At 37.3% G+C, this 144,179-nt stretch overlaps 1 protein-coding gene across 2 annotated transcripts; it reads right to left on the bottom strand.

The window, feature by feature from the left end:
• Positions 1-25,455: 25,455 nt before the first annotated feature.
• Positions 25,456-138,714, bottom strand: PLPPR5 (phospholipid phosphatase related 5). Of its 2 annotated transcripts, none has more exons than XM_045546417.1 (6): positions 138,257-138,714; positions 90,777-90,909; positions 87,333-87,583; positions 51,395-51,571; positions 46,096-46,230; positions 25,456-26,190 (listed from the first exon to the last, which is right to left on the bottom strand). In XM_045546417.1, the coding sequence occupies exons 1-6, from the start codon at positions 138,491-138,493 to the stop codon at positions 26,158-26,160; spliced, it is 966 nt and encodes a 321-aa protein (XP_045402373.1). In that variant the 5' UTR covers positions 138,494-138,714; the 3' UTR covers positions 25,456-26,157. The 2 variants fall into 2 exon arrangements, with proteins under 2 accessions (XP_045402373.1, XP_045402374.1); XM_045546418.1 differs by having other exon boundaries at positions 46,111-46,230; positions 138,257-138,688.
• Between the last annotated feature and the right edge of the window lie 5,465 nt (positions 138,715-144,179).

Genomic DNA, 144,179 nt, shown 5'->3' with positions numbered 1-144,179 from the left:
TTGTTGGGTGCACAGCATAAATGCCAATTAGGTCAAGTTAGTTAAAAACATTTATACCCTCTTAATATTTTGAAATAAAAAAATAGTGTTCTTCCAATTTTCTATGTCCTCCCTGAAGTTTTTGTCAGCTTCATCTACCAATTACTGAAAGAAAAGTGTTACAGTGTTCAAATGTGATTGTGGATTTGCCAACTTTTATTTCTTTTCCTCTTTTTCATTTTTTCAGGTACTTTACAACTATGTTATGCAGTTAAATGTATTTAAGGTTGTTGTTATATCTATCTTATGAATTGATACTTTTATCATTATGAATTCTCTTTTATGTCTGTTAATACTCCTTGTCTTTGAAGTCTGCTTTGTCTGATATCAATATAGCCACACTGAGTTTTTTTTTAACTATTGTTTGCATGGTATATAATTTCCTATCCTTTAACTTTCAACATATCTGTGTCCTTATACTTAAAACAGATCCCTTGTAAATGGCAGTTGGGTCTTTTTTTTTTTCCCAGTCTGACAATCACTGTCTTTTAAATAGAGTGGTTTAGTCTATTTGGAGTGATTGTAATTATTGATAAGGTTGAGTTTAAGCCTACCATCTTGCTCTTTGTTTTGTATATATCCCATGTGTTCTTTGTTCTTTTGTTATTCTAGTTAATATATTCTCAGAAAATTTTAAAAATAATCTTTCATATTTACCATGTTTCCCATTTTCAGTGGTCTTCATTAATTCTAAAAGGTCTAGACTTTTGTCTGGGAATATTTCTCTTTGATCTGAGCACTTCCTTTGTATTTGTGTAGTGTGTGTCCACTGAAATTGAACTTACTAAGCATTTGTCTGAAATGTCTTTATTTTGCCTTCCTTTATGAGCAGATATTTTTGTTGGATAGGTGTTTTTCCTCTATATTCTAGGTTAACAGGATTTTCCTTTCAAAACATTAAAAATGTCATCTTATTATTTTGGGGCTTCTATTTCTTTCTTATAAAAAGAAAGAAATTTTTATTGTTGACTCCTTCAATATAATGTTTTTTGCTCTTTGCTGGTTGTAAAATTTTCTCTCTCATTTTTTGTTTTTTTTTTTTGGTGTGTTCCAGCTTTAGTTTGATGTCCCCCAGTGTGGTCTTTATGTTTATTCATTCTCCTGGAATGTGCTGCACTTCTTGCATGTGTGGGTTGATATTTTAAATAAAATTTAAAAATTTTGTGGCCATTTTCTTTTTAGATATTTTTCTTCTGTTCCATTATCTGTATCTTGTCTTTCTGGATTCTAATTGCATGTATGTTAAACTGACATATGAAAACTTTAGCCTGCATTTTTCATTCTTTTATTTTTCTTCTCTGTATGTTGGACTAGATAATTTCTATTGACCTGACTTTGAGATTACTAAAAGTTTTTCTGCTTTTTCAAGCTTGCTGTTAAACACCTCAATAAATTCTTTATCACAGACAGATTTTAGTTTGAATTTTAAAATTTCCATTTGGTCCTTTTCTAGCATTTCAACTTTTTGTTGAATTTCTCCATCTGTTTGTACCTATTCCTATTTTTCACTAAATTCCTTAACATTTTTATAGTAGCTCTTTCAAGTTTTTCACTGCTAAAACCAACTTGGATCATTTGTGGGTCTTCTGTTGGCCAATTTTTTGTTCATGATGGATCTCATCATTTTGCTTCTTGAGTATCTAGTAATTTTATTGTATGCTGAACATCACAGATTATATATTGTAGAGCTTCTAGGTTATGTCATTTTCCTCTGAAGAGGGAGCTTTGTTCTGAGCAATTGTTAAATTTGTGGCAGATCACCTTGACCTTATTTGCTTTTATACCTAGCATGTGGCCTTTACTCCTAAGTAATGGGCTTCCTAGGTTCCCACATGAATGTTCAGGTTTTTCATCAGAGTCTCTCCATCTGGCTGGATGGGAATGCCAATATTTCCTTAGCACTGTGAGACTCTGAAGTCTCTGTTTACCTCTTCATTCCCCAGCAGCCATTCTTTGCTTTTCTTCACAGAATTATACACATGTACAACTTAGAATGTGGCCAATAACTTGAGGGGAACATCTATGCAAATTTCTCAGACTTCCTCTCTGTGGTTTCCTCTCTTCAGGGCTCTGCCTTAATGATTCCAGATGACTTAAAATTGCCAAACTCTAATATCCATTTCTTTTACCCACTTACCTTTTTTCCTATCCAGCCAGATGTTCAGGTCAGTAATTTTGTCTATTCTGTTCTCAGTTCTTGGTGTGTTCTTGGCCGAAGAATGACCAGACACACCAAAAGCAAGTCAAACGTGAAACGAAGTTTATTGAGGAAGGACAAGATAGGTTTACAGAGCAAGCACAAGATATAGGTTCACAGAGCAAGAGCAAGACACTTTCGCCATAGATGATGAATGGACCCCCTGTTGTAACAGGAGGGCCTTGGTTATGGTCTGGGACCTTGTTTTACAGTATCTGGATTGGGCCTTCCTCATGGTTCAGATGTCACCATCAAACCATTTAGATGGACAGTTGGGAGTTATATAACCTGAGTCTTACTTATTTCCCATGAGCCTCTCTGAAAGCCCATTTTGGTGGGGGGAGGGGTGAACTGCAATGTAGATTTAAGGTAATGACATGATAATTAGGCTTAGGTTGTTCTAGGTCACCTTTCAGACCCTATTGTACCTGTGCTACTTGGCCCATGGGCTAGAGAATCCTCTGCATTCTTTTACAGTTGACATACTAAGTTCTGATTGTTCTCCCCTCCTCAGGTGTGGCCATTTCTCGGGGTGTCCCCCTTTGTCCCCAGAAGGGGCAGGGGGTCCCTCACTGTTTACCTAACACCATATAGCTGTTCTTTGCATTTTAAATTATATGAAAAATGATTTGGAAATCTCTCCCAGACAGAAAACCAGAGTGAATAAGAAATTGACCTTATGAATGTTTCTTATTATAAGGATCATAGCCTTGTGCTTTCCATTGCTCAATATCTGAAAACAGTTTTTAAAAACCATATTTTGTCCAGTTTTACAGTTCTTTATTGCATGAGGATAAGTAGAATACTAGCTACTCAATCATGAACTGAATCATGATTTGTTATTTTTAATCATTTTCAACAGTTTTAAGTTCTTCCCTAAGGAAAAAAAAATTTAATGGCACATTTTTTCAGTCTTAGGAAAACATGCTGCAGAAACTCTGAGTAATTAATATAGTGAAATCATATTTTAAGTGCTGATGGTGGTGGTGGTGATGAGGGGGGTGGTGATGGAGTGTGTGTGTATAGAGGGTAAATTCTAAAGTTGTCATATAAGATAAAACTCCCATATGCTCAAAATTGTAATTAAAAATCCGTTAGAATGGAGATTCACATATTGTCTCTCAGGAAGTCCAACAGATAGTTGCTCTGCTTCTTTGGTTGAACACCAGATGAAGACATTGGCTAGTGTTTATGGACAGTGCTATATATATATGTATATATGCATATGTCTTTATATATGTATATATCAAACTTATATCCTTAAGCCCTAGATCACACTTAGTGCTTATACTAGTATAAAAATGTGGAAATCGATGGTGACTGAAGAAACATCAGATTCACATCTATCTTATATCTTCCCTGGGGAGTATACTCTTTGAATGAAATGGTGGGGTTGGTATTTTCTTTTTTCCTATGTAGTACTTAATTATATTCTCTCTCTCCTTTCCCCTCTCTCACCTGTGAATTTTATTCTCTTCTCTCTGTCTTTCTCTGATCCCCCTGCATACACCCCTCACCTGAGCATAGGTCTAGTAGTGTTTTTCACAAGTTAAATATGTGAATTGGTCTTAAGCAGAGTGTATGGCCAGAGGGCTGGGTAGCTAAGCATAAGCTGGTTACAGCATAGAGCTACAGGTTTGAGGCCTCAGTTTCTCTATAGGCTGATCAGTTTCTTTCTTTGGTTGCCTGACCACAGATACCATTCTGACTCTCATAATTATATTCAGTTGATTATCCATAAGATCAGCATAAAACCTACCACGACTATAAGAATAATCCAGTGCATGTGCCAGGCTAAAAGGTCTTCAGGTATGGAGTTATCATGCCAGTCTATTCTTTGCTGTTTGGTACCTTGTATCATTAATTCATTCTGCTTGGTGCTGATGGCCATTTAATTCAAATTTGTTTTGAGTAATTGGAGAGGAGCATGATTAAAAAATAAGAAATAATTTCTTTTGCCAATTTTTTAAAATTTATCAGCTTTATCTTACTTTTAATTTATCAGCTAATAACAGTTATCTTTTTTATAATTTTAAGATAAAATTGAATTACAAAACAAGTACACATAAACAGTGTGTACAATTTGGCTTGTTTTGACATATGTATACCCTTGTGAAACTAACATCACAGAAAAGAAAGTGAATATATCTGTCATTCCCAAAAGTTTTCTTGTGTCCCTTTGTAATCCATCCCTTCTATACTCCCATGCTCACAAAACTACTGATTTGCTTTCTATCACTACAAATAGTCTGTATTTTCTAGAATTGCATGTACATGAAATACAGAATATGTGCTGTTTTTAATTGATTTCTTTCACTCAGCATAATGATTTTTATACTCACCTGTGTTGTATGTATCAATATTTTTCCTCTTTTTTTCTGAGTAATTTTTCATTGTATAAATACACCACAATTTGTTTTTCATTTAATTATTGATGAACATTTGGTCTGTATCTAGTTTTTGGTTACTACAAATAAAACTTCTATAAATATTCATGTACAAATCTTTGAGTGGATGTATGTTTTTGTTTCTCTTGGGTAACTATCTGGAAATGCAATAGCTGGGTGTATGATGAATGTGTGTTTAACTTATTATGAAACTGCCAAACTGTTTGCCAAAGTCATGGTACATTTTATTATATATTCTTAACCGTGGTGAGTAAGAGCTCTGCATACTCACAATATATGATATGGTCAGATGTTTTATTACTTTTTAAATTTTAGCTATCTAATGAGAGTGTAGTGGTATCTCATTGTGGCTTTAATTTGCATTTGTGCAATATCTAAAGTTGTGAAATGTTTCTTCCTATACTTAATTGCCATTCAATATATATTCTTTTGTAAAGTGTCTGTTCAAATCATTTGCTCATTTTTTACTGGGTTGTCTGCATTATTGAGTTGCAAGGGGTCTTTTTCTATTCTGCATACATGTCCTTTGTCTTATACAGATGGTCCCTGACTTAGCATTTTCAACTTTACAATGGTGAGAAAGCAGTATTTACTGAGTAGAAATCATACTTCGAGTACTCATGCAACCATTCTGTTTTTTCACTTCAGTATAGTATTCAATAAATTAAATATTTAACACTTTATGATAAAATAGCATTTATGTTAGATGATTTTGCCTAACTATAGGCTAATTTAAGTGTCCTGAGCATGTTTAAGGTAGGCTAGGTTAAGCTATGATGTTTGGTAGGTTAGATGTATTTTTTTTTCTGTAATTAAGAGATAAGGTCTTGCTCTGTTTCACAGGATGAAGTGCATTGGTATAATCATAGCTCATTTCAGCCTCCAACTCCTGGGCTCAAGCAATTCTCCTACGTCAGCCTCCCAAGTAGCTGGAGCTATAGGTGTGTGCCACCACACCTGGCTAATTTTTCTTATTTTTTTATAGAGATGGGGTCACCTTATGTTGCCCAGGATACTCTTGAACTCCTAGTCTCAAGCAATCCTCCCACATTGGCTTCCCAAAGTGCTGGGATTACAGGCATGAGCCACCACGCCCCACCTAGGTTAGGTGTGTTAAATGCATTTTCAAATTACAATATTTTGAACTCATGATGATTTTATCAGGACGTGACCTCATTGTAAATCTAGGAGTATCTGTATATGTGTCCCAAATATTTTCTCCCAGTCTCCAGATTGCCCTTTCATTTTCTTAATATCATCTTTCAAAGAACAAACTGAGGCCAGGACAGGTAATTTGACTTGCTAAAAATAAAACAGTTAATAAGTGTCAGAGATCTGGAATTTTAACTCAAGTTTTTCTGTTTTCCAAATCCTAGCTTTTAGTCATTATGCTATATTGCTAAAGAATCTTGAAATAGGCCGGGCGCGGTGGCTCATGCCTGTAATCCTAGCACTGTGGGAGGCCGAGGCGGGTGGATCGCTCGAGGTCAGGAGTTCGAGACCAGCCTGAGCAAGAGTGAGACCCCGTCTCTACTAAAAATAGAAACAAATTATCTGGCCAACTAAAAATATATATACAAAAAAAAAAAAAAAAAAATTAGCCGGGCATGGTGGCACATGTCTGTAGTCCCAGCTACTCGGGAGGCTGAGGCAGTAGGATCGCTTAAGCCCAGGAGTTTGAGGTTGCTGTGAGCTAGGCTGATGCCACGGCACTCACTCTAGCCCGGGCAACAGAGTGAGACTGTGTCTCAACAACAACAACAACAAAAAAAAGAATCTTGAAATAAATCACTTATTTATACTAAAATATTTTATTGCATACCTACTATTTTATAGTTTCAGTACTTCAGTAGTGGGTCTATGTAAATAGACACATGGTCCTTTCCACCTTAAGATACTAGAGACATATGAGAAAAAAAACAGAAATCTGAAAGGATATGTTGAATGCTGTGCTGAAAATAAATAGCACAGGTAAGGCAGGGACTTACTACGTAGGTTTGTTGAAGAAATAATTGAGTAGAACAGATGTTTGATCAGAGTCTGAAAGATACAATGGGTCTAGATAGCAGAAAAGAATAATCAGGGATGCTACACAGTGTAAACATGGTAAGTCAGAGAGATGTGAGAGCAAGTAGTCTCTGTAGAATTGGGACTAAATCTGAGGTGTTTTGGTAAAATGGCAAAAGTGCCACTTTAAATATATGTTAGGTTCTAATAACATTGTGTGGTTTGGTGCATAGACTTTATCCTACAGATAGATAGCTATAAATATTTATCTGATTATGGCAAAACCATGGTTTTAGAATATTTATTTGGGCAGCAGTCTGAATGACTAGAAAATGGGCATGAGACTTGAGGTCAGGAAACAATTGGAAGCCTATTATAATGGAAGAAGATGAATTAAACTGACAGGAATTGATCTGGTGAAGAGGAAGGGCTGGATTTATGAGATAATTTTAATAAGTAATCAATAGTTCAGGTATGGGATATGGAGTGTGCTATTCAAGTACAGTGAATGAACCAAATTAAACATGATGTATTAGATTACTAGCTAAGGAAGAATTCTGAAGAAAAAGAACCCAACATTCTACACATAAAGTAACTGGGAATTATTATTATTTGATAATATGACTGAGCTATAACAGTGGCTCAAATGCCAACATGCTGAAAAGAAAGCAAGAAGGTCTGTAATACGGAACAAACACAAAAAAACCCTCAATATTATAAAAATGAATGTATGACCCAGAAGAAAGGCAAAGTTATTCTAACATTATGCATTATTGTCAATAACCAGAACTGCCTTAGGCATTTACATGAGCTGGGAGAAAGGGCTGTAATCATTATTAATCGAGGGTGCCACATGACATACTGCTTGCCCCAGACAGTCTGGTAGACTAATGTGTCCTAACACAGATAGTCAAAGGTCTTAGGGAGCCAAAGGCTACATGTGTCTCGAGAAAGTAACCAGAGAACCATCTTCTTAAGGTTGAAAACCAATGGCTAGCATGCTGCATTGAGTACACAGACCTAACTTATGCAGTCTAAAGCAGTTTATAAAAATTATTTCAACTAAATCTTAGAAATTTTCTGATAAAAAGTACAGATTTCTGGCTACTCTTAAAATATTATTTAATCCAGCAACTCAGGGTCTAAATTCTAATATGGCAACAATTGGCAGGAGCTGCAGGTAACAGCCTCCTCCCATTATCTGAGCTTGCATCCCTCTTTCATACAATGAAAACATATTTGCATACAGACCAAGGGATCACTCACTTTTATTATCTTCCTGGTCTTGCAGGCATTTGAGCTTACAGTCCCTAATTTAAGTTACAAGTGAAGTCTCAAGTGCCAGAGTATTTCATAACTGGATCCAATAGAGAAGAAGCAGCAGAACTCCTAAAGGATGGCTAAAAATAGTTGGGATTATTTTGAACTACGTAATGAGAAGTTTTGAGAAATGTCATCAACATGAAAGCTGTCACCTAGAAAAGAGGATCCGAATTGCATCAAATTAAATGGACTTTCTGATGAGGTCCTATATAAGACACAATTATGAAGTGACCAAATTTTACTTTGAGTCAAAAAAGCCACCTTTCCCATTGCCCATTTCATTCTCTTCAATATTGAGTAGTACCACCAGATTCTCTAGTCTTCATGAATGTCTTTTGTAAAATATGCACATGTATAAATGTTATATATGTGCATTATATACACATATATATGTGCATAAATTTTCTATATGTTTATAAAGTATTGTATAATATATTCTCAGTAACTAAGAAGAATAGGATTTTATAATTATCCTTGGCTTTAGTTATAGGGTACTATCAAAGACTTGGGTTTTAGATTTATTTATTTATTCTTTCAACAAATATTTAATTCTTAAGGACATAGCAGTGGTCAAGGTTCTTATTTTCTTGCAACTTAAACTCTAGTGGGGAAGAGAGCTAATAGATAGCTATAATATACAAGTACAAGATTCTGCGTATTGTTAAGAGCTATGAAGAATAAATGGGTTATCGGGATGGAGAGTGACCAATGGCTTTGACCTATCTTCTATGTGGCAAATTTCCAAGAAAGCTTATTATAGTTAAATTGAAAAATTATCTACATAAAACACAGTGCCACTTAGTCACCTAGCTGGCTGTCACAGTCTGCCCTGTATTGCTGTACAAAAATGTATAATATTCAATATATTTCATTACCTATTTGGGAGAATCCTTTTCATCTAATGGGCATTTTTCTTGACACATTTTTCCCCCATGATTACAGCCAGCCAGCATTTCTTAAATGCCTAAGATGTACTAAGGCTGAAAGGTTATTTTTGAAGGAATGAGTCAATTAAGTAATACATTTTGAGGTGGAGGAAGTAGTTAGAAGAAAAATATTTTGGCAGGGAAGAACTGTGACGAGGACTCTAGGCAGGGTAGAATTATGGAGACACTAAGAGGTGGACATGTGGAAAGAAACTTAAAACTTTATTTGGTCTCTTTCTTGATTTTGTCTGGGTTCAGCCCTGTCAATAGGCTTAGGGTAGCCTTTGATGCACTCTGTCTTTAGAATTAAATTTCTCCTCCCAGGGAAGACATAATACTATTAGCATAACGACTTCTCAGATACTTAGTCAGCCAGCAATAGGCAAGCTAGGTCCACCTGCTTTCTAGCCATGAGTGGATCATGTTTTCCCTGTCCACCCTGGCTTGCTGAGTTCAGGCTGATTCTGAAGCTGCATCCGGGCTCAGCGAGAACCAATTCAGTGGTGGATAAGCAATGCCTAACAGAAACAAAATGTAGGGTGGGGGGAAGACAGAGTTGTGGCAAATGGACTGATGTATATATAAGGCAGGAATGGTAGGAGCCAGTCCAATTCCCAGGACAGCATCCCAGGACAGTTGGTAGATCTTGGGAGTAGGCTTATCATATGGAAAAGAAAACAGGAACAAGAGTTGGCAGCCCTGGGCTGGGAAGGGTTCTGTGTTTAAATTCGGCTAACTCCATAGCTGTGAGAAGTCAGGAGTTCATGCCCAAAAGAATAAGTGTTCAGGGCTTGCAGAGGGCTTGCTAGTTAACTCCTCCATTGTTTTCAGTGTAGGGGAATGAGAATCATACAAATAGAGCCCAATTTAGTCTGTGCTAGATATGAAAGCTCACACCGGGACAAAGATAACAAATATGGCACATTTACCCCCACTTCTCCCCTCAATATTCATGGAAGACATTGCTAATCTACCACTGGATTCTTCCTGCTGAGTCTGGGATGCAGCTTTACAATCAGTCTTGACTGAGACATAAGGCAATAATCACTAATGAATTGGGATGGGATATAACTGGAAACTAATTTGACATTTCTGGTCTGAGACCTGATTCTGAGAAAGCATCATTTCACACCAAGTTCAAGAGTGAGAGTAATAACCAGATTCTGGGACTAAAACAAAGATTGAGGAAGACATGAGGTTCTAGAACCAGGATGGAAGAAATCATGGCACAGGCCATCTCCTGAGCTTCATGATTCTGCTACTGTTATGTCTCTGAGACCCTTAGACAGAACACTCTGAACAAAATGCCTAAAAGTGAGGATACTTCTGGTTCTTGATTAAAAGACAATTTTTACTATCTAGCATTTCTGGTTCCTTAATTTTGGATTAGCTAATATTTTACTATTAAGAAAATCTTCTCCCTTCCAGATGATGGTTTTAGTTGAAGACGAGGAAAAAAAAAAAGAAAGATTGACTAAAGAATAATTAGTGTACAAACGTGCATTATATTTGAATGTTTTTAAAAATTTCTGTCATATGAATTGAATTTTTAAAACATTATTTTAGTTCCAGGCTGTTGTATATATTTGATTTCCATCACAGGGTTTATTTAATATCCTCTGCCTTTCTTTCACAGTCATCAGCAAGATTTTAAAGCAGGTATTGATTTACACGATGTAAATGCCAAGGCCTTTTATCCTCACCACCTGCCAACCACTCCATAACTCCCATGTCCCTGTACACATTTCTGACTCGTTTTCACAAATGCTCACTATATTAGACCCTGTAGAAGGTGCTTCTTACATTTATATTAATAAAAAGACCTGATCGCTTAAAGGGGGCTCCACATTGATTGCTTCAAAAGTGGAGTCACATTTTGATCTACTTTGTCAGACTCTGCTCCTAACCTAGGGTTTAGCATAGTGTCTAAGAGCTGAGAAGCCAACTTGAGTTTGAACTTCAGCTCTGTTTCTTATTGTCTCTGTCACGTAGAGCAAGTTACTAAATTTGTGTTACTTTCCTTATATGTAAAATGGGAAATAATAATAATATTAATAATAAGTGTGATTTGTAGGGCTCCTATGGGCTAATGCATGAATAATGCTGGCACATAGTGAGTGATCAATAAGTGTTAGCCATTTTATTATTACTGTGTTTTACATCGCTTCCTCAAAGATGGCATAACTTTCTTAATCCTCTACCTCTGCAGTCTACAACACCCCACCCAGTCCATGGCCTATGAGGGACTGGGCCGTACAGTACGAGATGAGCGGCAGGCAGGCAAGCAAAGCGAAGCTTCATCTGTATTTATAGCTGCTCCCCATTGCTGGCATCACCACATAAGCTCCACCTCCTGTCAGATCAGCGGTGGCATTAGATTCTCATAGGAGTGCAAACCCTACTGTAAACTGTGCATATGAGGAATTTAGGTTGTGCGCTCCTTATGAGAACCTAATGCCTGATGATCTGAGGTGGAGCTGAGGTGGTGATGTTAGCACTGGGGAGCAGCTGCAAATATAGTTTACCATTAGCAGAGAGGTTTGACTACACAATAAACATAATGTGCTTGAATCATCCTGAAACCATCCCTCCCACCCCCTCCATCCGTGGAAAAATTGTCTTCTATGAAACTGGTCCATGGTGCCAAAAATGTTAGGGACCACTGTTCTACCTATATTCTCTGCTCTATTCCAGTCCCTAGAATCAATTTTGAGCTAGGCAGATATTTTAAGTGGATTCAACCTAGACTTTAGGAGTAGCAATGCATTCCTTCATCTTTCTCTCTTTCCCTTTTCTCACTTCCTCCTTCCCCTCCTGTGCCTTTCTTCTCCCCCTCCCCCTCTTTTCTTCCTTCTAACAAACATTTATTAGGGGATTGTTACGAACCATGTACTATTATAGACACTGGGGATAAATTGATGGTAAAAAGTTATCATCCTTTATGAGGATCCAGTGAATTCATATTTCTGAATTGCTTTAGAATAGCCAGGCACATAAGTGCTCTGTAAGTATTTGTTAAATGAATCCAGTAATAAACCCGGGTTTCTGCCTCATTCCCAATGCCTGCTCCTAATCTTATATTTCATCTGGTAATCAGATCCTGTTTTGGTCCTCAGGTTTTCATGCCTGTTGTGATAACAAGCTAGTAAATAGTCTGATCATTTCAGGACTGAGGTCCTGCCTTACTATTGCCAGCTCTTTTTCTTTTAGGGTGGGCTGGGGGTCGTGGGGAGAAGGGTGTCAGAGGCTCAGCGGGAGCATCCCCCTCGCTCACTGGTTTCTGAACTGCTGCCACCTGCTGGTAGACTCGTTCAATGCCAACTGCTCATTTATCTTGCTCTATGCTCTTGCATCCTCTTCTGTGCCTCTTGAATCCATGTTGTTCCATACTGGGCCCTTCTGAAACAGATTAACATGGGGTGTTAACCCCTTATTTTCTATTTCTGAGCTTTTGGAATATTATGTTATTACCCACCAGATGGGCCTTCCATCCTGGACCAGCAATGGGCGCCAGGACACCCACCGCCCACCTCCACGCCTTAGTCACCTCTATCCCGTCCCTGACCAGCCAGCGAGCCCTGGGCCTTTAAAGAGGCATGAGGCCTGCTGCCCTTCACTATTCTTTCTACATCAAATATCTCAGAAACACCCAGTTCTTAATCAATATGTAAATGTATACTCATAAAGAGGCTGCCAAGGAGATGTTGTGCATTTTTATGATAACAGGTAAGAAACAATAGATGAAGTCTAAGTCTGGGTAATAAAGAATGTGAACTTTAAGTCTGTCTTCTGTCTGTGACATTCAGGTAGTTCAGCAGAAAAGAAGACGCACTGGCCAATCTTTGAGAACAGTTTTTAAATTCTAAAATAATAAACATTATTTTTAAGTAAACTCTATTTTAAAGTAATTTTCAGATTATTAAAAAAATTGTGAATATGGTACAAGAGAATTCCCATATACACACACCCAGTTTACCCTGTTATGAACACTTCATATTGGCATGGCACAATTTTCACAGTTAGTGAACTCAGTGATACATTATGATTAACTAAAGTCCATACTTTATTCTGATTTTCTTACCTAATGTCCTTGTTCCATTCCAGGATCCTACCCAGGATACCGAATTACATTTACTTATCTCCTTAGACTCTTCTGAGCCATGGGAGTTTTCCAGACTTTCCTTGTTTTGGATGATCTTGACAATTTTGAGGAGCTCTAGCCAGGTATTTGGTAGAACGTTTCTCAATGGAAATTTGGCCAATACTTTCCTCATCATCAGACTGGGTTTATGGTTTTGGGAAGACCGTAGATGTAAAGTGCCATTCTTAGCATATCATATCAAGGATACATACCATAAACTTGATTTACGACTGTTAATATTAATTTTGATCACCTGGCTGAGGTAGTATTGGTCAGGTTTCTCCATTGCAAAGTTACTCTTTTTCTATATCAACCTCTCTGCATGGAAGTCCCTATGTGTAGGCCACACTTGAAGAGTGGGGAGTTACATTTCACCTCCTTGAGCTTGTAATGTCTACCTAAATTCTTCACAATTATGCTTCACAGATTTGTCTATTCTTCTATTTATTAATTTATTAATTTAATCATTTATTTATATCAGTATGAGATCATTAGTATTTACTTTAAACTTTGAGTTATATAATATTACATTATTTATTTTGTGGTCCAAATTTTTCCAGTTTTGGCCATTGGGAGCTCATTTAGTTGGGCCCCATGTCCCTTTGACATACTCCCATCATGTGTGATGGGGTTCAGGACACACTACCCCAAAACATAACCTTGACATTTGAGAAAACAGCAGAGGCAGGAAGGTCACTTTCATCTTCACCTCTTCCTTCTCCCTGAAGCAGGTCATAAAACCTTTACTCGGAGGACGTATGATTGGACAAAGGGGGTATGATTTAATGATAATAAACTGGAGGGAACTTAGAAAGGCCTGTTTATTCAGATTCTTCTTGGTGTCTCTGTGTCTTCAACCTGGTGGAAAGGAACATCCTTATCCTTGAAGACATAGAGACACCAACAAGAATCCGAACTTCCTCCCTGTCCATATTTCATCAAACCTAAGCATAAAAATACAGAACTGTCCTTGTTTCTTTGGTATTTATTTCTGAAGACTCCCATGTCATATAAAATTTAAACTAATTTTCATACTTTACTCTTGTTAATCTATCTTTCATTATAGGGGCCTCAGCCATGAACCGTGTGATGGGTGAGAAAAAGATATTACTTTTTCAAACAGTGTATATGTTTATCACTTCTTTACTGTTCCAGGCTCATCTTGTATAATTTCTGCCCCAATCCTAGAACCAGCCATTTCTCCAAGAGCCTTATCTAAAATGTAGATGTTTTTATTGGAGAATGATATTAAAACCAAGATATAGGCTCTGAGAGTGCTCGTTGCTACAGGGGTATAATTGTTTCTATGCCATTCCCTTTGGCCACCTGGAAGCCCTTGGGGAGATGCAGTGGAGAAATAGACAGGTTATATGCGACTTGGCAGTGCAGTGAATGGGAGGTGAGAAATTGGCAGTAATAAGTAAAAAATGGCAGAGGGGAAGCGATACCTTGAGACTGAGCCTGGATGGTTACCAAAGGATCCGAGGCATGTTTGTAGCTAAAGGCCAGGATTCAGTGACATCAGGGAAATTGAAGACACAGAACAGGGGCTGACAATTGATTAAGAAAGCTAGATTATTTTATCTGGAAAATATCAGCCAAGTGGCATTATTTTGTTATGGTTTTCATTAATATTCTGTGGGGAAATATGACAAATTTTAAAATGTTAAAAACAGTTATGCATAAGCTATTTGAGAATTATCTCTAACTTTACCTTTTTTTTTTTGGAATCAACTTCAAAAGATTTTTCAAATGTATGTAGTGAGTGATGATATTTATATGGTGCATTTTAGCTTCTTGGAGCACTGTTACTTTACGTTGAGCATTTTACTCTCAAAACCATGCTACAAGGTAGCATAAATATTAGTCACCTCCATGTTACAAATAAGGAAATTGAGGAACAGAATTTAAGTGGCTAGCTCAAGGCCATCCTTTTAGCAATAGAAGTAAAACTAAAAGCTAGGTTTCACTACTGTCAAGCTTGCTTACTCCAGTGTTTCTCAGCCTTGGTACTGGTGACATTTTGAGCCATATAATCTTTTGCTGTGGGAGTTGTCCTGTGGCCTTCCCGTACATTGTAGGATGTTTAGCAGCATCCCTGGCCTATACCCACTGCCTGCCAGGAGCACGCTCCCCTCCCCCACGTTGTGACAACAAAAATGTCTCTACACATTGCCAAATGCCACCTGGGTGACAAACTTGCCCCCATCAGAGGACTACTAGGCTTACTTCATCATCCATTTTTAAGTAATGAAAGCACAGATACTTTGCCAACAAACTTCAGCAATGTAGATATCAAATATTTGAAAATTGAAAATCTACATTTTAATATAATGTATTAGAAGTATGTAATGGGCGATTATGGCATTCACTAAGTCTCAGGATGTATTTGTTTATGATATGGGGCATCATTTATAACAGTAATTTAATACAGAAATCACAAAATTGCTGACTTTAGGATTATAAACTGGGACAGGATAAAGTTTGGTCAGACTAGAGCATAGGGATATGAGTTAGGATTTCTGTCAAGATCAAATCCACTGGGCAGGGAGGCATTGTTTTCTGTGGCCCTTTTCATTATATTTTTGAATTAATTACATAAACAAAACTGTAGAAGTACTTTTTAAACATTAGATAGAGGTAAAGGAATAACAGAAACATATTTTTTAATTACTGCAAATTTGTACATTCCAGATTTCACTTTTCCACATTCCCTTTTAATCTCATACATTTACATATACGATTTTTACATAACCATAATCATAGGGTATAATTTGCATCCCTTTTTAACATAAAATTATATCATAAGCATTTTTCCTGTTGCTCCATAATGTGCATAATTATCATTTTAATGACTACATAATATTCTGTGTAATTGGTAAGCCATAATCTATTTAACCATTCCCCTATTGCTGGATATTCAGGTTGTTTTTGCTATCATGAATAACATGCAATAGTCATCTTTGTGATTATTAAATTATATTACTTTTGGAGACAGATTCATAGGAATGAAATTACAGAGTCAAGGTTATGAGCATTTTAGTGGCTCATGAAATGTAATGCCAAATTGCTTTCCAAAGGGGTTTACACTGCCAGCAGAAATATATGTTTGCTTCAGTTAAATTATATCCTTGCCAGAATTAAGCATTTGAATCTTTTTTCTGTTTTATAATTTAATTGTCACAAAATTCACGTTGAGTCTTCTGGTTGTTGATGCTAATGATCTAGGGTATTGGAAGAGAGGAAATAAAAACAATTATCGGGTGCCTACACCTATCATTGTGCTAGGAAATTTGCATTCATTGCCAAAAATATCTACCCTTCCTCTGCCTCTGCATTCTAGTGTCTCTCAATATCCATATCCTGTTTTATTTTTCTTCGTTACAATTATAAGTATCTGAAATTATATTACAAGTTTATATTCTTCTTTATTTTGCTAACTCCTCCAATAAAAATGAAAACTCACTAGAGGCAGGAGCCTTGTCTTGTTCGTTGCTATCTGGCTGGTGTCTGGGACAGTACCTGGATAAACATTGTTGAATGAATTTATGAAGGACTTAATTAATTAATCTAAATTGATGACTATGTCCTGAAGGATGTGATGTCATTGAGACTGCTTATAGATATTTGGTGTTCTCTCTCCATTTCTGGCACTTCCCCACTCTCTTGCATTCCAGCATGGTTATGTGATTTGCTTTGGCCAATGAAAGTGAGCAAAAGTGGTGTGTGTCTCTTTGGAGCAGGGTATTTGGGAGCCAGGCACCACTGGTCTCTTTCCCCCACCACAGTTAGTCCTATGTTCCATATAGCGTCTCCTCTGCCTGCCTGGGTCTCAATTTAGGATGGCTGTTAAACACATCAGAGTCTCCATTTGAAGGACGTGCAGTGTGAACTCAAGATAGACATTAATTACTTTGGGCTGAGATTTGGGAGTTGCTTGTTACTGTACTGTCATCTAGTGTAACCTGACGGGTACAGAGATCAGTAGGTTTAAATAACTTGGTCTAAGTTACAGAGCCAGCAGTGGAGAAGCCAAGATTCAAAGCTGGTTCTGTCTTCGCTTTTCTACTATTCCAGGAGGTAAGTAGGTGTATTAGTTTCCTAGGGCTGTGTACAACAAACTAGGTGGCATAAACAACAAAAATTTATTGTCTCACAGTTCTGATGTCTAGAAGTCCAAAGTCAAGGTGTCAGTAGGGTTGGTTGCTTTTGAGGGCTGTGAAAGACAATCTATTCCAGACATCTCTCTAAGCTTCTGGTGGTTTGCTGGCAATCATGGTGTTCTTGAGCATGTAGAGGCACCATCCCTATCTCTGCCTTCATCTGCACGTGGTGTTCTCCCTGTGTGTGTGACTCTGCATTTGAATTTCTCCTTTTTATAAGCACACCAATCACATTGGACTAAAGTCTACCCTATTATGGTATGATCTCATCTTAACTAATTATATCTGCAGCTACTCTATTTTCAAATAAGGTCATATTCTGAGGTACTGAGGGCTAAGACTTTAAACACATGAATTTTGGGGGAATATATTCAACATATGGCAATAGGAATCAAAATGATTGCTTGGTCTATTACCCAGAATGAAATTTTATATATATCTACCAAAATTTAAAAATAAATAACATGAGTTTATATCAGAATATAAATAGTATAAGCAATTCTGTGACAGCATCTAGATGAACCTGGATAGAAAAGTATTTAGCTTGGTATTGCTTCTGTTATCCTTACAATGTTCCTGGAAATTCATTGAATTAGAAAGAGCCAGCAATAGTGAAAAAATAAATGGCAGTTGAAAAATAGCAATGTTATTTTTTAAAATATATATTGTTAAAGTGAGCAGTGTTAGAGTTTCAATTGATGTTGGCCCAGCTGTTTTGTGTATATATCTCCAGCATTTCAAGATTAGAACCAAGCATTCAGAATAAATATAAAGGCGTCTGAAATGATATGGATCTGATCCCAGAGGCTGTCACCATATGTCTTATGAATTTCCCATTTCAAAATACCTAGTCCATATCATTAGACTCATCTAGTATAATATATAAGTTGTTCTCCTATAATACAAAGCACTGAATCATAAATAAAGCAAGCTAGCTAGCTAAGGGAGCTTGAACTTTTCCTAGCATTGAAGTTGCACTTTTAATCATTGCAATTTAGGATCCCAAAGGTTTATGTAAGGTTTTTTGTATTGGCTGGTGCCAGAGAAAGAAAGACGAGCAGAGTCGAAAGGGATAGGTAAAGAGGCTTTATTGGGGTGCTCCCGGGTGGGGGTAACGAGTCCCAAGAGGGGAACCCAGGTGAGCTTCATGGTCCCATGAGTGGACCAGAGAAGTCACTGTGCCCAGAAGTTTGAGTGGGCTTATATATGTTTTTAGGGCTGGGGGTGGGGGTTTCTTTGGCGGAAAGATTTATGGTGGGGAGAACAAGGAATTTTCCATTGCAATTTTAGGGCAGGTGTGGAGAAATAGGAGGCGCTGGTGGTATGGGTGGACTCCAGGAACCGTGATGGACTCCAGGAGCCGAGACCCTTGTCATGGTAACCATCAGGTGTGGTTATTCTTTTAGCTCAGCTGGGCCTTGCGGGCATTGTTCTCGGCAGGTCTCGTGGGCTTTTTCTTTTTTTTTTTTTTCATTAGGGAGGGGAGGGTGCCCACCACTAGCCTTACAGTTTAAATTTCATTTATAATATTATAAAACTGTTTTAACATTGAACTATGTGCTGAAATAATTCTCTAAGAGAGCAAACATTATTATTTGACATCTATTTGGGCTCTTGCAGATTATGCTTCAAAAATCTTATGTTTCACCTTTTTACTTTTAATAATGAGAAAAAAACAACTCTAAGATATACTTACTCACAACAAATATATAATCATGGCCCCACTTTTGATGATCAGATGACCTTAATTTGAACCATAGAGAGCCATCTGAAATCAGAAGTGCAGCAGATAAGTCAGAGTAACAGCAGGGAAAACATCTATTACAAAGACCAAGCATTTTATTTTATAAGAGAGAAGTAGAGTACACTTCAGCCTAATTGACTTAATTTTACATACATTAATAATAACACCAGGTTGTACGTGTTACATTGACATCCTTCAGTTCTTCTGCAGGACATAACTATAGGAGATGGAGTTTAAGGCAGTGGTTAGCTCTTATGGACTGAATTGTGTTCCCCCACCCAAATGACTGTGTTGAAGCCCTAATCCCCAATGTAACTGTGTTTGGAGATTGGGCCTCGAGGGAGGCGGTTAAGGTTAAATGAGGTCATAAGGGTGGAGCCCTAATCCTGTAGAACTGGTTTCCTTATAAAAAGAGGAAGAGACACCATAGAGATATCTCTCTCCTCTCCTTTCCTCCCCTCCCCTCCCCTCTCCTCCCCTCCCCTCTCCTCCCCTTTCCTCTCTTCTCCTTTACTTTCCCCTCCTCTCCTCTCCCCTTTTCTCTCCCCCTCCCCTCCCCTCCTTGCTTCCTCCTCCCTGTCACTGTCTCCATTTGTGCCTAGACAAGGCAGGACAAGGCAGATGTCTGCAACTCAAGGAAAGAGCCCTAACAACCCTGCTGGCACCTTGATCTTGGACTTCCAGTCTCCATAACTGGGAGAAATAAATTTGTTGTTTAAGCCACTCAGTCTGTGGTTTTCTCTTACGGTAGCCTGAGCTGACAAATACAATAGCAGACCTGAAGCAGGTGAGAAAGTTTCTAGGAGAGTTTTCAAGCAAGAAAAAATGAGAATTAACAGCAGAGAGCAGAGAAAGCCATAAAAAAGGTGAATAGGAAAAAAAAATCAGGTAAACAATCATAGCTTCTGAGATTCTTTATATTAAGGGAATAACCCCCCCTATATATCTTTATAATTCTCAAGAGCTCTACTTAATTAGATCACCAAAAAATAATTCATGTTCAAAATGCTTGGTGGATATATTTATGTACTAAGTTAGAATGTGAGCAATATAATTTTATAAGATTGCTTGAAATCTCAAGCTCAAAAAATTGGGGGAAAAAACCACTTTTCCAGATCCCTCTTCTTCTTCCAATGAGTACTCTGAATAGCTGAGTTGATGCTCTAATACAAATACTTTCTATCCTTTGATTTGACCAGTAATTTTTAATTTGGCCATAGAAAGATAAGTGACTAAATAATCACAATAAAAATAAATCTAATAATTGACAGTAATTGTTTCTTATTTCTCTATATTAATAGAAAGTATTGACAAAATTACTTTTAAAAAAGAAATCTTATATGGGGTTTTATACATATACAGGGGTATGTATGTGTATGTGTATATATAAACATTCCTATATATAAATATAAACAGGCAGTCTTCACTTCATACAGTACTGTGGGATCAAAAAAATGACCATGTAATCTGAAACTATGTCAAGTGATCTTAATAAGCAATAGGAAAAATTACAGTTAATCTGTTACTTTTAAACATTTTTGTCCAAACATTAAAAACTCTCTTATGTACAGTTTGAAATGTATAGAAAATGAAGAAATAGCTAAGCTAATATTTATTTGGTACCAGGTAATTTAAAATAGAAACATTGAGAATTAAATGTTTTATTTCTTTGTAAAAATTTTATCAAGAGTAGTTTTATTATGGACTGAACATTTGTGTGCCCTGCATATTTTATATGTTGATGATTTAATCTCCAATGTGATGGTAGGTGGGGCCTTTGGGAGGTAATTAGTCTAGATTAGGCCTTGAGGGTGGGGCCCTCATGGTGGGATTAGTGGCTTTATAAGTAAAGGAAAAGACCTGAGTGTGCTTTCTCTCTCTCCACCATGTATGTACACATCCAGAAGGCACCTGCATGTCTGCCAGCAAGAGGACACTCACTAGAACCCAGCCATGCTAGCTGGCACCTTGATTTCAGACTTCCTAGCCTCCAGAACTATAAGAATTAATCAATCATACACTGCATACTAACGTTTCAGTCAATGACAGACTGCATATATGAGGATGCTGGTCCCATAGGTCATAATACCATATTTTTACTGTAACTTTTCTGTTTGGATACGCAAATCCTTACCATGGTGTTACAATTGCCTATAGTATTCAGTACAATAACAAGCTTTATAGGTTTGTAGCCTAGGAGCAGTAAGATATATCATGTAGCCTAGGTGTGTAGGAGGCTATACTATCTAGGTTTGTGTAAGTACACTCTATGATGTTCACACAATGACAAAATCGCCTAACAGTGCATTTCTCAGAATATGTCCCTGTCATTAAAATGATGCTTGACTGTATCTAGGCCACTCAGTCTACAGTATTTTGTCATAGCAGTCCAAGCCAAGCAAAGTTTGAACAATGTTTTCTGTTGCCTTCTTGTCATATAACTTAGGATATGGGGTGAGCATCTTTTTTTTATGCCTTGGCTAATTGTCATATTCCTTTCTAAGTTTGGATCAGTTACTAATATTTTATCCTTTGCACTTTCAATGTTGTGAAATATCTCTAAGAGTTCTTTTAATGTGAAGTTTTTGTTGTCGGAATCACTTCCTCTAGGACATCTTCATCTTTGTCATCACAAACTTTTGCCTTATTTGTATCAATATGTTCACTTTTGCTAAGTTTTTCTGGTTGCATTTCTAGAGTGTCTCAGATGGTGACGGCAGTGTCAGCACTGTCAAGGTCAGCTGTGTCTTCTATAACTCTGTGTACGTTCGAGTCAAATTTCATTTTTGTTATTATCACCTTTTTTTATTTGCTGCTGTTCCATTTTGTTTTGACCAGATCCTCTTTAAAGTATGCATTTTTTTAAAAAGATGTCATGTGAATTTATTACTGGGAAACAAGAAGTCAATGTAACTACATGCTTTGCTGAGCATGAAGAGAATAATAAATGTGCAGTGACCGGTCACTGGCAGACTCTGAGAGAAGTGACATGACTGGTACTGACCGTATGTGCGTGTGTTATTTATATAGTGACTTGTGGACTGAGAGCTGGCAGCAAAGTTTGCACATTATGCAGTTACTCATGGTTATTATACCAATAACTAAAATTTGAACCCTTTTGTTCGGAGAGTAGTGTTATTTAACTAAACCCTGGTAAGTGAAGTTTTTGAAAATCAGAACTGCACAAAGCAAGTACACACATACATACATCACACACATGTGTGTGTATATATATATATATATATATATATATATATATAATTAATGTATCATAATCTGGTTTTACATTTCAGTTATTTTCCTTTTTTTTGGCCTAAATGGTTTTTTTTTCCTATTTTAATTATGCTTTAAAATTATGTCCTCTTCCTTTACTATTGCCTATGGGAAAGAACTAGGAAGTTTGTCTCTAAACAAAAGCTTCAGCAAGTTCATAAGACAGAGTGGGGAGGTCAGACATTTTATTAAATGTTGACCACATCATAAGGTTCAATTAGACTAAGAATCAGGTATAAACTAAAGTACAAGGGGGCTGGGCATGGTAGCTCATGCTTGTAATCCTAGTGCCGTGGCAGGAGGATTGCTTGAAGTCAGGAGTTCGAGACCAGCCTGAGCAAGAGTGAGACCCTGTCTACTAAAAATAGAAAGAAATTATATAGAAAACTAAAAATATATACAGAAAAAATTAGCCGGGCATGGTGGCACATGCCTGTAGTCTCAGCTGAAGCAGGAGGATCGTTTGAGACCAGGAGTTTGAGGTTGTTGTGAGCCAGGCTGACACCACGGCACTCTAGCCTGGGCAACAGAGTGAGACTCTGTCTTTAAAAAAAAAAAAAAAAAGTGAAGGGGACAGGAAAGGAGAATTTAAATATTCTTATTTCTCTTCTTAGAAGACATTCATTCACGTAGAGTCTGGAAGAAATTTCCTTAATATTTTAAAGGAATCATAATTTACATTTCATTAGAAAATCCATGCCTGGAAAATTGTGAGAAGATCACAAGGCATAAATAGAGTCATTTGGTATATTTCCAGGGCAACTTTTCATGCAACCAAAATTTAATACATGGTGCCCTAAAGGCAGGAATAAGATAATTTACATCCATTCTTTTGTGCTTTGCTCATACACAGGAGGCAGATTATATAGTGGATCTTATACCTGCTCAGTGCCCCAAATAGTTTTCTGGGGGTTGTGATTTCAAAATAAGAATATTGGTAAGATCCCAGGATGGTTCATGGGATCCGGGGTCATCGAGCTGTCCAAACAAAGAACTGGCCTAATCTGACCCACTGTGATCTATTTCCAAGCATTCTTCAGTCATTCTGAGAACTCTGCTTTTCACACACATGAACAAGCATTCATTATTCTTTCACTCCCAGTACAGACCAGCACGTGGGGAAAAATCAAAATTCACTTTTTAAATTTAATTTTTTTTTAATTTTATTTGAAAAATACAATACACAGCAGAGAATTATTTCCTCCCCTACTGCTCTTTGACAAAGGAAACTGTATGGTAAATGTAACTGAGATATTTGGCTAGGATAGATCCTGAGAAAAGAGAGGCCCAGTTAGAAGTGGAATAGACAAAGTCTGTCAAAGAAGTTTCACCTCTCTTTTAACATAAAAGAGCCTTTTAAGTTATCATAAGAATCAGATAAAACATGTGCAGAATTTCTGCCATGCAAACAGAGATTACTGAAATTTTCAGGTTGACCAATTTATGCTGACCTGGGCCCCAAGTAAGTAGAATAAAAAGGAGATGTCTTTATCAGAATGATATGTGTTTGCCTACTTTTACTAGACTATATATGTACATATTTACATATTAATATTTTCTTGTTTGTTTTTCATTATTCTCAGTAATAGCATCATGACTAAGGGCTCTTTGCTGGCTTTTACTTTATTCATATATATCTTTTTTTATTGAATTTCCTTCATGACAGGCTTATTCATTGCACAGTCTTGGGCCCATGATGTTTAAATATTAGAGATGATCTTACTCTGATCCTGGGTTAAATCTAGGCTTTTGAGGAATTTATAACTCCTGCATTCAGACCAGGTTTAGCAAGCTGCAATGATACAACGTTGATATACAAATGTATAGCTGAGCCTTCCAAGAGGAAAAACAATCTTGCTTGGCTCCTTGGAAAACTGATGTAGAGCTAATAGAACTAATCAAACACTGGAAGCCTTACCGGTAATCCCACGTTCTAGGACATTATGATCATCCCTTTACTCCACATTGCTGTTATTGCCTAAAAAGACTTTAAAGAGGGTCAAGGCATTAAAAGCTTTTTCATGTTCTAAATTCCCAAAAGAATTGAATTGCTACAGAGGTCTGAAATGAGTAGAAATACAAAATTTTTTTTTTTTTTTTTTTAGCCCTAGTAGAAATGTTTTAATCCCCACAGTGATGGAAATGGGCAAGTATTAATATAAATATCATCTATTTTGAGAGTAATGGACAATCTTTGGTTATATTTATTTTCTGATTTCTGTTGGAATTACAGAGAAAATTAAAAGTTTACTTTCTTTAGTACTGTCAAGGTTAGGAAGATTCATTTTAGTCAATTAACTACTGTTTATATAAGCCAAAGTCACTGGGGTAGCTTTAAAGATTGCAAAGTGATTGTTGAGGAACCTATCTTCCTTGTATTACTGTGATTTCCATCCTTAGTTCCATATGCTCAATGTAAGGTATGCCCCTCGGGCCTCTCCTGAGTTGGGACTGGGGTCTCGGGGTGAAGGCAGAAAGAGAGATGCCTTCAGGCTTCGCTTTTACAAAGGGCTTCACATCTAGACTCTTGACATTCACTATTTTTAAAAAGGTTTATAAATAGGTTACTATATATTTGTTTATTTAAAAAGTGTTCATTCTTTAAACATAAACATTTAAAATACAGCACAGCTTTCATAACTCTATTTTGGCATTTCTTCATTTTTTAAACCATAGGTAGTTGCCCAGGACTCTACCGCCCTCTGGAAGGCCTCTGTGGCCAAAATGGCGCTGCAGCTGCGGCGTCTTTGAAAGGGAAACGGGTTTTGGGTCAGACAACCTGAATTTAAGTTTCAACTATGCCTCTTACTAGCTTGGGATTGGGCATGTTATTTACCCTGTCTTGGCTTCATTTTTCTCATCTACAAAAATAAAGCCATCCTCTTAATGTTTACAGTGGGCTCTTATGAGGATTAAATGAAATACTTTGTAAACTATAAAGTACTACACAAGTGCAAAGTAAAATACATTAACTATATTTTTAGTATTTATATAATTCAAATTATGTGTCAGGGTGTGTTTGTTTCCCATTTAAATGTTGATGCAGACTATTGACTAGCAAAAGAGCCTCAGAATGGAGCCTTTGACCACTTTCCATACACTGTTACCAATGGAAAATTATTCAATAATAAGGTACCAGTGCTAGATTTACTCATTTGAACTATCCTAAATAAAATACTGCCTGTATTCAAACCTACAAGTCATCAATTAAATCACAATTGTCAGGAGAAGAAGTCCAAATAAATAATTTTTAATTATGATACATTACTTATTACAGTAAAAATTGGCATTTTCCCCTTCAAAAGCAGAAGCACCAGTCTTAGAATGTATAGTATGAATGATATTTAAGTGAAATATAGCATAATATAATGTGCAAACATTATTTTAGTACTTTCTAAAAGTAAAGTAATTTCACACACTGAAATCTGTTAGGATGGAAATAATGTCATGCTGAATAATAAAATAAAAACCCCCATGACTTTCAAAGTCCACTTCAAATTAAATATGGCATACTGTTGAATAGATATATGAAAAATTAAAAAACTTAACTAGCCCAAAATAGAGGGTTTTCATATACAAATATGATTCATGTAGTGGTTTCTTTTAACATAGGTACAGTGATTCTGTGAGAAACTAAAATGAATGTTTTATTTTGGAATTAATTTGTTCTTTCAATCATCAAATTTTTATTGAACACCTACTGTGTGCTAGGCTTTGTGGTAGGTGCTGGGGTTACGGAAAAGAACGACACAGTGCTGCCCTCGAGGAGCTCACAGTCTAGTGGGGGAAACAGATAGGTTGACATTGATTTTAAAATTATAAAAATTATTAGACAACTTTATAAACTTCTTTTGTAATCAAACAAACTTTGGGTGTTATGAATGAATGGTAAAAAGAGATGATGTCCAATGCAGTGAAAAACCATCTGCTTCAATATCATGTGACTTCCGCGAAGGCGGTGATGTGGTTCTGCAAAGAGAAAAAAGAATTACAAAGTGAGAGGCTTGGGAAAATTGGCTTTGTAACATATGTACCAGTCTTACAAATAATCATTAGCCCATATACTGTATGTTTAAGTTGCCAAAACATACAGCGTTCTTAAACTAAATTCTATGTATTATTACATAATTTTAGCTGCTAATTATATATTTTATTTAATATTCTTAATTAACCAAAGAGATTAAAATGTTATGCCTGTTTTATTCAAAATTAACAGTGAAATTTGGAGAGATAAAAATGGCAATGCAAGACACCTTAATATTCTGTTCAGTGTTAATGGAATTTTAATGCTGCATATTAGAGTTTCAGATTAATTGCTCCCTGTGAGACAGATGGTGTAGAATGAAGTGGTGAAATCCTCAGACTGAAATGGCATTTGCTAGTTGACAAAAATCTACTTAAACACTTCATTTCTGATGCATGAATCCAGACTCCAGACTGCAATCCCTGTTGTTTACCTCTACCATAGAATTCTTTACAGAGACTTTTTACTTTTTTTTTATAACAATGAAATAATTTACAAAGAAACCCTGTGGAAGGGTTAATATCTAAATAAATTCAGGCATGCAACAGGTCATGTCATAGCTGCTGAAATATTGCAGTGAAAAATTGATTTACATAATTCATCATGCTACCTATGGGATCATGTCAAACTCTAATATGATAGCCCCAACAAATAACAGCAACATTACAAATGGATTCTGCCATCACAATACCTGTTTTGAATGTTTTTTGTAGTAGTTTTTGCATATGAAGAGTAGTGGCTCTTCATATACAATGATATCATCAAAAGAATTTCATATAATGAATGTGTTCCATGAAATTTTTCAAAGTACATGTAGCTCTTTTCAAGTTAAAGCGTTTTAACTATTAAAACATATTTAAAATGTGTGTGAAGAAATTAAAATTCATTTTCATTGACTTTAGACATATTAAACCACACTAGGAGAATATCATTGACTATAGTTTAGGGCATTATTTTCTAGGCTTAACCCACTCAATACCAGAGAAAAACAATATTAATAAAAATCAGCAGTGAGCAGAGCATGCTGGCTTTTTCACTAATGCCTGATAACACCTTAGAAACTTAAATTTCCCATTTTAAAAAATCCATAATAAAAATGTCAGGAAATTCAGCAGCTCATCTCTAAGTTTTCTTGAGTTCTCCTTACAAAAACACAGGCATGACTTTAGGGCAAAGAAGACTTGTCAGAGTTACATAATGCACTATGATTGAATAAAAAACATAAGAACTGTGGAAATAATACATCACAGTTTTATTTCCAGTGGCCCCACAGGGACTTGAAACCAGTGAACTGAGAAAATACAATTTGATATAGAGTGTTTCAGTACAAAACTGCCATAAGCGTTATACCTCTGGACAGGACCTAGCACAAAATAACTGCTGCAAAGATATTAAGATAGAAATTGAAGATGAATCGGTCAGTAGCAACTGGTGGTTAGAGAACCTGCAAAGAAGGGGCAACAGAGAGAAAGGAAAAGATATAAAAAAAGAAAAGGGATGGCGTCCCAAAGGCCATTGGCCTGGGCCTTGTATTCCTGTCATTGACCCAGATAAAGAATGGTCCACGAGGCTCATTAAATTTGCTGAAGATGATCTCAAGGGGACATCCATCACCCTGGAAAGTAGAATTAAATATTAAAAGATCTTTAAAATGCACAGACGTGATCAGAAACAACCTGCTGATGATCAATGCGAAGCTTGACAGAGGCAGAGGAAAAACCATGCATACAAGTGCAAGCTGGACAGTGGGACAAAGGAGTGATGACTGTAGGGTGAACACATAATTGATCATCTCACCCTGGACACGGGGAAGGGAGAAAGGGGTGCTATTAATATACAAGGACAACAGGTTTGAATCAGGACTGCCCCAAATAGAGATTGTAAGGTCACTTTATGCTATGGTTTGAATGTGTTGGAAACTGAATCCCCAGTGCAAGTGTTGAGAGGTGGGGCCTAATGAGAGGTGATTAGACCATGCAGGCTCTGCCCTCAAGAATGGATTAATGTCACGATCTCAGGAGTGGGATCATTATAAAAGGGCAAGTTCAGTCCCCTTTGTCTCTTGTTCTCTCTCCCTCACTCTCTCTTTGCTCTTCCACCGTGGAATGAGGCAATGAGAAGGCCCTCTCCAGATACCCGCCTCTCCGTCTTGGACATTCCAGCCTCCAGAATTATGAGCCAATAAATTTCTGTTCCTTATAAATTACCCAGTCTGTGGTATTCTGTTATAGCAGCACATAATGGTATAAGACACCTTAATAATGAGGCACAGAACATATAACTGTGCTATCGAGATTGAGAAAATACTGGAATTCAGTCTTTCCATTTAAAATCACATGCTTCCGTGGCCACTTCTGTTCACTGCTCATAAATTCCAAACCATATCACCCTTTTCTTCATGCCAAGTCATGCCAAGTCATTACCACATTAAACTACAAGGATAACAGTTTGTTTCCAGACTAACTACATTTTTAGATCCCAGTGTTCTGGAGAAAACTCCTGCTGTTTTTTCCCCCCAGTTAGCACCCTTTCCAATTCACACGACATTTAAGTTTTAACCTGTGAGATGATTTTTCCTATTTGACTGGAATTAGAAGGAGCCTGCTCCAGGCTCATCATTTTAAGGTGGTTGTGGTTAGCAGAGAGATAAACATATGAAAATAATACATTGAAGTGACTTTGCATAGGAAAGAGAAAAATTAAGAGGAAATTTAATCACAGGTTCTAAGCACATGAAAAGAGTACACAGAGAGGATAGGGACCTTCTATTCATTTACTTCACTGTCTGAGAGCAAAGGAACCTATATCATAAATGAAGGGGATGGATTATTTGTTTCAGTAGGCTTAAAAAAAATAAGATTAATTGTCTTCTAGCACAGGGGTGATTTTCTCCCAGTCTAGAGAAGGGACAAGATAATTATTTAAGGTCCTTCCCATCTATAAGCCTCTACAATTCCATATTATAAAATTTATATTAGCAAGGTATGTAAATGCACAATTTGAAACATACAAATGGCATAATTCCCATGCAGGAAGCTATGATATTGTTCACTTCCCCATCAGCACTTTTATCAGTAATATAAAAAAACCAGAATTGCATTTAACATTTTCAGATCACTTATCTTAAGAAATGGCCTCCCTATGAAGCAAACTAGCTGACAAGAGGTTTCTCTTTTTAATCTGGCTGAATTCTTAATATTCACTACTAAAATTTATTAGCAGATGCTAGCGCAAACATGCAGTAAGCAAACCAAAAAATTCAAGCACAAAAGTTTAATTCTGAGTCACAAGAAGAAAGTGGTTGTATAATTTATCAGCACACTTCCTGGTACTTTCCACAATCACACATACAGAGGTTTATAGTGAAGATGATAGTTGAAGGTTAGAATATGCTACACGACTTATCCATTAGAAAATGTTCATTCAAGTACACTGCAAACCAGTGAGCAAAATACTGAGTCTAGTCCTTGAGTGCAGGTGTTCCATAGGAAAACAAGTGCTTTGTTTCTGAAAAATTATTTTGGATTCTTTAATTTGGTAAATTCTAGAGTCTATTTTAAAAACTCTAAGTTCTACTCTAATATTCATTCCTATATCTCTATTCATAGGAATTATACTCTATAATTTTTAAAAATGTTATTTAAAACAAAACTGTCATATATTTATGACATAAAACCTTGGTGATGACTGGTCACCTGACAAGATCTGCCACTCACCATTTTTCTTTGAAAATATAGGGAGAATGCAAAAAAAAGAACTCTAGGTAAGTGTTCAGAATTACAGCTATAGGAAAACAAACACAAAAAACCAGCCATTATTAACAGCTAGTTAAGGAATGCTCAATTCCCATTGAGTAAAAAATAAAATATATTTAAAAGATTAATAATAATAACAATAACAACAACAAACTCTAGTTCCTAGATCCCTTTTGTCTTAAGGGAAACCTGCACAGAAGGACACATTTTTCTGTATTTGCCTTAGCTTTGAAACCCAACTCCACACCAGTGCGCTCCAGCGCACATACGTTTATTGCCTTAATTGAAGGTGTTCACAGGGGCTTATTCCCATTATCCAGCTGAAGAGCCTGGCAAGACAGTCTTTAAAGGGCCTTCCCTGTGAATTTTCTTCTTGATCATTCTCAGTAGGGTGGTTTCTGGACACCTACAAAATGTGTTTTACATATTATTTAAATGTTCATTTAAATATCCACTTAATTTACTTAAAGCACTAGTTTATTTCAAGTTCTATGTTGTTATATTGTTAGAACAAATGCTGAAATTCAATATTGTTCCAGTTCCATTCTTTCAAGATGACTGATGATAAAAAGCTTTTGTATTAACAGCAGGCTGTCAACAATCAGCTTAGGTTTTTAACCTGAACATAAAATGGGTCTGTGCACATGATGTCTTTGATTCAATGATTTATGTCTTTAGCTCCATTGGTGAGGAAGCTGTGTGGTACCGTGGACTTTGCAATCAAGTAGTTTGCGTATCAAGAGTTTGAATGAGGGCTGAAATTTTCACAAACAATTTAACCTTTCACAGGCTCAGCTTTCTCGTCTGTGAAATGGAAATAATAATCCCTATTTGAATGAGTTTTTATTAAAATTAAATGAGTTTATATACAAAATGGTCCCTATCCTTACTCAAACATATCCGCTGTTCATTTATAGTTGCTTATAAAAGTCACAGAAAGAAGCTAAAAAGAAAAGTTAAAAAAATAAAGAAATCGAGTAGAATTTTTTAATGATTAATTGGAATTTTATAAATAAAACTCATCATTTGTTTCTTTGACCAAAAAGTACAAAATTCTACCAATCTACAATTCTAATGGCCAAACAAACTTTAAAACCCAGTAATGTTTCTTATAGAATTGGTGCAAACTCATTTGGTGGCAAAAACATGACCTGAACTGATGAGGCAATTTATGCTCTGTTTTGCTGCAGAAATATCCATCTTTGATTATAAATTGCTGTTCCAGAGCATGCTTGTGTAACAGAATACACATGTTCCTAAATATAAAATATTTTGAAATCTGAAAAACATGTGGCACTAAGGATTTTGGCTAAAAAATCATGGTCTTGTAATTAAAATAATAAACAATCCTAATGCTATGCAGATGCAGCCTACATTTTATCAGGAAAAGATAGATGGATGTCATAATCCTAAATATTGTCCCTTGTTATTTTGCATTCATTGTGTTCTTTTATGAAGGCAGAGTGGGCAAGAGAAGAGAGAAGAGACAAAGCATATACATGGACCATGTGCTCCAAGGCGCTACTGTGTCATGTGAAGTCTTCCTTCTGATAGGTTGTGAAACTGCTGAGTATTTTAGTAAAGAGAAGTAATGTCGGAACCATTTAATAAGAAATTAGTGAAATTTAGGCTTGAAGCTGTGAAATTGATTGTGAAATTCACGTTAAGCCAGTTCTTGTTGTTGTAAGAATTTGGTGGTATGGAGACATAAAAGCTAAAATGTGACAGAACCAGAGTTCTCTTGGGAAAGAAGACTTTTTTGGGTTATTTATTTCTTTATAGTGGTTCTGTTTCAGTTCAGAGTTTTATATTAGTTCAGAGTTTTGTTTCCATTAAGAAATTTCCCTTTTGTACTGTTCAGAGAAAGGGGCTAAGAGCTACTTTCTGAAAGAATCTTTTCTCCCCCAAGAAAGGAGAAATCTCTAGGCAGATTTCTCTGATAAGCTAATTAAACCAGAGGCAGGCCCAGTTTTTACTGGAGCATTAGCTACAGACCTCATGAAGTATTTCCAGTCCTAAGAAGCCAAAGAAGCTTAAAGATTTCCACACCAAATCTTTAGGGGCACTGGTTCTCCACCGTGGCTTCATGTTGGAATCACCTGGGAGCTTTAAGAAAATACAGATGCAACCCCAGAGACTTGGACTTAATTGGTCTGAGGCATGGCCTGGTCATTGGAATTTTTAAAGGCTCTCTGATGATACTAATATACAGCCAATAAGCTTTGCAGGCCCAGCTGGATCCAGGCCACGAGTTGGCTCCATATCCAAATCACCTGACATGCCTGATGTAGTACAGACCTCCAGGCCCGAGCCCAGGCCTACTGGATCAGAGTCTCTTGGCATGCAACCCAGATATTTTCCATTTTTGCAAGTGCCGCAAATGATGGATTCCCTTTACAGCAGTCTGAGTACTACTGCCTAAAGCTGTAGAAAAGTGATTAATGAAGTAAGCCTTATCAGGGATATAAAATCAATTCTTTCTTTAAAATGCTGTCCTTTCACTGGTACAAGACTGCCTTAGAAAGCAGTCAATCTGAGTGATTCTAAAAATAAAAAATCTTTAAATTCAAACCTTTTGGGACCAAATGCACATTATATGCCTTGCTTAGACCTTCACAATGCGTAAAGATGTTGAGAAGGCCTGCAGCAAAGACTTGTTTCACTTTAACTAAATGTTTCCCAAATGTATTGACATGAAACTCCATATAATTCTATCAATACTAATGTGTTTATGTTATTTGGTGGATGTGAGTATTCATGCACTCTGTCCTCTTAACCTCCATAAGTCCAATGACTTTCCTGTGTACCACATTTTTATCCCATATTCACAGCTCTGTTCTCCACCATCAACCCTGTTAGCAACATAAAACACCAGTTTACCTCCTGCCATACCTCCAGCACACTACAAGGCTTCTTTGCCACGTGCAACTTTCCTGACTGCTAATTTATCCATCCGCTCCAGTCTACCTTGCTCCTTATGAATTCTATGTCTTTTCCACTCACTGTGGACCCCATGGTTGATCAGCTGAACAATCTTTAAGAGCATTCTCAAGTCTCTTGCCCCTGTGCCCTTATCTTACCTGCCAAACAAAACCTTTGCACAAGCTGGTTCCCCTATCTGGAACATTCTTCTTTCTCCCCTTCTCTTGGCTAACAGTCCTTCAGATTTCCCCTTAGATGACGTTGCAAGATTTGCTAAGTTTAGATACATCCCTCTTTGTTTGCTCCTCCAGCATAGCCAGCCCCAGCCTCTTCTGTATACGGTTACATTTCCTCTCTCCCCATCAGCTGCACCACACTGCTTCTTATATGGTATTTGTTATATGTTTCATTTATTACAAATCTGATGATAAATAAATTTCACTGTGCATAACAACTAATGATAAAGGTGACTCATCAGCAAATTGTACCAGTGCTTTGTTTTATACTAGCACTTTAACTTATAAACTTGAATTCTTCTTAGTTATTTTGTTTTTCTTTAACTTTTTAAAATGCTTTAGATTTGCTGAGGAAGCATCTTGATGCTACTTTACAGAGAAGAATCAGAGAATGTGGATAATGGACCCTAGTGCATGATAAATTCTTGTCTAACTGGGAACTGATTAAAGCTCCTCATTTAAAAACTAAGAGGCACCAGTTGGTAAAAATCTGAATGATCCACATCAAGATTCACTTTAGAACCACTCAAAATCATAAGGGCCATTAGACATGACACAGACAGTTTGGAAAAGTTTTTATAAAAGTTAATATACATTTGCTGTATAGCCCAACAATCTCACTCCTAGGTATTTATCCAGAAGAAAGAAAAATATATATTCACAAACAAACCTGCACATGAATGTTTATGTCCACTTTATTCATAATTGCCAAGAAATGGAAACAACCCAAATGTCCTTCAGTTGGTGACTGAGTAAACAGACTGTGGAACATCCATATAACAGGATACTATTCAGCAATAAAATGGGGACCCCCCCCAACTACTGATACATGTAACAAAGAACTCAGACTCAAAACCCCAAAAGGCTACATATTACACACATCCATTTCTATAACATCCCTAGAAAAGCAAGACTCTAAGAACAGAAAACAGATCAGTGGTTTCTAGAGATTGGGGGCTAAAGGAGGGATTGACTACAAAGGGAAGCAGAGAACTTTGGAGAGTCATAAAAACGTCCTATAACTTGATTATGGTCATTATATGACAATATGCATTTGTCAAAACTCATGAAACTGTATGTCAAAAATGGATAATTTTACAGGATATAAATTATGCCTTAATAAATCCGTATTTTTAAAAAAAGTTAAGACCACTAGCCATGGCATGAATTAAGTCTTAAGACAGCCAACAGATATCTAAAATTTGGTTTGTTAGTTATTAAAATATTGTTCCAACATTTGATTGTTTCAGTGACAAAAGAAAACTAAAAAATAAATTTATTGAAAAGTATTCAAAAATACAAATTAAAATGAGTTACTTCATTTGTTTTTGGCTTATAAGATTGGTGAAGATTATGAAAAACAATTATTCTCCACTGTTGGAGAGGACGTAAGGATATGAATCAAACCAAAAACCTTAAGACTATTCATCCTCTTTGTGTCAGCATTTTCACTTCCCTGAATTTATCTTAAATTATTAGTTGAGCTTACAAAGATATACATATTTTAGGGATATTTATTCTAGTAATATTTATAATTGTGGAAACTTGAAAGTGGAAACAATCTTCTACATTTAACAAATGTAATGGTTAGGTAATTTATATGGATTATAGCTTTTGAAAATATAATTTTATAACATATAGCATAGTGATTATGAGTTTGGGCTCTGAAGTAATATTTCCATGAAAATAGAAAAATTTGGTTTCATATTATTTCAGAATACAGACCAGTTTTGTGACCTTGGGCACATTACTTATCCTCTCCATGCCTCTTTTTCTGTAAAATGGAAATAAGACACACTCAAATGACTTCCATACAAACTAAAATGCTATTTTATGTGTGAAATTCTCTGCATAGTTCCAGGCGCATATAAAGCTCTAATTGAAGATTACCTTTTACTGTTAAGTGTGATATGATTACTATATTTATTGATCTGTAATCATACCTATGATGCAGTGTTCTGTGAGCAAAAGCCGAAAGAGGATATATAGGGAGACGTTTTATACACAAACCCACATACACATTGATGGGGTCTGGAAGCCTATTTTAAAAAAATGTTTCCATTGATTACTGTGATGGCATATGGATACTTTCTATTCATTATGTGTTTTGCTTACCCAGATTTTCATATTTTAAATAATATTATTAATTATTACAGATTATTTATTAATTACTTCTTAAAAAACAAACCGTGATTGTTTCATAACACTGTGAATTGGGTCTTAAATTCCTAATTTTAGTCAAATAAAATTTTACACTTTTTTCTGCAAAACCTTTTCATAGGATTGTGGTGCTGTGATTGCTTTTGAAGTCCTTGATAGTATCTCCAGGATGGTCCGCCACAAGTGAACAGATCTGAGAGAAGAGTGAGTAAATGCTGTGAGCAGTTTCCCATGTGTAACTAATTATGTGTGCATTGGCAATGATTTTTAAATCTATCATTGTTTATTCTCTCCTTAACTAATGACTGATTGAATCATATAATTTAAAGATGTAGTCATCAACTCTATATTTATTCACACAAATGAGATGAACAAGCTTCCTATCTATATTCAAAAGTGATTTACTGAAAAATTCTTTTATAAAAGGCCTGTTAGATAACTGGGGTAAAAATCTGGCTTTTATTCTTCGTGTAGCATATTATAATTCATAAATAGTGTGGAAAAATAAATACTGAATATATGGGAGCACAAATAGGAAAATGACATATGGCAAAGTAATAACAGAATGTGCTAGTACTTTTAAGCTAAAATTGTTGATGCCTTTTGGAAAGTTTTAAGCTTCCATTTTCAATTTACTGTTTTAAAACACAATTAAATTTAATAAATGAGAACAGAGTACAGCATGTAAATATTGATTTACTTCAAATATTTTTTGTAAATGTTCAAAGCTTAGATTAAGGAAAAATGCCTAAAATATGAATATACTTAGTTCCACTAACTATTCCAATATCTAATCACTAATAAGGTTGTTTTGACAAGGTCCTATATAACATTTATATTACAGTTCAGCAGCTCCGTAAAACAAAGATTTGCATTATAGAAAAGCAACTGAATCTTAAATAGACTGCCAGAGTTATTCACACACAACATTCTGAAACCTCAAAGGAATTTATTACAGGGAACAGGGTAATGTATAATCATATTTGTCTTGGCAAGAAACCACAGGATTGTTTTGCTGTTGCTACGACACAAATGTATGCCACATTTGATGCTATAATATTTTCTGCCACATGTGTTATGTATGAAATAGACTATCTGTATAAACTTTCAAATCCATGAAATATTTGTATAGGGTTATACTGATCTGAAATTTTTTTAAAATCCCATTAAGAGAATTATTATTATTGCAGGAGAGAACTATTACAATATGTGTGAAACACCCACTAGGTGCCAAGAAGTTGATCTGTGAATTGTTACTTCCAACGATAACCCTACAGGGGAACCATCACTGTATCAGTTTTTCAGGTAAGGAGAGGAAAAGTGATTTGTCTAATGCCACCTAGTTATTATGCAGCTGAACCAGGCTTCAAACCCAGGATTTCCAGTTGCAAAAGCTGAGCTCTCCATCCACCCACCACTCTGACTAAATTTTAGTTCATGTTTTATCTTGACCCCCGTAATCCTATAATCTGCAAGTGTCAATATAAAAGTCAATGCTTATGCTTCCCTGGGTCACTTTGAGTTCTCTTAGAACTGTCCTATCCATATAATTTTTCTTTGCAGTTGCCCTGGAGATTTTCATCTATAATAGCACATATTCATTATGATATTTCTAGATTTTTGGAACTGTCATCACCACTTACCACTTTCATTCAGCTGATGCTTCTGGCACGAAGCATGGCTTTTACATTCTGAGCTTTGTTGGGTAGTACAGGCTAGTGAAAAGCCCCTTACCCCAAATATAAAACTGGAATCTTGTAAATTATTCCTATCATTACTTTCCCTTTCTTGTTGGCAAGAGGGAATTCCCTTTGGTTCAACTGATTAAGATCACAACAGCCTAAGAGAAAGTAATGCATGGGTTTAGATGGAAGAAAATTATTTTCTCAGAAAGCCTTTTCTACATCTGGCTCTATTCACTTTAGCTATCAAAGTTATCCCAAATTAGCCACAAGTGGCTATAGTGGCCTGTTGTAACTGCCTTAATCAAACTATGTGAATATTAATTCCCCTTAGATCTATTTGAAATATTCCATTTTCAATAAAATTCTATATATCCTTAATTTATTTTTAAATAATTTTGTTCCTTTGCCAGATAAAGTGCCCCTTTTATCAGATTTTCTGTAAGGCATCAATCAAAATAAATATTGAGTACATTATTTCCATGCACTTACCTATGCTGGTCTCAGTGTCGGTACTGGGCCTTAGAGTGAGAACAAGCAAGGTCAAGAATGAGGAGAGAATAAAAGAGCTCAGTGCTTTGCTGCTGGGATGAATGAAGTTTGATCTGAGAGGATCATCTGGAAGGAAGGCCAATGTACACGGTACCCATTAATTATGAGCAAGAGAAATCTCTGAAGAACGGATAGGGAGATGCCATAGAGAAAGGATCAGCAGGTTCTTTGGCAATGGGGAGAGAAATGATTTTCTTAGCGACACCATGTCTAGCAGCCTTTTTCTACTGTAAATCATGGGGATAGCTAGATAAGTCCTTGGAATCAGCCCCAAAGTGAAAGAGACTTTTCCAAGTGATACTTGGCCAGTCAAAATGGCATGATGTGGCTTTATTGAGATCTAGTAAACATCATCAACAGCATTCAACTGGATTTCTACAATAGCCTCACAGATTTTTTTGTTATTGTTCTGTGTTACTCTAATTTATTCTCCTTTCTGAACACGTCATTTCCTTCCATAAACTCTTTAATGACTCTCAATTTCTTACAAGATGAGAATCAACTTCTCAATATTGTACAAAAGACCCTTCAGGAAATTTAATCCAAAGTGAGAGACTTTTTCCATGTATTTATTTCCCAATTGTATTTGATCTCTAATGATTTGTACACTTATGGGCTTTACCCAGTTTTCAATTAGGATGTTTTAAATGTTATAGACATCAACACTTTGACATGTGTGTTGTTTGTATTTTACACTTTGCAATCGACCTTTTATAAACTGTTTTAAACTACTTGCGGTAACCTTTTTTTTTCAAAATGCTTGAACATTTCTCCAGTTAGCAATTCTAAGAATGAAACAGTGATACTGAGTCCCTCCTATATGAAATTTGACAAACTTCATACCTCTACACTTTTACCAACTCCAAATCCTAGGTATTATTTAGGGTTTCTATCTCATTTTGTCATTTTACATTATTTTCTTTTGTTATATATTTCTTTAAATAAAATTATAATTTTGCACTGTTTCTGTTACTGTATTTTATTGCAGTTAATTCTAATTAGCTTTATATTTAAATGGTTTCCATGCTTTCTGCCAATTCTTTTATGTCATGGTTTTCCTAATTTGATTTCTGGATATTGATATATTACTAAGTTAGTAAACATTTCTGGTACCTTTTCATAAGTAGTACAATTCTTGAATTCTTGTATAGTTGATTTTTTGTGGTTATTTGAATACTTAAATTACTTTTTGGGTGGGAATAGAATTCTTACGTCACAAATTTATTCCATGAAAACTCTGAAGACATTACTTCATCTAGGATGTGTCTTGCATCTCATATTAGGAAGGTACAAGTCTTAGGCCAGCACACTATCAGTATTGGGTAGGTAAACTACATTTTCTGCCTTGGTGTTTATATCAGTTTTCACTAGATATACTGTATAATAACCTCAAAAGCTCAGTGGCTTCCAACAATAAATACCTATTTCTCCCTCATACCACATGTTGGTGGCCAGGTGCTATGGATCTGCTCTAGGCTACAGGTTGGATGAGGGTCTGTTTTCTCTGCCTTTCTATTCTGGTGTCGAGGCTAGGGGGATAGTATTCATCTAGAAAATGGCCTTCTCCTGCAAGAAAACGTAGGAGCAATAAAGCCGGTAGAAACTCATGTTATTGACCAACTTCAAAGTACTTGAGCAGGAAGGATATTCTGCCTAAGGAAGGAGGTAGACAATAACTGGGAACAATACTATAAAAAAACCACAGAATTTATAGTATTCTTTCTTCAGTTTTGAAATTCAAAACTTCCACTGAGAAATATCTACTTTTTGGTACATATTTCAATTTTTACTTTGTATCCAGTTAACTCTTCTAGCGTAAAGATTCCAGTATTTATTTAGAAGCAGTTTTCCCTTAAAGAATCTCCCTGAATTTTGCTATTGCTCCATTTGTCCTCTTCTTCGGGACATATGATGATTCATATGCTAGGTCTCTGTGGTATGTCCTCCGTGTCTATTATCTTTCTTCTGGTATCAGTTTCATTCTTTTGTTCTTTCATTACAAAACCTGTCAGTAACATAGCTGATTTGACTTTCTCCAGTATGGATTTAGTTCTTTATGGTTTCTAGTGTTGATTCCAATCCTGCCATGCCATTATCTGTTTTCTTACATTACTTTCTTGGTTGTGTCAACTATCTTTCATCTCTCATTTCACATGTTTTCTTTAATTTCCTCGACTGTGGAAAGGAGATGCTATCTACAATAAAGTTAATTAAATTTCTTATAGTTGATCTTTAACAAAAATGCGCTATCTCTTGAAATATGTCTTTCCCTCTCTTCTGTGTCAAGAAATCATTTTAAAGAAATTAAGTGCTTTAAAATCGGATTAAGTTCTTTAAAATCTTATTATTCACGCTTGAAACAGGATAGATTTAGCTCAGTTAATTTTCCTAAAATGAGTGGGAGAGAATTCACCAACAATTTCTTAACTATTCCCATGAATAGTTAGGGAATCCACTACTTAGATCTTGAGTGGAGCATGTAGTTTTGTATCATCATATGGATAGATTTACCAGCCTGAGTGGACTGTGAGAAGAAGCTGAGACCATGGGCATTTCCAGGAAGGTCACTTTGTTTCTATACAGTTTCATTCATTTCTCTGTTTGTTGAAATCCAAAAAGATTGCTGTTTTCTTTAGTTTAACTTCTACTCCAGGGGGATGATGCAGTCCTTGGAGACAGTTTTTGGTTTTGTTTTTTGAATGAAGGTAACTCCCTCTCCAACTGTAGGGCACCCATTCAGTTTAGAAAAGGGTTCCTTCATCTGGCAGGAACCCATATTAATGAAAAGCCTGATTTGAGGATAGCTTCTTGTCTGAAGGCTTTCTTTGGGTGAGCATTTGTCTGTTTGCTGACTGGGTCTCAAAATGGTCTTGGTCCCAGGGGCTGCAGTGTGCTCTAACTGGAATGGGCTCCTCACTCTCTTAGACACTGCTCCAGTCCCTTATCTTCACTCTTTGAAATTTTGGGGTATTAGTGGGACTTTATAGGACTTTAGCTACACCTACAATATAGTACTTGTTTAATAGCAAAAAAAAGAATTTAACTGTCCTTTGGAGGATTCCCTCAAAATAGATTTATTTATACTGTATCTAGTTGAAATGCCAAAATTTTACTCTATCTAGTTCTTACTCTTGGTGACACAGCTATAAAGATATTAATTCCTACTTTATTTTTGCTAATATAGGAGGTTAAAGATAAAGAAATGTAAATGCCTCCATCCCCACTTCCTAGAAGAAGAGTCAGACATTTGTTTCTTAGACTCCTCAGGGTGATTAATCGGATCTTTGCATTTTTGGAGACATCCTGAAGCCAGCAACACTGAAGCTTTTGTTTGAGATGCATGGGCCCTTGAAGGCAAGAGTCAGAAAAGCATGAGTTTGAGAGGAAGGGTGGTGTGACCTAGGAAGAAGAGATTTGGCTCCCTGGGTGGTTGGGTGCGTGGGAGCTTTGTGGTTCCTGTACATGAGAGGCACCTGCACACAGCTCATGTGCAGTGCCGCGGGGCCCATACCACCTAAAGTGGGGACGGCTGCAGGTACCAGGGAAAGCTGGACCCTGGGCATGAAGGTGTGGGAGCTACCACCCAGATTCCCATACCCAATTTGGTAGAGAAAAATAAATCAAACACTTTCAGATAGATCATGTGAGTCATAAGAAAGGAGCACAAGGATTTAGATTATCCTGGTGGAATTTATCCAAGGGACTTTGGTCAATCTGAACACATTATTTGTCGATAAAATGAAGAAGCATTAGAACCACGTTAGAGAACAGCTTAAGAAAATTACATATTTTTTAAAATTGTAGTTTTTTTAATTATAAAATTAATCATGCATAGTATAGTATTTCATGATAGAAGGAAAGAAAAGAGAGAGAGAGAAAGAAAAAAAAGCAAAGGAAGGAAGAATGAATCAGGAACGCAGATAAAATCTTGGTGCCCTATCTCAATTGCCTCCTTGGTTTAAGTATTGCTCTGGCTTGTGTCTGTTTCTCTCTCTCATCCACATGCGCCTTTCTAGACTCCTAAAGATAAACAGCTTGTGTGGTATTTTGAATAACTGGTTTTATTATACATATACATATACATTTTATATATCTATATAAAGTTTTTTTAAAAAAAAACTTTATAATATATATTGGAAAAATTTCCACATCTTGATCTACCTCATCTATTTTAACTGTTAAATGGTAATAATAATTATAGTTGGCAATTGTTTAGGGTTTCACAGGTGCCAGACATTATTCTAAGTGCTTTACTATTAACTTATTGAACCCTCATAATGATCAATTTATGGAAAAGAAAACTGAGTCACCAAGCATTTAAGAGTTGCCTAAGGTGAAAATTACCCAAAATTCCCAGCCAGTCTGCCTCCAGGACCTGTGGGCAGAAGCACCACCTATAATGTACTGGATCCCATTGTACAAATGTGCCTCGATTGATTCAGCAATTCACTACTGATGTACATTCAGGCTTTTCATGATTTGATGTGACAAACAGCCATAAAGAATTTAGTCGACATTGGGGTACAATGATCCAGTTTCCACAGATGACTAATTCTTTTCAAAAACGAAATGTAATGAATGTTCAAATTTACTTAGCTTTCAGAAAAATCATGACTTTTCCTAATAAACCACGGTAATTAACTATATAACAAACTATCTGTAATTAAGGGATAAATTGCTGGCATAAAAATAAAGAATGCTTGCATGCTATAATTACTCTGTAACTTATAGTTTATCAAACATGTACTTTGAACATAGAAGGTTATAAAAGTACATAACTTCTAAAAGAAATCCTCTACCTTCTCCACACAAAAGTGACAACCAGAAAATGATAGCTTGGTATAATAATGTTAACACTATTGGGTATGCCTGCAACGCTTACACTCCTCGGGAGGCCAGCTTTGGGGATCTCAGGTCACTCTCCAACTATCAATTATGAAGATCAAAGTACTGGCAAGAATTTTTCATTTACTTGTTTACTAATATGAACTATGATGAAAGCAACACAGTAAATCCTCACTTAACGGCATTGATGGGCTCTTGGAAACTGTGACTTTAAGCAAAATGACATATAATGAAACTGATTTTACCATAGGCTAATTGATGTAAAGAAGAGTTAAGATCCTACTACCCATTCCTGGTCAAAAAAACTGTCATCAGACTTCTAAATAAAGACTATCATGAAACTTCTAAATAAAGACCAAAACACTTCAAATACTAAACATTGAAATAAATGTGACTATACATACATTTAAGAAAGATGAAAAAACACAAGATTTACCCAATTATAGTAGTTCAGAGTTGTGGGCTGCCAAAGCCAATCCCGGCAGCTCGGTGGACGAGGCAGGCTCCAACCCCGGCCAGAACACCATCCATCACAGGGTGCACTCACTCCCACACCCACACCCACGCTCACTCACAGTGGGGCCGTGTAGACACGCCAATTCACCTAACGTGCAAGCTTTGGGAGGTGGGAGGAAACTGGAGTACCCTAAGGAAACCCACACAGACCTGGGGAGAACATGCAGACAGCGGTCCTGGGCAGAAGTCATTTGTTTTTTCTCATCAATGTTGGAGTGAAACATGTTGAATGAAACGATGAAATGATGTTATTCAAGACTGCTGTTTTTTTACTCCAAATATTCCTTATCACAAATAGAAAAGAAAACAGCTCTTATAGGCTTCCTTTAAGTGACAGCCTGGCTTCCTTTCTGGCTGATGAGCACCAGTACATATCCTCTCAGCAGCACAGTTCCAACAGGAAGGCTGAGATGCATTCCCAGCACCTGGCCCCCCCATCTTCCCATGGTTTCTGTGAGTTTGGGGCAGCGGGCAAACAGTGTGTGTTGCCAGGGAACAGGAATGGAAAGACAGAAGAGGAAGCTGGAGCTCAGCAGGGTGTGGTGCCAGAGCACCTTGGTGAGTAAGGGGAGAATGGAATCAGGTTCAAACCATCTGCATTCCCTAACTACAGAGTGAAGGCAAAGCAAAAGAGTTTGCCAGGAACAAAGAAAAATTAATAAAGAAGTTAAAAAACACTCAACTCTACCAACTTATGTATTCCAGTGGAATATTTCTGTGTTTACCATCTACTACTTTAACATTGGGCATAAAAATGAACTATTAGCATAAAATCAACAATAGGAATTTTGAAATCATTTAAATATATAGAATGCTGTAATAGTATATAAGAATATTTGGTAATGCTAGGAAGCTACTAAAGAACCCTCATGCAAATAAATATGTTAAAAAGCAGAAGATTGTGATTATTATTAAAGTTAATATCCGAGGTATATAAAAGAAAAAAACTCTGTTATCCTGACTAAATATTTCAAAATGTTTCAGGTCACTTTCTAAATTCCACTGCTTTCTATCTTTATTGATTAAGTTAAACATGATCTAATTTTGTACATATTATTCAGTTTTTAAAACATATATTTTTTCATATAGGCATGAATCTCAAAACATTATATTGTATATTTTTTCTCTTTTACTTATCAACGATGTAGACTTTTGTGAATTACTTAACCATGTGGAAGTTCAGTTTTCTTAACTATAAAATGGGGGCATTTATTATAATAGGACATCAGCTAAGCTACTATAGAAGAGAAATTAAAACAATCCAATGGCTTAGAGGAGAAAGTAGTTCATTTCTTTGTTAGAACCCTCTAGGGTGGGTATATGGGCTCTGTTCCATGAGCTCATCCAGAGACCTGACTGGCAGAGTAGTTCAGTCATCTTACAAACTGACTTCCAAGGTTGTTCCAGTCATTACTTTTTCCATTTGGTGAGAAAGGTAGAGAATATCCAGGGCAAGAATCTTCAAAGAGATAAACCAGAGGTTACACTCATCCCTTCTTGGCCACATAGTTACACTGAAATGCAACGAAAGCTGGGAAATACAGACTGTAGTTGGGCAGTCTTGGGTGTAGCTAAAATTAGGGGATTCAATTACTATAGGGAAGAAGGCAAGAAGGAATACCAGTGGACTATTAGCAGTCTTTGGCCACTATAATGAGACCCAGCTTTAAAAATTGTAGTGAGGACTTAAATTATAGAACATAGATATGTTTTGGTGGAATTTATATAAACCATCAACACAGTACTTGACATATACTGATGATCATTAAACAGTAGCCATTATTAGTATTTGTATAATTATGATTATTATTTAGTACCTCTATCCTCACCTGAATGCTTGAATTGCCTCCAAAGTATCATGGATAATTGATTATTTACCTATTCTGGAATCTCTACAGTAAAAGGAAATTTCATCTCTTGTAAAGGCTGCCATTCTATTTTCAGAAAGTTTTTTTTCTTCTTTCTAGTCATTATTTATCTTCTTACCTTCATTTTCCTTCTTTTGTTGTAATTGTGATCTCTGACACCCTCCAGAACACATCTCTCTCATATAACAATGCTTCAGATACTTGTGGGAAGCAATTGTTTCTTTCCTAAGTTTTCTTTTTTGATACACTAATCATCTTTTTGTTCTTCCAAAAGTCCCTCCTAATGTATGACATTGAGTCTAGATACATCCATTCACTCATTTAACAAATATTTACTGAGTGCCAGCTATTCTATCAAAGCCCACTTAAAACTATGTTGTTGAGGTCAGTACACAGTATTCCAAGTTTGACCAGAGCTTTAGTTCAAATATGAAACATTTCCTTTATTTCTAGTTAATTATTGTTTCTTAGTGCAGTCTCTCAAGAATTTTTATTCTTTTATCCAGTGTATTATCTCTCACAACTTCACACCATGTGAACACCTGATTAGCACGAAACTGAACTGTTCATCTAAGATATTGATCAAAATGTGGAAATGAACAGGTCTGAGGAGAAGATCTAGTACCCTTTTGAGCAATCATTTAACTAGTTACAATGCACATAACTGCATCAACATTTAGAAAATAACCTATCTGGCTCACAAAAGTCTCAAGAAAAGTTTTTGTCAGTTTTCTGTGCTCACTGCCATGCTCAATGAGGCCTCAACCTGCCGGTCAGAGTGCCGCCTGGTCTGGCTGCATGCAGCCCAGCCTGACCCTCGGGACCTCCCTGATTAGGAGAGCACAGTTGGAGTTTTCCTGCTGTCAGAACTTTGTACATTGAGATTCAACAAATACTTATTGAGTCCTGATTGTGTGCCAGGCATTGTCCTAGGACCTAGTACTTTCTCATAGAAATGGAGCATGGAAGAAATAGAATATATTTTGTGAAAAATGTATATATTCTCAAAGAAAACTACCCTATTATTTTGCCTACATGGAGAACAGTGCACAATATTCTTTATTTAGAATTTGTGGCAAAGTACTAAATGGATTCTTTGCATAGGTACTCAGCTTTCGAATGGAGGATACAAAGAGATACCGTAAATGTGATATGCATTTTCCTAAGGTGATCTCTTCAGTGACTAAACCACACTGGAATCTGAGGTTTAAGTAAATCAACAAAAACTGTGCAGGCACTCTCCATATATGCACATAGGAATAATTATTCACTTGCTCTAGATAATCACATTTTAGGATTTAAATTATGAATCACCTGTACAGATGTTACCTTTTCCAAAGGACTTTCTACTCGAGGGATGCTGATCATTGGCATCTGTGCCGGATTATCCATGTGTATATGCTCATTTTCTGGTTGTCTTCCTTTGAAATTGTTTACCACGCAAACGACCTAAAATTTTAGAAAACAATTACAGTTAAATTAAACCTATATTCCCTGTGGCTATCATCACCCTTTTGAGGAGCTTAATAGATATAAACATGTAATAAAGTGTTAAAATTACTTAAATATTACTTATATAAATTTATATCCAAATTTACCTTATATAAATTTTAATAGCTATTCCAATGCAGTTATGTTCGAGAAAATTCACAAAATAATATATAGCTCAATTAATAATGACAATTTTATTATTCTAAAATTTTCAATACATTATAGTCAATGCTCAAATGAATCCAAAAGTAACATCATAACCTTATAAAAATTCATAGCCAGCTAACCTTTCCCTAATGTGGCTAACCTACAACTTAATTTAAATGATAATTATTTTCCATTGCTTCAGTATCATTACATTCATAATAAACCTTCTACAATTGGCACTCTGTAATTTAGTAGCATCCCTTTAATTAACCTAGTTTATCTTCTATTATTGCGTCCTATATATACTTGCCATTTCAACAATAGCTTTCTGGGGCTACTACTGAAATAGAAGACCCTTTACATAAAAGAAATTGACCCTTGTTTCAATTGATTATATCCCATAAGTGACAGAATTTGAACTAAACCAGAGATTCTCACACCTTAGTGAGCGTAAAAATAAAGTTCCACCATTGTTAAGAAATGCACACTCCTAAACCCTCCCCTAAAGATTCTGATTTAGTGAATGAAGAATGAGGCCTAGGAGTTAGCAGTTTTAAAATGCATTCCAGAAGCTTCTGATGCAGGTGGGTCATATTTTAAGAAATAATGAGTTAAACAAACCAGAAAAATTATTTGCTATATTAACTGGTAAGTAAGGTATTCTTGAATTTTCTTTTTCTGGATTTTATATTCTATTACAATTGAAATACAGACCTTACTTTAGTTATAACCTAACATTCATTTTTATAAAATAAACATTTAATATACAACTGTATATTCACATTGCACACTTTCACAAATGCTCCATTAGAAATCTTTTTGTTTAGTAGGACCCATTACTGAATATCTTCAAAGGCCAATTAGATCTTAGTTACTCTCTGGTTTTTAAATGAATTTACAAATCTGCAAAATAATAACACATACTATGAGACTTTATGTCAGGAAAATATTTCCTTGCAAATTGTTTTAAACTTTTTCTCCTTTCACTTCCCAGGAGAATTAGAGATTGGAAGCATAAGTCAAAGCCTGATGATAGCTAGGTACCTCAACTTGACCACTGCCACCAAGATCTTTAAAGTAAGGAACGGTAAGAGCTTGGAGATGGACACATGATAAACCTACTAGCAAATGGTACCAGCTTCATGACCCCACAAAGAACTAACAGATACTGATTGCCCTAGAAATAGGGTCAGCAAATTTTGTCTGTGAAGGGAAGACAGTAAATATTTTTGGCTTTGCAGGCTTATAGTCTGCAATAACCACTCAACTCTGCCCTTTTGTGCAAAAGCAGCCATTGGCAGTTCACGAATGAATGAATACATCAATGTTCCAATATAACTTTCTTTATAAAAATAGGCAGCATGCCAGATTTGGTCTGTGGGCTGTAGTTTGCTGACTGACCACTGCTCTAGAATACAAAGGATGTAATCAAGAATTTTAGCCAACAATAACAACAATGAAACAATCAAGCAGTTTCACATCTATTCCATGAAACACATACACACATATTCCTACGTTTCCTTTTTCACTGGTATTAGAAGTTATTGGAAAATTGGGCAGATGAAAAAATGCTGATAATTCTTCTGAAGTAAAATTTGTTGAAATGAAATAACTATGTACATAGACATATGGGACTAATGGGATGAAGAAAAGTTCATCTAGAGTTAATATGGGCTTCTGAAATTAGTATAATTATGTTTTATATTATTTAGCTTTGAAAAACTCTTTCAAAGGCTGATCAGTTATCTCTTTGCCTTAATTAAAGGTCAGGATAATACCATTGAAGCAGCTGAGAATTCATATGTGAAATATTTAAGTACTTAACACATAGTCGATACTTACTAAACAGTATTAGCAAAATGATGATTCTTCAGTACTCTTATTATTCAAATTATTATAAGGAAGGAAATTGCCAAAACTTCTTTAAAATCATATTACATATTTAAGAAGTTTTGTCTGCTAACATTCACAAGTATGGAACTGATATTCTATTAGTAAAGATGCTGATAAGAAAAAGCAAGGAAACCTGGTTTTTGATCCTGAGCATTCCTGAGTCTATATGTTCTTGAATGGTTCTTTGGGTCTTAGTTTTCTCAATTAAAAGTGAAGATATTGCAATAGATCACTAAGTTAACTTCATTTCCTTGGTTGGCAAAGGTATGACAAATTCAACAAAAATTCAAAACTAAACTCTAGATCTGCCCATCCCCCAGTCCCATTTTAAACCTTGATCTCTTTCTGGACCCTCTCAAGGAAAGGCAGCTCCCCCCACCACACACACACACACACACATACACACACACACACACACACACACACACACACACACACGCCTCCACTCCAATGCAGTTGCACAAGGTTGAAAACCTGGATTTATCCTTTATGACTCTTACACTTGACCAATCACTGAATCTGCTCAATTTTACTTTCTAACTATCTTGCTCTCTAAATATTTTGGTTTCTTATATCTGCTTCATTCTATGTCCACCACCAACTCTCGGGACTAAGTAGCCACCACAACCACCTCTTGCCTAGATTCCTGCATAGCTTTCTAAACTGTCTCTCTAAATCCAATCTCAGCCCCTTCGATCTATTTTCTATAATGATGTGAGAATGACCTTTACAAATGTAAATTGAATTATGTCATCCCCTTAAAGCCATTTGTAGCTTGGCTTTCCATTTCTATTAAAGTGAAACTCTGACCCACCTTTGCAGCCTTCCTTCTCTCAATTTTCCAAACACTTGTGTTCCCTTTCACTTCCAGCCATTTGAAACACTCCCCATCCCCACTGTCTCTGATGCCATATCCAAGTGGGCCACTATCTCATCTCAGCATCACTTCCTCATGGAAGCCTTCCCTGAACTCCTAGCTGAGACAGTTATTTTGTTTCTGTTTGTTTTTTTGCTCACATGAGACTGTAATTCTTTTTATCAAAGCACTTATCTCAGTATGAAATTATACATTGTTTAGAGTAATATTTTGATTGACATGTGTCTTTTCCAAGGCTATGAGCACCATCCTACTAAGATGATACTAATAAATCACCACTATCCATATATTTTTCTTTTTCCAGAAGTGATAATAATTTAATCTGATCATTTGATCATGTGTTCATTTCCTCTCTTCCTTTGTGGCAAATGAAACATCATTATTGCATGGGCTTAAGTGCATGGACTTTGGGGTCAAACAGGCCTGGATCTCAATCCTGGGCTCTGTCCTGTACTAACTTTATGAACGTGGGCAGGCTACTTAATGTAATTAGGCCTCGGGTTTTTTCCTGCAGAATGAGGACAATAATAACTACATCTCAATGAGCTGTTGCAAGGATGAGTTAATGTAGTAAAGAGCAAATAACTATTATTATTTTATATATATTTTAAATATATGCCAGCTATTGTGATGGCTCAATAAACTTGAACTATTCTGCCTGACATTGTCATATATATCATTTTTGCAAATATTTGAAAGCAGACACTTTAATAAAATAATAATAATCAATCTATAACTGTTGTTCAACTAGTATTTGTTTTGTATTTTGCTAAGCATGAGCATTCTGCTCTCTAAACTGAAACAAAATGCACATGGGATAAGAATGATACATTTAAAACAGAATATAATTCTGTATTATGCTATAACAGAAAAGACTGAGAGAGTGGTAGAAATTCAGGAAAATGAGAGAACAAGCTAATCAGAGAAACTTCCTGGAGAAATTAGAATTTATCTGAGACCAATCTCAGTGTAAAGGATTTGAATATAATCACCAAAGGTGAGGACCAATCTCAGTGTAAAGGATTTGAATATAATCACCAAAGGTGAGGACCAAGATACCCAGTGCCTTCTCTGTACCAGCCCTTCCTACATGTGGGAGTTCACTTAACCTTTAAAAGAGTTCTGGAAAGCAAATAAAACAGTACCAAATTCACTGATCCATTCATTCATTCATTCATCAAGCATTTGCTAAGTATTTCCTAGTTACTAGGGATACACAGTGAACAAAAAGCAACACAAGAAGCAGTGCAAAGGTGAGGTCGTGGTCACCACTTTACCACAGGAGATTCTAGAGGAAATAACTTAGTTAGAATGCCTGATACATAAATTGTGCTCCAATCTTTGGTAGCTGGAAAGGTTCACATAAGTTTTTGCTTACTAGTTATCAATATTAACTAGTAAAAGGAAACTGAGAAAGGAAAGTTACATCTAAGTAGCAATTTAGATGTAATCAAAATGGAAATAAAATATTTCTTAAATTATAATGCATCAACGTAAAAATATGTCATGATTTGCAGTCCACACATTTTTTTTTTCCTGGCAAAATGTCAGATACCCATACTTATAGAGGACCAATGAATATTAAAGTCAGATTAAAACACTTTCCAACAACCAAAACCTATGGGAATATTCCTAGGAGATTTTATAAAAGCTCAGATGGCATGCTTACTTCATTAGAAGTCACTGCGTATGCTCCTCACTACTTGGTAAAATATGATTTGACATGGTATGGTCTTGGTAACTATTGATGACTTTTTAGTTTCTGAAGTGAAACGGCTCATCTCATAGGTGAGGTTACCTGTTAGAGAGCACTGTGACATGGGGGATCATGAAAAGGACAGCAGGGAGTCACTAGGGTACTTTGGGATGCTCCAGATACTCCAGAACACCAACTGCTCTGTGGAAATTTTAAAAATCTCCTAACAACCCAGTCTTAAAGAGGACTGGGTGTTTTCAGCACTGTTCCAATTTATATGAAAAGGTTTATATTCTTTTCATCCCCAAACCTGACTTTAGGCAGAACATATGGGAGAAGAGGAAGAAATGAATGGTTTGAAAATATACACATACATATTTAATATACGTATATTATTGTTTGATATACCACATTTAGACAAACCCAATGATGCATACTTGTATTTTCTTATAGGTAGTTATGCAAATTTAAATAAAAACCCAATCACATCTAAATAACTTTGTACTTACCAGAAATACTGCTATAGATATTCCAACCAGAAAGCCTGCTATCACATCTGACCAATGATTTCGATATTCTGCAACTCTGTTGAGTCCAGTAAGAAAGGCCAAACACATTAAGCCCAAGCACAGAACTGGCTTAGCAAGTCTGGTTCCTTTGGCTTTGATTGTGTTTGTAATATACATCTGAAATATTAAATAAAAATATGAGTTTTTATGAAGATATTTCCTTTATATGCATAGCATATTTTATGTATGTATACATATATATTTAAAGAGAGCTATATGTGGCAATATGGTTCAAATCATTAACTACAGTTTGTGAATTTTTGATGGAAGTTTCTTAAAGTAGAATTCAAAAATAGCAATTATTTAATTTTACTTACCTGACACGACAATTTCTTACTAATGGCCAATACTTATGTAACATTATTAATCATCTAGGCACATTGAATACAAATATTCCAAGTGACCCTTTTTGTTTTACTTTTAATGTACCTATTCTTGTTTTATCTGAATTTTTATTTTATTTTATTTTTATTTTATTTTTTTTATTGGTTGTTTAGTTTTATTAAGTTTTCTCCTCAGACAGGGCACATGATAGCATGCCTTCTCAATGTTTATATATCTTTGGATATCTTTTTTTTTTTTAATTTTTTTTATTTCAGCTCTTCATGGGGGTACAAAACCTCAGGTTACATACATTGTCTGTGTTCCGCCCCCTGAATTTTTATTTTAGATCAATCTCAACAGTATTGTTAGAAGGGAAAAACTAATGAAGTGTTTTAATGTTTACATTTTGTATGCCATATTGAGAGGATGCATACTTGATAAAACCCAAATTGTGAATATAGCTAGAAAAAATAAAATGGAATAGATTTCTACCAAATAGATGTTACTTTGAAGAAAGAATAGGTTCAACACAGCACCAAGATTTGCTTTTATGCTGTTATCTGAAATTGTGAAATCACTTTAATTAAATTTTATCAGCCAGAATTAGGATGACCAAAAACTTAAGTACAACAGGGCAAAGGTCCCAACTAAAACCAAAACAAAACAATGAATAGATACCTATGTTTAGGTATCTTCACATATGCTAATGAAGAACAAATAGTGTCAACCTATTGCAGTGAATGAAATGCCTCCAGGTTATGAGCCACCATCCTCAAGAGAAACTTGATCCTCCCTCATGTGATTTATTCTATGGCTCAGTTGTTCATAATTTAAACTATGTATTACTCTATCAGCAAATCTGTTGACTGCAAGTGGAATGTGTCAAATATTATTTCATTAGTAGAGTAATTAGGAAAGAGATGGGTTTGACACTACAATCAGATTTTATGGAATAAATGTCAGTTTAGTATCTGATAATATTAGTACTGATAATATACTCAGAAAAATACTGAGAAATGCATATAAACACTTGACTGTTTTCCTTAGTTAAATAAACAATATACCTGCTTAAGAAAGTAAACCAAAATCAGGTTTTTAGTCCACAGCAGCCATTTTAGTAATTATCTTCTCAATTTTGTTTTTTGCTAGACAAAGTTTTCAGCCCTTTTATCTGCCAAAAGAAGCTGTATGACTATTTAAAAAGTTCAAGTGATATACATGGCTTCTCTCTAGCCAAGTTCTAGCCTTTTGCAATCTATCTCAGGTCCTAATACTCCAGGGGAAAAATAGAAGCTGAATTGTCTCCATGATGGCCTGTGACCTTCGGAGCTAGATCTGTGTATTATAAGCCTGTGCTTGGAAGAGCTTAATAATTACAGTTATGAAGGATAAGTATACATGAGAGGGAAAACAAGAGGAGATGAAAAATAGAAAGTGATACTTTTGCCATTTGTAGAGAATATGTTAAAGAGCTCTGCCTACATGAATAACAAGGTGCGGATATCACTCCACTTCAGGTTTCCAGTGATGCGACTAATAGAGTAATTCCTTGTATGACGAGTACACATGAGTAGAGAGTGAAATTCGGGCTGCTTGTGAGATTTTCTTTAACACAGCTATATGGTTGGTTAATGATTTCTTAGCTTTACAGTTATTCACATCTGTCAAAACTCTAAAGATATTCTATCCTCATGAAGACAAAATAAATGTGGATGATAACTGAATATTAATACTGCTAATATTAATTATAGCTACCATTTAATGAGTGATCACTGCTCAAGGTGATGTAAAACAACTCTTTAAGTTAGGTATGATTACTATGTTCATTTTATAGGTGAAAAAATTAAATCAGGATAAAGTTTATTATGAAGACTATGCAGACTCAATGATTGGGTTGGCACTGTTCAGAAGGGAAAGATGTAAATGCGAAGTAGGGAGAAGGCGCTTAGGTACCTCTTAACCTTCCTTTATTCTTTCTTTATTGATTTCTTGGCTGCAGGAAATGGCCAATGAACATAAGCTGAGTATCAGTGAATGCAAGAGAATTGGAATTAAAGATAGGAGAAAGAAGGCCGCCATAGTATCATAGGAGTAAGACTACATTTACGCTCTGCTATTAGGGAGAAGTAGAAAGTAGTGTTAAGTGTGGTCTGTGTGCAAAATCTCCTAAAGAATCTATATGGCTTTGGAAAACATTTGCCTTCCTCTCATCCCTAAAAGCCATCTCAGATACAACCAGCTCTTACTTGTCCATAGTAACCTGTGGGCTTGGGCTACAACCCTCTGAAGTTTCTCTTGAATTTGAGTTGATTCCTAAATTGTAGTAATTACTCAAGCAAGATTTATAAGGAGCCCAAAGACAGTCTGGCTACAATGAAAACTCATGAGAAAGCTTCCATATTAGGAATAGCCTGTGAGTTGGCTTTTTCTCCAACAGATCTACACATTACATCTAGACCCAGAGTGGAGAGTGAAAGTGACTGAATTTCGAGGGTTATAGATTTAACTTTAAGGTGGATAACCACAGTACTTTATAATTCAAAGCTTTTTCTGGAGCATAATTAGTTGGCATAAATGTCACAAAAGAAAATTAGAGAGTTTTCACTTGTACTCAGAAACTCTTTAGTATTTTATGAATATAAGTGCCTTTTAACCAGTCTAATTGTGTTATCCTTACAGGAAGTCTATTATTCCTAATTTGCAGAAGAGGAAATTATGGCATAATAATCTATTAAGCAAGTTGGATACAGGACAGGAATTGATTATTTATGCTCACTTGGTTTTTAATTCACTTATGAAACCATCCAGGATAACCAGATGTCAAAATGTAGCTAAAATAAAATGCAAACAGAAGGATGTGTGATTTGAGCAGGATTATACTAATATTTACTCAGTCCTCTAGGGCCAGTGGATGCTCACCATCTTACAGGCCAACCCATTTAACCATTATTAGTAGTCCTTATGCATCCATTCTATCTTAGTGCAAATACCTATTAGCACTAAGATGTAGAAAGTCAAAGCTGATCATTTGCTCCCTGTTAATAGCCTGGTGTATTTTCTTCTACACTTTTCTCTTTGCTTATACAAATGGATACAATGATTAACACATATATAAAAGGGTTTTGTTTACTTGTTTGCCTTTACTAAAATATAATCGCAATACTCTGTAATGTGAATCGACTCATTTGATATAATAAATATCCATATTTTGGGTCAATTGAGAAAACATTGGTCTATTTATAAAAAATACTATTATCAAAATAAAAACACACAAATGTTTGTTAAGCACCTACTGTGCACCAGAGGTTGAGCTAGGTTTCTGCAAAGAGGAGACCTCAAAGGTTAGATTCAGAGGAATGAGCGTGAGAGTCCCAGGCAAAGGGGAAGTGGTGAGGAAAAGTGTCCTACACACAGGTGATAGCAGAGGTTATCCTGCTCTGTACTCTCAAAACACTGTTTGTCCTTTCCTAGAACACTTGCCACAATATATGGTTATTATTTATTTTTGTTGTTTCCTCTGCTAGACTGAGGATAAGCCCAGTTTGGGTTCTTTATTGTCAGCCCTGTGCTTAGCACTTTGCCTCACACACAGTAAACACTCAATAAAGGCTAGAATTACTGAATAAAAGAATGAATAAAGGAAAAATACAAAGGTACAGGGGAGAGAGAATAGAATATTTTCTTCATAGCATTTTCTCACTATCTAAAATCATGGTCTCCATTCATATGTATATATGTTTGTTCTCTCCATTAGAACAGAAACTCAGGGTTCTATTTGAAAGGCTTAGAATGCCTTTTACATAGTAAGAATTCAAAAATTACTGAATGACTAAAGCATGAATGGCATGCTTAAGGAAAAGTGAATTCTTCAACTTTTATTGTCTGAAAGTACTTATCACTATTTGAAATTACCTTGCATATTTTCTTGTTATCTGCCTCATGTTGCTGGAGCAATCTCTGGTACAGAGTAGGCACTTGTGATAGGAAAAATATCAGCCCCCTAAAGATGCCCATGTCCTAGAAAAAAGTGAATATGTTACCTAATCACAGGAGTTCTTAAAAGTAGCTTCCCTGGCTATAGCCAGTGAGAGATCTGAAGATGCTATGCTGCTGCCTTTGAAGATGGAGGAAGGGAACACAAACCAAGGAATGCAGGCAGCCTTTAGAAGTTGGAAAAGGCAAGAAATAAATTCTCCTCTAGACTCTCCTGAAGGGATGCAGCTGGATGACAGCTTGATTTTAGCCTAGTGAGACCTATGTTGGTTGGACTTGTGATCCATAGAACTCTTAAGATAATAAATTTGTGTTTTAAGTCACTAAGTTTGTAGTAATTTGTCATGGTGTCAATAGAAAACTACCAAACTCAATCAGTATCTGTTTAATATATGAATGAATAAACATACTAGATTTTGAAATATATTCCACAGGATGAGATAACAGGTATCGTGCTTAGAACATCCACTTTAGAGACAGAAAGATCTAGTCTGAGTCCTAGCTCTGCCACTTACTTAAGACAAGTTTTTCAACCTGTCTAAGCTTTGGTCTCCTTATGTACAAAATACAATTGATAATTAAAATGCTGTCATACAGTCTTGGAAGGATTAAGTGCCATAGTATAGGTAAAGCATTTAGCACAAAGTTTGGTCCACAGTGAATCCTCAGTAACTGCAGGGGTCATGTCAGGGACCAGGACCTCGATTCTGTGGGCTGTGCCTGGAGAATGGAGTAGACTTAGGGATATCATTAGGTTTATGGGGGCATTTGGCCTAGCACCTGGAGAACTTTGCTCCTCTCGTTTTCATGCTTCTTTCACTTTTTCTATATGCTATTTTGCCATTTTTCCCCCTTTTACATCCTCTGCTTAAAGACATTCACTAACTGTTCATTTGCAGGTGATTGTTATGTACTCCCTTACCATTTGCCTCTTCTTTCCTATGGACTAAACAGCCTCCATTCCATCCATCAGTATGGGAATGACTTAGTGGCCAGATCCCTTAGCAGCTTGGACTCTAGTGCTTTTGACATTTGTTAGTCCTTCTCCCAAAATTCAATCCATCAGGGAACATATCTTCTTCCCAGTCCAGAGTGCAGCTGTTGACTTTCCTGGATTGCACCCTATAGTCTTTCTCATTGATCCGCATCTCATAGTCAGTTTAGGATCAGATTATCTTTAAACTCATTTCTGGGTTTTGGCAACTTTGGTTAATACAATCTAATAAAACACTAGATTTGTTGGTAGGTTTGTTTTCTAAATAACCTCATGCCATTTTTGGTCATATTAGTCATATTGTGTTTGTGGTCTATTAAATCCTGCATGACTTCCTCACATGAACTGATGCCCTTTCAAGTTTCCCTTAGCTTGGACTCTTAAAATTGTTCTCAAAAATAAAAGAAGTTTCTTATTGTTTTCAAAATAATATTCCACCCTGTCGAGACCATTCTGAACTTTAATGTTAGCAGCTACATATTAGCACTCTAACTTCCAGCCTCTAACTAGTTAGCTCCAGATATATCACCAATAACATGATAGCATCAAGGACAGAACCTCATGGCACTCCACTAGAGATTGTTTTGCAAACTAGTACAGTGACATTTTTGTACAAAAAAAAATTTGTACGAAAAATTTGAGGGTACATTTGTTAAGCCAACTGCACAGTGTCCTGCAACTCTTATTATTGTACCACACTTGATATTTTTATCCACATTCATACATTTGCCAAATAGCAACATAAAGGTGTCTGATGGGGTATGTAACAGAATTGTGATGCAATGGTGGACTGTACCAGACAGATTTGTCTCCACATAATTTAGACCTTTCAGGGCTGTGATGGGAGTTGGAGGTGATGGTAGTGGTGCAATAGATGGTGGTATATTGATTCACAAATTTTAAATACAGTACTATAGTCTAGACTGTGTAAAACCTACAGCTACTCTAGTTTCCATAACTGACCTAAACTTCATCATGAGCACCCATCTTACACTGAGCAGGAACAGGATGGGGAAGGGAGGAATTCTGAATAGATGCACAATTGTTCTCAGTTTCTCACCCTTCCTTTCTCTGGAAAAAAAAACAAAAAAAAAACACTGAAGTCTAGTTGGAGACCTGTGGACCTCATAGCCACTATAGGGAAGCAACCCACCAGCCCTTGCTGGCCACCACTGCCATGTGTGTGTCCCACTGCATCACTGGTGCCCTACTAACAATCACTACTAAAATCCCCGTGGCCCCATGCTGACTTGGTTCATCTAGGCTCACAGACTATAAAGATTCTATCAGGTCCAGCACATCCTCCTTCTAGTTCCCAGTGGCTGTCTGCCTTCTCAAGCACTGCTGCAGGGTCCTCAGGCTCTCATGGCAGCTATAGTCTCTGCTGCTTGATACCTGCTGCAGAGGTATACTGAGAGGAGTTCTCCCAATTTTAAGCTAGAAATGAGGTACAAGCCCTTCCACTTTCTCTTATTTCTACAATGTCTCTGGAGTTTCTGTTTTCCAGTGACCAACTTCCTTCTCAGAGTTTCTAACGTAAGGATGCTCACCCCAGTGTGCACATCTGCCATCCTGCCCATCCCTCTCCTCCAATCTCCCATCACCCAGGCCAGGAAGGGCTCCCTTGCCCTCCCCTAGGTTGGTGGGTACCATCCATTTCATCCTGTGTTCTCTCTATTATTGGCTCATAATCAAATACTCAGGTCTTCAAATTTTGCTTTTGGTATGGAAAAATAGCTTTGAGATTTAGAAATTCCTATTCTTCTCTTGACAAAGCTAGCCTCATTTTACTATTGATGCTAAACACTGTCTTCTTTTGCTTCTTCTCTTGAGGTCTTCCCTGCTCTGAGGCACTGAATCCAATATGGCAGCCACTAGCTATCATAGCTATTGAGCACCGGAAATGTGGCAAGAGAAATTGTATTAATAGTCCTAAATTTTTATTTCTATTTGATTTTAATTAAACATTTCAAAACTGGCACTTCATTAGTTTATTAAAAAACTTTAAAATACATTTGGAACAAATTGAGTTTGCACATTTACTTTTTACATTGTAAATTTTATGAAATTCAAATACATATCAAGTATTTCAGATGAAAATTTAGTGTCTAAATTGAAATATTTTGCAAGTGTCAAATTTACACTGGATTTAAAAACTTTGAAAACAAGGAATGTGGACCTTATTACTCATTTTTATATTGACATATGTTGAAATGGTAATATTTTGGATAAACCAGGCTAAATAAAATATATTTTAAGAATTAATATCACCTCTTCTTTTTTAATTTTTAAAAATGTAACATTAGAAAATTAAAAATCATATATATGGTTCACTTTATATTTCTGTTGGACAGTGGTGACCTAGACAAGAGTATCATAATTCAAAGGGTATGAAAAGTGACCAGTGAATATTCCAAAAAGAATATATCCATTTCAGCATTTATCACTACTTCATTATTTTTATTTACTATATTGGTTGGAATAGGTGCTAAACGTAAAACCACTTTTTAGGCTGCCTGTTCTTTCTCAGACAACAATTATCTGTATCTTTTTATCTATATCCATCTTTTATATTTATTAACATATTACTATTTGAAATAGCAATACTGCAATAAAATGAAATTGGTATGGAATTATTTTCAGTTTTCTGAGTATCACAGTTTGTCAATTATTTTCAAGTTCTAATTATCATAACAGCAATTTTTAAAAAAATGTAATTCATCAAAGTTAACCAATTGCTTTATTTATTTATTAATATCCTTTAGATACTTGGGAGATTCCATATTTAGTCGGTAAAAACCTGGAAGAAAAGCTCAGCTTTAGGAGTTTAATAATCTGGGTTAAAAGGTCAATCCACCACCGATTAGCTCCGTCACCTTAGACAAATTACTAAACTTATCTGAGTCCTAGTTATATCATTTTAAAAATTAAAATGACAATGCTAGTTTGTAGGATTTAGAAGAGTAATCACATAAGAAGCATAAGTTTTATTATTGTGACATGGCACCTTGAAGATTTGTGTTTACTTTGCAACTAGAATAAACTAAAAGGATTAAAATGATAGATTTAAATGAAAACTATACATTTGCTGGGAGAAATAATAAATTTAATTGCCTAACTTACAGGCATGGGGATAAAGGTCCTGACTGTATTTGAAAATCAAGAGAAAACATCCATTTTTTTTACAATATCCTTAATGGGTACCTAACAAAAGATTACATCATTATGAACATAGAATTTTTCCTGTAGTTGACGTCCTTGAATGGGCAACACTAACGAGTCAAAATGCGATGTAAGTAACAACAACCTCAGTGTTCGGGACCAGCTGGTACATGCAGTTAAGATCTGAATATGCTCAGTAACTCAGCTGCCCTCTGCACAAAGGCCGATTGATGGCTTGGTTGTGAATAACAGCTCCTTCATCCCTGACACATTTACCTAATCCCTGAAGTGCAGCCATGGCTGATTTTACACGGAGACGGTCTATCTCCAGTATGACACTCCCCCCCCCCCCCCGCCCCGAATAAATATAATACACATGTGCCACTTCATCCATCACAAAGAAGAATGAAAACATTTTTATTTGCCATGGTCATCTGTGAAATCAAGAACAACATATGCTGACCATTTAACATTTGTTTCCAGATATCAGATAAAAATTAAGATGATATTTACATAAAGGCTGGTATCCTATTTCTGGTTCTGAATCAAAGAAAAGAAAGCTGTGTAACATGTGAGAAGTTACCTGCAAGTACAAAATATATCATTGCTATAATTTTAAGAATTCCATCATCTTTAAGATTTAAAATTTTCTGACTAGCAAGTAAGGAATTATGTAAAAGACCATTTTGAAAATCTTTCAATACTACAAAAATATGCACTAGACTGTTAAGTGAATTGAAGGATTAGACTTGGTTTACCTTAAAGGCAAATGAAGAACGTAGAACCTGCAAAGCTATTAAAATATGCAAATAAAAAATTTAAGTTTAATGTCAGGGAAAAGAAATCACTGGTGAAACAGTGAAAGCATTAGTATCTCTGACTAGTCCTTAAAACTGTTTGAATTGGCAGTTAAATCTCTAGGACTCAAATTATTTTTCAGACTTTCTTCAGTTAAGGAAAGAAACTCTAATTAATGATGATGTGATTATCTATAGATGAGGTCTGTCCAGAAAGCATCCAGCCATTGTTAATAATAATATAACGAGAATCGTTTGCACAACATTGATGTAACCTGGCAGCCAAGGAGAGCGGACTAGACGGCACATGCATGAACAATGATGCCTTCACTGTACTAGTCAGTGGGGCGCTAGACACTGTGGAGCAAGCGTGTGTACTGCGTGGCCATTGCATTCAAAATGACTGAGTAGAGCAATGAATCTGCATCAAATTTTGCATCAAGCTTGAACACTCCTCTGTAGAAATTATTTGGATGATTCAGAAGGCTTTCAGGGACAATACAATAAGTGCAGCACAAATAAAAGTGTGGCACAATCGCTCCAAAGATGGTTCAAGAATCTGTTGAAAGTGATCCATGTTCTGGAAGGCCTGCAACAAGCAGAACACCTAAGAATGCTGAACGTGCATGGGCTGCAATCAGCAGAGATCAGTGACTGTCAGTGCAATAACTAGAAGCTGATCTGGGGATCCCAAAAGCTGCTGTGTCCAAGATTTTGATGTAGGATCTTGGCATGAAATGCGTCCTGGCAAAATATGTTCTATGGCTTCTGCTTCCAGGGCAGAAGGAATATTGTGTTGCATTTGCTAATGACTTGCTTCAAACCACTACCAATGAAACAGATTTCCTCAAGAAGGTCACAGTTGGAATTGAATCTATGGCTATGATCTGGAAACAAAGGCCCAGTCGTCCCGATGGAAGTTGACAGGTTCTCCACGCCTAAACAAGGTGTGGCTAAGTTGCAGCAAGATCAAGACCATGTTAACTGTGTTTTTTGACTGGCAAGGTGTTGTCTGTCCATCATGAGTACACTCCTCCAGGCCAAACAATTAACAAGGAGTACTACCTCAATGTTCTTGAGATGAGAGGCTGAGAGATGCAATGTGACAAAAAAGACCGCAGCTGTGGGCAACTTGTGATTGGCAGCTTTCATCATAACGACGTGTCTGCCCATGCATCACAGCTCGTGTAGAATTTTTTGGTGAAACATCAAATCACTCAGATGACTTGGCCCCCCTACAGTCCAGATTTGGCGCCCTGCGACTTCCAGGTTTTCCAAAAACTAAAATCACCTTTGAAAGGGAAGAAATTTCAGAATGTTGATGAGATTCAGGAAAATACATGAGGCAGCTGATGGCAATTCCAACAAAGGATTTTGCAGAGTGTTTTGAACAGTGGAAGAGATGCTGGGAGAACTGTGTGAGGTCCCCAGGTGCCTACTTTGAAGAGGACTGAGGCATCATTGTCCCATATCCTATGTCTCTTGTATCTTATATCTTCTTCAATAAATGTCTCTATTTTTCAAATTACATGGCTGGATACTTTTTGGACAGACTTCATATATGATTTTAATGTGATCTATACTATATATAATACATCTATATATCATACAGTCTCAGAAAAACTTAAATATTAAGAGCTGGATTCCAGATCTTGAGATATTGTCTTATATAACACTAGGAAAAGACTCATATCATACCTTAAAAAGATAAATAAAGCATTGCAATGAGGAAAGAAAATGTGTGGCACAAGACACAGGCACCCCTACACACACACACACACACACACACACACACTATACAAAGTCTCATGGTCATTGTGGGTATGTATGAGTAGAGAGCATATATAGGTTTGCAACCAGCAACAAATACTTTATCAACTCTACACTATAGGATATTCTTGACCTCATTCCTACCCCTCATCAGTAAATAAAACAGCAGAATGAGGAGAAGTTTTCCTCATTGGGGTCTTAGAAGTGCTCTTCTTTTCCCCCCTCATGGTTAGAAATTTCCCTCCCACACTCCCTCTCCCTCTATTTTCATTCAACTAAAAGTAGCCTAGATACATTCCCATTGTGCTCCTACCTTACTTTTCAACTCTCACTTTAGTCCCTTTCAAAAAGAAGGAGAAAGATGGGGAGAATGAACCCCTATAACTTCTCTTCTCCCACACCTACCAGCTTCTACCCCTCACACCTAAGCACTCTGGGTTTAAAGCATACAAGTTGTCGAAGACGTCAAAAGAGATCTCTCTGCTAGAGCTTACCTCGCACCTCCAATCTCATCCTCCCTTCAGTTCCAGCTGTTGGGGAAAGGGGATGATCTCATTCTCATTTTGCTACCAAGTATTGTGTTTGTAACTATTATAAAAAGAATTATAATTTTTGTATTGACATAATTTCTTTTTCTCCTTTGCTAGCTTATGAGGGACAGAAATATCCTTTTCTCTTTGTAACCTCAGTGCCTAGCCAGGTCCTTGGCTCCCTCTCAATAACTAGCTAATCATAATGAAAGTTAAAATTTGTTGAATGCTTACTATGTGTCAAGGACTGTGCTAAGCGCTTTACATGTGCTCAATCAAGGAATCCAAATAATTCCATGACGTAGGTACTTAGCAGTAGAGGCAACTAAGACACTGAAAGGCTAACAAACTTGCCCATGGACTTCAAGCTACTAGGAGATGAAGCTGGGATTCAAACTCAAGCGGTTTGGTTGCAAAGGCCATGCCCTAACAAGGATGCTATGTGCAGTGCGGAAGTCAGAGGAATCCTCTCTTTCTCAGCCTCAGAGGTGGGGGCAGGACTCAGCAGTCTTCAAGCAGAGGTAAGAACATGCTTAAAGGAGGAACTAGGGGAACTGAGAGTGACTCGGGGTGTCAGACTGAAAGCTGTGTGGGTGGGGGTGTGGGTGAGCGCAGAGGGGAGTGGCAGGAATTAGGCCAGAAAGGTTCCCAGAGGCCAGGCTACAAAAAGCTTTGTGTGTCAAGTGAAGGAATTCTCACTGCAAGGAAAATGGGAAGCCGCTAAAGGGAAGTGAGAAAATGACAAGAGTACACTTGAATTTTAAAATATTGCTTTAGCTGAAGTGGTTCCAAGTGTTGGATCATCACATTCTGAACTGGAGTAACGGCTGCAGTCATGAATAGACTGGAATGCTTAGGAGGTTGAATGGGTAAGAATTGTTGGTTAATTAGATATGTGCTTGTGTGCGCCCCTGAGTTGAACTGGATTGAGGTCAGTAGTAGAAGTGGAAAGTGCAGCGAGGGAGGAATAAAACAGCACGAGCCTCAAGCTTCAGCAGCAAACAGAAGCTTCTAGGCAGGAGATCTATATTCCCACTTGAAGGGGCAATTATGTTCAGAAATACACCAAGAATCAAAACATTCCACCTGTTTTCTCGTGGAAACATTGTATCCCATGGTAGTCCTATAGCACAATTAATAATTTAAGTACATAATGGGTTAAACAGGCATTTGAAGGCTGAGGTAGGTACCAAAAGTCCAGGTATGGCATGACTTTCATCAGATCACAGTTTCAAACAACTGAGTTCAAAGACTGACTAGTCCTCCATGCAGACAGTGGTGATGTCTGTCTCGCCCTCTAGCTTATACTCAGACCCTGGCACAGTGTTTACTCAGTGAATGAATGAAATAAGCATACGTCTTTGGAAAACTGGGCTTGTGTCTCGATTACACTAGTAATATCTAATTAGAACAAAAATATATACAAAGTATCACATTCCACAACGAATAAGCTAACTCTATGACTGAACTTTCAGCCTTATGTGTTACTTTAGCTATTTTTAAAGTGTGTAGTAGTTATTATATTTTGGAAATAATCACTTAGAAGTTGTACATTTTCTAGGAATCTATTTCTTTTCTGAAAAACTAATGCATTTGACAGGCTGAGGTGAAATGATCTCTATTTCTGCTCCCCTCTCTACCCTGAAGTAAGCATCCACACTAGGTGGCTATGTGGAGAGGATTATGTCCCCAGCAGAATCAGAGGATATGAGCTCCAGCCCTAGCCTGCCAGCACACTGGGGCTCTGATGTCATGGGAGGGACTTATCCTCCCTGAGGCTTAGTTTCTTCATTGGTCACATTTGGAAAGTAGCAATGTGTGCTTTGCTACAGCTCCATGATCCCTTATCTGAACCCCTAAGTTGAGAAGTATTTCAGAGTTCAGAACTTTTTCTGAGTTTAGATAATAGGATCCATGTACTGTCCATGACGTCGAGATACCCCCAGTGTGGTCAGATGTTGCACCCCACAATAAAATTCATATTTCTACATCAGAACATACAGATATTCAAATAAGTAGAATATGTGAAGAATTGTAAGTAGCCTCTCATTAATCTACTCAATGACTTCAGGTCAGATCAGGTTTTTTATTAATCCAGAAACAAACAGAATAAAAAATAATCTGTGAGAGGGCTTTTTTTAAGATGTCAGAATTAAGAATAAAAGATTATGAATCTGAGCTGCTTTGAGGACCAGTTAAGATAATGAGGCTAAAAGACTGGGTGCAAAGATGAGGATCTGAGCTTCACATAACTAACACTTGGCAGTTCGAGTTACAGCATCAGGAAGGCCATGATTCTAACTAAACAGGGAGGGGTTCCCATCCAGCTTTGAAAACTGAGAAAGTACTAAAGACATTGTGACCACTCAAATAGCAGCAAAGTATGTGTTCATTTGGAAAGTCCTTTCCTTGTAAAGGGACCGCCAACGTTGGGATTGCATTTGATGCAAGTAGTGACATGAGCAAAGGCACCATGGGGTATGGAGTGAGGCATGTTCTGGGAGAAGTGAGTAGATATATCCTGCTAAAGCTGGTGAACTGTGTTGGAAAAACTAGTTTGGTTTTGCAAGCTATGTGAGGGAATTTGTTACTTATCCGAAAGGAGAAGGGGTAGTATCCTAGCTGCTTGAGATACTAGAGGAAGGTGTGTCTGGCAGGTGGTACAGCATGGGCTGCAGGGAAGGAAGACGAACACAGGGATTCTAAGCTCTCACCATTTTAGCAGAATCAAGAGATGTGAGAGACAGAATCGGGAGAGATGGAGGTTTAACTGTACTCAGGGGATAAACCTTGATGAGAAACAGAAGAAAAATCATTTCATAGGCCTGTTGTCCCAACTATTTTGCTTTGCTGGGACCTGGAGCTTAGGTGACTGCAGGACACAGCCCAGGGAACAGAGGCAGGAGTGTACTGGCAGACAGAAAGGAGCCAGTGGATGCAAGCTTGTCATCCCCTGAGCAAAGCAAAACAAGAACAAGAGGAAGCAGACTATGTTTCTTGACAGACAAAAAAAGATTTCCTCAAAATACCCACTGAAAATACAGTATATGCCAGAAAAAGCTATTGATTAAAAGTTTAAAAACCGCTTGAGGCTTTATGAGAAAGAGATGTATATATAATTCATTCATTTATCCCCTCATTCATTCATCCATTTTCAATTAATATTTATCATGCCTTTATACTGTGTCCTGGACAATGTGCTTGGGCTAGGGATACAGAGATAAGGGAGTCTGTCATTGCTGACCTCAAGGAGCTCTTAGTCTAAGAGAAGAGAGAAACACATAAAAAGGATTAATTAATAAGCATAATTGAGGTGTATGTTCAGGAGCACAAATCACAGAAAGGATTCACAGAAAACAGAAGTCAGATTGATCGATAGGTTTTTTCTAGGCCCCGAGTTTAAAAAGATCCTTTCCTTTCTCAAGAAAAAGATTCATGCAATAACCAACCCAGACCTGGGGAGAAGGTTAAGCAAAGCTTCCTGTGGGTGTTCTTTTCATGACAGAGGGAAAGATGAGGAAACACGAAAAGAAAGAGGGAGTGGAAGAGAATTTTAGGCAGAAGGAAAGAGGAGATACCTTGTGTAAAAAGAAGGTTACAAATTCACTCATCTTAAGGGCAAGTCAGGTAATATAAATGAGCCCAGTTGTCCCAGTAGAGAAAATGCCAACAGCAAAAGCATAACAATGTAAGGTTAATGGCCCCAGCCTTATGCTGAAAAAACAATGAGCGAGAAGGACTGAGGCCAACGGGAGAGAACACTTGCCTTTTGAGGGGGAGCAGTGTTCTTCTCCATCCAGTGATTGCCATAGAGAACTTAACTCCAAGACACCATATCACTCATATTTCAAAAATAAGTAGGCATACAGCTCTGATATGAAATTTATCAATTTTAAAAGCTTGGCAAGTAATTTAAAATGTTAAAATGTGCTAGACTAAAGCATCTGCTGGTTGGATTAGGTATGCATGATTAATTCACCTCTGTCAAGGGGTAAACAAGGGCATGGATAGCTCACAGGGGGCAAGTAAAGTAAATCCTTGCTGTTTTCAAAAAAAAGTTCCAGCTTTTAAGTATGATGTATAAGGCCCTTTCTGATGTGGCCTTTCATTGTTTCTTCAGTCTCCATCCTATCCCTCCCTGCCAAGAATCTATGCTCTAGCCATGCTAATCTGCTTATAATTTGCTCTAATTTGTTCCCTATTATCTCTCTGACTCCTTGTAGTGGGTTAAATAGTGCCCCCCAAAAAGATGTGTCCAAGTCTTAATCCTGGGGAGATGTGAATGTTCCCTTAGTTCAGGGGTGTGGAATCTTTTCGTGTTCGAAGGCAGTATTTAGCTGTAATCAAATGAGGTCACATTCAAGAAACTTCAATTAGATATACTTAAAAATGTATATTATTTTGTAAAAATCTAACTACTGTGTACTTAATAATTTAAAAAAATTAAAACTATTTGTTAATTTTAAGGATAACTAATCTTTTATTGACTTTGTTGTGTCTGCTTTTCATTGGAAAGCATTTGAATATTTGGTTGCAGCATGGAGGTCCACAGTTTCAGCCGATCCTCTAGATAGATGGGTGTCAATCATTTGTGACATTAAGGGCATCTTGATTTCGATTAGGTAGGAGAATGTAGATTTGCAGCAATTAAGTGGTTGAAAAGCAAGAAAGGATTTTTCTGGCATGTTACCAAAGGCGTGTGTATTCTACTGCATTTTTCCATATTTCAATTGGATCTTTCTTAGCATCAAACAATGACTTTAAAATGTCATTTACTGAGAGCTCCATCAATTCCATCTGTAGTTCTTTACGTGCCTTGGTGATATCAACTAGGTGAGGCTGAAATGCTAATTTGAGCATGATGTCATTTCATTGTATTATTCTCCAATGAATAGGTCTATAACAGCTGCATATTCTTCACATGATTCGAATATATCATCCTGCTCATCAATGACTTTTGCTGGGGGAAAGGTTCATCCAAGATTTCCTTTTGAAGAAGTGTTTTGAAAACAGATAGCTTTTTTTGAAATGCTTGGATTTTTTGCCTCTTATCATATAGACTTAGTGTTACCTTGCAAATATATATTCAAGTCATTTTGATTTGACATGATATCACACAAAAATGCTGCATTCCTAGAGAAATCTTTCAGTAATTCAGATTGCTGATTCTGTTCTTGATAGAACTTTACTATCTGTTGTTGCAGAGATAAAATTTTGGCTAACACCTGTCCCTGCAATAGCCAACACGCTTTAGAATGATAGGCAAATCCACACTGAATACCTCACACAGCAACCAACAATGCCATGTTCCATTTGCACCAATATAGTTAACAATACTTATAACTTGTTGTAAAATGTCACTTAAAATATAATAGCTTTAGCACAGAGATTTTGCTGATGCAAGATACAATGAAAAGAAATGAGAACATCTGGGTCTGTTAATACTTTTTCAATCTGTGCAACAAACTCTTCATGTTTTCCTGTCATGGAAGTTGCACTGTCTGTAGATACACTCACTAAAGTTACCAAATTCAGTCCAACTTCGTGACATTTATCTTGAAAGTTGTGGAAGATATCTATTCCCCATATTCTGTTTGCAAGAATGCCCAAAACATAAGCATAAACCTGTGCCAAGTCAATAGTATCAGTTGATTTCTCCAAAGCAATTGAAAAATATACATTTTCCTTTTGAAGTTATTCTGTTAAGTTGAAGGCTAATTTACACTGCTGATCAGTTATGGTTCTCCTTGAAAAAAGCAGCTGTTTGTGTTAATACTTTGACATATTTTCAGTTCTAAGCATCCTACAACTTTGACAGTGCATTCTTTCACAATTTCCACATCACTGAATGGCTTCTCTTTTTTCTTGAGTATATAAGCTACTCTGTAAGTTGCTTCAGTGGCATTATTTCCAGGTCTTATTGCTGCTTGAAAAAAATTGTCTTTGCTTTTTCTTTCTTCTTTTGCTTTCTGCAATACACCCTCTCATGCCTCTCCCGCTAATTTAAAATATTTGTGGTCCTTATCAGTGTTATAATGGTGATGAGCATTGAATTTCTTTAATGTTGATATTGCAGTGCCACAAAGTGAGCAAATCATCCTATCTTTAGCAGAAATAAGATAATATTGCAATTCCCAATCCTCATTAAAGAATGTTTTCTTCTTTCAGTGTTCTCTTGGTCTTCTTTGACATGATAGGCTATTAAGCAGACAGAATTAAAAAATACTGTCCAGCTGTCCAACTATTCACAAATTCCACCTCAAATAGAAACACAGTGCACCACTGTCAAAACCTGACAACAGACTGGCGTACTCAACCACCATAAACTCTCAGCAACCAGCCCAGCGTGATAGTGGTGCCAGTGAGGTGCAGAGGGCGGGTTGGGGGTGGGGGGAAGTTAGAGCTCAATGATGAGCATAACAGCCTTGAATTTAGCCCTTATGGCTTACTAATGTTCTAACTGGGAGGATTATTCCATTGAAACTTATTTTTAAATAAATTCATTTTTAAAATAAAATAAAAATATAAAAGATGAACAAAATGTATCAACAAAAATAAAAAGATTTATTCTGTAAAATTTGGTTCAGTCAAAAGGCTGCACTTAAGGACCTAGAAGGCCACATGCGGCTTTAAGACTGAAGGTACCCCACCCCTGTCTTAGTTGGAAAATGAGTCTTTTCAGATGTAATTAAGTTGAGGATCTTAAAATGAGATCATTCTGGATTTAGGACAGACCCTAAATCCAACAGGAAGTGTCCTTAAAAGAAGAGGAGAAGACACAGACAGAAGAGAAGGGGGATGTGCAGTAAAAGGCCATGCAAATGGGGCCCTGTGGAGGCAGAGATGGAGCTATGCTGCCACTAGCCAAGGAATACCTGGAGCCACCACAAGCTGGAAGATGCAAGGGAAGATTTTCCTCTAGAGCCCTCAGAGGCAGTGTGGCCCTGCTGAAAACTTGCTTTCAGATTTTGAGGCCCCAGAACTATGAGAGGATAAACTGGTATTGTTTTAAGCCACCAAGTTTGTGCTACTTTCTTATAGCGGCCCTAGAAAAACAATGTACTTCCCAACCACCTACCACCCTTGCCTGTCTGGCTCTTGCTCCCTGAGATATCACTTCTGGCTCCTGAAGCCTTCTGGGCCCCATTACCCTGGGCCCATCTACGAAAGCACTTAAGAAGCACTTTCTTGATAATGTTGGATAGTTTTTGGCCTCCCACTCCCACCGGCATCTGGGCATTAAGCACCCTCAGTTAGTCTTTGAATCCTCACACCTCCTACATGCTCGATAATCACTTGCTAAATTGACAAGTAAGTGAATGAATTGTTATATTCAATGTTTTGGAATTTAACCAACTGTTTAAATTGTTTATAATTTTTTGTTTTTATAGCCTACATTTCTTCTCTAATATGCAGTCTAAAAGTTAAAAATTGATATCAAAAACTAATGCCATATTTGGTTCTTTACCATTGGATCAGTTTTTTAGGTGTTTGCATAAACATTAGGTCTTTGAAACCCTTTAATAACTCCATTTGTAAAGCACTTTATGGTTCAGAGAGTCAACACTTAAGTGCACATATAGTAATAACATTCATCAGGTGTCCAGCAGATGGAAGGGGGAAGGAGGAAATGGGTAAATTCACACCTAAAGAGTGCGGTGCACACCGTCTGGGGGATAGACACACTTCAAGCTCTGACTTGGGTGGGGCAAAGGCAATATATGTAACCTAAACATTTGTACTACCATAATATGGTGAAATTAAAAAAAAATCCATTGGTTTTATCTTTAAAAAAAAAAAGAATTTTAAAAGTAGAAAGAAGTTTAAAGAAAATCCAGATGCTTCTGAACCATATTCATGAATTCTTAGGAAATTCACAGAGGGGCTTCAAGAGCCTTCATGAGGTAGGGTTGGGTGAAGGATAGATCACATAATTATATTTTATACAGCTGGTTATATAATTCATGGGACCCAGTGCAAAATGAAAATGAGGGGCCCTATGTTCAAAAATCAGGTAAGAATTACAAAACTGTGACAGCAGAGCATTAAACCGAACATAGAGTCCTCTCGAGCATGGGCCCGGCGTGAGCACAGGCTACACACCCACAGAGCCGGGCCTGCATGACATAATCTGCATTTTAGAAAGTTACTTGGGCAATTACACAAAGAATGAATGGATTACAACTGGCAAGAGCAGAGGCTATTAGGAAATTTTTATTAGTAATCCAGGAAAGTGATGATGAGGGCCTGAACTAAGTTGTACAGGTGGGAGTGGTGAGCAGTTTTATCATCCTAAAGTAATACTTTGTATGACTGTTCACCTTTACTGTTTAATTTTATTTATTTTAATTATATTTGTAATAACTCCAAAGTTATGATCTCAATACCATAGAGTTTCATGAAATAAAAAGTATCCAATAAGAAAATTTTATAGGATAAGGAAAACCAATTACAAAAATGAGTTAAAAGTCCCTGTGATTCTATGTTAAAAATAGCCCAGCTAAATTAGTAGGTGTCATTGTAAGTAAGTTAAACTTAAAAGCAACAAATATGGTTAACACAAGGGCCATTAAGAACACTTAAATATGAGAAATATGCCTGCTTTATGTGCAGTGGATTCCTGTAGTGTTTCTTGTCTGGCAGGGGCACTGTGATTTCTTGCTCACTCTTTACTAAGAAGACAACAGGGCTAGAACACTAACTACAAAGTTGGCTGCCAAAGGGCCCAAAGCTGTGCTGTACAGGATGCTGAGGACATGGCCATGAGCAGCCATAGACTCAGCTAAGGACAGCAACCCCACCAACCAGCATCTCCGAATACAACTCAGTTGCCTCTATGTTCAAAGGCATGTTAGGGGTATGTAGGATTGTTGATGGGTGTGAACCAGGACCTTTGATCTTCAGGATGTGCATCGATCTCCTTTAGGCAGTATCTCCAACTATGAGATGGATTAAGTTTTCTCAGTTGGCGTTAGAGTAGTGAAGAGGCCCAGTCGGGCAATACATGGAGTCTTATATCAATAAAAATGCCATGGTCATGTGTACAGCAAAGGACCATGCTGTGAATCAAAATTCTACTCTCTTCCAGTAAACTACAGAACAAAGTGCCCAGGGTAAGGGACCTAGAAGTCTGCACTGTCAGCTACCCCAGAGTGTGCACTTTAGTTTACTGGCTGCAAGGAAGAGGTAGTAGAATGGAGCAGTTCAGAGAGTACGCTTGGGAGGCATTCAGGATTCAGATCCTGGTTCCTGCATATACCAGTTGTGTGACTCTGGGCAAGTTATTAAGTTTCTCTGAGCCTCATTTTCTCATCTTTAATTTGGAAATTATAATAGTATCTGTGGCACAAGACTGTTAAGGATTAAATGAGATAATCTATGTAAAGCACTTAGTGCAGTACTGACACACATAGTAGAAGTGACTTATAATTCAACTGTTCACACAAATACAGTGTACTCCTTTTTGAAAAATAAAGGTCAAAAAGTCTTATGTTTTAGAGCTTTAGAATGCATAAGGAGTATTCGGAAGTTGGCTGCCAAAGGACCCAAAGCTGTGCTGTACAGGATGCTGAGGACATGGCCATGAGCAGTCACAGACTCAGCTAAGGACAGCAACCCCACCAACCAGCATCTCCGAATCCAACTCAGTTGCCTCTATATCCAAGGGGCATGTTAGGGGTATGCAGGATTGTTTATGGGTGTGAACCAGGAGCTGTGATCTTCAGGATGTGCATGGATCTCCTTTAGGCAGTATCTCCAACTATGAGATGGATTAAGTTTTCTCAGTTGAGGTTAAAGTAGTAAAGTGGCCCAGTGGGGTGATACATGGGATCTTATATCAATAAAAATGCCAAGGCGTATCCCAACTACCTCTCTGGGATTTAATAGAATTGTCAGAGAAAATGAAAATGCTTAATTTATTTAAGGAACTAGACCTATTTATTTAGAGCAACTGATCCAGTGCTTTGTGTAGGCACAGCCTCTAAGTGCTTGAATATTCTTTTCTGCATCAGTATACTTTGAGATTATAAATTTATTAGGCAACAAGGATAAGCTATCTATTGAAAACTCTTAATTCCAAATAATGAGTGATTAATATATGGTTGTAGTTCTTTGCACAAGTCACCATACTTTCCTAAGTCTGCATTATCATTCACACCCTGGCTGGCATTGTGAGAGCTATAATGAAATGGTCTCTAGCTTCAGGGAATTTATAACCCACATTAGATCAGAATATACAAATAACAACGAAACTAGGCTAATCTCTAAGTTTTTTAAGTGCCACATGATCAAGTCTTCAGAGATCAGAACATAGGCAGTGGCATACAAAGGCTGGGGAGTAGCAGCAGGCTGACCCAGGTGCAGGCATAAGGAGATGTAATGATAAAACCAACTAAATGTCTACCTGCTCTTTATTATCTTGGTGCTCTGGCAACTCTAAATGATACCAGTGATAACATACTTCTGCCCTGCAAAATCTTTTGTTGCAGATTGAATTCTCCAAAGATGACTGCAATAGTCCCCCAGCCCCTTGTATCCTTAACACTCTCTCCTCAAGAGGCGGAGTCAAATTTTCCTCCCTCTGAATCTGAGCAGCTTTGTGATTTGCTTGCAACCAATAAAATGCTACAGAAGTGACACTATAAACTCAAAAGAACATGAATTTATGCCTGCCTCACCCGAACACTGGTGCTTGGAGTCTTGTAAGAAGCCGGACTCCCTGGGGCTGCCATGCTGTGAGGAAGCCAAGACATGTGGAAGGGCATGTGTAGGTACCCTTGTCTTCACCTTCCACCAGCTGGGTGCAGAAAGGGGAATGAACAATCCTTCAGATGATTCAAAGTCCAGGATAGCAAGTCATCCTCGTAGTCAAAGATGAATTTTCCCAGTTGAGACCAGAAACAGTGAGAAGAAGAGAAAAGATAGCCACACATGCCTTTTTCAAATATCTGACCTACAGAGTCTGTGAGCATAGTAAAATGGTGGTTTTATGCCAAGTTTGGGGTTGTCTGTTATGAAACAATAGTAAATGGATCATCAGTCTAGGTTGAAATAATTGTTGCCATTACTGTTGAGTGTTAATATATATGTAACCTTCAAATAAGCACATTTATATTACATAATGTCTAGCAAGCATTGTATTATACATAGAAGTCAATTCAAAGAATGCCCAGCTACACATTTATCCCCTGGCAGACAAGTGGACTCAGCTATGCATATTGGTCCAGAGAGTAAGTTCCCAAAGGTTGGAAACCATTTGTGGCTTTGGCCACAGTTAGTGTCTCCACCCCGTGTCATGCTGCATTTAGACAGTAGATCTGAGAAGAAAACAAATAACATAATAGCATAGTAATTGTAAAGATGAAGAAATAGAACTTGAGCTATTTCAATTCTTCCAATCTATGTGACTACTTAGAGTTTTTATTTATGTCTAAATCATAAAACAACAAAATAATGTGAATTCAAAGCATAGTATTTTTGTTAAGTACAAATGTTAGTTCATACATGAAATAGCATACTGAATGTTTACATCTTTCAAATGAAAATATATTTATATTTTATATAAATATAAATATTAGAAATATATATTTCAAGTTTTTCAAAAGTTAAAAATATGTATATAATATATTTTTAAAATATATGATAATATTTTTATATATTCTTATTTTAGGACAAAAATGAATCAATAAGATGATAATTATTATTATCACATAAAAACTGTTAGTGAAATAATTCATCCATATAGAGGAAGGAATGCTAAAAATGATTTGCTTTGGTGTCAAATATGCTAGGTGCACCAATGAAGATGGAAAGATTAATTTCAATTAACAAGATGAGACAAAATTTGAAAAAGGAGAGCAACCTTGAGCTCAGGTGCAAAGGTAAAGAGTATTTTTTTTTCACTATTGCATCTGAACTCCCTTCTAATTGGGAAGTTCCTCACATCTATTATCTCCTACATGGGAAGCTTATATTCTATCCCCTCACCAAAGCCCAAAATATCTCGATATGGCCTTCCTCAAAGCCCTGGCAGGCACATGAGCCACACTCAGTCAATCAGATGCTCCTGCAAGTGACACAAGGAAGCAGGTGAAGTGAAACATACTGTCCACTGTCAGCTGCGGTGGCAGCAGCACAGGTGGAGACAGGGAGAGGTGGTGGCAGCCGCGAACAGGGTCTGCCATTGCAGCTGTGCGTCCTTACCATGCTCTCCTGGGGTCTGACTGGCTGACCCCGCTGCTCAGGGTCTATCAGTTCCCACTCATTCCCTGAGTCTCATTTTTTCAGCCTCTCCCTTCACCTTATTTTGCCTAAATCAGCCTGACTCACTTTCTATTACTCGTAGTACAGAACTCTGATCAATACATAAAAAGGTGAATGCAATTTTGACCAGGTAATTAGGGGGATCGGAGGCATGGGAAATGTGGGCTGAGAGAATAGCAAAAGTGGTCTCATGTGAACCAGTGGTCTGGGGTGGCGAAAAGTGGCCCAGCATAGACGGAGTTCACAAGAAGTGACGGACAGCATTACAAAATGAGGTGTCTAGGGCAGGTTGGGCCGCCATGACAAATGCCACAGGCTGTGTGGCTTAAACAACAACAGCAGTTTATCTTCTCACAGTTCTGGAGGCTGAAAGCACGAGCTCAGGGTGCCGCCACGATGGGGTTCTGGGGAGGCCTCTCTTTCTGGCTTGCAGATGCCACCTCGCTGCTGTGTTCTCACGTGGCCGAGAGAGACAGGAAGCAAGCTCCCTGATGTCTCTTCTTATAAGAGCCCCACTCCTCATGATCTCATCTTACCCTAATCACCTCCCGAAGGCCCCATCTCCAAATACCATCACTTGGGGGTTAGGGCTTCAACATGTGAATTTGGGGGGACACAATTCAGTCCATAGAAGGAGGGAAGACAGCTTTCAGCCAGGGCCAAGAAGATTTTGTGCGCTACACATAGGAGTATAACCCTTGAAGGGGTGGTAAGGGCAGGCTATGGAGAGCTTTTATGCAAGGAGGGACTTGACTCAAACTCACTTTGCAGTGGCAGAGTGCAGGACAGACATGGGTGAGGAAAGAAGTATGTTAGGAAGCTTATTTAAGAGGCTCCTGTGATAGTAAAGGCAAGCAATATAGAGAAGCTAAATTCAAGCAGCAGAAGAACGTAGATAAGTGGAAAAGACAAGTCTGGCTTTGGGAGAGATTTCAAATGTAGAACCAACTGAATTAATCAGACATCTGGATGTGCGGGTGTGGGAGAGGGAGGAGCTGAGAATGACTCAGAGATTTCAGGCTTGGGTAACTGGGAGGGTAGCAATGCCAATAATCAAATCAGGAGACACAAAAGCAGGAGCTGGTTTGGAGCAGTGGCAGCATCACGATTTTGGTTTTTGAAATTCTGGGTTTAAGGACCTGATGGGACACCACAGAGATATGTTCAAATTAGGAATAAAATCTGGAGCTCAGGAGAGAGGCAAAGGCCAGTGAAGGAGTTCGGGGGTTCACCTGAAAAGACATAGAAGTGGGAATGCATGAGCTCCCCCTTGGGAGGGACCACAGAGGGAAGAAAAGAAAGTCAAGAAGAGAAACTTGGTAAACACTGGTAATGGTTTCCTGGCATTGCAATAAAGCACTTAATGAAGAAGGAAGTAAATTTGGAGAATATGATGTTTTCAATGTCTCAAAAAGAGAGATGCTGAAATAGAAGGGGGTGATCAAGAGTATTATTATTGAGATGGCAGCAAGACAAGGACCTAAAGATGCTCTTGATAACGTCTGGGGGATGAAGTCTGAGGAGTAGTTTTAGGAGAGAGAGAAAGAGAGAGAGAGAGAATGTGTGTGCGTGTGTGTGTGTGTGTGTGTGTGTGTGTGTGTGTTGGTCAAGGGAAAGAGGCAAAACCCATGTTGTAATCGGTTCATAAGGTGAGGAAGTGTAAATTAGTCTTCTTAAAGTTTCTTTCAGAGATGGAATGGTAGCTCAAATGAACAGAAAATTTTAGTACATATGCTGTCTGTAAAGTGCTTAGCACAGGAAGCACTCAATAATACTAATTATTATTATTTTTATACTCCAAATTCCTATATTATTATAGAGGGATTTCTCCTTGTTATTTGGAGTCCTTTGTTCCCCTTCCAAGATTTTCTTTAAGTGGCATAAACAAGCAAATAGCTCAAAGCGGACTGTGTTCATAAGAAGGTGGTAACCGCTTTTGTAATACAACAGAAGAGGTGCCAAATCTCCTTGATTTAACTATATCTGGAATTTAGAAGGAGGTTGATGACTGAAATTATGGTGCTATATTTTTTTCCTATGTGTTAAGGCACCTAAAATGTAAATATATTTGACACAAGGAGGATCAGAGAAGGTAACACATCACGGTATTACTCTCTTGCTGTGCAATAGCTTATTAGACCCTTTCTGAGTGAGAACTGGATGACAGGAGTGTGGCAGCCACAGAGGTAATTGCTCTGGCCTCCACTCAAGAAATACCATGCCATTGTGCTGTAAGGAGAGCTGTGAGCTGAGAGTTTCCTCCTGTAGCACATTAGATGGTAAAAATTCCCTGCTGAGCCGCTCCTGGAAGCCTGGAGAAAGTGAAGGCTCTATCTAAATGAAGCTGAAATGCCTGAATTCCCTTGGCAAATGGTGGAGGAAGGAATTAAAATGCTCAGGCAAGTGGGCCTTTGCGGGAATGCACATATCATGTGAGGCTTGAGGGGTCCCCTGAGGGTTATGTGCCATGGGGGGGTGGACATACCCTTCACTGCGGCATCAGGAGTGTGCAGGTGAGAGGGACAACAGCGTCACTCAGAAGTTCAGTGGGGCCTCTTCTCTGTGGGTCAGAGCTGATGGTTAGAGAGGCTGTCACAGAGCTGGGCTCCTTAACACTGATGGGGATTATGGGGTTCCTGAAGAAAAAGAAGTCAGATGCCAGTGCTTAACCACCAAAAGCAAGCGAGTCTCAACTATCATGCACAATGCACAAGGCCAGAGTGACAGCCAAAGGGACTTGACCCACAGAAAGTTTTAGAGAGCATTTATAGAACACAGCATCCCCTAGGGGCAAAAGAGATGGGAAGCCAGTAAGATTATTTCATATAATTCATCACAAGAAAGTAAGAATGTATGAGCCGAGGGTAGATGCCCCAGTGCAAAGCTTCAATCCTTCGCACGGTTACCAAACCTGAATGACCTCATTGACAGAAGAGGCATCAGGCCCCCAGAGGGGAGGACCCTGCAGCACTCCAGAAGGCATATATTGTAATGATTTCCCCAGTCCTTCTCCAAAAGAACCTATGACCATTTACTCAGGTGTCCATACACTGGGGAGAATAGAATACCCAGATATTTTGGGGACTACTAGACACAGGGCCTGAGTGGACATTAATACCTGGAGACCTGAATTGGTGTCATCATGGCCCCCTGTTAGAGTAGGAACATTTGGGGACTGGTAACAAATGAATCCAGGCCAAAGTCTGGCTCACAGTAGATCTAATATGTATATGAACACATCCAGGGGTCATTTTCTCAGTCCATGAAGGTATAAATGTGACAGCTATTACTTGACAAGTGGAATAACCGCTCATTGGGGGAATTCAACTGGAAGCTTCTGAAACTGTACCTTCCGATTCCCTCCAAGATAGTAAATCAAAAACGACTGCATTATGGGAGGGAGGCTGATGAAGATTTAATGCCACTGCTTAGAATCTCAAGAACACAGGGGTGGTGGCTCTAATATTTCCGTGTAATTCACTAGTTTGGACAGATCCTGAAGAGTAAGTGTAGACCACTGACTCTTCAACCAAGTAATAGTGGCTATTGATATGTCCAATATGTTCTTTTCTAGCTTAGTCAAGAAAGAGGATGAGAAACATTTCATGTTTACTTGGAACAGGCAACTCCTTATATCCTGGTTTGGTTTATATCAGAGATAAGATAAACAAGATGTGGCTAGCACAGTGGAGGCCTTGGTGAGACACAGGCATTCCAGATTTTTGGAGATAAACCCTATAGTATCCAGGGGTCTTAGGACATCAGTAAAGATTTTAGGGGTCCAGTGGTCAGGCTAGATATCTCCTCCAAAGGAAAAGACAATTACTGCATTTTGTATCCCTACCACAAAGAAGAAAGTGCAGCACCTGGTAGGTCATTTCGGGTTCTTAGCAAAACACACTCCAATAAATACTGCTCTGGTTCATACACCAGGTGCTATGGTCTGAATGTTTGTGTGTTCCCTTGCCCCCAATTAAATGTTGAAATCCTAACCCCCTAGTGATGATATTAGGCAGTGGGGCCTTTGAGAGGTGCTTAGGGCCTGCCTTCATGATTGGGATTAGTGCCCTTATAAAAGAGACCCCAGAGAGCCAGCTCATCCCTTCTGCCATGTGAGGACTTGGTAAGAAGACACCATCTATGAACTGGGAAGCTCACAAGACACTGCATCTGTCAGAAACTTGATTTTGTACTTCCCATTCTCCAGAACTGTGAGAAACAAATTTCTGTTATTTATAAGATACTGAGATTATCATATTTTGTTATAGCAATCTGAATGGATTAAGGTACTGGGTGACATGAAACGCTGCCAGCTCTGAGTGGGACAGGGAGCAGGAAAGGACTCTGCAGCAGGTATAGGGTGTGCTCTGGTACCTGGGCCATGTCATCCAGCAGATGTTACAGTGCCTGAGGTGTCAGTGGTAGGAAATATACAGTCTGGAGCTTGTGGCACACCCCAGTGGAGAATCACACTGCAGGCGCCAGGAATTCAGGAGCAAGGCCATTCCACCTGCAGCACACAATTACATGTCTTTTGCAAAACAGATCAGAGCATGTTACAGTGCCTGGCAGAGAAGGAATGCTTGACTTTGGAATAGCAAATGACCACACATTCAGAGCTGACTGTTAGAAGCTGGTTTCTGTCAGACGCCTTCAAAGTTGAATTACCTACCGTGGAGTTCTACTCAGCTATAAGCACTGCCAATGCTAGTTATGTTATTATGTATCTAAGTACTGTACACGGCAAAGAAGTTAAAAATAACCTAGAAATTGTCATTTTAAAACACAGTTAAAATTCTTTAATCTTAAATGATGTGCAGAGCATAAAATATTAAAAATCAAGGCTATAAGAATAAAATATGCATTCACTTAAAATCAAAGTACAATTAAAATCCAATAATCAAGACTATTTATATGACTTTTAGTGCTTGAGCTACTTGGTCACCTGGAAAATAGAACATGAGCCGGGAATTTCTGGAGTGCACTCTTTTGCAAATATCTTCCTAATTCATATTATGCAACATCCAATTAAAATCAACTAACAAGCTTTCTTCACCTACTGTGTGTAAGGCACTGCACTCAGAGAATCACTTAAAATGTGGCTGTCTCCTCTTCAATGGGGGCACATCCCAGGAGGTAGTGTGATGTAACAGTCCAACTGTTGGCTGTGGAGTCACAGTGACCTGGGTCACATTCCTGGCTCTAACACATAGCTAAATAACCTTGGACAAGTTAACTGGCCTCTCCTGTCCTTAGTTTTGTTAGCCATACTTTCATCTGAGCCACTCTGAACATTAAGGCAGGTAAAGAACTAAGGCACATAAAGCAACTAGCATGACACTAGCCCAATGGTCACTTTTCAGTAAATGGTAGCTGGGGACAGGGGTTTGACATACAGCAGCAGAACTGGATACTGCAGTTGGGCTCGTGGACTTGGCTACATTTTGCCACAGTGTCTGAGTAAGCTGGTGATGGGGCAGAAGCTCGAGGCACACACCAGAGTACCTATGGTACTCTCGGTCCGGGTGGGCCTTTCCCATCTCTGTGCTCCGCGAGAGAATGCTGAGGGAGTCCGAGCAGCTCCAGTCTGGACTCAACCTGCCATGGCTCAGCTCTGGGCAGCTCCTAGTGTCCTAGCTCATTCTATCCCTCAAAAACTATGAATTTCATTTCCTCTGACTCTGCTCTCATCAGCACCGGGGCTCCTGATAAGGACCGAATCCAAACCCTGAGATTCTGTCTCAGGATTTTCATTTTATGTCTGAGATTCTGTGACAATCTCTTTAAAAAGCTTCCCTTTCCTTTTAGTGTGTTCCCATTTTAATTCCTCTTTACTGTCTCCCAGACCATTTTTAAGCTTCAGAAGCAGTTTATATCAGTCTGTAGAGGGTTGATGCATTCTAGGTATTCAATATATATTTACAGAATTGAACTAAACACAATCATTCCGAAGCACTGCTTCTGTGATGTCATTTCTCAGTTCAGCGTTGCTTGCTAACTCAAGTCACGAAGGCTTAGGTTGTTTGACAAAGTCTTTCTGATGTATTTACTCTTGCTAATCCTTAAATCCCATAGTTCCCCACATATGCCCCTGCTTTGAGGTCCCCTCCACTTGTCCTTGATTGTTTCAGTGTGTCTTGCTCCTGCCTTTGCTTCTGCTTTTGCCCTTCCCTGGGCAAAAGGGATTCTATTCAAACCATGCGCATCTTCAAGACCCATCCCAAGTCCTGCTCCCTTCAGAAGCACGGCCCTGTGATGCTTGCCAGCAGGGACCGCCTCCCTCCTGGACGCTGGGTGGCACTCACTGTCCTTACCAGATACTCCAACAATCATAGTCCATCTAGAATTTTATTATGTACTATCCTCAGGGCAGACTTATCCAGTAGGTAGATTAGGCACAGTACCCAGGGCCCCTGATATGTCTAAGGACCCATGAAAATATCTTAACTTCTTGTAAAAGCAGAAGGTAAAAGTGAACTTTTAGGTTGAAGAAAATGTTTAATATACAGTATTTATAAATTATTTTGCTAGCAATGCAGTTGTAAAATCTCATTTTTCATTTTGTTTATGGTGGAAGGGGCCCGTGAAAGGCCTAAGTACATAGGGCCTAAAAGAGTCGAAATGCAGGCCTGACTGTCTTATATTGTCCCATAATAGTAAGTCTTTTTTTCTTAATTAGAGTGTTCAAGATGCTACTAGAAATCTCCAAGCTGAAGTTTCCTAACACCCAAGAAACCCCAGACATTAATGGAATTCTGTGACACATTTTTCAATATTTCAAAAAGCCTAATAGAATAGTATATTTACTCAAAATAAGCCCACATGAACTAACTAAAATGTCAATGCTCTTTGATTTTGGCTGGAACTACAGTAAGTTAGTTGGCAACACTGGTGATTTCATGCTGCTTAGTGGTTCTGATATGTTGCTGAATACATGGAAATTTCCATGACGTGACTGGAGAACCAGACATCATTATAAAGCCACAGGTCCACCACAGAATACCCGAATAGAAGTGTCATATACAGAAGCCAGGTAAAATTAAGGTAAGGATGCTGAATATACACATGTCTTTATTTACTTATCTGCTTATTACCATCTGAGCCATTTTAATAATTATATGTCTGCAATTGCAAAACAGAATTATTATATTTTTATTATTATGAACAATTATTTAAGAATTGGGCCCAAGTTGGGATGGGAAAGTAATATAATAGAAAGTTTTAAAACATGGGATTTATGGAGGAGTGTAGGGACAGGGACACAGGGTAACTGATGAAAGGGTCCATGGTAGTGAAAAAACTGGAAACCTGTGGGTGCTTCACAGACATCCTCTATACCTCTCCCCTACCTGCACCAATCACACATAGCTGAAGGCTAATAGGAGAAACACCAATCGACTAATAATAGTGGTTGCAGCACCAGTAATCACAGTAATAGTAAAGCAGTCACATTATGAGTACATGCTCAATAAATATTTTTGATGTATTACCTAGTAGACATTTAATCAAATTTGCTCATTTGAAATTTAGAGCACAGAGACCTTACACATTTCAGCACTAAATTACTCCTAAGCAGGGAAGCTTGAGAGCAATGGCTTTCTGATGGCATCTAGATCTCATTAGCCAGTGAAGACACATACATGGAGGCAGCCCGGAGCTTTTCTGTTTTACCCACCCTATTCCTTCCCCTTCAAACACAATCCCTGACCAGCCTCATGAAATCAACTACTATAAGCAAACTGGCAAGCATTCCCCAAATCCTTGAACCCCTAGAATGAGGGCTGGCTCATGCCTCTTTGTAGAATTAGGTAAGAAGTCTCTAAAGGGGAGGGGAGCAAACAGACACCAGTGAGTCATGTTTACTGAACCCTGTCTCAGTAGCTGGTGAACAGTGTTTGTTGCACATGAGACCTTGTGAGCTTATTATAAAAGAAGGCTGTGTGGGAAGTGAGAGTGGGATGATGCCAATGACTGGCCACCAACGAGGAGGGGGAGAGGGAAATGATATTTTAGAGCTCCCCACTAATATTCTGGAAGAAGACTGCAGTAAATTGTTCAATGTCCACAAATTCCTCCTGTCCTAGTGCATTCACCCCTTTACAATCTGACTTTGCTGTACTTCCCATCTACAGGTGGAGTCTATTTCTCCACCCTCAACAATCTGGGCTGGTCTTGGGATTTATTTGGACAAATAGAATACAGTGATGGTGATGTAGAACAAGGTTAGGAACATCAAGCCTCAAGAAACCTTACAGCTTGGGCCTTCACTCTCTTGGAAGGTGACTCTGAGATGCCATCAGAGAAGAAGACCTGTGAGAAAGACCTCTTGAGAATGAGAGAAGTCCAGCTATGCCAGTCGTCCCAGCTGAGACCAGACCTCAGCCAACTGGTCAGCCAAATGTGACCCATGAGAGAAGCAAGGACTGACTAGCAGGAAAACTGTAAGTCAACCCACTGAATCCTGAGGATAAGATTATTGTGTTGAGGTTTACAGTGGTTTATAATGTAGCAACAGATAACAGAGACAGAGACCTACAAACGTAGCTGACCCTTCCTTTTTTCTTTTTTTTTCTTTCAACATCTTCAAAAAGTCTATGGACAGAGTTGGAAGTGACCAAAGGGGACCCTTTTATGTCTTTCTGTTTCAATGATTTATGAAGTTAACTGGAAATTCACCAAACATAATTTTTCATTCTCAATGTTGAAGTTCATTGGCCTTTAATTGGAAAATTTTTTTTTACCTGTTTCATATAAAAATAAATACCACAAAGCTAAATTTAAATACTATTCTAATGTAAACACTGAATTATAAATTTGATGGTTGAGGGTTAAATAACCTTCAAAATTTTTTCCTGGGAAATGAAGAGCATTTGTAAAAATAGGAATAGGGATTTTTTTTTCCCCCTGAAAGTTCTCAGTAAAGGGAAAGAAAGCTCTGTGATCAAATTACCTTGAAAGCCTTAATTAAAGTCAAATGCTAACGGTGAGTTCAACTTCCTCGATTTTATTTTCTAATCCACATAGAGGAGCATCAGAAAAATATTCCTCAGTTCTTATTTACATATTTCATGATAGGGCTCATTTATTATTTATGAGTTTACATATATTTATAACACCAACACCAAATTAAATAAATATATCTCTAACTAAATATAGCCATAAGACCATTTCTGCAGAGAATATTAAGTATATGGCTATTTACCTTCTCATCGTTATTCTGGCAAGCATTTCATGAGATAGATTAGTTTGAAACACCCCAACATTTCTATTATAAAGTTTTCTCAAGGTATCTCTAGCAAGGCTGGGAAGAAATGTATTTGTATATAAGTTCAAATATAACGGGAGAACTTGACTGTAAAGCCTACATTTGCAGCAGGAGTTATATTCAGAGTTGCCATAGCAGCCACCCACACTTACACACACACATAGGGGTGGTGGGGAAAGAGAGAAAAGCAGTTAGCAGAGAACAGAATCTATTGTTAAAAAGACAGAGGTACCCATCAATGTAATTACAAGCAGGAGCCTAACGTTTAGTCTGAACCATTGTTTAATGAGAGAAGATTTCCTGGTGTTGGAGTGTTTATTAAATGATTTTTCTCTAAGCGAATCTACCATCTGCATCCTTGGATTTGAATTTTACTGGATGCTGAGATTATGCAGGAGGAGGAGAGAATTCAGCTGAATATGCACACACTAGGGCCAATATGATTTAATGTTTCCCTTTCTGGAACATTCAGAAGCATTGTCACCATAAAAATTTGTGGTTCTATGCATCTGAGTAAGTTACTTCACTTTCTGAGTCTCCTCATCTATAAAATGGGTATAATAATAGTATATACTTTAAGGAAATGTTATGAGAATTCGATAAATTAGCATGAATAATCAATTATTAAATGAATAATAATGGTAAATAATTGTACTAATACATAAGAATTAGTAAAGTATTAAATAAGTTAGTAAAAGTGAAGCAATTGGTGCTTGACAGATAGTAAATGCTCAATTAATGTTTGCTATAATAATAGCTATTATTTTTATTATTAATATCTCTAAGTCTTTATTACAGTCTGGAACAGTATCATTTATAATTCAAAAGTTGCTAAAACAAATGTATGCGGGTGGCCAGCAGACCAGGGGCAAGACAAGATGTTAAGATTTTTCCAGTACATAAAAGGATAATGCCTTCTCCCATACAAATGCCTTTGAAACACTATTTTGCCAGAATAAAAATCCAAGTATATTATTATAGTAGCATATTCACCGCTATTGGTAAACATTGGTTACACAGCAAAATCTAACATCTATTAGTGCTAAAATATTTATGTAATGGTATTTGGGGTCAAAGAATATTCCAGAATTTGTCTCCCATCATCGGCTTCATCACATATTTACATACAGATATATTTGCAATTCATACCCAGATACAAATAGAAACATCAGATTTAGATATGATGGCAATGAATGAAAAGTATTCTGCGATTTCTGATTCACTCAAGTTTTAAATCTCCATTTTAAGGCTGAGCGCTTCATATTCTAGCAGAGGCAAAACATGTAGTCAAGCAACTTAGTGAATAGGGAATAAAATGTAGAGGCTAGCATATTTTATATTAGGCCCAAAGGTACCTTAGAATGTGAAGGAGAAAGCAAAGCTGATGGGCTAAAGAAATCAGGGGAAATTAGAGGAATAAGAGTTGAGGAGCACAGTGAAAGGGCAAGGAAGGAGTTGTAACAGACAAATTTTGCAAAAGTCAGAAGGCAGTGGAAGAAATAATGGATAAGATAGAATTGAATCCTTAACTCTATAATAAATTTTTTCAAAGTCCAGGTGGTGAGGGATAGAATTAACTTGGCTTAAAAACTTTAAAATTGTTAAAATGCATACTCTGTGGCCTCTAAAATTATCTTGCCACTGTAAATGTTATGTACAATGGTATATTTTGCCTCCTAAACTGTCCTTCTATTTAGTAATCTTTATTTCCAGTCTCAAGCAGAGATGTCACAGAGTATTGCTATATATTCTCTCCGCTTTTAGTGATAAATTGACATGATTGCATTGGAAATATTTCCATTATCAAATAGCTCTTTGAATGTAAAAATAATTCTAAGTTTTTCCAAGTCATTAGAAAGGATCAAATTTGGTTTTCAATTGGTCCTGAGTCTTTACAGATCTCTCGTCAATGAGATGAAATTGGAAAGAAGTAGATACTGGCACCCCAAGGAGTGGGGTGAAGGAGAACCCCCCCAAAATGTTTAAATCTCTAAAATTCTTACTGGAGTTTGTGGAAAAGCCTGCAGAGAACACATCTGGAATCCAATGCCATAGCTGCACGGCACATCCATGTGATGGAGGGAAAGGCTGATGACAGCATCGCTGGAGTCAAGAGTTGCCTACTTATACTGCTCTTCTTTCTACTTCTGCATATCTGGAATGCGCTCACTCACTTCCACCAAAAGGTCCTAATGTAGCTGTACTTGGGGCTTGGCTCTTACCACTAAAATAATGGCAAATACTCAAGAATAAAGGAAAAAATATAATTTCTAAGGACATTTTGGTTAGTTCTATGAGAAAATATTGAAACACTGATTGAGATATTATGATGATCTAGTTACCAATAACAAAAGAGTTTTCTAGAAAAAGAGTGCCTCCTTCTCTCCTCCCACCAGGGAATATGAGAGCTTGAGTAGGCAGCTAAGAATCCTGGGTAATCCTCTTAATTGTGCTTTTACAAGTTCATGGGGAATGCTACAGAACAAATTTGTTTCCATTAAGTCCTATTTAATATAAAGAAAAACATATTCTCACATGGAAATGTTAATGGCTATATTTTTTGATACAACAAAAAAACTACTCACACATAATCTCATGAGAGTCAACTGACTTAATTTTATTCACAGTACAAACAGCTATTATTAAAAATAAATTAAATGGCCTCCAGAAAGCTGTTAATGTCCTATAAGTGACTTTCATTGTGGCAGGGAAAAAGTATTTCTACATTAGAAGAATTAATGGATACACAGACTAAAGCAAGTTTATAATCCTTACTTACTGTCAGATACATAGCTGCATAGACACTGAGAGCTGCTTCTTTGGATGGAAATGTTTTCCTTGCTCTCATGATAAGGTCTGGGTTGCCGGTGCAGGCCTCTTCCCCGCTGATGAACTGTGTATACTGCTGGCATCCAAGTGCTGTATAGTTGGGCTTACACAGGGCAAGGAAATGTGGAGCCAAATTTCCTGTAACGACTTGCCCAGCATTTACAAAGATATCTGTAGCAAACAGTCCAAATGTATAAATTCCTAAGGAAGAAAACAAACAATTTTAACCCTTTGCTTTTTTTATGTATTTCAGTGTATGATAAACCAAAATGGAAATAATTTAGAAACTATAAACTATTCCATACACATATACACATGGTTCCTTTCATTTCAGTCCTCCCTGGGCTTTCTGGAGTGATGGGAGTGGTAAATTATTTAACATATTGAGCTGTTACCATGGGCTACGTTTTCCTGCATGGCAGGTTTATAAGACATAAGATAAACAAAGAAAATATATTCTAAGGCTGTGTTTTGAGTCATGCAATATTGTATATGGAGACACGAATCTCCTGATAGGGTATAGTCTGTCGTGTTCTACTCATGTTAGCGATCTTTATTTTTCCTCTACTTTTGAAAATATTTTTTATCTCAGTAGCATGAAACAAAGTAGCTATCTCTCTTTGATAATGCCTCTTAAGCCCATTCAGACCGATATTAACTCTGCTGGAGATACCAATTAGCAGTAAAATCCAGGGCCATCAGTTTTCATCTAAATATCATGGAAAATCTTAAGTAAAGCAGAATGCGTTCAGATTAACCTCTACCTTGCCTTCAGAAACACATTTTTTAAAAGTCACAGAACAGCTAGTAATTTAGTCCTACCTTATATTCTACAGATTGGCTTTCAATTTATCAAACTTGGGGAAATTTTAGTAAACAATAAAGCAATCAAAATTAAAATTTTGCAATTATCTTTATAGTCATAAAATTTATTTGTTTTGGTTGTCGGAAGGTATAAAATTAAGTGCTAGATACTTTTTTCTCCTTTTGTAAGGAACTTGCTAATTTACGTGAATACCAAAAACATTTCCTAAACTCAAAGTCACTGATCATTATTATCAAAACTTATTTTTCTACTCAGACAGGCAAAATAAATTCTTTGGTATTAATTTCAATTAAATTTACAGATATAATCTTCAAGGATTTGGTACCAATGTAAAGAAACTGATTCTTTTATAATTTGGGGAAATGAAATCCATCAGGACCTTTTAAAAACTGTACCAAAATAATACTTCCCACAACAGTTGGTTTATTAAAAGTTACATAATTTTAAAACAATTAAATGCTTTTCTTCTTAGTCATATATTTCTGTATATTTTTTTTATTTCCTAAGCATTTTCATCATTACTGGATTTTGTGTAGGAAATCACCTATAAAGTTGCACAGGATCAAATAATTTTCTAGTATTCGATGCATAGCTAGGCTTTACATTTCTAAACTATTATGCAAGACTATAAAAGGTTTACCCACAAAAACCTGCACATAACAAGACTATGTGTATCCAAATGGCAATGAAACAAAGGCATTAGTTCTCTTTTCACCTAAAAATTCTAAAAGGAAACAATAAGAAGCTCTTTCTTTATATCTCACCAGCATTACATGAGTCATACAAAGTAAAGGTTTTCAAAAACAGAAATTTGGGAGAGGCAGAGAAATGAAAGAGAACTGAGATCAATAAAATGTTAATGTATAAAACCTCTCCTTCCGAAATCTCATGGCCAATCTTGGGAACCTAAATTACAATTCTTTTTTATCTGTACTCCTTTGAAATCTAGGCTAAGGTATACTCATTTCATTTAACTAAACCATTCTTTTTTTCTGGTGTAATAGATTTTCCTGTCTAAAATAGAGAAAAATATTCGATAAGAATATGGAAATGTCTCTTGATATTTGTAAAGTTCCCAAATGTGTTTTAGAATTAAAATGTCAGTGCATCAGGCCCAAGGCCAATATTGGACTACACAGATAATTATTTAAATGAGATCTCATGAATGTATCTACTCTGCTGACCTCAAGAATAAACTCACTATAAAGACTGATGTACTATCATGTAGTAATGCTTTGCCTACAAGCTTCCATTTTATTGTAACTAGAAACATACAAATCATAAGGGAATAAGGAACAAATGCAGCTTTCCTAAATGTTTTATAAAATCATATAATAAGTGAGAACCACACACAGACTTAAAAGCACACTTTACTTTGACTCACATATTATTTAGAAATATGTGTATAAATGCAGGAAAATATTTTACTTAAACAGGTATAATATAATTTGCTTAACAGTATTTAGGAAAGCATCAATTTCATTAAATCCTTTCAGGTCTGAGTATATCATTGATTTTGTTATTAAATGACTCTCATACAAAAAGAAATGTCAAGAACACAGTGTTGATACATGTGAAAAAATAATTTTTTTAAGGTTTCATATAAAAGCTATCCCTTCAACAGGATAAATGAGGGCTTTGGAGCATAAAACTTGATGGCGAGAAAAAGGACAGTCTTGGAAATGAAGACCTTTCATCTTCAGAGAGATCTGAAAGCCTCATGACATTTGATCAGTCTTTAATGGATTTATATATAGATTAGGTGATTTATGCTTAATATCTCCAAATTCTTCATCTTGACCCCTTCCATATGAGAAAAATGTTGAGGAGTTACAGTATCCTTAATATATCTCTTAAGCATTTAAGAATTTATCTTAAGTGTTATTTATTAAATCCTTATATACTTATTTTTATCTGATAAATACCAGAAAAAATAATTTATATTAAATTTTATTGTGTCAGTTAAAAAATGTATCTAGGCCAAGTTTCTTTTGAATTGAAATGATTTTCAATAATTCATCAATGTGCATATTTATTATTGGTAGCATTTGAGATTGAAAGTTAAATTATCAGTAAGTCTTGTCCTCTAATAAAATCACCAGTACACTTTTGCTTAAATAAACAGCTCAGAAGTAGTGCATGGAATGCTCTATACACTAATTAACAAATATAACATTTCTTCTATTTGCCAGACTATTTTTCTTGTCCTTTATGATATTTAACCACCTATCTAGATTATCATTTCCTCCAAGGATTGTTTCTGAAATTTAATAAACACAGTAAATCATTTCTTTTAATTATGTAATTTTTAATTTCTTAAAGAATATTAAATATCCAAGGGTGGTGTTATTTTTTCCTTAATGTGATGTGAAAATGACATCCCGAAGAGGGGTCTTGTAATATTAGAGAGAAAGTAGGATGTAATATTTATTTTAAAAAACAAAGTGAAACATTTCAAAGAAGAGATAACCTAATATTTGCATAAGTTAAATTATGGGTCATTTTAAAGGTTAGCTTATACATAAACATTGTTTCAGCAACAACATAAACAATTTAATGAATACACACCGAGAAATCGGACAGTTCTCCGCACCAGTGGGTTTATGTAGCAACAGTCTCCAGTTAAGATAGTTTTTTCCTGGTTTTCAAAATCCCTTGTGGCTAGTTGTAGGCAAAACACAGCGGTTTCTCCAACTATTATCTTGCAAGGAAATAAAAGATTAAAAATAGAATATAAACAGTATAAATGTAGAATATTTTTATTTAAAAATGCAAAATGGAGTTTCTTTGATATAATAATTTCATATAAAACTGAGCCATATTTGCTTACTTATACCTTTTTTATTATAACCAGATCCCCATGTATGTAAACCATATTTCTCTCAATTCCAGGGAATCCTAAATTGATAAATTATGAATAAAAATGAATTATAACATTTGTGCTTTCTAAAAGCCTTCATTAAAAATAAATAAAGTATCTTCACTTATTTTTGGTGTGTAACAAATTCCACATTTTATTTTTTAAGTAACTGTGTCTTGTTTAAATTTGACTCTGCTATGGAATTCAGAACAGATTATCTATGCAAATAATTTTGAAAGAATCTTATAGAGACATACTAACTTAAAATCATATTAGTACTTTTATAATAAGAAAAAAATTAATTTGTATATGTTTGGCCTTGAGATTATCCTATTCTGAGACATTATTATGAATTTTAATATATTAATATTATATATTAATGGGAAATATATAATATTTAATATAAATAATATAGAGAATATATTAATAAAGAATATTAATATATTCTTTATACTTAGTATAAATACATTATTTCAATCTTTATAAAAGCCATAGAAAACAGGGAATATTATCATACCCTTTTTACAAGTAGAGAAACCAAGATTTGGAACATAAGTGAATTGCCCACCAGCTAGTAAGGAGAACTAGTTTCCAGTACAGATTCTTTGCTCTACTATGTGGACTTATTAAAGGACCTGGCTGTCTTACTTACATCGCAGTGGTTTTCATACATAGTCCTCAAAATCCATCCAGGAAGATATTAGAGCAAGTACTATTATTCCATTTTACAGACGAGGAAATGGAGATTTAGGGAGGTTAAATAATTTCTACATCTTGAGGCCAGTCAGAAGTCAAGCCGAAATTTCTGACTCAGCGTCAGATCTTTTGGCTTTATTTAATATCATGAACAACACAACAAGAAATAAGATAAAGAGAAGAGGAACCCAGAGCTAATAGCAAGTCTGCTGATTTGTCATTGTTAGGTTTGTTTTCAGTATGTTTTGTCAAATTTAGTTAAGATGCTATATAGGGAGCCCCTGACATTCCTCAGGGAAATGCTTTTGTGGTCTCCATGAAAAGTGATATCTATGATTACAAGATATTCAAAATAGCAAGTGGGCGGCAGAGAAAGAGGAGGAGAAGATCACAGCAGGTTAGGTGTTTGACCTATTTTTACCCCAATATGAAGACAGATTATAAAGTAACTTCATTTTCATCCTTCTTTCTAACTCCTTTTCTTCTTTTCTTATTATACCTCTTTTTCCAAGTAGACCAGAGTTCAGGGTTAAACTAGAAGTTGTTGAGCTGAACTAAATTAAAAAAGAGACATATCTGGTGAGATGTGACAGAATTAGGAAAGACTAGAACTTCCAAATTCCTCCTTAATTTTAACTTTGGCTCTGGTGAAGTAGAGCAGGTGTGTGATAAAACAGTTCATCCAGCCAAAGGAGGCACAAGAATTATTTCTCATGGGTATGTCTTCTGGCACCAGGGCCCTAGGAGAAACTGACAAATAGACAAGCTGTGTAATTCACGTGTTCTTATCTCCTCTTTCCTAATAACTGTTTCATGTCCTACTCTTCTCCACTGCCCCTCAAAAAAAAATTACCACCACGATGCTTTCTGGGTCTTCAGGTTCAACTTCTTCCCGGTCTGTTTTACCCTAGAATGTTCCAAACTCTAATAATCCACCATCCACTCCACTTCATGAGCTGACTGGTTCCCCACCTGACTGCTGCCCTCTCCGCCTCCCCTTCTCCACAGCAGCCTTCACTGGGTCTCCACCCACAGCACCCTTACCCCAACTCCGGCTGTGAACACACTAAACTTCCTAGAATGTAGCAGGTACCCAATAATTCTTATTGAATGCATGAATAAATCCCATCCTCAAAAAATACCTCATCTTTAATAGATCAGCTTTGCTTTGGATCTTTTGCCTGACTTCGAATAACCAACTTCTTCTGCCTTGTTCTTGGGATGAAGGATCTACCCTATTCTCCAGTTCCTATAACCAGATCCTGTAAGTGACATCCCTGCCTGGATAACTCCTTTAGTAACCATGTTCCTGACAGACTAAGAACTGCCGTGTTTGGGCCACTTTTCCCAGGGACATTCTTCCCAGTGGCTTCCCGGTGCTGACTTCTTTCCTGCATCCCAGCATGTTTCCTGCTTCCAAATTTTCTGTTTGTGTGTTGGGCATATCAGTCAATACTGTTTGGCTGCCACTACAAGGAACCCACTCAAACTACAGTATGCAAAATAGGGAATTTATTCTAGGGTTACTTCCCTCAGAACCTAAGTCAGGGTGGTTGGGGATTAGATCCATGAATGGAAAGTCCTCAGGAGTCCAGGCAACAACTGCCTCCATCTCATTCTCCCTCTTCCCTGGAGTGACACTGTGTACATCTCAGCTCTTCTGTGTACATCTGACTCATTCTTGCCTTTCTGGAAGCTAGTTCCCCTGCTTCTCAGCACACATGGTTTCCCCAACAGTCTCCAAAAACCTTATCTTGAATGTGTCAGCTCAGTTCAAGGAAACAGTTCAACTTATCAAACCCCAATTCCCAGGAAGTATGGTTTGAGATAGGGGTCTTTCCTGGTCCAGTAAACCAAGGTTAAGTAGGTGTGTCATAGTATATGAAAACTACTTCTGTGGCTAGAGAGGGAGTTCTCAAAAACAGAGTTGCTATGACCAGATATCTACTTCAAATTCCCATCCATCACATCTCAAGGCTCCCCTTGCTGTCTCTAGGCTTAGCCCCCAAACTCTATCTTTTACAGGAATTTTCTCAAACAAATCTCTTGCATATCTTAATCACATTTGCTACTGGTTCTAGGAAAACATAAACTAACACAGCACCAAAGACAGACAGGGTGTGATCGTGACTACAAAAGGGAGGGGTTGTTATTAGAAGGTTCAGAAACAACTCCAACGAGAAAGACAGTGTCAGGAGAGGAGATAGCCTTGACCTCAACAGAGATTAAAGTAGATTGAGTTTGCCTTGGAGGCAGAGGCACATAGGTAGCACTTGGTAAATGCTAACCATTATTATAATCATTGAAAAAGTTATTGGTAACAAGAATATCATTAACAACAATAACAATGTTAGGCTGGGCGCAGTGGCTCACGCCTATAATCCTAGCCCTCTGGGAGGCCGAGGCGGGTGGATCCCTCGAGGTCAGGAGTTCCAGGAGTTCGAGACCAGCCTGAGTGAGACCCTGTCTCTACTAAAAATAGAAATAAATTATCTGGACAACTAAAAATATATATAGAAAAAATTAGCCAGGCATGGTGGCGCATGCCTGTAGTCCCAGCTACTCGGGAGGCTGAGGCAGGAGGATTGCTCGAGCCCAGGAGTTTGAGGTTGCTGTGAGCTAGGCTGACGCCACGGCACGCACTCTAGCCCGGGCAACAAAGTGAGACTCTGTCTCAAAAAAAAAAAAAAAACAATAACAATGTTGTTACTAAGGGCAATAGCATTAATATACAGTCTAACTTGTATATGTAATTGATGATATTGCTATTAATAATTGATATTCTTATTTACTCTTTCTTCCTAAACTTAGCACAGTACTAGATACAAAGCAGGGATTTTTCACTATTTTTCTCCTGTTTCTCTGTCCTTATGACTAATTTAATACCAGGTCATATTGACTCTAATGCTTACATTTCTCTTTTCCTCTTGAGTTTTAATTAGAGGCTCTGGTCAGTTAATTACAGAGCTAAATTCTATATTCTCCAGTATTTTATTTTGGCTCTTTTTATTCTTCATCCAGAAGCCCTCGCTGGTGAACATCATTCCTCCCAAGGTTTTGCCAACCTCTGCTCCTTTAAGGAATACTAAATATGTACCCTTTCCCCTGAACTCCAGATGTAGGTCCCCATCTACCCAGAAAACAGCAATATCTTAACATGCTCACATCTACCTCATAGCCTTCCCATCCAACATCAAATCTCAGCATCCCATCCCTAACCTCCTGCTCTTCCGTGTCACCTTCTCAGTTAATACATTCATCCTCTACTTGGATGCTCAAGATAAAACTCTCATGCCCCAACATGTCATGATGATGCCTTCATTTCTCTCATTTGCTTCTCTCAATTGATTTTTATTTATTTTGGTTTTTAATTGACAAATAAAAATCATATATATTTATAATGTACAATATGATGTTTTGAAATATGCATATATTATGTAATGGCTAAATCAAGCTAATTAACACATTCATTACCTCACATAGTTATTATTATCTATGGCCAGAACACTTAAAATCTACTCTCTTAACAATTTTTAATTATACAGTACATTGTTATTAACTGAAGTTACCATGTTGTACAAGAGATCTCTTGAATTTACTCTTTCTGTCTAACTGAATCTGCATCAATTGCTAAATCCTGTTGATTTTGTATCTCAATTTTATTTCAAATATGACCATTTTCACCATTATTCCCATTTTAAAATCTAGTTCCTCTTCACTTTGTTCCTACATTAAAGTATCCTTGGAACTCATGTTTGTGCTTCTATTTTTCTCTGCTCTTCAAACCATTACTGCCAGAGTAATCTATTGAAAACAAATTTTCAGCAATTCAAACTTTCTATTTACAATTTTCAGTGCATCCTCATAGCCTATGAATTAACAGGAAATGTCATAAGAGATCATTTACAACTGAGCCTAAATCCATCTTTTTCAGCTTCTGCAACTCTTACACAGCCTTCAGACATACTGTGTTCTAGTCACAGCTAAACATTTGCATTTGCCAACATACCAGGCATTTTCATACATCCAGGCTTTTGTACTGGCTTACTATAGCGTGGTAGGCAGGGCACTGTTCTGTGCTTGAGCCATGATTTAATGCCTATTCTATTGCAACTTTATGTCTATTCCTGGTGCAATTCATCCTTCCCTGCTCTGTGTTCTAGTGGCACTTTGTACCTTTATTATGGCAATTTCCATGTTATTATAGAATCAGTAACATCTGTCTCCTCCACTCCTCAATTGAGAGCTTCTCTGAGGCAGGGATTGTATAATGTTTACCTTTATACTTTGAGTATTCAAGCACCGTGACTGACAATAAATGTGACTACTGTGTGAATGAATGAAATCCAGTTCAATCTACCCATTTCATAGATAAGTAAACCTATCCAGAGAGAGATAGAGAAGTTACACATGCCTGGGTTGTATAGTTACTGACATAGCCAGAATCTCAATCCAAATTCAGAACCACAGCCTCTGCCTAGGAACATGCAAACTTTTCCTCCAACGTTTCCAAGTTAAGACAGGTCAGCCCTGCTCTCCGCTTACAGGTTTCGCTGGAGCTTCACCACATTCCTAGCGTCTCTACGGTTTTAAAGGGTAGGCCGTGGGCACAAAGCACCTCATCAGGACCTTCCCAGCTCCTCTTGTGTTCAAGGGTAAGAGAACTGAGTATAGAAAAAAGACTTTCCTGATCCCATTAGCACACATGCCAGCATTCCAACAAAGACCAAAAGACTTCACTCCATCCTTTCTAACTCCATTGTTATTTTTTGAGATTTCCGTTTCACTAAAATTTCTTCATGTCTTCCCTGCTTCTAGGTGGAATTGCGGACCTAGTGTTTAGGTCATTTTCTCACCTCTTGTCAGGAAGGGATTCTTAATTCTGGAGTTATTGGCTGCCATTTTCACTAGACTCCCAAAGCAGCTGTTGGGTAAAAAGTATCGTTGACTTCCTTTCCCTACAGGGACCCAGGGAGGGGAAACGAGAGAGTACAAGGGCAAAGAAGCCATACATGGGGATGCTAAATGCTTTGTCACTTCATAGTTTTCCTTGATAAAATGTCCTTTCTCCTGTGAACTAACAAATGAAAGCTGTTTCCAGAGAGAGTTGAGGTGATGAACGGCGTTAACCGAGAGGGACTGAGAAGGGGCACGGCCCCTCCTGCCAGCCACAGGCACCGGCTGTCTGCAGGGAGCGAGCAAGGAGCAGAAGGCTGGGGAGGACACCTGTGGCCCGGGGGGAGCATTAACTGGCGTCCCTGTATCAGCCTTTCATGGAGGTGCTCCTCCCCCAACTCAGCGAAGCTCTCTATTCGCTGGGACATGAAAGAAAAAGGAGGAAAAAAGACCCTACTGGTAGCCAGAATGTAGGCTGGTACAGTAAGTGCACAGCTGTGAACACACACCTCATTTCTCTTGCATCTTCCTTCATCTGGGCCCACTCACCTTATCCCATCCCAACTCCTCCCTCCGCCATGAGAGGCAAAGCCCCTGCCTGTTCCCCACTTCTATAGGAAGCCCTCAAGCAACCTCTGTGGAAGATTAGCGACTGTTCATGGTTCCCGTCAATCTGATGTGGAAGGTGATGAGATGCCCACCAAGAGCTCAGGGGCTGATCCTGGAAGGCCCTCACTGCTTTACCTACCCTGCTAGGGATGCTTCTGAGCAACCGTGCAGTTCCTGAGTCACAGTCCCCTCCCACTGCACCCTGACAGTCTGCCTCCCTGGGGGCAAGAGTTCTGCTCCTGAAACTGCCTGATAGAAGCCCTGCATCCCACTGACACACCTCCCCAAACCTGAGTGCCATGTTTCCTGTTACAACCCATCCCCTTAGGGGGTCCTATATTATGTTTCATTAAACTCAGTGTTGAACATGATGAAGCCCTCAAGCCTTGCCTAACAAGCTGGACCTACACACTACCCCTTCCTATGACCCATCTAAGTCTCCATCCTGTTTTTGCAGACAGATTTGGTATCCAGCCCTGTTTTTTATCCATTACCTTGTTTGGCAGAGAGTAAAAAGCCTCATCTTGCTGATGAATAGAAACATACAAAAATGCAGTTGTGAATCATAAATCCCTAGGTATAAATGTCTCCAGTATAAGTACATAACTTAGCTCTCATACCTCAACTCCCAGAGGCTGACCCTTTGTTATCTATATTCCTTAATGACAGAATACTGAACTAAGCTTTTCTTGGAAGATAAAATCATTGTAGATGTTCATCAAATGTCAAGCTCCAAATAGTTTTATGTTTACATTTATAAGAACTCAATTAGAAATTCTTCTCTCTTCCAACTGGTGGTGACTCAAAGATATCTATGCATCATTGATTTGAGATTGGTACAAGAAAACCATTTCAGATGTAATGCAGCAGAATAGGGGTCATGCAATCAGTGTGATGGTATTTGGCATGCATCTCACATCCTTCAGATATATGTGAAATAATACCTGAAAAGCAAAGTTAATCCATAATAGTTATGGAACACACTTAAATTTTAAACTCTAATGTGTGAAGCCAGTGAAATGGGGGGGGGGGGTTAATCTGTTACAGCAGCTAGAAGTTGCTAATCTTCCTGTTTTTTTTAAAAAAGAGAGAGCAAATCTCAGGTTCAGAGCCTTTAGCAGGAAACAATAACTGTCTAGAATTTTAAAACAATCGTTTTTATTATATTTATTTTATAGTTTCCCTTTATCAAGTGATATTGGTTTTCTATTTATGGTAATAGTATAAAGTGTTCTTTTATAATAGTTTACTGGTAAAGTGGATCGATTTAAAGAAAAATAAGTGATAGCTGAGGTGCTATGCAGCTATGGCAGAAATCATAAAGGCTATGCCCTGAGAGGGAAATTTGGGAAACATTTAATGTATAATAAAAGTTAAGTTACACTGAGGTTTACTAGGTTTTAGGGATTGTTCTAGGTGCTTTGCAAATATCTACACATCTTCCAAGCAATGCTATGAGGTAACTGCTGTTATTAAAATCCAGTTACAGATGAAGAAAATAAAGTATAAAGTAACCTGTACATGTTACTAGCAGCAGTTGAGATTGTGGGCATGTGGCAACCAGGAGGCTCCAAACCCCGGGAAAGAACAGTTTGAGTGAAGTGTGGGCCAAGGGCAGCTTAGACAGAAGGATCAAGAATTGGATTTGATCCTTTGAGTCAAGGTTTTTAGACTTTAAGAGACACTTGTTATAATGTAGATACTGGAATATAACACATGAAACTGACATCCCAACCATTGGGTGAAATAACTTATTAACTCACTTTTCAATTGGGAAACCAGTGGAAAGATACTTGTCTGTTTTGAAAGCTCTATAGGCAATGGTTCTCAGATGTGGTCCCTGGACAAGCAGCATCAGCAATAGCTGGGAACTTGATGGAAATGCACATTCTCGGGCCCCACCCCTACTGACTCAGAAACTCTGGGGGTGGGGTCTGGGCATCTGTGTTTTAACAAGCCCTCCAGGCTCTACAAGATTATGTCAAGGGGTCTAAAACTCCTTTTTGTCACACATTTTAAATTTGTCAGGGATATTTTAAAAGAGATTTTTAGATATTTATTTGAACAAGTAATTATTATGTACTTGGACTGTGCAAAGAGCCTTTACAGGCATTGTAGTGAAGGGTGGGATTATAGAAAGAGAGGTTAAATGAATCCTGAAATAGAAAGCAATCCATCACTCTTACTTTCCAGATATTTCACGTGAGACTTGAAGAGATGAAGCGTCCTGAGGATGGCTCAGCCAATCAATGCTCAGCACCCACCAGGTCACTCACGTCCTGTGCCTCAGAGTTCACTGCACTGCTCGCTATGGTCAAACGGACAAAACCATCAAAGAAACTTGCAACTTACCTGCCAATGCAGATATATGTACAAATAATGCTAGCGAATGATCAGATCAGGGGTAACTGATGACTGAGAACTGAGTGTGCCCGTGATCAAAACTTACACAAAAAGGAATTTGCTGTTCCTTTTTGGAACACTCTTGCAGAAAGGCATTCAGTCCTCTTCAGTCCCAGCTAAGTAGTATAGTCAATATCAATCCGCCAGGGCCTGAGGACCTGAGAACATAGGTTGGAAAAGTACTGTCTAGAATGTTTGTCCCAAGCACCGCACTTGTCTCTCCAAGGCAGCCCAGTGAGTCTGAACTCAAGAACCAGAATGCACGGGGGTGAGTGTTGGCTTTACCTCTCTTTAGCTGAATGACCTGAGGTAAGTCATAGAACTTCGTTTCACCTCAGTGTCCTCATATATAAAACAGAAACAGTAGAAATAATGTCATCATAGGGATATCATGAAGATTAAATGAGTTATTATAAAATTCTGAGAACAGGGACTAGCACAGAGTAAGTATTATGTAGATTTTAGCTGTTGTTAGATGACATTGGTTCTGTCCAGCTCAGATCTGTGATGGGTTAGTGTTTTTAGTAGGGAGTAAGGGAGTCTGGGATGCCTAGAATAGGACAACAGAGTTGTTTGATGATTTGGGGTGATGCAAAAGTGCTGACACTTTCAGTGTGCTTGTGAATGGAGGGTCAGCAGGAGAACACAGAAAAAGGAGGTGGGATCTGCTTAACCAGAAGGCATAGATTTAAAAACCATGAGTGTTCTTTCCTTAAATGGCCAGAAGCTTGTGAAAACCATTTAAAAACACTTTGCTAGTTAAAATAAATGCTCCTCATTAAACTTTACGTGATCTTTATGCTTTGCCCAACCATTCATATAAATGTAGTGAACATAAGCTATTAAAAAATGAATTATAAGAACACTGGAATACAAACACAATTTGTATAGTTGTTTTGTTTTTAATTTTAATACATAAAATCAATGCCTCTGTGTTCACAGATCTGCTGTAGGCCAGCACTGTTATAATGTACCTCTTATGCCTCAAAAAAGGTAACTCATAATTAATAAAGATTGGTACACAAGTTATCAGCAAGCTTTCCAGCTCTTCTAAGTTACATGTTAGAATTAATTTCTCCTCTTCTTTATTAAAAATAAAAAATCAACATGATACAATTTAAATTTTCTTTGGGATTTCAGGATGATGGAGTTTTTAGAAATAAGCCTTTGAAGCACAAGTAAAAATTAACTGTCCCTACGTCAGTGCCTCTCAAATGATATTTAGTAGGATGTTAAGTGATATTTTGCAGGAAAAAAATAATTTCTGGTAAAGAAAAATCAGCTGAAACCTGCAAACTTTAACCCCTCCCAGAAATTCAAATGCATATTAGTACCTCAAGATTCATAATTTCCAGCAGGTCCGTGATGACATTATTTCATTGTCTTCATCTTATAGATAAGGGCACAAAGGCACAGAAAGATTCTATTATGATTTACCTAAGGTCATTCAGCTAAGACATAAAGCCAGGACTCAGCCCCTGCTACCTAGTCTGGAGTTCAACTTGACACTGTAATATTTTATTATTTTGCTCTATTTTGGGAAGAAACGTCTGGAAGCTAAAGCTTTTTTGTATGGCCTTCTAAATTTATGAGTGTAAATTCTGTCCAGTTAGAATGCATGAACCAAAAGCATGACAATCTGTTAAAGAAAACTGTTACCTTTACTGCCCAGTGTTTTCCAAACTGATTTCAGAAATCTATATTCTAGGGACCATCATAAATATTTGGTAGAACTTGTGTCCCAGAAACACAAGGGACAGTAGGTAAAAGCAAAAGTCTTCCCTCTTAGAGGAGAGAAATCAGAATTTAGGAAAGATTGACTAGTATAGCTATGAGCATTAGAGTTCTTTCAGAAAGAAAAAGTAAAGGTGAGAAAAGCTGACTTTAGAAAGTGGCAATGAACTCATTCACCACTTCCATGATTCTTATGACGGGGAGAAAGGAAAATTAAAAACAAAAGAGAATAAATATTAATTCACACAATGGTAGAGAAAAATATTACTCTAAAAGGAAATAGAGGTGGGAAATTAAAAAGGCATTTCAGTAGTGTTTTGAGATTTATGTGCAGCAGCAGGTGGCCGGGAGAGGATACTGGGATTTATCTGGCCTTTCAGATCCACAGCTTAGAAAGAATAACATTCTTTTCCTTACAGTACAGAAGAGCTATACCTTTCCTCACTGGACTTCCGTGGGGTCTCTGCTGACAAGTGTACCCGGGAGAACTGTCAGAGACCTGAGTCAGTGGTGGCTCTTCATCTATGTCTGGGAGCAGACAGTAAATTCCACCTCTTTTTCTTTTTTCTATCTTATTATTTTCGCCAACCCCCTCCTTTTTTTTCTTTTTTGCTAGTTCAGAAAATCTATGTTGCTGTATGGTTGAGATGTCTTTGGCTCCAAAATATAGGTTTCTGTTGTACAACGGGACTGAATTATTAGTGGTCACCTTTAAGTGCCCTACGGCTGCATTAAGGGAGTATGTATTCAATAGACTAAACCGTGATACTCTGAGTAACACTCTTCTTTTCATGAAAATAGGCTTTTGAGGTGACAGCTCTGCCTGAGAAAGTAGAAACAGTATTCTTTGCAATTTCAAATTCATCATACAGACGTTCCCTTGAGGCCATCTTCTTCCGGGTTTCTTGGCTTTCATTTCTCCCAGCTTTAAACAGACTGCCACAACAAATGTCTTTTAAGGCCACTCATTTTTACTAAAAAAAAAAAGGACTAGACATTTGAAGGACTTTATTTTTAAAACTCTTTCACAGGAAGAGTAAATGTTGATTACATAGGAAATCCTTATACTTTACCAAGTCATTAAAAATGCTTGATGAGAATACACAAAGAAAAGCATGATTGAAACCCAAAAATAAATGAATGAGATGAATTTTGGAATGTAAACTCATTTTGCAGTCTGGTCTCATTTGCACTCAGTATAAGTTCAACTTTCTAGCTTACTGCTCACAGTGTATTAGGAAAAGATATAATTTAAATGTGAAATCCTAACAGCTCTGAATTGGTTGAATTTATTAAGCAAGCCAATTTATAATGTTTTCCAATATATAATGGGGAATACATTCAGAAAACAGATTATTTCTTATCGCAAATGCCTTTAATTTCAGTTTATGATATATGTATATTTACTGTATAAATTCATAAATTCATAATTTTATTATCATTTTAAAAAGTGACATATAGCACTAACCATAGACCAGGTCCTGTTCTAATATCTTACATATATTAATTTTATTTGGTCCTCACAACTACCCTATGAGGTAGGTATTATTACCCTCACTTTACAAATAAGGAAACTGAGGCACAAAGAAGTTAAGTAATTTCCCCAAGGTCTCATTATGGCAGATTGGGCAGTTTGACTCCAGTCTTAATATTATATTCATCATAAGAGATTTTTGTAGGAATGGAATCAAAGGACTTTGTAAGATATACTTTAATCTACTTTATCACTCAATGTCAAATTTAACATTATAATATTTTATTATTTTGCTTTATTTTAGGAAGAAAAGTTAAAATATTTTTATCTGAACTTCTACACTTATAGATACGGTTTGTCCCAATTAGCTTTTCTTATAAAACATAAGCATGGAATCTGTTTTTTTTTTAAAGCTAAATAAGGCCAGTAAGTTGCTCTTATAAATAGTTTCATTTATTCAAATGAAGAGTAGAGTACAGAGTCTGTATTGGTAGGCAGAGTGTGGTGGGGCTGGGAATATTAATTTCTGCAGTGTTTTCCACTACTGCATCTTATTTTTAGAATCAGCCTGCTTCTCTAAAATGCTTTTTGAAATATTGGTGATGGGGCAGTTTGGTGGGAGGTAAAGAAAGTAACATGGTTTCAGATAATATTAACAGGAAGTTCATTTAAGAAAAAATAAAATTTTGGAAAAAAGTTATAGATTCATATTATTTTTCAAAACAATAATGATTACATATTTATTTGCAAACATTGAATGGCATACTAGAAGCCTAAACAACTGATATAAAAGCCTTTCTAGTGATTCTACTTGTTCGGAGGAACAAAAGTATGACTTTGGAGCCCACTATCTCTTTCATACATAGCTTACAAAGTTTCTATGCTATTTTCCCACTACCCCTCCTTGCAAAATTCAGATTGGCATTTCCATTATTTAAATATGCATGTAAAAAATCACCCTGAGATAAGAATCCCTGACTTTTACACTTGGAAGGAAATCAATCTTATCCAGTCTTTTCATCTTTTAGAATGCTTGTTCAAATGTCCAAATCATGCATAATCTTAGAGACCGCTTCTCTCTATGAGTCCTATTGTGGGCTGACAAAATATCGAGAGTCATCACATCTCTGCAGTCAGCAGGAGTGTTGCTGAGAACGTAAAATGCCAGCTGCAAGCCCCCTGGCACTGAGGTCCATAACTCTGAGTGGCAATGCCCAATGGAGGTTTTAGAAGCAGTTTTCCTCTGTTCTGTCCTTTCTATTTCATTGAGAAACAGAATTAGTCTTTCTGATCCTTTTATTGTGAGGAATATTTTCATGTTAATAGTGGCTCCTTCTCATCTTGGCCCAGACTGTGCAAGGGCCCCTGTGGTCTCCCCACTGGGACCATCTGTATTGCTGATGGGTGACAACCCTTCGGAAGGTTGAACAAGCCCCCATTTGTAGAGTATTGTACTAACTGCTGTGCTATATTCTCTGACTTCCACCTCTGACTTAACCATGGAGGATCGTGACTGATGTTTGTCCTGAAAAGACCCTGGATCGGAAGAAAGAATGTCCATCCTGGGTATGAGAAATGAGGATTCTCATAGAGCAGCCTCTCTTCCCAAGCTCACCTTGGTACTACAGGACATTTCAAAATCACAATTTCTTGACCTGTTGTTTATCGCATTTCACAGCTGGCAGACAGTTGAGAATTCTGCAATTCAATTTCAAAAGGTAAATTTGTAATAGATATTTGAACTCCTATGAACATGAGTCCCACGGACCTTAAACACTCAGGAAATTAAAAAAAAAAATCCCTCAAAAAGCAACAGAAAATAATTCTACTTAATGAGCACTTCTGAGCAGTTTGCTGGCCAGCAGTTTTAGATGACTCTTAAAATCTCAATCAAGTTTTCTTTCAAAATCTAAATTATAGTCTCTCCATATGAACTTAAGTAAAATAGTATTAAAATGAACCTGCTATATGCAGTACTGATACTTTTCAAAGGCTACTTAACATCAGTTTGTATAATTCATGACACCATTAGAATATTGAGGTAAATTAAGGTTCTTCATATCCTGAAGTAAAACTAAAACTCTATTTATAATTGATTGGACTTAAACTTATATAAGAAGGAGACACTGTTGTTTGCCTAATCAATGTTAACTATATATCTGCCTCAAACAGCCTTGATTTTGTTCACTTATACATCTTCTTGCATGGCTCTGACCTTCAGGGGAGTCAGGACCATCCTCCACCTCAAGGGATGAATGATTTGCCAAGTCCTATGGGCCTGTCTCCCAATCTATGACTAATTTAGGCCTGAATATGAGATGAAATTCTGCCCAGTGAAGCATGAGGAGGCTTCTTCTGGGAATGGGTGCTTTCGAAATAGAGGTTTCTAGCTTTTAAAGGCACTCACAGAAGAAATTTTTTTTTTCTGCTGGAAATCATAATGTTTGCATATGATTTCTAGAAAAAGGGTGGCCACTGTGCAATCACAAGGAGGTCCAGCCAAGAGCAGAACAGACACATATTATGGGTCTTTGATCTGTTGTTCAGATATTGAATTAGTTATTTCTGAGCCATCCTAACTTAGCATTCCTGGAATGTGATATAATAAGGTTTCCTAATTGTTTAGATGTTTCAGTCAGAGTTTTCTATTATTGGCATATTAAAGTAAGTTAATTGATACAAGGACCCTGAACCTGTGAAGTATCATGGAAGATTTAAAAATATACAAATAACTATATGTAAATACAAATAACTGCAATACCATGTTGATAAATGTAGAGGTTGAATGTAGGAAGAGAATACATTAAATTGGCGAGAGGAGGGTGTGCAAAGAGTAAGAAAGTCTTATGAAAGTTGATGTTTTTATATGTCACATGGCTTGAAAGGTTAGGGTTATGCCTACCACAAGTAAAAGAGTGGTGACTTGGAAATAAGATTGAGAGAGGGAATAAGAGAAAAAGCTTTACAGGAAGGCTGACCATATAATTTATCATCCAAACTACTATACTTTTAAGTGTGAAGTGGGAAGCTTAGTAATAATACTGATGCTAAGACCACAAGAATAAACCAGAACTGACCCAGGAAAACCAGGACATATGGTTACCACAATGATAGTGGTAAATATAAATGTATAGATTTATATAAATAGAGGAGAACATATATAAAGTCTCAGAAGAGTGGAAGTATAGGATGTCCTTGAGAAATAGTTAAGTGGCTCGATTTGGCTGGCATGTGGACTAGATATGAGAGCCTAATGGGAAATTACCTTGGGACCATGAGGTAAACGCTTTGGGATCCAGGTGAGAAGTTGGTACTCAATTTTGTTCACAGTGGAAGGGGTGAGAACAGACCTGTCCTTCAGGAAAATCAATCTGGAAGGAAGCAGAGGAAACTAGAGAGAGGAGGTAAAAAGCCCAGTGAGTAGCTACTGTAGTAATTCTTTCCAGGTAATGAACCAAGTTTAAAGCAGTGGGAAACTTTTGCTTAAAAGGCCATGTGCAAATAATGAGGAGGGGAGAACACATGGAAAGAAAGGCTCCAAAGTCAATTTTGAAATCACCTACATTTGGGGACTGGGAAATAAAAAGAGAAGCAAACAAAGGACACCAAGCACGAGTGTCAGCAAGTAGGAAGAAAATTATCCTGTCATGGAACCCAAGAGAGGACAGACTTTCAAGAAGGGCATCCTTGGTGCCACATTCAGTGTCGCAAGGAAGTGGAGGAAGTAAATGTCCAGGCAAGGAGGTTGTTGGTGACCTCTGAGAAAAAGCTTCACAGTGATGAATGCAGAAAACTTTTTCACATTGCCTTTACCTTTCAGAAAACCTTGTTGGTTGAATCAATGGAATAATTCTCAAAAAAAAAAAAAAAAGCCTGACATCAAGTGAGTTGGCAATAGCTTGGACTTAAATAATGAAATCAATTAGTGGAAGAGTAGAAGGTGGAAGGAACTCTGAAATGGATTACAGGTGTTTCACCCTACTTCCTTCTTAGTTTCACCCTTCCCCCACCCTCCTCACAAAGTCAGAGGTGCTTGTGTGTATTTCTTCCCCCTTGGTCTCCAAACTTTAAGCTCAGCCCTCCCTGATCTCTGAAAACTCCAAACTTAGGCAGGAGAGAATAACACAGCTATAGAATAAGCTGTGATTCAGTATCAAGTCTCCTTCTCTGCTAATTCAGGTTGAACATTCTGGCCTACATTTGAAAACAAGATTTATGCATTATCCTGAAACTCAACTTCCACTTTGTACCTGATCTCTGTTAGCTGATCTCTGTTCCTGAGTTTCTGCTTTGATCACCTATTTAGTACCTCAGTCCCTCTAACGCTGGGACTGTCTGGGACTATGGTTCCTGTCTGTCTTCCAGGTACTGGAGTTTTGCTGCTGAATCCTATACAGTGGCTAAGTCACTATTCTCTTACTTAGCAACAGATTTTCTTAACACCCACCTATTCCCGGATTCCTGGGAGCTATGCTCTGCCCACCTACAGGACATGCCACTACTCCCCACCAGGCCTCCCTGATGCAGACTCTTTCCTGGAATACCTGGCTTCTGTAACTATTCCTCCTACAGCCCCTGTTCTGTTGTAGAGCCAGATGCCCAGAGCACCTTTGGGGGAATCTACTCTTCCATGCCTTTACTCTGTCCATGCCTCAAATGTGCCCATAGCCTGGTTCTTGCTGACTTAATCCATGCCATTGGGTTATACAGAGTGGGTTTCTCCCTCACCCAGTGCTGGTGCGTGATAATAGGTTTCTGTATCCAATCCTATCTTTGCAAAATGCATGAGGCAAGTAAACTAGAACCAGGGGAAAACAGATTTCTCATTGTTCCCTTCCTTCTAATGACAGAAATCGCGGGATGCGATTCATGTCCTTGGAGATATACAGGAAGCCATGAGAAGCACTGATGCATACAGATGAACTGAAGCCTTTTAGGGTTGCTGGAGCATATTTGTTGCCAATACTTACAATATGAATAAAGTTGTCAGGAACAATCGTTTGCTGATAATATTCAAATTAAAAGCACAAATATAGCCCACATGTATTTGGTGATAGCACAGTATCGACTTCTCCCAATATCTATCTATCCCGATCAATGGCTCTGATAATCAAGCACAGATACACACATACGCTTCTCCTAACAGGGGTATTTGCCTGGAAAAAGGGGGAAGCTGGACCCATAGACATTAATATCATCAGCACCTTTAATAAAAGTGAAGACAAAGAAAAACACTTCCCCATTTCCAGCAAATCAAGACACCTGGACCTAAGCTCTGCCATCCAACAAAGGATATGAGCTGTCTGTCAAGGGGAGTAGTGGACACCTATGTTAATATTTGCAATTTTCCCACTACATGGTGAGATCCATGAGAACTTCCTTTTCATTGTTTAATCCCATTTCTAGCTAGCTGCCTGGCATGTAATAGATACACACTAAGAGTTGTACAGATTAATACATACATATATTAAATGGACTATGGCAGAGCCAGAGCAGTTGTGGCTCCAGGAAATATACAAGCCTTGCAATCTCCAGGGCACTTGGGGCCATGGTGTGTGCTGGAGATGAGATCATACTACTCAAAAAAAAAAAGCCAGGATGCCTAAATGATGCCACGAATAACCTTCCTCCGACAACTTCTTTAACATATACACAGAGCTAGCAAAAGGAAGAGGGGGTGGGGAGAGAATCCACACTCAGTAATGAGTCTTTTCCTCCCACAGTGAGACACATGGAAGGGAAATCTGTAATATGTTCTGATCCAAATTTAAGCTTCAAAAATGTTTGAATATTTTCACATCCTTCTTCATTTCCTAACCTTGATGAAAAGGGTATTTGACAAAAAAGGTATTTTAGAAGTCACATTCGAAACAGTGACAGTAATTCAAGTGTGTGTTAATTTCAGAAAACTTCAAAAATCTATTCAGTTGTATTAATATCTTCTGAAGTATGGATCAAAACGGTGCATCTCAGTTCAGTGGCATTTCCTAAACTCATAGAAAAAGTAGATTAGGAAACCACTAAGTTTCTTTAATTAATAGGAAAAAAAGATTTCTAGATCTGCCCTGCCCAATGCAACTGCCACTTAACCTTGAGCACTTGACTACTGAGCACTCAGAAGGTATCTGATCCAAATGGCAATATGTTGTAAGTGTAAAATTCACACTGGATTTCAAAGAATTAGTATAAAACAGAATGAAAAATAACTTATTAATAAATTTTATATTGATTACATGTTGGAATATTTTGCATATGCAGAGTTAGTGAAATATAATATTACAATTAATTTTAGCTGTTTTTATTGTTTTAATGTGCCCACTAGAAAATTTAAAAATCCCAAAACAACACATGTTGGTGTGGATGCGGAGAGACAGAAACACTCATACACTGCTGGTGGGAATGCAAACTAGTGCAACCCCTATGGAAAGCAATATGGAGATACCTTAAACAGATTCAAGTAGACCTACCATTTGATCCAGCAATCCCATTATTGGGCATATACCCAGAAAAACAAAAGTCATTCTATAACAAAGACACCTGTACCCGAATGTTTATAGCAGCACAATTCACAATCGCAAAGATGTGGAAACAACCCAAGTGCCCATCAATCCACGAATGGATTAGTAAACTGTGGTATATGTATACCACGGAGTACTACTCAGCTATAAGAAATAAGGATGATACGACATCTCTTTGGTTCTCCTGGAGAGAGCTGGAACCCATTATATTAAGTGAAGTATCCAAAGAATGGAAAACCACGCATCACATGTACTCACCAGAAAATTGGTTTCCCTGATCATCACCTAAATGCACATCGGGGAAGGATACCAATTGGATATCAGACTGGGATGGGGGGTCGGGGGAGGGGATGGGTGTATGCCTACATGATGAGTGCGTTGCACACCCTCTGGGGAATGGTCATGCTTGAAGGTGCAGACTCGGGGAGGTGGGGGGGGAGGGGATGGAGATATGACTACATGATGAGTGCCAGGCGCACTGTCTGGAGAATGGACACGCTTGGGACTCTGACTCAGGGGGATGGGCGGGACATGGACAATGTATATGACCTGAACTTATGTACCCCCATGATGAGCTGAAATAAAAATAAAAATAAAAATAAAAAAATAAAATATAGTTCATATTATATTTCTATTGGATATCATGGGTCTAGATTCTATTTTTATGTCCCCTGGCTTATCCTAGCTACAGATTATTGCTCAATAATCATAAATGCTAAATAGGTCCTAGGTTTTATAAGGAGCAGAGCAGAAGGAGCTGCATGGGTATCATGGACACAGACTTTTGAGGCTTTATTTCATATGCACAGCTAATTGATTTTCTAAGGCAGAAATATAAACTTAAATGTGAGGAGAACTTTTAGAAAATTTTTCATCATGTTTCTTTATTACAGTGTCTTGGTCTTTAAAAGATTAAATGTCCTTTGATGAAGACTCCACCAAGCAATTGGACATACATTCATGGATAGTTTAAATAAATACACATAAAACTCTAGTTTGTTGGATGGGTACTTTAATCATCTGCCCTGACATTTGTCATGTTCCTGAATTGCATCCAGCTCTGGCATGCCAATCACATTTGAGGTCTAACCTCCATTATTCCTACATATTCTAACTGAAACAAATAGACGACAGAGGAATCAACTCACTTTGTACTTTAAAGTATTTTTTTTTCTACTTTCCTATCTGAAAGCAATGTTGTCATTGTTTCTACAGACATGTACTAATGTATCTAGAATTTCTAACCCAGTTTTTCTTGACTGTGATTTTTTTTTAACTTCTCAATTAAGATTCTTAAGTGACCTTTTTAGAGACAAAAGTTATGTGAATGCAGCAATTTCAACACATTCTTCTCTTTGAACTGTCTCCCCTTATCTAGGTCCTTATCCTGAGATTATTTGGACATACCTTCTTCCTGGTATGTTTTTAATCAGGTTAGTTTCCCTATAAGTGGTAAACTGATCTCTGATATTTGCTCAGGAGGAAGGTTAATCCTCTGGTAGGAAACTGGCCTCTTACCTAGAGAAGGTTCTTATAGAAAATCCATATCATTTACAGTATTAAAATATACATATACTATAGTAGATGGAGCTTTAGGAAAGTACCTTCAAATCAGTCTTATAAACCAAAAACTAAAGAAAACAAATGACAATGGCATGGAAGAATAACAAGAATGCTTACTCTTTCAACATGTCCTTGCATAACCCAATCAAAACCACCTCTGGTGGTATAACTATGAAATAGATCATGAATGTAACTTTAGACAAAAGTTCTGAAATCTTTTGAGAGCTCCAACTTTTGTATGTCAAAAGCAAAAAGATAAAAGAAGATATAACTTTTTAATTCCACTAACATCCACAATGATGTCTCAATGATGAGTTAGTGACTCTGATTTGTCTTTGTATCACTAGACCTTTGACTAGTTCCTGGAAAAGGAAAGATTATCAACAAATGATTACTGAAGAAAGAAGAGCAAAAAAGAAAGGAAGGAAGGAAGGGGAGAAGGAAGGGAGGGAGGAAAGCAGGGAAGAAAAAAGGAAAAGAGGAAGAAAGGAGGAAAGGAAGAAAGAAAGGAAAGAAAAGAAGAGAAAGAGGAAGGAAGGAAGGAAGGAAGGAAGGAAGGAAGGAAGGAAGGAAGGAACAAAGTGCCACAATTTCAATTACATATTTCAACTGTTCAAGTGCTACATTTTCAACTGCATATTTCAATTGTTCAAATAAGTGCTGCATTTCAATTGGCATCTCAGCCATTTAATTTTCATGCAGATTTTTTATCCCATCCTCTAATCCTCTTCTTTTCCATTAATGACGGTTTGGTGTTACACTGATACTTCTTTCCATTACACATAAATTATTGCTCTTTTCACTTGTTCATAATTTTCCTTCTCCTTCTACAAACTCCCTAACACAGCAAATAGAATAAAGTGGAAGAAGTATGCTCCTTCTTCTCAAGATTCCCCATGGACTCCTGGAACATATCCCTTGCTGTCACTGAAGAGTGACAGAAAAAGAATGGGTTTTGGAGCCAGGCAGACTTTCTGGTTATAAATTCTTAACTTTATGAAAATTACATAATGTTTTTCATTTTTTTTTGAATCTTAGTTTCTTCTTCTGCAAAAGAATAATGATAATACAAATGATAGAACTGTGGTGAAAATTAAATTACCCCCCAAATTGTTAGTATGTTCAAAAGCACTAGCTTCTATACAAGAACACCTACTATAAGGAAACTGAGAATCAATGAGGTCAAGTAACTGGTTCCACAATACACTAAATTGTAGTAAAGCCAAAATCCAAACCCAGGTATACCTGATTCTAAGTCTGCCTCAATAAATATTAGTTCTTTTTCCCTCCCAACCAAATCCAAACACACCTGACAGGATAACATGGAAGCTTCCTGTCTTTGAGTAGCTAAAATGCCATGTTCTCAGAGAAGTCTTCTCTATAGCCTGAGTTCAACTTGATTATTTTCTTCACTGGGCTACCACAGCATTTCATTTGATATTCATTTATACAGCAAACAGTGACAGAATGCTTCCCGGGACCCAGGTCCTCTTCTAGGTATTGGAATAAGCTTTTGAAATTTTGGCTTCTCATTTTATTTCTGCACATATCTGAGTCCTTACATAGATTATAAACTTTCTGAGGTCAGAAAGCCCTTCCCATTTATCTTCACACCAGTTGCCCATTTCTTTACTCACTGCAGAGTACTTAACGAAGGTTTAAAATGCCAGGGACACATTCTAATTTAAGCTCTGGCACTGTTATGGCTGCATGACTGTAAGCAAATCTAATTTTTCTGAGTCTCAGTTTTATCATCTTTAAATGAGTATAACACCCCTGTCATGTGATTACTGTGAGCCATTCTCGGAGTGATAGAACACTACACAAATGTAAGGAGCCATGTTGTTGCTATTCTTGATATCACATTATTATTTAATACATGAATGCCAGAACGAAGGTTCTGTAGATAGCTTCTGCACTAGCAACTGTAAGGTCAGAAGTTTGGTTCCATATAAAAGCTTTTTAAATTCTATTACCTCCCATCTGTTGTTTAGACTCTGCCCAGAATCAATTTCTGGCCATTGCCCTCCCACTCCCCAGTTGTGGATTGCTGCCTCCTGACGTGTTCCTGGCCTCTGACAGCCGGGGATCCTGATGCGGGCTGCCAAGCCCTGCACCCCAGACTGTGTGCCTGGGATCTCACCTTACCTCCCTGTTGGGTCCTTCGCCACCTCGTGACTTTGAATCTGACCAGTCTGCTTCATCTTACTCAGGTGTGCTTTCTTCTACTTCACCACCTCTTTGCTTCCTGCATACTGCCCTGCTCTGCCCACCTCCCAGCACCCTGCTTCCAGGATGTCACCTATTCTGCAATCCTGGCTCAGCACTGCTCTCTGAGGCACAGAGCCACCCTACCAGAGCTGCTTGTCAGAAGCCTGCCTGCCCACAGTCCAAGCAGTCATCCTTGTCCTGGCTTTCCTGTCCCACAATACACCACTGGTCTCCCCAGTCTCTGTAACCAAGCCCACGTCAGGCACTGGAGTTGCTCTAGCCTCTTTTTATGTTGAAAGAAACATCCAAATCTTATGGTCTGTCTGAATCTCCAATCTCTTCTTTCCTATGCCCAGCTTTCCTACTTATTGTCAGAGTGTTCAGTGCTTTAGCTCCTTATGATTTGGTCTTGCCATGCCATTAACCTGATTGCTTTCACATGCTCCCTTTGCAACCTTTAATGTGTTTCCTCTTCCGAATTCCTTTAAGTTCTCTCTTCTAAGTGAAAGAAGCCAATACACTAGTACATTCACATCATAAAATTTATGCAAATCCAATTAATCCAATCAAAGCTTGTTTGTGTTAAAGCTTGTCTTATGTGCTCTTTTAAGTCATTTCCCATGAATGGAAATCTTAATTAGATGACTAAATTTAGAAGGATAGTGCATCTTGCAAGAAAACCAAGCACATTTAATCCTTAATTCTATAAAGTGGAAAATCTGAGTTTCACCTAACAAAAATGGTAGTTTGATTCCACATAAATTTCAACCAGTGTTTTTCTGAAAGATTTTCAATATCATATTCTCCAATATTTAGAGCAACACATAGATGAATATATTTCACTTTAATTTCCAATTTATAATGAGAAGATTGAAGACATTTATTACACAGGTGAATACACCTGTTATGCAATTTAGAATATACAAATCCAGATGACTTAATTATAGAAGCAAAACATAGCCATGGTAATAAAAATAACTTGGCCAATTTAAATTTTAATTTACACATTCCCAACACAAACTTTCATAATTGGACAAATTGTACTTAATTTTAGCATTGTCCACAATACAAATGATTTAAAATCATGTAGTATGTGTGGCACAGCAGTTAACTTCTTAGGAGCTATCTAATTAAAAATGTATTCACTACTGTGTATTTTTATTTGAATGTGAGAAAAACCTAATAATTCTGGAACACACTTGGCAGCTGAGACCCCTGTGCTAAACATTGCTATAGATTCCTTAAAACTCTAAAACAATATTCCAATTTTTCACTTTAGTTTACTAAGTTAAAAATCAGTCACCCAAATAGGATTAGTTTTGTGAGATAAGTAGATTTAGAAATCCCATTTTGCAGATAGAGAAAGAGAGGCTAAGAGGTTAGACTGTTTATTACAAATTTACCTCTACAAGCTGGTAAGGGAATCTTAAACTTAATCTCTGATTTGCATTGTAATATATTATATTGAACTGAATACTGAATAGTGAACACCCTTATGTTCCATGCTATATACATTCCTATTCCAGACATTCTTCTTGTTCCATCCACCTGCCGAATCTTCTTAAGCCTAAATGACTTTGTGTGTTATTTGTTGGAACATTTTTCACTTCCCCAACTAGCTAACATTCCCTCCGTTCAGAAACCTTCTCTTTCAAGATTCCCTTTCCATCTTCCTCACCCTCACCACCACTTCTAGTTATACATGCCTCCATCAGGATTATTTAAAATATACTAAGATAGAAATCCTTTCTTTCATCTTTGAATATCTAGAACCCATTATACACAAAAAGACTTGTCTAGGAACAATTTGGTAAATGTTTCCTAATAAATATATAAAGGAATGAATTAATGAATACTGACTTAAGTAGACTTAAGTCATTGTTCCTTAACATGATTGCTGGTAAGCCATTTCATTTTTACCCATTTGATAAGGTGGGAAGCTAATTTTCACTTGCTTGATTTTTCACTCTAATTGTGAAATTCTGAATTTCACTGAAAGGTATCCATGAAAAATACAATCCTAATTTCCTTTTCCTTATTCTGCCGGAAGTTAATTGAAGTTGTAAGTGATTGCCTGCCCAAGCAGCACGGAATCTTCCTTTACTCGTTAATGCCATTCTCTAAAGGATCACTAATTTTTGTCACTAAGGAAAGAAACTCTTCTCAAAAATAGTTTCATGAATTGAGTCAAATGTTTCAACTTTCAATCTACGATGACTGACAAAAATGTAGAGTATGACTCAGAGATCCTGAGTGACAAGGAAATCACGACTCATCCCATTTAGAAACTCTGCCAGCTATCTGAATGCAAATATAGCTATCACATATACAAATTTCAGATGTAAAATGTACTGGTGTTGTTAGGTGAAATTTACAGGAGATCGTGGGTTTTGACCAAACTCCTGCTCTTGATCCAATAGACCACACCAAAATGGAGCTACTCGTGCTGAAGTTCCACACCACCAAGCCTAAACTCACTTGTCTATCTGAACATTGAGCAATCAGTAGAGAAAGAGATAATGACCAAATCCCCAAACAAGCCAGTTTTAGCTGGCATAATAAAGAAGTCCCCTCTGCTGGCTGGGGCGGTGGCTCATGCCTGTAATCCTAGGACTCTGGGAGGCCGAGGTGGGTGGATCGCTCGAGGTCAGGAGTTCGAGACCAGCCTGAGCAAGAGTGAGACCCCGTCTCTACTAAAAATAGAAAGAAATTATCTGGCCAACTAAAAATATATATAGAAAAAATTAGCCTGGCATGGTGGCGCATGCCTGTAGTCCCAGCTACTGGGGAGGCTGAGGCAGTAGGATTGCTTTAAGCCCAGGAGTTTGAGGTTGCTGTGAGCTAGGCTGACGCCATGGCACTCACTCTAGCCTGGGCAACAAAGTGAGATTCTGTCTCAAAAAAAAAAAAAAAGTCCCCTCTGCTTTAAACTTTACAAGGAAAGCAATTTTGAAATGACCAATCCATGTTTTGTTCTCTGTTTCTGCTTTCCTCAGCTCTTTTGTCTATAAACTCAACCTCCTCTGCTGAGCTCATCAAAACATTCATTCTATTCTATAGAATAAGGTGTTGCCCAATGCTAGAATAGCAAATAAAAGGCAATTAAGATCTTTAAACTAAATGTGTTGTACTTTTGTCTTTTAACAGTTCTGGCGACCACAACGGGACCCAAATGACACTTCTGACAACTCCTGGGCCCTCTTGAGGAAAGCAGGAGAGGTGATGCTGACCCTTTTTCAGGTCCCCTGTCTTCCTCATGGAGTCCCTAGGGTTGTAAGTTCCTCTTGGGTAAAACTCTGCTCTTTTTGCATCAAGCACCCTAATCTTACTGACTTTTGAACCCAGGATTAGTTTGTACTGTGAGAAAGCATTTAACCTTGGGGACGGTACCAAGGGTTAGTTCTTGCTGTGACAGCACGCATGACCTTTGGGTTTGTGGTGGCTGACAAGTGACTGGCAAGAGCCGCAGTTTTCAAGGTAACTGACAGCTGTTGCAGTAAGTTGTTATTACTGCAGGGAGCATGAACTCCTGTTTTTTAAAACTGCAGGTATTTGGGTTCAATTCCCATCATTTCTTTTTCTTGCACAGCTTAGGTAAGGGAGGCCTCAAGTGTCCAACTAGGTTATACAGAAACTAGAATATCCCTGGTTAAGTTGGTCAAATTGCTCTCAAAGCCAAAGCTATAGCTTGACTAGTAGACACAGTCCAAGCACTGTACAGGTATTAGAGCAACCCACCACCAAAAAATAGGACTACCATGTTAGGATAAGCTGGACATGGGCCAGGGTAGCACCTGCCAGCCTCAAGACAATGTCCATGGAACAAGATATACTATGAAAGCATTACATGACCCAACCCTGTGGTCTTTTCCTCACAAGCTTTTATCTTGGCTCTGAGAGATCCAAGATTCAATGTAAAAGTGAGATCCTTAATTTCTAAACAATTAAGGACTCAACCTTCTAGCTATGCCTACTTTCTACCTGTATAAGTATTAGGCTCTGGAAGCTGACATAAATGGAAAAATCTTGCTAGAGAGGATTTAGAATTAAGATGGCCATTATGTGGAAAGTTCCAGCTGAACAACACTACACTTTAAGAAATGAATCTAAAAATGAAGGCTCTCAAATTAAGCCAACCCAGGGACACCTGTGATGTGCAGAAGCTTCTAAAAAGATTTCAAAATATTTTATTGCCTCTTTTAAAAGATTCCTTTACAAAGGGAAATACAAAATTTAAGTGACTGATAAGAAAAATTGAATCTGCTAACCTTTTCACTTAGTTATTATCCACCCCAAATGCAAAAAGAAATCCGAAATGTTTATAAAGGTTAGACCCTCAGGTCAAGCAGGTTTCCTTCTCTTTCAGAGGTGAAAAAGTCTATGCTGAGTCCAGGTATAGAAAATATTTGCTCTATTTGTTAATGGGCTCTTCCCTGAAGTGAATAATCTAGTTAAGAAAAAAGGTAGATTGAAAATTTACCTCAATTAATGACAGGGATAGTTTCTAATAAATGTGTTGTTAGGTGATTTTGTCATTGTGCAAACACAATAAAGTGTACTTACACAAACCTAGACAGTCTAGCTTACTACACACTTAGGCTATATCGTATAGCCTGTTGCTCCTAAGCTAAATTAGTTGCCTATCCAACTAAATGGGTCACCAATATATGTCTTTCTGGCATTTAGCTGGCTATTTTGAAACTCTTTGTCAAAATTTTGTATCTACAAAGAAAAATCACTTTAAGTTCTTATAGTGGGAGAGATCATTGGTCTAAACATGCCTCACCTTTGGCCATTTTATCTTCACTGGGCTCCCTATCTACACTTTTCTTTGTCTAGGATGAATGGGCTCTTAGAAGACTAGGTGATGGTCTGTGGAAAGGTCTATGTGGTTTGGTGAAGTCTCCTCCCCTGTAATAGAAGTTAATCTTCCCTGATTGCTGGAACTCCTTGGTAAGAGGATTAATAACAATTGAGTTCCTTTGGGAGGATCTCTCTTTAGGCAGATAAGGGGAATTCATAAAGCCCTGTCTTGGATTGCTGTTTTACAAATGCCTTTAGCTAAAAGTAATTAATACAGTTATGCACTGCATAATGACTTTTTTTGTTAATGACAGACTGAATATACCACCACCATAACCACCACAGTATTCCTGTAAGATTATAACGGAACTGAAGAATTCCTATTGCCTAGTGACATTACAGCCATCATAATATTGTAGCATAATTACTTTAGTTTTTATAAATTTGTGTAGCCTTAGTGTACAGTGTTTATAAAGTCTACAGTGCATACAGTAATGTCCTAGGCCCTCATAGTCACTCACCACTCACTCAATGATTCACCCAGAGCAACTTCAAGGCCTGTAAATGCCATTCATGGTAAATGCTCTATACAGATGTACCATTTTTGATCTTTTACATATTTTTACTGTACCTTTTCTATATTTAGATATGCATATACTTACCATTGTGTTGCAATTTCCTACAGTATTCAGTACAGTAACATGCTGTACAGGTTTTTAGCCTAGGAACAATAGGCTGTACCATATAGACCCAGTGTGTAGTAAACTATACTGTCTAGGTTTGTGTAAGTACACTTTATTGCGTTTGCACAATGATGAAATCACCTAAAAACACATTTATCAGAAAGTATCCCTGTCATTAAGTGACACATGATTGTATACTAAAGTGACATATTTTGGGGTAGCATTTCCTGAACTCCTTCAATAGTTAGTTTTGTTTAAGGAGCAATTCAAGCATTATTATTAAGAATGAGTAAATTCAAAGATGTAAATGGGATAAAAGTTTACAAATGAATGTGTCATAGTTTCAAAATTCTTTTCAGTAATTTGGGCTCTTAAAGTCATGTTATATTAAATTAACTAACATATTCATGAAATGTCTGAGTCATTTCTAAGTAAGCTAAAATACTGAAACATTAATTGCTGCACATAAGTTTAAAGTACATATACTTCTGCATCTTGTTTTATATGATATATAGAAGCTAAATATATTTGGGTCTGTTAGCAAACATGAAAAAATTGTTCTATGAGAAAACATATTTCTAGAAATCATGAAATGTATATTCATAAAATGTTATATGAGAGGCAGTTTCAAATAGCCTACTTCCTAGGTTTTTACTAAAATTTAAGGTTACTAAAAATTAAAAATTCTAGTTCATATATGGTAATTAAAATTATAAATAATAAAGGAATCAACTCTGTATGTAAGGGAAGTAAGGCATGTTTTATAAAGGAAGTTACAAAGTATGAGGATGAGCTTTTGTTGAGAAAAAAAGAGTAATTTTTGTCTTAGAGTGACTAGATGTTCCAAAATGAGAAAGAGGAAAAGTAAAGGACAAAAACTGAAGGGATATAAGAGAGTTGAAGAAAATTTGGGAAAGATGAAACTTATGAAAGTAATGTGTGATAGAACTGGCTAAAATTAGAAGGGAATTATTTATATTTTTCTGAAAATAGAGACCCAGTATCAAAAGTTCACTGATGCAAAACTAGAATTTGGTCCTCTCTGTTAAAACAACAAGGTTTTCTTGGAATGCTGATGGTCTGCCATTGATACCAAATAGTGAATGGTGTTTCTTTATCTTTTAGGTAATTGGCTAGAAAACAAAGATTCTGTATTTTATCAAGATGATTGCCTGTCATTCATGTTTTCTTTAATAGATCTTTAATTACTTAAGAAATTGAGTCTTCTGAATATTAAAAGAGCTAAGGTCTTTTTTACAACTATGCAACTTTGCATATTAAAGTCTTGAACTCATCACTCTAGTTAAATAAATGACTATTACTCCACAGTGACCTGTAATATTGTTTTGATCATGTGTCTTTTGATAATGACAAACTTCCAAAAATCATATTCTAAATTAAATCTTCTTGATCTCAAATTAACTTTTGGATTTTCCAGTGGAGCCCCTGGAAAACACTAAATGATGTAGCTCTTACCTTATATTAACAAAAGAGAAATATCAAACTAATTAGGTTTATTTGATATGTTAAATTATATGGGAAGCTTGTCAAATAATAAGTAATGTTAAACCTTCTTTAAGTTATATTTATGGATATGTTATTGATATAAGTGTTCCAAAAAATTGTACGAAATTCCTAAAAATCAGATGTGTTATCAGTCATAATTCTGTTTTATGGTAAAATGTTGTATGCCACAGAAATCACCAAATTTCCTTGTAAGTTGTGTCATTATCATAATGAACTCACATTTGAACTTTAACCATGGTCATTTTAAGTCCTTTTGTTCACAGTTGATTGGTTTGTTCTGATGCTTTTCTGAAAGCTTTTTGTGAGCAATTATAATCTTAAAGTTTTATTATGTATCTTCAAAGAGATTCATAGAAAGGACTCTGACAAGCACAGTTTTCTAATAACTTTGAGATCAGACCATTGGACTGGTTACAAATTCCATAACTAATGAAAAGACTGAGGGGTTCATGGAACTACTAAGTTCAAGCAGAATAAAAATTAATTACATGAGACTGAATAAACTGATAAAGAAGAACGATAAGTTTGTTTAAAACATTGTTGGTTCTTTTGATGGTTTTTTTTTTCTGATTTAAGAAACCTTTTTTCTCTTAAGCTATCTATAACTTAAAGAATTTTGGTAAAGTATACTTCTGTGAACAAAAATTAAAATATTTACTTCTCTTTACTTGATCCCTCCAGAATTTGGAAACTATTCATGAGTGTTCTTATTTTTATGGCAAGATAGTTATTTACACAAGTACAATAAGAATCTGTTCAGGATGCAATTAGAAATGTTGATTATATTACCAAGGCTTTGATTGGGATGTCATATTTAAGAATGTACCTATATATATGGTAGGTGAAGTCTGAAGTCTGCTTTGGTTTGGCTTCCTAGCCTTGAGAAGTTTTTAAAAGTCCAATCTAAGATTCCTTGTCCAAAGTTCCAGCAAAGCAGACTTAAAAAGAGCCTATGTGGTCAATCACTATTCTTACTGTGCTTATGTAAATAATCAGGCCAGGTTTAATGAGACTAGCCTTATTACACAAACACATTGGTCTTACTCTGACAATCTTTGGTATAAATGGGGGGTAACTGTACATAACAAACTTATGTTTTAAAGAAAAAATATAGTACCCATGTTATTAGATTGTAGCCCTGTTCATTGTTTTTAAGTTTTTATTGTCTACCTGTAGACTGGATTGTATCCTGAATTCTTCTAGTTTCCTCCAATATCTGGCAACAACTTTCCAACTAAGAACAGAAACTGCTCTGTTTCTGAAGCCATATAAGCTGAAGTTGGACAATTCATTGGAAATTTCAAGGGACAAGTTTCATGCTTAATGTGTGGGCCACACAGAGAGCTCACCAAAACACCCCATACCATAACCAGAGACATTAAAACTACCAACCAGGGAAAGAAGTTGATGACTTCATGCTATGGACAACTTTTCCCAAGTCATCTGAACAAGGATCCTTAGCATAATGAAACTCTCAGTCCTCTTAATTTTTCCTTGCGTATGCCTACCTTTTTCTCTTGGCAGTATAATGCTATAGTTAGAATTTCACAGTCACTTGGTATTATTCTCCTGATAGTCATAACAGTAGTCTCCCTAGTATGGTGTATAATCTTAAATTTTAAATATCTGCATGCAGTCATCCAACAAATATCAAATGGTCTCTTTTTGGCTGGAACAACAAAAACTCAACTGATCATGAGGACACTGTAACCAATGAATGGTGTATTGAGACCAGAAACCCTGAATGATACTAACAGAATAGTGCTAATGCCCCAAGTTGAGAACATGACCAAAAGGGGGGAATTGTTAAATCAAATGTATAGGATGACATCAACTGGGACTGAGCTCCTGCACTAGGCCCAACAAATCAAACCAAAACAGAGTCACTCATGCTAAAGTTCTACATCACCACGCCAAAACTAAGTTGTTTATTTGACCTTCCAAGAAATCAAGAGAGAGATAACAGCCAAATCCCCAAACAATCCAGTTTGAGGTGTCATGATAAGGAAGTTCCCTCTATTTTGACTTTTACAAGGAAAGTAACTTTGAAACAAACAATCTACTTTTTGTTCTCTGTTTCTGCTTTCCTATGCATAAAACCACCTTCTTCTGTTCAGCTCATTGGAACTCTCATTCTGTTTTATAGAATGAAGTGTTCCCCAATTCTAGGATCACAGATAAAAGCTAATTAAGATCTTTAAATTTGTTGTAGTTTTGTTTTTTGACAGTAGTTTGATTTATAAAATTGAAAGGCAGATGATCTGCTCTTAAGTCACCTCATTAATTTCAGAGAAAAAATATTTAAAAAGTATATGAAGTATATACAATGTCATATTTCATACAGAAAGAACACATCAGTACTATATAAGTGCTGAAGTAGTGACAATTTAACATTATGAAAATATGTATAAAGACATGTGAAAGTGAAATATTAGTTACAGAGCCAAAATATGATGATGTTAAAGATTTGTAAGAGAAAATAATGAGTGTGTGAAATATTCTCCATTTGAAGTAAATAAGATTTCATTTGGACTACTTTCTACATAACTTTAATTAAATGAAAAATTAAATGAATATATAGGAAAATATTTGAAATCAGTGAAGACTGGGAAATATAGTAAAACATTAAAGATTTGGGTTTTGGAAAAATAATTTGGATTTTATAACCTATCTATGAATGGGTAGTACACCTAAATATATTTTATCATAAAAATTAACATTTATTCAAATGCCCCAGAAATTAATAATAATCTCAAAGAAACAAGAGATTCTAAAATAATTTTAATGTCCATTAATTCTATTGTTTTAAAATATACAAATAATTATTTATAGCTACCATTTGAAAGGCATTGTGTTAGGTTGGATACGGTAAGAGGCAAAGATATACAAGATGTATTTGCTAGTCTATAGGAATTTACAATTTTTTGACAGACAAAATATTTGTATGTTATTAACTATAATATATAACCATGTAGTACACTAGATACAATTGGAAGCATTTTAATAATCATGTGATTCCAAGATGGCAAATTCAATTAGAAGAGGTTGCCTGGGGTACTGTCTTAAGGATTAGAGGCCCAGATCAGTCTCAGCTAGAAGTGAAAATGCCATGATCTCTTAGCAGTGTTTGCTGTGGTCAGGGGAGTGGGACTGCATACATCACCATGCTGTGTTTTGCCTATTTGGAAAAAAGATGAACCTACTCCCTTTAAAGATGAGCTAACTGACTACAAGATGGTATTATTATCCCTTTACCCCAAATCCCAAAGCTAATGTATTAAGAAAAAAAGTAGTATGCAAAATAGTTATAATTCCTGCTCTATTTTCCGGGGGTGAAAGTACACCTGAAATACAGCATTCAGGTTCAGAACCATCATACAACGGTTAAGAACATAAGACATCCTGAGTACAGTCAGATGTGAGTACCCAGAATGGCTATGCCATGTGAATCTGAAGATTCTCAAATCCATGCCATGTGAATCTGAAGATTCTCAGTTCAAGAAAGGAAGAGTTCAAGAACTGAAAAACAACTTCAAACATTGGGAAACCACCAAGATTGTTCCATATAGCTTCAAAACGTAGTACCTCTTATACTATCCCGGATGGAGATGAAGCCCATTCTATTAAGTGAAGTATCACAAGAATGGAAAAACAAGCACCACAAGTACTCATCATCAAATTGGTATTAACTGATCAACACTTATGTGCACATATGGTAGTAACATTCATCGGGTGTCGGGCAGGTGGGAGGGGAGAAGAGGGCATGGGTATATTCACACCTAATGGGTGTGATACACACTGTCTAGGGCGGATGGACATGCTTGTAGCTCCAACTCGGGCAGGGCAAAGGCAATATATATAACCTTAATATTTGTACCCCTGTAATATTCTGAAATTAAAAATGAAGGAAAAAAATAAAAAGGTTGAGTGAGGCCAAGAAGGAAAAGATTTTGATACACAGACTTTATTTCATTGGAAGGTAGAGTGTCCTAATAGTCAGACTTGTTTTTTACACAGAAAGGGCTGCCTGGGGAAGCAATGAGTCAGTATCCTGCCCCAGTTGGAGTTCAAACCTTTCCAAACCAAATACCTAATGAAACAGAGGCCAGAAAAAAATGACTTGACTTTCTCAAGGGCTAAACAACAGCAAGCAACAGAGCAAGGAGGAACACTTAGGTACCAACCTGTCAGGCCAGTGAGTCACTAGTCATTTTATTTTCACCCATGACTACCTTTCTCTTTTTGGAGGTTGTATAAGATAAGGGAAAAAGACTATTATCTAAAAAGGAGTTTATAGGGGAGATAGGTCAGTGTTGACTAGAACATCAAGGAAAGTGTTATGAAAGAGGGGGGATTGGAACTACCTAAATTAAAGGATGAGAAGTATTTAAATAGATGGAAATTAAGAGCAGAGAGAATAATATAGATACAGCACTATACAGAACTGCTTTCTCAAGTCACTGTTGCTTCCCAGGAAACGGCAGCAGGATTGGACCAGACGCTTTTGCTATTATCTTGAGAGTATTTCTAAGAATAGATTGTGTCCGTTCAAAAACAAATATGAGTTAAAAATGTAAATATATAAATGTCTATGATTTTCTCCTAAATGTATTTCGAACACTGAATAGTTCTTCCATGTCTCTAACTAGTTGCCAAACCTTAAAGTCATGACTATGTCTCAGGTGCAGCAGATATTCTATGTTATTAATAGCTATACTGTTACAATTATGTTATGTTAAAATTATGCTATAAGAATTCAAAATCTGCACATGAAAAATGGGTAGATTTTTGTTATAGCCACTTATAGCAAGTTTTAAATGTGGCTTTACTTTTCACCTGAAAAAATTTGATGTCAGAAACATAAAAGAAGCATCATAGAGCCAAATGACTTGGGAATTAAATGTTTTTTTTCCTTATCTTTTGCTATCTCTTTACTATCACAGATTAAGTGTTAACTATAAATACAGTATTCAATAAAAAATTTTCAGCGTATAAAGTCACAAGAAAAAAATTACCATAATAATCATGTACTCTGCATCTCTCTCTTCTAATTAATACCATCTAACATTGGCAAAAAATAACACAGCACTAGAGATAAGGGCCATCCTTGTGTAAAAAGCACATATGGAACCGTTCTGCCGAGGTATGTCACTTCCTTGCTGCTGTGGGGTCATGGATTAGTTGCTTAATCTTTCTGTACCTCAGTGGCCTCATCTGTAAATTGAGATAACAATAGGATCTACTCATAATGTTGTTGTGAGGGCTAAATTAGTTAATATGTGCAAAGTACTTACAAAAATTTCTGATACATACTGAGTGCCCCATACATATTAGTTACTTGTATATTTTCTTATTAGCTGCATAACCTTGGACACACCACTTAATCTCTTTGGGCACTGATTTGAAAATTAAGAGACAAAACTATATGATCTCTAAGTCCTCTTTCATGACTAAAAAGTTCCAGCTATGAAGAAGCATGTTCTCTTTCATATTGGATTCACGAATCATTTCCAAACATGGAATGACAGACAGAGACTGATAGTGTGGATTGAATAAAGTGTGTACTGGATTCTCATATCTGTATTCTAGACTTAGCCCAGGAAAAATAAAAAGGGAACCCCAAATAATCATGTGATGAGGAGCCACAGAGAAGAGAACACAAAGCTCTCCTTGTAAAAGACCAAAAAGGTCGTCACATAATTTTCACTCAGTCTCTTCATTCATTTTAGTAACCGAGCAAACCCAACACTGCAAAGGCACGTGTGAAGGAAGAGGCCATTGTCACCCACCTAAGGATACTGTTTTGTTTTGTTTTTTTCAATTAGGAATGTCAAAAGTCCATTTTTAATTACAAGATGAATCCTCAGGTGCACTCTATCCAAGACTGCTCAATTTTGTTGTCTGTGGGACATGGTGTTCTGCTTTGATAAGATCTCTGGAAATACAAGATGTTTCTCAGTGTGAAAAGTGCCTGCATGCACCCTAGTGTGAGAAAAAGCTAAATCCGAAATGGAGATTAAAGAGTAGTTTCTGCTGGCACTATCGAAAGTACCCTTAAAAAAAAAAAGGGATCATTGCACTAGAAACACAATTTCCTCAGCATAGAGGTTCTGGTTATATCAACACAGATCCTGCTTCCCTTAGGGAGGAAGTGCCACAAGTTATTCCGGTAATATGTAGATATGTCAGGAGTACATTTGTGCTTAACTGCCCTAAAGTTTCATAAGTTTTTTATTTCCTGATATTTCTTTGAGATATTTGAAGAAGGGTGGGGTGGGGGCTGTGCTTTAATCCTGTTTTTAGGATTTGGAGCAAACCACTTAACTTCCTTAAGCCTTAATTTCAAGGTATGGTGCACATGGAAGATGTTTACCAAATGTCCATTCAGAGGAAGTAAGTAGGAGAGAGGGAGGGTACGAGGTAGGAAAGAAGAGGGGGACGAAGGGAGAGAAGGAAAGAAAGGAAGGAGGGAGGGAGGGAAGAGGAGAGAAATAAGGAAAGTATTAGAAGTTTCCTCCCTTCCCCTTCTCTTTTTTATACTTCCATTCTTTCTATACTGTTTCAAGTGTTTCAGATATTTCCATACCATGCCATGCACAAAGTAGGTCATCAATAAATGAGTGAAAAATTCAAAAGACTATAAAAATATGATTGTGACAATAAGGCAAATAAAATTAAATCAATTACACAATAATAATTATTAAGTCATCCATTAGCTAACAAATTTTGAATGTCTATTCTAGAAATAATGAGGATAAAGAACACCAGTTCCTAAATTATGAAGTCTGTAATTTACTTTAAAACACATCGGTATAATCTGTGTGATATGAATGTACCAGTTTATGTTCTAATTCTAGGAATGGTCAGCTAAAATGCTATCAAAATGCAAAGTGCCAGGTAGTCACTAGCATTTTATCAGAAAGGTCTCACTCCAAAAAGGCTGCTACAAATCTTTCTGCTATCTGTATGTTAATTAACACTGATTTAATTAGCATTGTGGATGTAAAAATTTTTCATTGATGAAAGTTTAATTAGCATGATGAATTCTAAAAATGGATTCATTGATGAAATCAAAGATTTTCAAGCTATGTGGATTACCTAATAGTTTGGAGACACTTATCAACCTTGAATGAATAGAGTATAAGACTCTGGTAAGGCCTGTACCCTATACCTCAACATCTTATTTTTAATGGATACAGAGTCTAGCCCTTGGTTTAAAAGGACTTCTGCTTAGAGCATGTCAACCTGGGAACGAGAATCCCACATTTGGTGTGCTGACCCTTTTATACAGGATTTCATAAGCCTAAAATCCCTCAAGGATAGAAAGCTGGGAGTTCGCTGAACTTACAGAACAGGGCATGTAGACTGTTTTGCCTGTTTTTTTTTTTTTATTTCAGCTCATTATCGAGGTACAAAAGTTCAGGTTATATATATTGCCCATGTCCCCCCATCTCCCCGAGTCTGAGCTTCAAGCGTGTCCATTCCCTAGACAGTGCTCATCGCACTCATCACGTAGGTATGCACCCATCCCCTCTCCCCATCCCCCCCAGTCAGAACTTCAAGTGTGTCCATTTCCCAGACAGTGCGCATCGCACTCATCAAGTAGGTATACACCCATCCCTTCCCCCCAGCACTCACCTCTGTCTGATACCCAATTGGTGTTATTCCCAAATGTGCACTTAGGTGATGATCAGGGAAACCAGTTTGCTGGTGAGTACATGTGGTGCTTATTTTTCCATTTTTGGGATACTTCATTTAATAGAATGGGTTCCAACTCTCTCCAGGAGAACCAAAGAGATGCCATATCACCGTTATTTCTTATAGCTGAGTAATATTCCATGGTATACACATACCACATTTTGCTAACCCATTCATGAATTGATGGGCATTTGGGTTGTTTCCACATCTTTGCAATTGTGAATTGTGCTGCTATAAACATTCGGGTGCAGGTGTCTTTTTTATAGAATGACTTTTGTTTTTCTGGGTAGATGCTCAATAATGGGATTGCTGGATTGAATGGTAGGTCTACTTGAATCTGTTTAAGGTATCTCCATATTGTTGCACTAGTTTACAGTCCCACCAGCAGTGTATGAGCATTTCTGTCTCTCCGCATCCACACCAACATGTATAGTTTTGGGACTTTTTGATAAAGGCCATTCTCACTGAAGTTAAGTGATATCTCATTGTGGTTTTTATTTGCATTTCCCTGATGATTAAAGATGTTGAACATTTTTTCATATGTTGGTTAGCCATTTTTATATCTTCTTTTGAAAAATTTCTATTCATGTCCTTTGCCCACTTTTTGATAGGGTTGTTCGATTTTTTCATACTGATTTTCCTGAGTTCTAAATAGATTCTTGTTATCAGTCCTTTATCTGATGTGTAGTATGCAAAAATTTTTTCCCATTCTGTAGGTTGTCTGTTTACTCTCATGACTGTTTCTTTGGCTGTGCAGAAGCTTTTTAATTTGATCAGGTCCCATTTATTTATTTTTGTTTTTGCTGTGATTGCCTTAGGGATCTTCTTCATAAATTCTTTGCCTAGGCCAATGTCTCTAAAGGTCTTTCCTACATTTTCTTCTAGAATTGTAATAGTTTCCCACCTAAGGTTTAAGTCTGTTATCCACCGTGATTTGATTTTTATGAGAGGTGAAAGCTGTGGGTCCTGTTTTAGTCTTCTACGTGTGGCTATCCAGTTTTCCCAGCACCATTTATTAAATAAGGAATCTTTTCCCCAGCGTATGTTTTTGTCTGCTTTGTCAAAGATTAGATGGTTATATGCGGATGGTTTTATATTTGGATTTTCTGTTCTGTTCCACTGGTCTATGTCCCTGCACTTGTGCCAATACCAAGCAGTTTTAATAATCACAGCCTTGTAGTATAGTTTGAAGTCTGGCAAATTAATACCTCCCATTTTGTTTTTGTTGCTTAAAATTGCTTTTGCTAAACAGGGTCTTCTCTGGTTCCATACAAAGTGTAAAATTATTTTTTCTACCGTTCAAAATAACAACAAAGAAAATAGAATACCTAGGAATATATTTAACTAAGGAGGTAAAGGACCTCTGTAGGGAGAACTATGAAACACTGAGGAAGGAAATCGCAGAGCATGTAAATAGATGGAAAACCATACCATGCTCGTGGATCAGAAGGAAAACCATACCGTGCTCGTGGATCAGAAGGAAAACCATACCATGCTCGTGGATTGGAAGGATCAACATTGTTAAAATGTCTATACTGCCCAAAGTTATCTACAGATTCAATGCAATCCCTGTTTTGCCTGTTTTAATGAATGATTATTAAATATCTGCATGTGCAGCAGAATTTGGTCTGACACTTGAATTCAAATTCATTATAACCTCATCACTACAAACTTCAATTGGTGCCTGTTACCTTATCTAGCAAAAATAACCTAAAAGTTGGGCATGACAAAATTGGCTTGATGCAGATTATAATGCCCTGACTTTGAGATGATCAAATCTAGTGGTGAAAATATAAGTAAAAATACAATATAAAGAATTATAGAAAGTCGAGTGCTACAATTTGTATAAGAGATGAAGGGATCATAGAGGAGAATGCAGCTATTTCAACTGGGGGACTCCAAGAGATCTACACATAGGAGGTGGTGCTAGTTCTGGAAGATATATGAGAATGTTCCAGAAAGTTGAATTTTTTTTTAGTGGGAGAGGTGGCTGGGAAAAGCATTATAGAGGTTAGGAGAAAGATAAAAATAAATCCATATAATAAATGACAAATTTATTAAATACTAAAATATATATATACACACACACTACACATACATACACACTCTTTCACTTACATATCTCTTAGTGAGAAGTGCCCATCAAAAAAACTGTCTTTTGAGTTTTAAGTGTACCTGGCCTGAAGAAAAACCTCTAGAATTCTGTTTTTGCAAAAAAAAAAAAAAAATGGTGATTTTACTGACAGTGATGCCCAAACTACATCTGTCATAATAAGACTAAAAAAGTAACCAGCCTGCTGAGTGAAAACTGGCATTCTCATAAAAAGTTTAAATTGTACTGAATATAGAACTCTAGTTCACATATTTTAAAATACCTTCCATCAAAATGATATTCCTTATGATTTTCCAAAGTCCATTATAAGGATTCTCCTAACTACAGGTTAAGATCATAACTCTGACATCAGGACTTCCCTTCTCAGCCTGTATGGATGGGAATGTTGAGCTGGGAAAATCGAGTTCTGGCTTTTCCTCTGCTCTTAGTAATCAATGAAGTTTTATCTTTGAACATAGATTTTAAATACCCCTTTTCATGTTTGGTTGTAACTGAGATTATATATTAACAAGCATATGGATACTGTAAAGAACACATTGATGTACAATCAATATGTTTTAACTCTCCCCTGCCTGCTAGGAATGCCACCATTTATGCTATGAATCAAATCAGTGAGCAGCTGCAACCAACAGAGCACTGGACTTGAAGTAGTAGGTTCACATCCTATAGAAGTGTCATTTACCAACGGAAGCAAATTGTGTTACTGCACATACTATCTGAAAGGATTAATGTGAAGAGTAAATGGTTTACCTCATTTATTCAACAAAAATGATTAAGTACACATGATGTCATTTTGTTCTGCACTATCAATAAAAATTATTAGCATTTATGCTAAATAAATAGCTATCATTTATTGCACACTTAGTACGTGCATATATTTAATTCTTATAAGACATCGTGTTAAATATTATTATCTCAATTTTATAGATTTAAAAAAACCTGAGGCTTGGAGATGTAATTTTATGCATTTTGTCTGAATTTTTGAAGGGTGAATACGCCTTATTCATTGTAGAAGCTCAAGGAATAGCATTGTGCCTATTACATAGTAGATACATTATCATCATTCAAAACTTTTACAAATAATGTCTTTTGGCACAGTGCAAATTTAAAAATTAATGTGATACAATACATACTTAACAGATGGTATCAGCCATGCTCCCTGGAAACATTATTTATTTCAAAATACAGAAATGAATGGGATGATTCTTTATAATAATCTTGACAACACTCAGAGCTTATTGAAATATTTTGAAAACATCATTAGATATTGGAGTAATTGTCCATAATAATTAGTTAGCAGACCATTTTATACCGTTGGCTTTTTACTTTTGCTGCTCTTTCTACAGGAGAATCAGAAAATAAGTATAAAATCTCATTCATTTTTCCACACCACAGAGTATTAGGTTGGCAAAGTAGTGCTGCCAACAGTGGTTACCATCCCCAGTGACCAGGTGGCTACATAGCCCATGTCACCTGCTCACAGTATGTTTTTATTACATGTATGAAGTGATTTATTGTCTCCAAAGTGTTTTCTCATCCATTTGATTCTCATAACATAACTGAAAGGTAGGAAGGAATAAGACAACATTTTCCAGATACGGTAACTCGAGACAGAAGCCACATAGCTAATGAGGGGCAGGGGAAGAGAGGGAGAGGACAAGGTGGGGAGAGAGCAGAGAGGGAGAGGGAGAAGTAAAAGCTAGCTGGTGTTCTGATTCCTTGGGCTTTGCTTTCCCCTCAGCATCACCATCTCCTTAGTATGCAAAGGAGAGGGATACATGGGAAAAAAGAAACAGGGAGGTCTGAAGGGAGGAAGGAAAAGAGAAAGAGAAGGAGGGAGGAGTGAAGAGAGCATATAAACAAATGAATATGAATGAGACTAAGTAAAGCAAGGTCCTAAAAGACATAAGAAGGAGTTTAAATAGACCCAAAAACCCCCAAAGAGTAGTTCTTAACTTTTAGGGGATCTTGGATGTCTTTGACAATCTGATAAAACCACGGAGGCTGTACTATTTCACATGTACATACATATATACACTATTTTACAAAAAATTTCCTTGCATTCACTGCACCCCTAATCTAGTTCTAGGTCTCATTTTAAGAAATGTGCCTTAAAAACAGGTAGCTTCACCTCTCCATGCACCATGGTTTGCAGATCTAGAACCAGAGAGTGGAGCCACATAAATGTGGGTGGGTGCCCATAGCACCGTGTCCGTGTGTGCTGAGGAGATAAGAGGCATGCCTTCAAATCAGAGCAGAAATACCTCTGAATCCCTTCTGCTGCTTCTCACTTCTCCACATTTCCAATCTTAATAGGAAACAAAACAATTTCCACCACCACACATTGAGACCATTATCTACAATGGAACACAAAACTCCCCGTCCAAAATTGAAATCAAGGATAAAAGGCGTGAGAAAATTTTGACTCTCCTGGTATTCAATCACTATGACTAAAAATCATTAAAGACCAATTAACATTAGGATAAAAGTAGACAACAAAAGAATTAAACACATAGGCTGTGACGACTCTGGCACTGTCATTGTGCAATGCTGGATTGGGCATCTAATGTCTTTACATCCAACGCTCCTTCATAATTTTATGGTGAAAATTAATCATATTAATGAATTTAAATAAAGTCTGACATATGATAATCTCACTAAACTTCATATTTTTTATTTATAAAATGTATTTAATGATAGCACCTATGTTTAAAGAAAAGTACTATCACGGTGAGTGTTAAATGAAGCAATGCATTAAATGTACCTAACAGGGTGTCTGGTGCACAAAAGATGCATGACAAATATTAGCTAGTGTTAGCCCACTTGGAGAAAGAGGAGACATCAAAAGTAGGAATCATTAATTTGATTCTAAGAACAGAATTCTGATGGAGTTCTGCTTTTCTTACTATTCAGACTCCCAATTTGTGAAGGTTGAGTAGATTAAACTATGTGGCTTCTGTCCACCTCTAACATTGTACTGGCCTCAGAATCCACTAACAAATATATTTTGCTAGGAGCTTTAAGTAGGTTTTCCTGATTAATCATCACAACCTGGAGAGGACTCCTGGGAGTTAAGACATAGATAGCGGGGCACTGCTCTAACACGTGTGTTAAGCCATTTCACGCTCATAACAACCCTGAGAGGCTAGTACTCATATCGCCCATTTTACAGTTCAAGAAACGGATGCACAGAGAGAATAACTAGCTCAAGTTCCCATCGCAGGGACGTGGCAGATCTGAGCTTCAGACCAAAGCAGTCAGACTCCAGAGTCTGTGATCTTAACCTCTACATGCATGCACTGACTCTCCAAGATGTGTGTGTCTTTATGTCCAGTTCATGAATAAGAAAATTTTGCCCAAAGTTATATGGCTAGTAAGTGGGAGAAACCAGGATAAGAATCCAGACTTGTCTGAAATCCATGAGTGTGCTTTTTCTCCTACACCGCACCACAGGAGAGTGTTCCAGGAGTGGGGATACCCAAGACAAGAGGATACTCAAGGTAAGGTTTGGAGGGAAAGAGGTCTATGGTTTTTTGATCCAATGTGATGGGGATCTGGGTATGAGATGCCATTCTGTCGTCTGTTAATATGTTTTCCATAATTAATGATCCTTGGGATAGGAGCAGTAGGTACATCCCTCAAATCTGAGCCTCGGGGTCTAGAGGGAGCTTCCTGAGGATGCAGACATAAAGAATCAGGGATGTACCTCAACCTTTAAAATCTGTCTCACTTGGGGTCAGGGACCACCTTGATTGGCACTAGTTTGCTTTATCTATGTTCTAGCTCTATAAAGATGGTGACCTAGTTTCATCTCCTTTAAATCATTTGTGTTGCTCAAGGGTCTAAGGAACAATAGCTGCTAGTGGCCACTGTATCCAAATTTGGGGAGCAGAACCCATTATCATCACCAATTCTTTTAATCAATGAAAATCACAGATCACTAATTAAATTTATATCTGTATGAATTGTATGCAGAACTTTGGCAAATGATATACATATCAAACTGAACAGTACCTGTTTTCAAAGAGTTTATAAACAATGTCATCTATGTAAATAAGCCCAAATTACAGGTTTTTTCTGAAAACACAATGAAAATAATATTAGACAACACAAAATAGAATTAGGAATTATTTTCTTATCTTATACAGATATTTTGATAATAGAAGAGTCTTACATACTACTACCCTAAAAATGTCCTAAAACACCATCCATCAAACTTTGTCCCTGCTTAATTCCTAACAAATTGAGAAAAACTCTCAGCCTGGCATTCCAGGTCCCAGCAGTGTGACCCCAGTCTTCATATTTAGTGGTATACCCCATTTTCCCCACATACCACTCTTACAAACAAGAGTACAGTCTGCATTTGCTGCCTCCACTGGGTTGTTCACAAAGCTGCTTCTTTGATGTCCTAACTCAAATTCCATTTCAGCCTCTCTTTCAAGATACAGCTCAAACACCACCATCTTCCCCATGAAGCCTTTCCTCACTCCTCCATACAAAAATTATTTCATCCTCTTCTGAACCACAAGAGGTCTTCGCAGTATACAAATACATATATATGTATATATGTATAACTTTTATCATTACTATTTATATGATGATCTTTAATGTGCTTACCTAATTTCCCCAATTAGGCTGTAAACTCCTTAGAATCAGTGACCATGCTTTACTCCTAAAGTTGCCCTTATAACCTCTACTCTGCCAGATATAGTGCTTGGAACATTGGAATTAAATAAACACTTACTGAATAAACATTAACTGAGTTATTATTTTACTACTAATAATAAGGTTAATGATATAGTGACCACTTACGGAGTATCAACTATAGGCCAAGGATTACATTTACATATTATAAATAATCTGATATTCAGAATCCTGTGACTTAGGGCAGCAGTGCCCAACCTTTTTGGTACCAGGGACCGGTTTCATGGAAGACAATTTTTCCATGGATGGGGTGGGGGGAGATGGTGTGGATAGCTTCAGGATGATTCAAGCACATTACATTTATTGTGTGGTCAAACCTCTCTGCTAATGATAATCTATATTTGCAGCCACTCCCCAGCACTAGCATCACCGCCTCAGCTCTGCCTCAGATCATCAGGCATTAGATGCTCATAACGAGCACACATGCTAGATCCCTCACATGCACAGTTTACACTAGGGTCCGCGCTCCTATGAGAATCTAAGGCAGCCGCTGATCTGACAGGAGGCAGAGCAGTGGTGATGCCAGCAATGGGGAGCAGCTGTAAATACAGATGAAGCTTCGCTTGCTCGACAGCCACTCACCTCCTGCTGTGCCGCCCAGTTCCTGACAGGCCATGGACCTGGGGCTGTGGACCCCAGACATAGGAAATTGAGGCTTAATGAGCTTAAATAAATTTTTCAAGGTTACACAGCAAGTAGAGTTCCCAAGTCTTAACACAGCAGCAGAATATACTTTGGATCTGAATCCAAATATTTAGACTCCAAACCTGAGCCCCAAGTCAACACTATATAAAAGCAATTAAATTCAAAATATATATTGTTTTTAATTTTTAGATAAATAAATTAAGCAAGTATGAAACAAATCCAAAAGTTGTGACAGTGAAGAAATTTCTCTCAAATATTAGAAATGAGTTTAGAAAATTAAAGATATACATATTTTTTACACACACACACACACACACACACAATGAAGAACCTTTACAATACAAGAAATGCAAGAGATGAGGAAAGAGACTCTTTCTTCAAGGCATTTATTTAGAAGAATGACTTATGAATTTATGAGTAAACTGTAGAAAAACCATAGACTTTGGAATTTAATAGACTAGGGTTAGAATTCTGGATGTAATATTATTAGCTCTGGACCTTGGACAAGTTACTTAATCTTTCTAAGCCTCAGTTTTCTGAAATGTCAGATGACAATAATAATAACTGCTTTCAGAGATAATGCAAACACTAGATGGGTATAAGGTGTATAGAAAGCCTATTAGAGTATCCAGAATAAAGTAATAACTCAACAAATGATGAGTACTATTAATAGTATTATCAACACTATTATTTTATGCCACAGTGAACATGCTAAGCCCGTGTTCTTGAGAGGAATGGAGAGGCAAAGCTGCCATTACTATCCTCCAAAACTCAACACTTTCTTCTATTTTAACTGACTCCCAAATCCGTTTTCTTGTACCTAAAGAACTGAAAGTCAAAACATGGAAACCAAGTTGGATCCTCCCTTAAAAAAAAAAATCTATCCAATTACATTCTTAATGCCTGCCCTCTCAGGCATCTCCCATCATTCAGGGAATATGCTCTTTGGAAGCTGAGGAAGTAACATGGCATTTGGCATCAGTCCTATTAGCATACCAACACCATACCCAACTTTTTGTTTTCAGATATTTCTAATTTATTATCTGAACCTCAGTTTCCTCAAATGTTAATTGGAGATAATATCTTCTGGAAGGGCTGCTAGAAGAAATTATGCAACTGTGACTATTCAGTACCCAGCACAGAATATGCATTCAATAGTGACTCATTCATTCCCTTTCTTCCTCCTAGGTTCTCCCTAAGTGGAGAATCATCAAGATCTTTGGGCCAATGTGTTCTTGTCTCTAACTGGCACCTGCCACATGGATGGATGGTTAGGATCTGAAAAGTGTTATCTCATTTTAAAAAAGACACAGAATGGTAATTACCAAAAGATGAGTGACAGACATTTTTGATTATGGTTGTGACCAAACCAATGACCTAAAAGTGACAGGCTTTTTTTTTTTTTTCTTAAAAAACAAAAATCCTTGAAAAGTCTGAGCTAGTAGTCTCCCAGAAAACATGTGCCTGGAAACCCAGCATCTGCAGAAAGTAAAAAGGGAACCCAAAAACAGACCAATTCAAATGGAAGAGAGAGAACACAAACATGAAGCTGGATTTGGAGTTTCTGACAAATTTTAGCAAATTACAATATTAAAAAAAACAAAGCAAAATCTTTTCTGGAGCAAGGTCTAACACATTTCAAACAATTATGCTAGAGCTAATTTGAAGTCAGTTATCACAGTATATGTGATAAAGTTACTTTGAAGTGATCAAGAAATTCGTTGGTTTGTTCATAGAATTCAATTTTGTGTGTTAGGAGTTTTTCATTATTTTGTAACTTATTAAGTCATTTGCTCAAAAAATCAAAGAATATATGAATATCCAAACCTAATGCATACAACAGATGTTTTTAACATTCATTATTGCAATTTACACATTCAGCTACTGAAAATAAAACTTCATTTTCCCTTTCCTCTTCATTTTCTGATTTCTTATTTGTTATCTATTGAGAGACAGAGAGAGAGAGAAAATCGCAGGAAGGGAACCTCCAATACTTTGTCAATATTAAAGGAACCATAATGTAGCAGGTTTTCTAAAGAAACACCACAATTCTCCTACAAATAACTTTTCATCATATTCACATATGTAAAGTATTATGTGATTATCCCAACAATTACATATGTATATGTGTATCTGTATAGTCACATATACAATGTATAGTTATACAGATAGCACACACACACACAGTGCATAAATCCAAAAAGCATTCTCTGTAAGGTTCTAAGAGAAAAGGACTTAAACTGTCCAAGGAGCAGAGCAGCCTTTAAATAAATCTGTAGAGCTCTTGTAATTGAGGCACAGCTCCTGCTTTTCAGCAAAGCACTGTTGCTGAGGCCTCTTCATTTAGAAATCCTCAAATTCTTTTTTATCTATTTGTTCCCTGGTCAGCTTAGCCCCATGGGCACCTTCATCTGAAAGGGAAGGAGGTGGTCAAATAGAAATACACGCCCGGACTCGGGAAGTGGGAGTCCCCTGTACACCCCAGCAATTGATCCCCCTCTCACCAGCCGCTGCTGCTCATCTCCCAGGGGCAATGGGAGAGGAGGCAGTCAGTGAAGCAAGGCCACAGAGTGGATGAAGTCAGGATTCACCCCAAAAGCTCACCTCCCTCCCAGCCTAGACCCCCACCCATCACCTCCTAAGGCTCCCCGCTTCCCTTCCGTCCTCCTTCCAGTCACCCAACACTGCAGCCACCGCAGGGGGTGCGGGGTGACTTGTGGGGAGGGCTGGGGGCTTCCTTCGCACCCACCCCTTCGCGTCCTAGAATGTCCTCTGGGGAAGGGGCTGCCAACAACTTGGAGGAACTTGGAAGGCAAAGGCTGCAGCGCCCCAACCTCCAGCGGGGCCTCAACCCCGAAGGCGAGGGGCTAAAGAAGGGAGTCGGCGGCGAGGGCGAGCACCCCCGGCTTACCACGAGCACGGGGACGCCGGCGGCCAGGGAGTAGAGGAGCACGGGGGGCACGGCGCTGCTGTCCTCCGGGCCCGGGTAGGGCTTGCGGTAGGCGCTGTCGTGGCAGAAGAAGCCCTGCACGTTCACGGTGAACGTGTCCGTGTACTCGAAGTAGTACGCCAGCATCACCGTCCCTGCCATGATCACCATCTGGAAATAGAGCATGCTGCTGGTGAGCGCCGCGGGCAGCAGGGGCATGCACGCCTCCCGGGCCGGGCCGAGCCGAGCCGAGCCGAGCTGGCGGCCGACGCGGCGGGCCCCCTCCCCGGTCCGCCGAGGCAGCCACCGGGGGCGCGGCGGCGGGGGCGGCGGGAGGACGGAGCGCGGGAGGAGGGATGGAGCCGCTGGAGGAAGAGGCGGAGGCAGGTCCGGGTTTCGAGGCGCGGGCAGGCTGCAGAGGAGGCGGCTACCCCCGGATGAGCCCCCACTCCCTTGCCCGCCCCCTGCCCGCAGCAAGCGCCGCCCGCCCGGGCGCGGGGTCGTGCGGGGGGGAGGGGAGTCTCGGACGACAGGCAGCGCACGCTGAGCCCCCGCACGAGACCATTCGAGAGACAGCAGCGCTGGGTCAAGCCCCCAGGCCAGCCCGGAGGAGGCGGCGTGGGCGGACGGGGTGGCAGCACCTGTACCCCTTGGAGGGCGGCCGCTGTGGCGCTAGAGAAGCTCCTCGCGGGGGTAAAAATCCAAAAAAAGGGGGGAGGGAGGCAGTAGAGATGGAGCTTCTAGAAACTCCCTTCCGAAACACCAGCTGGGCGGTTTAAGAAGCCCGCACAACGCCTGTGAAAACGGTGCGTGGACGCGTCTTCGGAGCGCAAACCGCACCAAAGCGCAAAGTGCAGGATGCGGTGCCGCGAGTTGAGCCGGTGCGTCCAGCCGGCAATCCCTCGGATTCCCGCACCCCGCGCAGGACGGGAGCCCCGCGGTGGCTTCTAGGCACTGCTAGGAAAATAATCTCAGAGGATTTTAGATTCAGGGTTTCTTTGCCTCCCCTCCAGCTTCCCAGGGCTTTGTATGTAAAAACACAGAAATCATAGCTCAGTAGCTCCGGAGGCATCATCTCTTGTACAACGGTCCCGGCCCCTTCTTTTTTCCTTGAATCCTCTTGCTCATCTTCTCAGTCTCCCTTTATTAGCTTGTGAGAGGAGACACTGCAGATTCCTGGGACCCAGCAGTACCAGTTGCCAGGGAAGGGCTATTTGCCATATCTTCCTATTTATTCCCTGAGTTCCAGGGAACTGCAGGGATTCCTGAAGTGTCAGGTGAAAGGAGAGGGAGACCAACGCAAGCTCACAGCACATGAATACAAAATACAACCATCCGTGGGTATCCACGCGTATGTGTGGGTACGTAAGTGCCATGGAACTGCATATATGTAAAGAGCCTGTTCTGTGATGCCAAGCGGGTCCCTGCATGCAAGCTTAATTAGCAGACTCTCGCCCTTCTTGGAGCCCGTCACTGCTCACGCCCTCCACTCTAGTGGGCAGGTAAGGAAGGATGTATACAAGGCAAGGGGAAGAAAATATTCTGACAGCCCTGCCTCAATCACCTTAGCAGGTTTGGAGAATGTTAATTCATTTTAAGGGATTGTAGCTTGATGATTTCTAGAGGCGGGTCTTTATCATCAGGAAAAAACAGCATTGTTAGATTTAAAAAGGCATTTAAATTTGGCAAATGATTAGTAGTTTGGAGTGCAATAGTGGCAGTGTGAATTTCTCTCATGTTGAATGGGTACTATATATACCTCACCCTCCACATTCTTCCATACATCATTCCACAGCTAATTACTTAGAGCATACTGGATAGATGGCACTAAGCAATGTGTTTAACAAGCAATTTTGGGCAGTGGGAGAAAACTGTTCTTTAATGAACAAGAGTGACTTACCATATTACGAAAACGTAACTACTACAAAGATACGTGGTTTAAAGCTTCATTCAGAAAATCATTCCAAGACTGTAAGAGTGTTTGAACTGCTCCTTTGGTTCTAAATAGGAACAACCTAAATGTTCCCACTTAATAGAATTTTTGTTAGAATTATGTTAATTTGTAAGGGTAACTTATTTGTTAAAGCTAATGAAATTGTGCATAATTTTCAAAATTAACATTACAATACACATTCAAAACACATTCGCAATGCATTACACTCGCAATATAATGCATTGCGAATGTGTTTTGAGTGTGTATTGAGTTACTGGACATGTAACAAAGCAGGGTCCTTGTCTCATTCACTGCTCTATCCTAAGCATGAGCAGTGTGTGGCACGTTGTAGGTATTCAATAGATATTTGTTGAATAAATCAATGGATTTACTCCTTTAAGAACAACAGGAAAGTGTTTTCACATATAAAATTTATCACAGGCTAGGGAATCACAATTTTTATGTCTCTAGGCAAGCACACCCCACACACATAGAAGTGTGGTCACACTGACACAGAAGGATAAGTTCAGTGTAAGAGCAGCGACTCTGGTACTGCCTCAGTTCCGATGCCAGCTCTGCCACTTGCCAGCTATGGAAACTTGACCAAGATACTTGACCTCTTTCTGTCTTAGGTTCATCACCAGTAATACTAGTACCCACTTTACAAGGTTGATATAAGGAGTAAATGATGCTTAATTCATTATGTCTGGCACAAACTGTAAACTTTAGCTTCTGGACGTAAATGTATCTAACCTACCTTAAGTAACTCAGGTCATATCAAAATCCATCACCAGTCACTTCCTTCTCATTTTATTACTTACAAAATGATTCTGGGTGTACCCGTATTTCCATAGATGTGTACATTCTTTCTATAGATTTGTGCATATTCTGTCTTCTCCTTCAGAAGCACTCTATCTCAGGAATAACATTATTTTCCATCAGAATTCTACTATGCCCATTTTTTATCTGTTTTAGATGGTCAAAGAATGTAGTTGACTGATTCATGATGGCCTAACCATCCAATGATGAAATGCAAAGTTATTATTGAATCTTAACTTATGTTATAAGGACACTACTATTAAATTCACCTTCCATGAATATTTGAGCAGACTAGATATTCATAGAAATGGTTTGGGGTGGATGAAAGAGTGTAAGTTATGTGCCCTTGGGCTGATTCCTTTATCGTCCTAAGCCTGAACTTCTTCAGGGACAAAATGAAGTAATTTTTCTTAACTTTGGGCTTATTTTGCAATTAAATGAGAATATGTGAAGTACCTGATCCAAATCAGGCACTTATTTAGTGTGTTTCACTTTATTTTCTATGAAATCACTTAAGTTAATTCTTTCCCAAAATATATCTTTTCAACTTCAAAGAATCCTTTGGAATCCTGCCTCAATTTTTATTTAAGTTTCTGGTTCTTTCTAGATTAAAAAAAGCACTACTAATATATTTAATCCTTTGGAATCCTGCCTAAATCTTTAATTTAATTCTTAGGCTTGTCATTGTGCTTTCAAATGCATTATAGCAATCTGTCTTTTTTAACAAAACATTGCCCTGTCCTTCAAACTCTCCCTATGTCAGCTCCTACCAACATGGATAATATAGTTCAAAATTTGAAATTTATAACTTTTTGTTTTCCAACTTTCAGTAATTCATATTATATTCAGATGTGCATGACTTAACAACCACTCCCCCACCACCACCACGATGTTTCTCCACCATAAAACATGAACTGAGGCAAATACTGAGACAAACCTTGGGGGAATCATTTATCAATTCCAATACATCTCCTCTGTCCACCCCAATACTATATGCTCTAATAAGAACTAGTAAGGTGCTAGACGAGCATGGAAAGATATCTATATGGTTTATAACTATTCTTCTACTGAAGAAAGATGTACAAAAGATCAAGGTGGAAGGGGGCTTTATGTTGATAGCAAGTATAAGGACAAAGTGAATAGTCCTTCGATAGGCAAGCAGTGAATATTTGTGGATGGCTACATAAGTTAATGTATTATTCCTATTCAACTTCGAAAACCTAAGGTACCTGCTAGAAGGGTTCAGAAGATCTTTACCTGGCTCCTTAAGATAAATATCAATTGGGTTCCACATAACAAATTTTTTATTATTGAGAAAGCCAGATTGAGACTTTCTGTTAAGAGACAAGGATTTGACCTTTATTGGCTTATAGACAGAAAGTTTTTGGCAAAGGGATACCTGAGCATTCCCAAAGAAGACATAGAATGTTAAATTTCAATGTGTTTCAGGTAATTAATATATAAGCCCAGCCATTTTTCTGAAATTTTCTCATTCCATGTGCAAAACAGAGAAAAATAACATTACCCTCAATGCATAGTTGAGGTGGTAGAATATGCAGGATTCAGAAGGTTTTTATGTAAGATAAACTATAGAAGACTCTCCAAAAGAATAGATTCCTCCTTCAAAAAACAACATCTATATTCATAATGTTAAATCTGAGCTAGAGATGTGTACAGAGATCCAAGAGTGTGAAAAGTTAAATAACTTTGCACTAGTGAGGAACTTTGAATATTAACATCAAGATTTTTGGATTTCAGGAGATTAGACTTGGAATGAGATTTTTTTTTTAATAAGCCAGGTAACTACTTTCATAATAAGTAAGAGTATCTGGTATTTCATTCTAAAACTATTAAAAAGCCTACAAAAGGCAATATCTATTAATAGCAGCTCATTACAGAACTGAATCTGGAGAATGAACAAAAATACACTAGTCTACTAACTCCCAGACTAGTTGATATAGAGAACATCCCTGAAGCTTCAGTGAGAAATAGGAGGTACAACCTGGTTAACCCAAGAAATGTTGTGCTTAAAGACATTCACATAAATTCAAAGATATAACATCCTCAAAGGTAAATTCAACAGAAGTAGGAACATTTGGAATTACACCCTTAGCCTCTTCTTATTGACATCATGGAATACTATATCAGAATGATTTGCAGTGCTTGATTTAGGGGATAGCTGCTGTCTCAAGAAAACAGGAAGAAAAACAGTTAGGGTAATAATTCTAGTGTCTATTGTTGAGGTTCCAGCTGTAATGGGATGTTTATCTCAAAGTCCAGATGCTTCTGACCTGGACACAACTGGTACTTAATCTTGGGACCACTGAGACGTTTTTAAAGTGCTTTACTCTGTGACTGTATTACAGCTTATTCTGTTCTTCTACATTTCCAATATTTTAAGTTTTCACTTTCAAAGCGCATATTAGAAAATCCAGTTATATTTCATTGAAGGTACAAATATGAAATTAATGAAATGAGTGTAAAGAACCAAAATTATTTATAAAATATTAAGGCTAAGAAAGAATACAAATATTTAATATGTTATAAAGGGAACACTCCTATATTAAAGTAAAATTTTTAAGTTAGCAAAAGTTAATTGGAACATGCTGATAATCTTTACTATGTAACCCTGGCAATTACTTAGCCTCTCTGAGTCATAGTTTGCTCATCTATAAAATTGTGTTAATGAATCTTAACTATGCAAAGATTATATTTGTAAAATGCTTCATAAATATTAAAGTATTAGGTAGATCTTCATTAGAGAACATATAATGAGGAGGAGAGAAAGCCTAATCTAAGCAGGTCCTGGGTTCTCTGCCCATCATTGAGTTCTAACTCACAAAAACTTAGAATAATCACTGCCTGATCTGTTACTATGTCTGTGAATATTGAATTGTTTTGTTTTAATTGTAACAATGTACATAGTTTTGTTAAACATAAATCCATCGATCCAGAATATCAGGGGATGTTGCAAAATATTCAAGTTCCCTGAGAATAACTTTAAACAATTATTAAGGAAAAGGACATAGGAGTGTGTCTGTGAAGAATGGTGGTTAATCCAAAGGGCTGGGGACTTGATAGATCTAAACGTATATCTTCGTTCTGAAGAATCATGATTTTGGGGCATTGTCAAGTTTTTTTAGTTTCTCAATA

The sequence above is a fragment of the Lemur catta genome, chromosome 3 (genome assembly GCF_020740605.2).
Source record: "Lemur catta isolate mLemCat1 chromosome 3, mLemCat1.pri, whole genome shotgun sequence".
Classification (NCBI taxonomy): Eukaryota; Metazoa; Chordata; class Mammalia; order Primates; family Lemuridae; genus Lemur; species Lemur catta.
The sequence above is the reverse complement of the archived record's forward strand: the minus strand, read 5'-3'. Positions and strand labels throughout refer to the sequence as shown.

Bases quoted from the DNA above. Each gene is read 5' to 3' on its own strand.
- PLPPR5 (XM_045546417.1), bottom strand. From the start codon at position 138,493: ATGCCCCTGCTGCCCGCGGCGCTCACCAGCAGCATGCTCTATTTCCAG. The intron at 87,584-90,776 runs GTGTGTATTCAT...TTTCTTCCTTAG, and splicing joins GAGAACTGTCCGATTTCTCG to GAATTTATACATTTGGACTG. The intron at 46,231-51,394 runs GTAAGTACAAAG...CTAAAATTTTAG, and splicing joins TATCTATAGCAGTATTTCTG to GTCGTTTGCGTGGTAAACAA.